We start from the raw sequence: 144,179 nt of genomic DNA on the forward strand, positions 1-144,179 counted from the left end.
CACTTCCCCTGGAACCTGAACTACATTATGCAACTTTGGGTTTGTCCAGTGATTTCAATAAAAGAAATGGGAGATTATGGAAAGAAAAGTAGCCAATGTATCTGGACTAACTAGGGTGGTCAGTGGAAACAGACCATCTAAGGGACCCAGGAAGGCTTCTCCCAAAGCAATTTCTCTGTAAAATATTAACTAACATGTCTCTGATGTTTTATATTTCATGAAGTGCTTGTAGGAACACAAATCAACCAAGGAAGGAAAAAATAAAAGGGGAAAAGCAGCAAATCCTTAACATGAAATGTGTTACTTCTAAAACCACTCTGAAATGAAGCACTCCCTTTTTAACCCATGAGGAACTCAGAGTGGCTAAGTATTTGCATGAGGTCCCAGAGTAATGCGCAGATCCAGGATTCAAATCTTGATATCTGAGTAAAAACCCTATTTTATAGATGACAAAGTGAGGTCTAGGAGGTTATGTCACTGCCCTCATTCATGCAGCTCCTAGTATTTGAACTCACATCCTTAGATGTGAAGGGACCTAAAGCAAGCGACTCATTCCATTCAGTGGTTGTTTCTCAACATCCTACTCAAAGCACCTAAAAGAGAACCATCCAGTAGCCCGTTCTTTGACAAAAATAGACCTTGAGTAGAGGTTCTCCAAGTGTGGTCCTTGGACCAACAGCATTTACTACACCTGGGAACTTGTTAGAAATGCAAGTTCTCAGGCCCTTCTCTAAACCTCCTGAATCAGAAACTCGGGGAGGGGGGTGGAGGGCAGCACTGTTTAAACAGTGCTCCAAGTGCTCTGAGGACCACTAACCTAGTGGCCTGCGTTCCCTTAACTCTCTCCATCAAAGCAACTCATTTGCACCCGAGTCTTTTCTGGAGTGAGCCATCCTAACACCTATAACACCATCTTAAAAATCATCGAAAGGAGTTCAGTGTTTATTTTGGGGGGAGGGTTGTATTTTATTTAATCATTATTGTATTTTTCCACACCTTTTACTCACCTTATACCCCTCCCCCCCAAATAACCACATTGTTGTCCATGTCCATGAGTCCTATATCCTTTTTGCTCAATCCCTCCACCCCCTACCCGCCCCTCCTTAGCTGTCATCCTGCTCAAGGACTTCAGTATTTAATCTAAGTCCATCATACTTCTCAAGGTTCCAAACCCAGCGCCCTTGATTGCCCTGCAATTTCATTTTAGCCTCGTTTCCCCAAACACAGTGAGAAATCAGAGGGCTCAAGAATCTGCTGAAAAAACTCAACCCTGAACACATTCTCAGAGATTGTTTCCTAACGAAGAGGAAAAAGATCCCCGACAAAATCATTTGCTTAGGAACATTTTGTGACTTTGAACAGAAATTTTTATGGGGATGCTTATATCAAAAATAGTTTCCTCCAGGAGAATCCATCAGGGCGAAAGTGTCAAGTCCAAGCTGAGCTAAGCAATGGGGTGCATGGGCCTCCCACGGGTTCCTTATTTGTAGGTGGATGGTTTGTTTCGTGCCACTAGATGTTTTTCTCATGCAGGTGTTGGCTGGGTGGAATAAAATGAATTAAAATGAATTAGTCTGATCTTTGGGAAAACCAACCCTCAAAGACAAATTCAGACTCCGTCCACAGTTACTGTTTGCCTGGATTACACTAGTGTGCTAACAAGGGATGAAAATGCATTACCTTTCATGGAGTATGCTATATTTTATCACGGAAAACACAATCCGTGGTACCAAATACGAGTATAACGTTCGCTGGTTAAACCAGCACCATCCTGCATCTGCCCACTTACTGCTTAGCAATTGAATTTACCTGGAGTCAGGCTATGGGTTGCGTTTTCACAAGGAATGATGCAACACTGCCACCATGTGGTTTCTGGATGAAAACGGCTGAGACAGAGATCATATCCACCCCATTAAAATAGATGCACTGCTTCCCGGGCCTCCCTGCATGCTTAACCTTTGCATTTTCAGCTTAGAAGTCAGCTGAAGAGGAGAGAGGACGCCTGTCTCCAGGTGGACGTGAGGCATTAGTCAGATAGCGCAGTAGCAACTGGGTAATTAGGTTACCCTTAGAAACTCCGTTTTCACCTCTCATTCAATATTGTGCTCTTTTCTCTCCCCATCCTGTTCCTTTCTTGTTCGTAGTCAGCATGTGACTGCCGCTTAATCAGTTTCCATGCCATTCCTGCATCTCGGCTGCTGGCCATTTAAGCGTACCTCCGAGCGCAAATCACAGGTCCCATTCCCATCCTGACCCTCCCAGTTTCAGAAAGCCCACCTCCAGCCATTAGAAACCAAGTTTTATCCTGGTCTGAAAGAAGGCAGAAAGAAAAATAAGGGGGGAAATGTGGTAAATTCAGAACACTCTTAACCGTGATCATTCCATCAGTTGGCCTGCCTATTCTCTGGCATGTCTTACTCCTTTATGAATCATGTAGGGGGTTTTAGTTAGTATAAATATCAAAGAATCTTACAAACCATCTGTAACTACAGGAAAAACAGAATTCATTTTCTAAGTGCATCAAAGGCATATCAGTGAGCTTATTCATCTGCAAAGAAGAGTCGCGGCACTTGCATGGGAGTACCTTCAGGGCCCCGACATCAGATGGTTGCTTGCGATCGGCCAGTAAAAAGCACGGGTGAGTACTGTGTGCCGCGCGCGGGTCACGTGTCATCAGGAAGCTGATAAACAAAGCAGGCATGGTCCCAGCTCCCTTGCTGCTCCCCATGCTGGAGGGAAAGCCGATATTTAATGAATTTATAAATGAGACCTGTTCTCCGAAGTGCGACTGTCGGATCCCCCTGGGAGATGTCCCCACCCAGAGGAGGCCGTGTGGTGTTGCAGGAAGAGCACGGGCCTGAAATCAGATCTGGGTCCGAATTCAAACCTTCTCACCCATCATGTGGGCACCCGGGCACAGTGCTTGGAGCCTCGGTTTCCCTGTCAATAGGATCAGTACTTAAATCTCCACTTCATGGGGGTGGTAAGAGGACTCAGTGTGTATCTGGGAAAGCTCATTATTTGAGCGTGAAAAGATGTGAAGTTCTCAGCACAGAATAATAAATGCTAGCCACCTCCCCCCAACCAGCCAGTACACTTCTGATGACAAGCGCCACTCGGTAGCTCTCCTCACACACCTTTGCCTTGTCGTGGGTGTTACTTAAAGACTGAAGGCTGGACTTCACTTCCTCCCAGGAAAAACCTGGTCACCCCATATGTTTACAGTCGCCCCCCTGTTATTAATGACCCCTCTGCATGCCGGGGCCCAGCTAGGTCCTTCATATCCGTGCTATTTCTAATTCTCAAAGCTTTGCATTTTCTTGAATGCTACTTGCAAAGCTAAACGCATACTATTAGTATCTGGAAAAGCTCATTATTTGCATGGGGGATGGAGGGTCTCTTTCACTCCCATATTATGGGAGCTTTGATGTTTTCCACCCTAAAAAGTTAAATTCAAAATGGCTTTCCCCCTCATCCCTGGAGAAGAGTTGGCATTGCATGCCCACCCATGAGATGGCCCTGTGAAGGCAGAGAAGGGGATTTTTCTAAGAGAGTAATTGCTCGAATCTGCTTGCTAGTGGCTTTCACCAAACTGCCATGCTGGTCTCCCGTGCTCCTCTCCGCTCACCTGAAGCAACCGGGAAGCTTGTCTCTTCTCCCGCGTTCCCTCCACCTTGGGAGGCACTGCCTCCCGCTGACGCTGACGCCTTTACAAGCACAGGTCTCCCTCTGGAGAGCACAGAGGATGCTGGGAAATGTTCGCTCCTAATGAATTTTAAGAAACATAAGACATACGCTATAGCCGGATCAATATTCACTTATGCTATACTCAGATGTACAGAAGAACAAACAGCCTTTTATTCCTCTGTAATTGATCTGGTTTCCTTCACAGGCCTTCACCCAGTCAATATCAGGAGGGGAAAAAATTGAAATGTTTGTCCAGCCTAGTAATTTAGTCTTTCTCCATATCACGTCTGGGCTTGGATCATTTGGATAAACACTGAGTGCTTCAGACGCTGATCTCTCTTGTTCTGCTCCTCCTAAGGATGACACTTTCCAGGAAGGATGTGGCTCACGTGACCTCACGAGGGCAGAGGGGAGATGGCTGGGGTCCCTGGGGGTCCATTGGCATCTGTTGTGGGGCGCCCAGGCTGCGCTGAGCCCTGGAGGACTACTGAGGCACAAGCTCATGCCAGGATATTCTGCTGGTGCCTCCGAAACCTGTGGCTGGTGTAGCTCAGTTCTTGCTGGTACATATGCACGTACCCCTGAGGCCTGGCCAGGGGTCCCTGCCCTGCTGTCCTCAGCAACACTGGCTCTCCTACCCACAGAAGCAACCCCTTTCTGCCAAGATCCTCAGTCACACTCTGCAAAATTCCATGGTCAGCCCTGGGGGCCCCAGCTACCTCTAGGACCCCTTAGGTCTCTTGAGCATGAAGGTGGATTCAGAAATGCCGGGCCTGTCATGGCCTAATCAGATGCAGCTGCCCACAGGTTGCTGCAAAGGTGTTCTGTGAACAAATCTACACTCAGAGCCCCAAACCTGCCACTGCTGGCGTCACACACACACACACACACACACACACACACACACACACACACACACACTTCCCATGTCCAGGGCTCAGGCCTGGAAGAAAGACCAGAACCTGAGTCTCACACCTTCCTCGCTTTCCTTCTCCCTCTCTTCTCCCAATCCCCCGCCCTCCCCCATACCAGAAAAGGTAGGTGGTAGATTTTGTGGATTTTCCATTCAACAAATTATTCTCCTCTGATGTCGAGTCTTGTGTCCTACCTGTCCTAGGCAGAGAGAGGAGCCTCTATAACTAGAAAATCTTTAAGCTGTAATTCACAGAGGCCCCCCACCTTGATATGTGGGGTGAGGTGGGGGACAATAAAAGGAATTTAGGATATTTTTTCCTCTCTTGACAAAGATCTCTCTCACTAGAGACTCAAAATGGGCTACTTTGAATATCAAACTTGGGATGTCAACTCTTTCCCTTCACACCCCTCTGTTAACCACCCTAAGAGGTATGTAGAGAAATGCAAAGGAAAAATAATTCAAAGCATCACGCACTGTACCACCACAGCTCTTTTGCTGAGTACCTGCTGCGTGCTCAGCGTCACGGAAGGTACTGCAGGAAGAGCAGGAGAGACGTAAGACTTGGGCACGACCTCAAGGAACCTTCTGTGTAACCGTCAGAAACAGGAACAACACGTAAGACCTGACTTGCACCCCTGTGTGGTGAGGCAGTAAATGCTCTGGCTGGCAGTTCAAAAGGCACCCTCCCAACCCCTGAGTTCCCCCCTCCTCTATTGTGAGGGTCTTCATTTTTTTAATCTCTCTGCTGCGTGTAACGAAAGCACTGAAGCAGAGAGAAAGCCAGCGACCTGCACACTTGACCCCCATATTATCAGGAACCAGCAGCTCCCTGGGGGGGTGAGCCCAGGGAGTGAGGACCCCCACCAGGTCTCACTTTTGCATATGCAACGTGTGCCCGTAATTATTTTGATTATTTCACGGGTCACCTAAGGCTTTGCCAAGCGAACAGCCACTAATTAAATACTGTGCAAAATGTCTTGTTCCTGCGCAGTCTTCTTCTCCGTGAAATATAGTCCACCAGACAGCAAATCTTACATCAAGTGCTTTTTACCTGTCTGCTGTAACTTCAGTAAGACCTCTTAAGAGAATGGTAGACGTTGATTTTTTTTTTTAGGTCAACTTTCATAGAGAGAAGACCTAAAAAGACAGAACTGAGTTTTGCCAGTAGTTACTGTGGACCATGTGTGTGTGAATGTGTCGTTCTTGCTTTGTGAGTGTGTTTTTAAGGTTAGCATCAACATTTAATTTAAAGCCAAACCGACCATGAAAAAGAAAAAAAGAAAAGAAAAACAAGGGAGGAAAGCACAGGAGACTGGCTGACAGACAGGGTCACACAGACAGAGGGACGGACAAGAGGAGGAAGAGGAAGTCCCCATCAGTGATGTCCACACCAATGTTTTCCACTTCTGGAACCAGTTCATCACGGATTCTTTTGGTTTTCTTTAGTCTTGGGCTCAATGACCTTCTCCAGCAAATGAGTCCTCTTATGCACTGAATGTCTGTGACCCCCCTCAACGTTTACAAGCTGAAACCCTACCCTGCAATGTAATAGCATTAGGAGGTGGGACCCGTGCATTATTTGCCCATCACCAGGCATTTCACCTGGAGCTGCTCATACTTGCTTTTCTATTCCAGGTTCTCTATCCCAGGTTCTTTGCAGAGCTTGCACTGCAGTGCCCAGGCCCCCCAGGCTATACTGCAGCACATCCTACCGGCAGAGGGAGCCCTGGCCTCAGGACACCAGGGACAACCCCGCCAAAGGAGCAGCAGGAGCTCCAAGAACTCCAGAGAGAGGATGATGGCATCGCGTGTCTCAGTGGCCACAAAAACCAACTTGTTAGGGCTGCCTTTCAGGGATGGGTCAAACTTGAGGTATAAAAGCTGTTTACTCAGGGCAGCCTCCTTAAATGTGAAAGTCCCAAACTGTTCCAGATAATCCACCTTAGTTCCCGCGCCTAGAACTGCAGCGCGATCTCGGAAGCTCTGCTCCCTGCAGGCCATCGCTGGCTGGGGTCCTGCTGAGAAGGGGGCCTGCCCAGGCTGCTCCCGTTTACTCACGCTCTGAAGGCACCCTGTTCCCACCTCATCCACGGTTCTCAAAGCCTCCCCTGCTATTTTGGCTCTAAATAAATCTTCAGATGATTCCAGTTTGCATGGAAAATGTAGATGCATGGATAAAGAATAGATTGGGTCCCAGTAAAAAGCCACGTGAACTTACGAAAGGGGGCATGTGAAAAAATTGTACAATTGTCTCGTTCCCCTTGCCTCTTTTATGGCCTTCCTGAATTTGGGTATTTTGTGATTTGCCAGAAAATCAGGCAACTCTTCATACACTAAACTAGAGAATGCACTCTAGAGACCAGTGAACATAAATGCGGGTGGGATTTTTTTTCTATACAGGGGTGGGAAGAAGTAGGTTTGCACTTGTTCGTATGGAAACAGACATGCAGGTTATGATGGTCACAATAGCTTTACTAACTCAAAAGAACATCACCATGGCCCGTGGGACTCACAGCTGTAAACCCAGTTTTGCCAGCCCCTGTGTATCTCATGCTTTCGTTTCTGTTCCCCTCTTTTATGCAAGTCATTCAGATTTGACAATTTTGACTAAAGTTTATCTAATATCTTTACATCAGATACCTTCATTTCTTGTCAATTAATTGAGGGTAACACACTGGCCGAGCAGGCAACTGCCTCTCTAACACAAACTGCAAATAACTGTTCAAGTGAACTCAAATCTTTCCCCTCCCCCAGCTCCCATAGGGCCCGGTGGTCAGCTGGTTAACAGTCCTCTGCAAAGATACTCCAGCCTTACCAGCCGTCAGCACTACCTGGGACACTGATCACGGGGCCCCATCCCAAGGGCTTCCAGTTCCATGGGTCTGGGTTGGGGTCTGGGAATTTAAATCTCTAAAGTTCCTAGGTGATGTTGCTGTTGATGTAAGGGTAAATACAAATTTATAAATGAGGGGAAAAAATATAATTCTCCCTACGGTGAAAGAAATAAAAAGAGACCTTCTACTACTCCCTTTTTCCTTTGGGCATTTACTTTCAAAAACTAGTCACTTATAAGCTCTTTGATATGTATGTAAATCTTTTTAAAAGCTTAGTGACAAGAAAAAGAAATTCTGAGATGTTCTAAAATAAAATTACAGCGGTGGGGGAGTAAGAGACAGACCTATGAATAGCTGCGGGCTGGCTCAGGCAGAAGACTGCTCATACTCCTTAGTGGATGTTGGGACTTCAGATTCACTTCCAGGGGACTATTTCCACAATTACTCTAAAGAGTGACTAGCCAGGCACTTTCGGGCACTTTCGAACCCCAGGAGTCTCTGCTTCTCATTCACACATGAACTTTCTGGACTTGCCCACAGCCGATCCAGCGAGCAAACACTTCTTCCTTAGACTCCACACCTCCCCCAGAACGAGCCTGGCTTCACCTCCCATCCCCTTTGTCTATAGCTAATGTAAATTCAGGGCTTCCATATTTATACCCCACCCCCCGACCCTGGCCACTGCCTGAAGTATAAAAACGCTCGCCAAACTCTGGGGTGATGGACAGACATGTCTCCTCTACCTACCCATGCTGCTACTGGTTTGGACTCCATTCCCCAAGACCAGTCTTCTTTATTTGCTAGCAAATAAAGCCTTTCTTTTAAAATGACTTTCAGCCATGGAAGGTAAAAAAAATGTATTTAATGTATAGCTCTTGCCAATTTTATAATCCAGAAATGTTTCCTCAAGGACCTGAGAGCCATCTCCCTGAAGTGCAGTCATCAAGAAAGACAGGGCTCCGATCTCTCAGTGTCCTGGGCGGATGGGGCCTAACTTCCTGGATTCTTCTCAAAATCCTACCTCCTGTCATAAACATGTGAGAAATTTACTTTTCCTTTGGATAAAGGCAATTAAGCACACACAGAATGCCATCCTCATTACCCAGCACATTTGGGAAAAGCTGTGTGGTAGATAGTTCTGGCAAGTCCACTTGCTTCAGGAGTAGGAAAGTTATCGGTTACCTTGGGAACGTCAGGCCATGGGTTGTACTGCTAGGCCACAGGAAAGCGAGAGTTCTTTCCGTCTCTGTGGTCTCAGTGGGTTGCCCATGATCCAGGTCTCACTCCGGTTGAATGCCCATGCAATAATAAAACTATTGTCTTCCTCGTCTACCTTGGGGAGACGGTCTCTGGCTTGGCAGGATGTCTTGTTTTGCTGGTGTGGTTTTTGTGTGCTCCAGGTTTTCTGTATTAAATAAGTATTATATTTGTGGTGTTTCACCATGGAGTTAATATAAGAATTAAATCTATCTGAATGCTATTAGTTGTCTTGAATTAAAAAAATATGAATTAAATATCAGGAAAGAGGGATAATTCGGGAATATCCTGGATAATCTTTAACACCGTTAATTAACTGCTATAGGCCTTGATTTCTCCACCTGAGGATTATGTAACTCATATATTAATCAATTACAGGTTTTGGAAGATGTTCAAACATCTTTTCAAAATACAGTAAACATCTCACTTAATTGCATACCTGTATCTCCACGCCCTCCTGCCACCTAGAACGCTTTTACTGAGACTTCTTTTGAATCTATGGCTCTCTGTTAAGACCACACACACGTTCAGGACTTTTCCTGTGATTTCCAAGTAGTGAGAATACAAAAAGGAAAGAAATGGGTCTTTGACATTGGTGTGAAGGCACCGCCCCACCTCATCCACATTATCTGTTTTATTTTGATCAGCAAAATATTCAGATTCACTCATTGGGCATGTTAAATTTATTTTATTATACACAATATACTTTAAATCATAGAAACAAGTATTTCCTATACTTTTACTTACATTTGAAGAATAGAAATAAATAAGGGCCCCAAAACAAAGATCAATAATACTTTTCATTGCATCAAATTTTTTATCAACCCAGAATCCAGACAGGGTCACCCTAAGGTAACTATGAGCAAAAGAAACAAGAGGCTATTTGGTGTCTGAATTCCAACATGAAAACTCACTTTTAAACTAGACATCATGAAGAGGTGCCCAACCTTCTGGAGTCTCTGGGCCACACTGGAAGAAGAAGAGCTGCCTTGGGCCACACATTAAATACATTGTGACATATAATCACAAAAACTCTCATAATGCTTTAAGTAAACTTATGATTTTGTGTTGGTCCACATTCACAGCCATCCTGGGCCGCATGCGGACTGCGGACTGCAGGTTGGACACCCCCGATAGACCTTAGAAGGTATATTTTGTTATTTACACCACCTAAATTGAGCTTAATTTTAGCAATTTAGTATCTACCACTAATCACAGAAAAAGCTCCCAATTCTTAAGAGCCTGAACAATTAACAGCTTAGATCTAGAATCAAACAGACCTGGCTTTAAATCCAGGCTTAACCATTAACCAACAATGCAAACTAAGTAAGGTTATTTAACGCCTCTGCACAGTTTCCTCAACTAAAAGTGAGTTCAAATTCAATAAGCTGATCCTCCCAATAAAGAGTAGCCATTAGATATTGTTATGTACTTTTTCTATCCAGCTCTGTCATTCCAAGGTATCTGGGTTCTAAGCTTTATAGCTGCCAGTGAGTCTCAGTTTACAACCTTGGTGATTTGTTTTGTTTTGTTTTATAAGAAAGAAAGTAGGAGAAGTTGGCAAAATGCTCTCAGAAATAATCAGTCAAAAGTCTGACTTCCAAATAAGGCACACATTCTTCAATTTGTCCCTTTAAAAGGCAGAGCTCTGAGTCCCTCACCCAACCAAAAATAAAGTCAGGGCCCAGTACAGTTCATTCCTATCAGAGAAACATATTGCTTTCAACACAATTTATCACTCTATGGTACAAATCAGCACCACTACAGCATGTTCCAAATTAATTAAGAGACATTCCTTTCCATCCAAGGTATAATCAAGGCAATTTGCTTCCAAACATAATCAAGAAATTATGTCAAGTTAGATTAACTATATGAGGAATTTTTTCACGTATGAAGTTAATTGATTTTCATATCTTTGTTATGTTCTAAATGAGGATTCTGAAAGATAGGGTTTTCCAATATATCTCAACTCAGAAGAGTTTTGAAATATTTCTTCAAAAGAGATCACACTTTCTACCAAAAATCAGCTCCCAGGCTGTGGGACACCTTGTGAGTTCACGGGCCTGCAGCTGCTGCTGCTGCATTCAGAAGGTCTGGAGCCCCAGCTGGGACTGCTTCTGAACACTTAGAAGAAAGTCAGAAGGAATGATAAAAACGTGATCGTTCTCTCTTTCAATAAAGCTTGGAGCTGTGTATTTCAGTCCAGGTGAGGACGAGATCGCTAGCAACTCTTGGAGTGAGAGAGCAGTGGGGAGGAAAAACTGCTGGCCGTGTTTGTTCCTCTCCAGTTTTCTGGGAAGCAGGGGGGAACTCTTCACCTGCAATATTCACTTCCACAAGGAGGATTAGTACCCTCTGCTGAGAGCCAAACAAGAGCCTTATTCAGACAGTAGGCACAGCTGCCTCCTTGGCAAGGCGGGTTCCAACAGGTTTCCTTGGTCCCAAATCCCTAGGCTAGAATTTCCCGGCCCTGAAACTGACTCTTGAGTCGCTCCAATCAACCGCCCTCTGATGTGGAAATACAACCGAAGGGCAACCTTATGGCACCGCGAGCACGGATCACCCACATTTACCCAGAATCTCCGCGACTAAGGGTCCTTTCTATCATATGCTCCTCCACACCTCCACGAGTCCATGTCCTGAAAGATCTTGCCAACCAAACTTAGGGCATTTGTTAACCACTCTCTCATCCCATGTTTGTTCATTAATGAGGGATGTGGAAAAGGACAAGCTCTGGTTGGCACAGGGCTACCAACATCATCGCCACAGTGAGCTGATACACTCCCAACCAATAGTCAGTGTGAGTGGTTCGGAGCCCAGACTCTGGAGCCAGAGCACCTGGGTTGGAAACTCACCTCTGCCAGTTGCCAGCTGTGTGACCCTGGGTGAGTTAAACAACCTCTCTGACTGAGCCTCCATTTTCTCCTCTGTAACATGCTAGTAATAATAGTCCCTACTAGTAGGGTTGGAGAGACATAAAAGAAATAAGTTAATTTTATTTAAAGAGCTTATAATAATGTCTAAAATACAGTAAATGCTACCTCATGATAGCTCTCATTTTTTAAACAGCTTGATTTCTAGAAATATCTTCAGGAAATATTCCTAGAAACTTGTATCCCTGGATGTTTGGACCTAAGTGAAGAACTTTACATTAAGGCCTTTTTAAAATTTCTTCTTGTTTTCATGTGGCCCACAATTCAGCTCTCACCACTAGAATTAATCCTAGCTTCGATACCATCCTTCAGCGTGGTATTTTTATGCTCACCTCACTTCCGCAAAGTGAGGTGAGCATAAAAACTATCTGTAATAGACTGTGTCAATAACACTAATGTAAATCACTTAAACCCCTAGATCTTTTAAAATTACTGTTTCTTCATTCGTAAAGTGTCGTTAGAAAGTACACATTGTTTCCGTTTCCCCCATTTCATTTGAAAACTCAAGATGTGAGCTTTTATCGGACAGCAGCCAGGCCCTCTGAGGAGTGGTGGGGAACAGAGGGCCAGGAGAAGCCCCTGGGTTCGTTCAGATTTCTGAGAGAAATGGCCCACATGCCCTCGATGGAAAGCTGTGCCCACGTGAAATGAAGAACACAGGAAATTTTGGCATAAAGGAAATGGCAGTGGGCAAATCTTTCCAGTTCTTAAATGAATAACTATCCAGAGGATGAGAGAGTTTGGCTATACGTACAATCCCCCTACCAGCTGTCCTCGGGGCCACCAGCACTTGGGATGCTGTTCCCCCATCAGTTTTCAATAACTGACTCTAATTTTGAGAAGTTACTCTGCAGCTTGATTTCCTCACTTGTAAAATAGAGAGAACACCTGTTCCTACCTTGCCGGGTTTTATAAGGATTAAATGAGTCAATGTATACAAAGCTCCTGGAACAGTGCCTGGCATAGGTTAAGTGTTACATAAAACTAAATTACTGCCTTTATTTAAAATAAGGTAAAATGAAATGAAATAAACAGCTTTCTAAGCTTCTCCCCAATCCCAGTGAGTCTGAATTTGCAAATCTCCCCTAAGTGATTTTTATGCACAGCCAGTTTGGGAACCACAGCGGGCACTTTGAGTTTATCACTTGGTTATCTTATTTAAAATATCTCCAAATGGCCGAGGAACAGAAATATGAGACAGTTTGATGGATCAAGACCAGCATTCCTAACTGGCAGCAATTTTGCGCCCCCCCCCCTCCCCGGGTCACTTGTCAACTTCTGCTAAAATTTTTGCTTGTCACAATGGGAAGGGGAGTGCTACTGCCATCTTGTGAGTAGAAGCCAAAGATGCTGCTAAGCCTCCTATGACGCACAGGGCAGCTCCCCTGTGAAGGATTACCAGGCCCAAAATGTGCAGTAAAGACTTGAGTAACCCTGATCCGGACCAGTGCTTCTCAAACTTTTAGGTGCATACAAATCACCTGTGATTCTTACTAAAGTGTATATTTTCACTTAGTACACCCAGGGTGAGACCTGAGAGTCTGCTTTTTTAAGGGACATCACCAAGGAGCTTCTTAGAGTAATCTGACTCCACCCCAGGACCATTAGATCAAAATCTGCATTTTAACAAGTTCCCTAGAGGATTGCATTCACATTAAAGTTTGAGAAACTTTGCTCTAGAAAATCCAATCAGATTCACACTATTTCACAAAAGAGAAAGTTACCTTTCAGAAGTATTGCCAAAAGTATAAGACTAGACGTTATTCTCTAGGCATTTTTTTTTTCATTTAAATATGATGGCCCTGGCTGGTTTGGCTCAGTGGATTGAGCACCGGCCTGAGAACCAAAGGGTCACCAGTTCGATTTCCCCATCAAGGCACATGCCTGGGTTGTAGGCCAGGTCCCCAGTTGGGGGCATGAGAGGAGCAACCACACATTGATGTTTCTCCCTCCCTTCCCCTCTCTCTAAAAATAAATAAATAAAATCTTTTTTAACAAGTAAATAATTAAATACGATGAACTGTAGGGATTTCATTAGATGAGTCCACATTGGATTTTTCAGATGTCCAAAGCAGGCCTTACTATTCTTTAGCCAAAGCAGGAGAAATCTTAGGGGTGTTCTGGGAAATGGGAAGGGAGTGGAGGGAAGTGGAGGGAAAGAAATGAGACAGACAGGAAAGGAAGGGAAGAAGGAAAGAAGGAAGAAGGGGGGGAAGTGAAGGAAAGGAGAGGAAGGAAGGCAGAAGAGAGGAAGGAAAAGAAAGGGAGGTGGCAGGGGAAGAAAAGAAAATGAGACAGTGAGGATTAGGAAATGCTCCATACAAGGTTAAGCAAAAAGATTTTTCTTCACTACAGGATTTCTCAGAGCCTTCAACATTCTAAAGTAGAATTTGAAATTCCAAAAGGGGATATCTTCAACATGTGACCATAGAAGCTTGTTCTTACAGAGCATCTCCCTTCATCAGATACAGTATCTGCCTGCAGCCACCACCACTGAGTGAGTAATTATGGGCTGGCCAAAAAGTTCATTTGTTTTTTCCAACGATGGCTCTAGTAGCGCTTAGTTGTCTTTAACTTCACTCGAAACAATTTTGTTAGACTGTGTTGTGACAACTCTCATATTGGAGTACATTTTTTAAAAACGTATCAAAATTGGTTAATTTTTGTGTAGCCATTTTAATATTGAAGATGGAAGAAAATACAGAACATTTTCAGCATATTACTCTTTATTATTTCAAGAATGGTAAAAATGCAACTGAAATGCAATAAACACAAAGATTCGTGCAGTGTATGGAGAAGGTGCTATGACGGATCGAACTGTCCAAGGTGGTTTGCGAAGCTTCAGCTGGAGATTTCTCACTGGACGATGCTCCACAGTCAAGGAGGCCAGCTGAAGTTGATAGTGATCAAATGGAGACATTAATTGAGAACAATCAACATTATACCACGTGGGAGATAGCCAACAGACTCAAAATATCCAAATGAACAAAGTTATTAGTGACCATGAAAGATCCTTTATTTTGTGGAAAAAAAACTAAATGGACTTTTTGGCCAGCCCAATATTTTGCACCAGGCACCATGCTGGGTGCTTACCCATGTCACCCCTTCTAACCCTCACAACACTGTGAAGTAATATGATCCCCTTTTTAAAAAGAATAAATTAAGCCCACGGAGGGTACACTATTTACACAGCCACCCAGCTAATGTGTGCTGAACTCAAACCCTGCTCTTCCCGGACCCCGACACTCATCTGACCACTAAACCCTGAAGACCCTCAATGAAACAATTAAATGTTTGTAAAATCTTATGGGAAGAGAGTCAAGAGGGTGCAGACGAGTCGTGTCTGTAGCTTGGTTTCCTCATGAAAGGCGCCTCCTGAAGTTTTCTTGGCACATAATTCCAATGACAGATGTGCCGACGGAGCTGCGAGAGCATGCCATTGTATTTCTCCAGCCCAAATTTGCTGAAAAACAGAACTTGGGTCTATGTCAAGACAAAGAGGCGAAAAATGGATTCACAAGCTCTGATGTCACAGAGACGTGGATTTATGAAGAAAGTTCATGGAAATCACAATGCTGAAAAATGAGCCCTGCGAAAAACCACCCACCGCGCCGGCTCAGTTGGTGGTGGGAAAGATGGGTAAGTGCCCCTCTCTCTGGCTTCTGGATCCCTTGGGACTTTTTCTTCTCAAAGGAGATCCTTGGGGCATCACTTCCCTCCTCTGTAAAAGGAGGAGGGAATGGAACTAAACAGTCTCAGAAGTGTCTTCCAACTCCAAACTGCACGGCTTTCTGAAGCAGCCAAACCAATTTCAAATCGCCCCTAGGGGGCAGCTTACAGCACACTCCTTGGAAGGAGACAGATAAGTTCCCTCCTCTCTACATTCAAGCTGTTTCATGCTTCCCGGTAACGTAAATTTTTAATTCCTCCAACAGCTTCTTGTTTACACTTTCCAGGCGCCCACAGAGGTTACACACATCAGGAGGGTCCTGGGCTCCTCCTGACCCACTCGTGATTGGAAGAGGCCAGGGAAGGAAAGAGCGAGGACCGCAGGCCCCGCTGCCCTGCAGCTGTCGCGCTTGTCACCGCTCAACTCTCCTCACTGGGAAAGGCTCAGCGAGCGTTGCTCGAACTGCCTGCGGTGAAAAACCAGTTTTGTGTTTTGTTTGTTTAACTTTACAATTACTTATTAAAATGTAATACAAGTAAATTACTGGAAAAAGGAAATGCTTGTTGGATGTCACAGCAATTTCGAATTGCTGTAAAAGCTACTAAATGTTTACTCTTCACTTGCGTACGTACCTCCGCACGAGCCCACATCAAAGGGCTCGGAACAAATAGTTCACAGCGCCATGGGCCACACGGCCCACGCGGCCCACGCCGAGTGGTGCTGCCCCGAACCCCTCTGCAGGTCAGTTCCAGACATTTACCAGGCACTGTCCAAGGCCCACGCTAGGTGCAGTGGGCGCCACTGTTATTTAGATGATTGGCTTAAAATCTCTTTCAGATGCTGAGATGGACGAGAATGAGGCTGGGCTGTTGCAAAGTGAGAGTATTATTAAATAATCTATGGTTTGTTTGTTTTTTACTTGAAAAGGGAAAATAGCATGTGGCTTGAGAAGTATCATATCCGAGTGAGAGACCATGATATTTAATTGAGAATCAAACCTCCTATAATATCATAAAGTGTTATGTTTGGAAACACTTGTTTGGAACATTTGTTCCAGACAAATCTCCACCACCTTTCAACACATTTTTTTTTCTTTACCCTGGCTTTAACCCATAGAGATTGGAAGAAAAGGCTGAAAAGTAAAAAACCTAGGATTCAGCCACCACTCCTTTCATCCTGAACCTTCCCCATATCTAAGCCATCACTCAGTCTCATCAGCTTTACCTCCATTCCACATAAGGTCCTGAATCTGTCCACCTGTCTCCACTTCCACCATGGATGCCCAGGCCAAGCCACCATCACCTACCACCAGCCTTAGCTGGTCCCCCTGCTTCTTCTCTTGACCCAACTCAACCCCATCCAGCAGAGATGATCTCTTAAAATATAAAGCACAACAAAGGCTTAAAAAATAAACAACCCAGTGACTTCCCGTAGCACTGCAATTAGAATCCAAGTCCCAGCCATGGCCGACAACATCATACAGTCTCTCGATGGCTCTACCTGACTGTCAACCTTTGCTTTCCCTCACTGCGCTCCAGCCACACAGGCTTTCCGTACGTCCCTCCGGTCACCAAGCGTGTGCCCACCTTGGGTCTCTACCCCTGCTCTTCGCTCACCCAGGAACTCTCTCTCTCCAGGTCATTGCAAGCCTGGCCCCACCTTGCCATCCTAGCCTCAACTTACCTGCAATGTCCTACATGAGTTTCCCCCTTACCACCTACGTGCTCTCCTTTACTTCATCCCCATGGACGTGCTGGAAGTCCAGAGTGATGGTGTCTTGCATATCACAAGCACTTGATAAATATTTATTGTCTATAGGAAATCTTTCAATGCTGTGCTGAAATTTGTGCTTCGCTGCTACTTAGCAATATGAAAAATAACTAATTCAGTCCAAACAAGGGACAATAAAAGAAGCTGAGGGATTTGTTTGCTGACTGACTTGGGATTTAATTACATGGAGGATTTTGATGAAAAGAAGGAAAAAATATTGTAGTACATTATGGTGTTAATGTGTGGGAGTTTCATTATTTACCCTTGTCTCCTTCCTAGGGTTTTATTAATGAGCCAACTATCTTGTAAGGGAAAATGTATTACAATGAGTTCCATTTGGTCATGGGTCAAAATAAAATAACACAGTGTAATTTAAATGAAATGATGTTTGCTTAGTGAATGGCAGACCCAATTAACACTTACTTTTCTTCCTATGCACTTTAGCTGTGCACAACCCAAGTTGAACAGACTCGGCCTCGGTCCATCTAGCTGATAGGAGGCAGAAGATGAGCCAGCTGCTCAGCAATCTAATTTGACCTCTGGGGAAACACTCAAGGTGACCCCCTCAAGCAGCCACCCTCTACAAAGACTCACCATGTTGCCTGGCAGCTTTTGAATGTTAGGGGCCATCTTTTGACAGCCACTTCTGATTTCCTGGGCAGGTATTCACCACCTGGCTACTTCTCAGAAGCAGCTTCATGAACCAAAGCAGGGCACCGATCCCAGAGAGGCAGCATTCCTCTTTAAGAGATAACCTTCAAAAGAAGGGCAGCACCTTACGCCCACCTGCGTTAACTGTCAGCTGCCCACAACAGACAGTGCAGTGGTGGGAATGCCCCTGTTATCTCTGGCTTTCATCGCCGTGATAGAGAGAAGCTGCTTTTGTGGGCTGAGAGGGGTAGAGTTCAAGGGTTTCTTCGCCTTTGATGCAACCCTTCACCACTGCAAGATGAACATGTGCCACCTGCGGTGCAGCGCAGGGTCTCGCAGGGGAGTGGGACAAGCAAGGACATGCAAACTTACACCGATATTTCTTATTGGTGTCACTTCATCGAGATAGCCCTCTCTCTCCAAAAGAACATTGAGCTCAACTGCTACAAAGTATAAAGAAAGTTTATTGATTTCTCTTCTTAGCTATTGAAGGTCGATACTCTCTTTGAAGCACCGCGTGTAGCTAGTGCATTACTAAGTCACCACTGGGCTCCCTGGGACCGTGCACCGACTTCTCTTCCCTGTGTCAAATCAGCCTTTCTGCGATGTTATCAAGTATTTTTCTCCTTCTCTCCCATCTCACCTAAGATGATGCTGAACATGTAACACTGAATCGATACTTAGTATGTTCTTCATACTTTCTATTTCAGTCAGTTATTGTTGAAGATGTCATGGCTGTCGGATTTTGGGAAAATGAACATGTAAGCACACTTTTCACAAAATGTACTTTCTCACTTTCACTTCTCGTTTGAACTACTGTGGTAGCACTGGGCTGGCTATTCATTGATACAAGCATACGAGAGCTTAATTTCAGCACAATGGAAGTCACTGCTTTGGGTACCAACTCTGTAAAACTCTCTGTGACCTTTGCAAACCGAGGACAATAATTAACTAAGACACTATGGACTCCTTCACGCTGACAAATACAGAAGATGGTATGTAAGTAAAAAAAAATTTTCCAGAAACACTATGACTAACATTTTACACAGCCTCCAACCTGTAAGGGACACACATGTCCTTACTGGTTTTTGAACACAGAAGCATCTCAAGTCCAGCACCCAAGCCCTCATCCGCAACCACATGCACATATTCTTCTCTCTGTCTTACCCTAAATCCCCTCTCCAGGTCCCTGTGCACCTGCGTATGAGCAGCCAGGTGTTCAGCTCTTTCAACACAAAACAACAACCAGCATGCATCTCTCGGGGGCTGGGGGAGACAGACACATTCGCTACAGGCGAAGCCCACAGGCCAGAACCAAAAAAGGGAAGAGAGTTGATCGGAGACAAATGCTGCACCTTTTTACCCCTGAGAAATGTTAGCAAACTCAATTTCAACAAAACAAAAAGGTAATACAGACTAATCTATGAAACTTACTCGATTTGAAAGTAAGTTGGAGTCACTGAAAAATAATATAAATATACTTGTATATACTTAAAAATACATATATATTCATCAAAAATTATTACAAAAATCATTGTATCAAATCATTGATACAAATCAATGTATCAGTAACAGAATGATACTATAATCAAAACATTTTTAAAAAGGTATAAACTATTCTTCAGGAGCCACAGTCTCTTCAGGAACCAGCCGACCTTTATTTTCCAAAGCTAAGTCCTTTATAAGTCTGGGACACTGACACAACTAAACCCAAAGGATGTAGAAAATCATTTTGCAAAAAATATCTGATGGCATGTTTTTTTAAGTCCCAATCTGTATATAATTCAAATACTTTCGAGGGGAAAAAAAGAGATGAGAATGAGAATAATGAGTCGTTTTTATCTGCTGGTTGTTAAACACCCTTCTTCCTTCAGACGCCATTACCGCCACTTGCACATGAGCTGTCCTTTGAAATTACCCTTCAGTCTAAACTCAGAGTGATGCTAAGTTCTCCTGAGAATACGGCCAGTATTCATACAATTTGGAGAGCTATTGCACTTACTTTTTTAATATACTGAATACACACAATGGAGACAACCTACCACCCTCTGAAGTGGAACCAACACCCCAAACCCCTCTCTAGAAAGTGTCTGTCTGGTGTTTTTCTCTAGAAAAACTGTACATTTTTTACAAACATGAAAAGTATTATAATTACATATCATGTGGCATAAGTTTTATTACTGACTTGCCCTTATTTTGGCACTAAAATGTATTTCTATATTCCTTCCTGCAAAATTTACTTCCATTAGAATTATACTGCTGGGTCTTTTTACCTCCCACTTTTGTGCTGGATAGAATTACTTTTTTCTGATCGTTAACTAAATAAATCATTCCAGTGCAACTTGTGAAGACATTTTTGCATTACTTTCTTTACCATAAATTCAATGGGCTAATGAATCATGACATTATTTGTTTCTATAATAAACTGTAACAACGAAGCCAGACACTAGATAAATAAATATTAGTTGAACACAAAAATGTGCATGTCGTCTATTTTCGTGGCACTCCACCTGGATTTTGTCCGTAAATGAAGTCAGTGATGAGAACCACACCCTGCAGGAGACAGCGCTCAGCTAAAGTTGTAAGGATGGACGAGACTCGGCGCGTGCCCTCGGGGCTGGATGGGAAAACACGTGACTCGAACAACTGTGATACACGGCAGAATGTGGTGAGTACCAACAGTGTTACACGATGATAACGAGGTTCCCTGGAAGATGAAATTACAGCTGGCTCGGAGAATCGGAAAGGCTTCACAAAGGAGGTGAGCCCAGTGCTGCATCTTAAAGGATGAGCAGACACTGATTGGACAGAAATGAAGGGTGACCATCCAGAAAGAAGGAGCACCAGGAAGAAAAGCATGGCGGTGGAAGGCAACATTCAGGAGCCACATGTAGCAGCTTTGTTTGTATCGTGGGGGTCCATGGGAATAGAGCCTTGAATGCTACATTGAGAAGTTTTCAAAAATTCAATAGACAGTGAGCAGCTAGTTGTAGTTTTGAAAGAAGATAACACCATGAAGGTTAATTTGAAATTAATTGGCAAAACAAGGTAGAATTGAGAGAAGAGAGGCATCTAGGGACTAACTGGGAAGTGAGAAGTCTCCCAGGAGGAAATAAGTAAAAATGAAGGTTCGGAGAATGGCAAGGGGGACACAGAGAAGATACTGGCATCAAAAGATGACACAGAGGTAAAGATAACAGACTCTGCCAACCAAAGGGGTGCCGTGAACAGCAACAGGAACATCAGGAAAAGATGGATGTGCCTTGGAGGCACCCGACCCGGCGACCCAGCACCCTGCTGCATCTCTTCCCTCTCGGTGTCAGGGTCCTAGAGCTCACCCAGCCATCACATGGTGACAGCCGAGGCTTTCTACAACATGACAGAATATCCACAAATGTCTGGACATCGCACTCCACTTCATTTGCTCATTCATTCAACAGAGTAAACACAAGTGCTTATTACCCTCAGGAGGCACTGTGCTTAGTGTTATCGAGGATAAAATGCTATCTTCACCTTTAGTCTGGTCCCCATAAAACTCTGGCAGAGAAGGTTACGTTTTTCTGGTGTTTGTCCTTTTTTTCCCCATGGAAATGGCTTTACTGTTTTGCGATTTTAAAAATAAACAAATTAAAAAAAGAAAATAATCCATTGCAATAAAAATGTGGAAGATAAAGTGGCACAAAAAAAACTCAGAAAAGAGAGCAAAAAGAGAAAAAAAGGGAGAGAAGAGAGTACAAAAACACTAGAGCAGCAATCTATGAAGTTCAATGTCCAGAAAGTGAGCATTCTGGAACGCAAGAGAAAATAAAAGGAAGAAAAATAATTTAAGGCAATTTCCTAGAACTGAAGGACATAAGTTTGCAGACTAAAGGGCTGCTAAGTGCCCAGTACAAAGGGCAAAAATAGACCTACGCCAACACATCTCATACATTTTCAGAACGCTGGGGACAATGAGATCGTGTAAACTGCCAGAGAGAAAGCAATAAGAAGGTCCTTCTCATTCCAGCCCCGCACACCCCTCCACCCAGTGTGACCACCCCAATACCATACAGCACTGCCCCCTTTCCACCACTCTCCCCTCAACTCTAAGTCGGGTCATGTCCCTCCTCTGTCTAAAACCATCTTGTAGCTAACAGTGCTCTCAGAATAAGTAAAAATATAAGGAACACAGGAGAATCAGACTTTAAAACCTTCTCTAAAGTTTGATGATGCTCATGAGCACTGACATTTTTGAATGAATGGATAAAAGATTCTGCCTTTCAGAGAGCTACCCAAACGGAATTTTTCCTCTTCCCACCTCACTCTTCAGGCCTTGTTTTCTTTTCCCTTAGGAGTTTTCCTGTAGTCATCAGTCCATACTTTTAATGCAGAATGTCAGCGCCGTCAGTACCAGCGTCGTGCCACGGGGCCTGCTCCTGGAGTAGCATTTTTAATGCAAGAAGTCATAGCGAGGTTTCAAAAGGGCAATTGAGAAGCGGATAAAGTTCCCATGTGAGTCAAGATTCCTTCAATTCTCCGTGGGGGTATTATGAGGGAAAGGACGAACACGTTGAACATGGGACAGTTCTATCCAATCAGCCTAGGCTTCCCAAATTTGCACTGGCCCTCAGATTATCACGAGTTTAGGGATTAAGAATTATATATACCCTGAATAATATAAAAAGCGCATAATATATATCCAACCAACTGAATTGATTAAATGGAACCCCAGGTTCTTCAGATTAGTAAGCTTGTACTTTTGGTTCACTTTGTTCAGTAAGTATTTATTGAACACTTACTTCATCCCAGGCACTTTATTCGGGTGCTGGACATGCAGCAATGAAGAGACAGCCTCGGTGCCTGCCTTCTTGCCACTTACGTTCTAATGAGAGTCAGGTAATGAACGAGACAAGGAGGGCAGTGGAATGCACAGTGACTAGGGAGCAGGTTTGTGAAACCGGGCTTAGGTAGGTGTCAGAGGGAGACTCTGGGGAGATGTTTTTCACCGGAGCCCTGAACAATGAGAAGGACCCAGCCATCAAAGACCGAGGAAGGCCAGGCACGAAGGAGAGTGTCAGGGCCCTGCGGTAGAAACAAGGTGGAGTATGTGAAAACAAAAACCAACACAAACTGGCCAGAACATCACACAAAATAAGGAAGAAGGTATGCTGAGAGTGGAGAGGGAAGCAGTGGCCATATCATGTAAGTGCTGGACAGGCCGTGGTCAGGGATGGATTTCTCTTCCTCATAATGAGAAGTATTTTTCTAGAAAACTCCCAATAAGACTGCCTCTTTCATATCATTTCCCATGCCACTGTATGCATTTACTGTTAACCTCCAAGAAACAAGCAAATGAAAATTTTTTCATCTTCTTCATATTTTAATTTGACCAGTCACCTACATAGAAGACATGTCTTTGTTTTCAAATGAGGATACCATTCTATCTCGTTCCTGGGGGAAAATTTCTTGATGAAGGAATCAGGCAGATTCAATACCAGGTCACTATTTTTTCTGTGCCTAAGATCGCTCAGCATGCCACCACCCTGAACAAGTTAGGACTGGTGTGACAGGACTGAAATCTTCACTCAAGCTGGTTTGTGCTGCCAATGCCACATTATTTCAAGATACTTTAAAATTTTTCGTGTTCGTCCCTCCCATGTTGGTGCATACACACAGGCGCATCCCCTTACCTTCCCCTCTGCATCAGTCTCACTGCTGAAGGCGCTGCCTGATCCACGGAAGCATTATCCATCAACGTAAGCACAGGCTTCTGCCAGAGGCATTGGTTAGGGTTTGCCAGCCAACGTAAAACAAGCCATTTACATCGATTCGAGGGATCCATAAAGCTGAAAGTCATGGAGGAGTAGCTGCTAGTTAGGGCAAGAGTAACGGTACAACTGAGAGAAAACTATTTCATTGAAAGGCTTTAAGGGACCCATTTTCCAGTGTCACTTTTGCTGTAATGCACAATTGCCCCAAATAATGCAGGAATCAACAATTGCCGAAAGGAATGAAACCAAAACCCAGTGCACCAGCTCTGCAGACAGGGGGCTCTATGTCGCAGCATCCCCTGCCACCTACCCCGCCTAGTTAACGAGATGCGACACTGCAGTATCGTTCCTCTTCAACACTTGGAAAGATGACTTTGTTCCTCCTGTTAGAAAACTATTTAAGTCCATACAATTTAGAGGTATTTATGGTGAAGTCTTTTCTTTATTTAAAATACCAAAATGCTGTGTACGTATTGAGTCCAGAGTCTCTGGTCCTGTGAACAATCACGTCACAACATGGTTGTCCCAAGTCAGTGTGTTACACAGATGGCATGCCAAGACCTTCTCGCCCGCCCAGCTGCCCTCTCACTCCCACACTGCATCAGTCAAGGATGCCTGCTAGTTCTACATCCAAATCTCTAATCAAACCCCTGCCCTCCCCTTACACTGCTTTGATCCGGGCTCCTATCATCTCCTCAGACAAGCTATTCCAATCATTTGCAATCAAAAACTCCTGATTTCTTCCTGACCAAGCTCAAGCACCACCTCCTCTGTGAAGCGCCCCCACCCCGATCTCCAAGGCATGACTGAATCATGCCCCAGGGCTCTCGGTACATGTGACCCTCACAACACAGAGCACCCCCTCCTGCAGAGCTGCGAGGAGAAGCACGCGAGCCCCATGTACAACTGTGAATGTTCTGGAGCCTTGTTTAAAAGGTAAAAAGAAATTGGTGAATTTTAATAATGCATTTTATTTAATCAGGTATACCCCAAATATTGTCATTTCAACATGTAATTAATATAAAAAATATAACAAGATATTCTACAGTTTTTCATAGTTATCCTTTGAAATGCAATGTGTATTTCGCATTCGCAGCATATTTTAAATTCAGACACTAAGTTGTCATCAAAAAAATCTATCTGTATTTAGATGTCATAAAATTTACAGCTGAAAAAGTCTAGATGCGCACACCCAAGTTCTCCAAACGTGCTTGAAAGTTTTACAACTGCATTAAATATCAACTTTGTACTTTAAATAAAATGAGCATTTAAAAATCGGTTCCTCTGTCACATGCTTCATTTCCATTGCTCAGCAGCCACAGGCAGCCGTGGCTGTTCTGTTGGACAGTGTGGGTCGGCTGTAGGTATTTGTACATATACATCTCTCTCCCCACAACATCAGGCCACATCCAATTCATTCTCGTCCTCCCCGTTGTCTTGGCACATAAAGGGTGTTTGATGAAAGTCTGTTGACTAGATAAAGAAAAATAGATGTAGAAACCACTTGACTCCATTGTAACGTTCAATCAGAAGCATTCTTTTGTAAGGAATATAGATGGCCATTTTTATAAATACATACACACAAGCACAGGGCTACAGGAAAACTCATTAAGACTAAGTATATTTGACACGTTACTGATGCCTTCTATAATAAAAATTACTGCATGCATACTATTCCCCCTTCGCCTGTGCCTTCCTCCACCTAGTCTCCTTTTCTTAATGCATTTATGCGACCTCTACACAGTTAGCACTGCATAATGGATTTTCACATTCTCTAGTTGCTTCTCCTACGTCTTGCCTTTTCAAAGTATACTTTAAGCTTCTGCAGATAGAGATCACTACTTGTGCTTCATAACCATCGTCACAATGGTAATAACAAAGCACAACAATTTCATACGTGACATATAATCAATTCTCAGAGGCCTCCTTTTTCAGTGAAACCTTTCCCAATCAATCCTAGAAGGCCAGCCTCTCAGCACTAGATTCGTACCAAAATGTGCAGATGGCTGGGGCCGGCCACCCCCCCCATAATCAACTCTTCTCTATGTGCTAGAACGTGTTCTATCTGTGAGACTGTGCTTCACCCCCAAAAAGGTGGGAGGTGTTTCCAATCTGTTTCAATACCGCGCAGTACCTAGATGCAGTGATCTCATCAAAACGGACCCTTCGGTAGGCGTTGCTTCCTGAACCCACTTGCCGGGGCCATTGGCCGCTGCTGGCCCCAGGCTGCAGTGTCAGCATGGCAGAGGGAGCTCCGTGAGGGCACAGGCCTCTGTGGCCTCGTCAGGAGCATCTCCCTACAGAGAAATAACTGACAAATCCACGTGCACATAAGTTTCCACAAAGGGGGTTACAGCAGGCCTATCTTTTATTCTATTGTTGCTTGAATAAGAACAAAATAAAAAACAGGAAGATGTCTTGGTGAGTCAGTCACGGGGTTCCTCCAAGCCTGAGTCGGTGTTCTCCTGCCTCTGCATGGATAGTTCTTTGATGGCATCTATCTCTGCAGGCGTGAACTTGGGGGTGAGCATCACAGCATCATAATCAAATTCATCATCAAGACGGAAGGGCTGAACTTCATCCCCGAGTACCTACAGGAGGTAACAAAGGGAAATCATTCACCATCATTGTACATGAAGATGAAGTTGAAAACATAAATTCCCTAGTCATATTTCATTAAACTTTTTTTAGACTTTAGCTCTCTCAGTTGATTAAGCTCTTTTTAAGCAAAGGAATAAAATCAATTACTTGATTTGACCTAACTGAAGCCCTTTAATGTGCCCCATTTGCACCATCTGACTCTAAATGAATGTCATTAACTGACTGCCCACGGCAAGAATGGGAGACTCTCTCGCACACATCCGTAACATTGTTACCACTTGCAGTGTTAGGGCTGGAGGCACGTGGAAAAACTAACAGTCACATGAAAGTGTGAAAAATGTATCTTAAGATTTTGATCAACCTTGAATATACTTCTACCATTTACTATAAAAGACATATCGATAAAACAATTTTCAAAGTTAAAAATACTCTACACTCAATACATTTGCTCCTTTAGATAATACCTATAATTCCTGGGCCAATAACAGTCAGAATTAAAACATATAATATCACCTTAAAAAGTCTAGGATCCCTTTGTCCTACCCAGAATATTTCAAATATTACAGAATTTATCTGTAAGTCAGAATAGCTGCAAAGAGATGTAGTAATCTTGTATCTATTTATTCATAATCTGTGTTTTAGAGACTTCCTAAAAGAACAGAGATTTTAAAGGGCATATTTTTCCAATAAACAAAAAGAGAATGCTCTAAGTCTCATTGTATCACTCCTTAAAAAGCCTCTCCAAAAGCACACGGTGTGTGACATAATGAAATCGTCCAGGACCTCCGCATAGCTCTACAACATGAATGGCGATGCTGAAATAATTGAAAACTATGGTTTATGCAAGAATGAAAAAAATGCCCTGAAGCTGTAATCAGCTTTAAATATTCTTGCCTGGAAAATGATCCCACTGAGTGGCTTTTGCAATGTTCTTGAAAATGAAGCATACAGCTCAGAAACTGTGCTGTTACTACAGGTGGGGGACAAAACACAACCACAGAAAGTAGACATCTCCTGTCTGCCCAGCAAGGTGAATCGCATAGTCAGGCGTGCGGTGTTAATGGCAGACACCCAGCCGCCTGCCATCCTCTCTTAGTAAAAACAGCAACAGAGCAGATTTCAGAGACTCGTTAGTGTCCTGTTCGCTGCAATAGAAAGTGCGCGCTTTCCTGACAGAGGTAATGACGGGAGCTGCCAGAGACCGGGCTCCCACCAAGCGCCAGCCCCAGTACTGGGAAGTGCGTGGGCATTAGCCGCAACCCTCAAACAACCCCTCGCACAACGCGCGGCAAGGTTAAGTACCTTGCCCAAGACTACACAATGAGTAAGGGAGGGAAGCACGATCTGAATCCAAACTAATGTGCTTCAGACAAAGGTTCATCTTCTCACAAAAACACCAGCGAAAATCAGCCTCGGAGTGTTCCCTAAGCCAAGCCGTAGCTGTTCGGGAGAAAAGACCTTTCCTAACTAAGCTAAGTAAATCCCAGAGCACACAATTTAAAACGCACTCGAGGCTCCACACACCACCATGACTGTCTATACGAAAGAGCACCTGTACACCGGAAGCAAATCACCACGAAGTCACAACGGGGTGACGTGGCTGAGAGCAGCTCACATGAAGAAACACGCAGCCAAGGGCTCAGCGTGCTCGTTTCGTGAACGTAAGCGCCCCAGCAGTCTCCAGCCCCGCTCAGCCACAGCACTGAGGCGGGCAGGCCTGGCCCCACCCTGAGCCCATTCCAGGGGACCCCACAGGGGACAGAAGTCCATCTTTACCAGTGCAGTCGGTCTAATGGGGTTCCCGCTGCCCTTTTACATTGGCTAGAGGACTGGCATCCGCGTGTCTACCAAGTTTCAGGCTTCCCATAGTCACATGTGCCCACTACAAGGACTTCGAAGTCCACCCTGACACATCTAAAACCTGCTTAGACTTCTACTAGCCACTCTCCCTAGCTGAAGTCTCACTGTTTCCTGGAAGGGGTGATATCTAAGAGAACCTTAAATGGTAACAGTAGTTAACAAGGTTGAGGGAAGAAGAGATTTGCGGACAAGGGGAGTTCTCATGAGCAGGCCAAAAGGAGTAAGACCCTGCATTTCACACGTGTGGCTCTGAGCCGTGCCGTGTTGCCCGGGCATCGAGTGCCAGGTGCAGAGTGGCAGAGAGGAATGAAGGTGGCGCCGGAACGTGACAGGTCTCATATGCTGCTTGTCCTAACGATGACAAAAGTCACTGAAAGACACTTTGAAAGAGGGGTAGATACTTGGTCACCTATGCATTTCAGATAAATTTCTTTGTTCAAATTTTAACTGCACCTCCGATGAGACAGGTGCTAGAGAGACAGACCTGTAGAAGACAGAGAGATACCCTGCCCTCTTGGAGATCGCATCGAGCCAGGACACTCTGCAGATTAAACAGAGGATAGCTCTGGAGACAGGATACTAGTCAGGAGCATGCTGAAACAATGCAGGCAAGAGGCAATGAGAACGGGGCTCTGGTAGAAGAGATTCGGAAACATTAGAGAAAAAACTTGGTAGCACTTGATGACTGATTTGGGTATGGAAAGGGACGATCTGTAGGTTCCTAACAGAATCCAGACAGAAATGTACACAGGCAGTCAGACACATAAACCGGAAGCTCTAAGGAAAGCCTGAGACAGACTGGGAGACGAGAGCATTAAAGGTCGTCCTGTGGACGACAGTGGACCTCAGCATGTGGGTGGGAAGAGCAGGAGGCTCAGCAGGCATCCCTGAGGAGCAGCTCCCCCGGGGGAGTGGAGGGCTCCCTGTGGGTGGGGAGGCTTTTTGTTTACTTATTTGTTCCCCCAACGTTCACTGCATGTCCACTATACCCACAGCGCTGAACTCGGCACCAGTGCTGACGTTCTGCACTTCAATTAAGTTAGCTTATGACGACACGCATGAATGAGTACAGAGACTCACTAAAGGGGCGCATATGCAATTCAAATGAAACTAGGTACACACTGCAGCTCAGAAGATACCACTGTGACCTTAGAAAGACAGGTGTTAAAATACAGTAATGTAGCGAACCCACTTCCGTATTCCAGCTGCTGGCTACGGGGGCACAGCTGGGGAACTAACTCCCTTCTTTGAACCTAGGTTCACTTTCGGGTCCTGAGCTAAAAGACTCCAGGGTGCTGAGATTACAAACTCAAATTCTGACTGATTTCAAAGGGAAGAATGTGTGCCCAAACCCCCTGCTATTAAACAGAAAACAACTGCGAATTAAGTTATTAACTTGTTTTTTTTGCCTAAGGAGCTGAGAGAAATACGTGGATTTCAGGTGTCTAATTTCAAATCTAATTGAAATCTTTTTGTAGCCTCTCAGAGAGTAGAATGTGTACAATACTAGAAAACTGCTAGTTTCCTTAAAATTGCTCATGTGACTTTTCTAAGAGAGACTGCTACAAGTGGAGTCATTTTCATTCACAGTACCACACAGGCCAATTAAAGAAAACAGAACTAATGCTCTAATCAATAACAGCAGCATTTAGCCACAGGCTCTCTTACAAAGCAATATGGTAAATAAACTGTCTACACAGGTGAAAAATTGTAAAGTCCCAAAATGAATTGGAAAAACAGGAGAACCCCATTGACATACTAGAATTTCTTCTGATGTCTTCTATGGGTTGAGGGTGGGAGGAGGAACTCACAATTTTTCATCTTCCTAATGTGAATTCTTTTCATCAAAACAGATTAACCACCCTGGTCAGGGTGGCTCAGTGTTTGGAGCATCATCGGACTGTGAACCGAAAGGTTGCCAGTTCGGTCCCTGGTCGGGGCACTTATGGGAGACAATCAATCAATGTTTCTCTCACATCAACGTTCATCCCTCTCACTTTTGCTCTCTCCTTTCCTTCCCTCCTCCCTCTCTCTCCCTTCCTCTCTCTCTTAAAATCAGTGAGTATATCCTCAGGTGAGGATGAAAATAAAATTTTGTTTTAAATAGATTTACTAAATTAATCTATTTAATTAATAACTATATAACTAATAACTATTAGTTATTCACAAATAGAAAGTGGGTGGTTTGTGGAAAATGCACATGTATATAACCAATGATAAAATTACAAAGTAATTTTTTAATTCGCCCAGTGCATATCGGGAAGTCACAGATTCATTCTTTTTTCATCTTCCCCTAAGGGCATGCTCATTGATTTCAGAGAGAATGGAAGGGAGGTAGAGAGAGAGGGAGAGAAACATCAGTCAGCTGCCTCTCATAGATGCCTTGGTCAGGGACTGAACCCGAAACCTAGGCATGTGCCCTGACTAGGAAGCAAACCCGTGACCCCTTCAGTTTATAGGACGATGCCCCAACCAACTGAGCCACACTGGCCAGAGCAAGGCACGGGTCCTTATTAGGCAAAACAGGAAGTCAGGAGATCCAAGATACATTTTCATCTTTGGAGACTGAAGTCACAGAGAACAACTATCTGTAACTCTAACCTTTGGTCAGCCCTTCCAAGACATATTTTCTAAAAATTGATGTTGATATCCTTTCTCTGGCATTGGGTTCTTTAAAATAAGATTGATACTATTAAACCACGGCAGAGTGGGAACAGTGATGTGATTCTAGACAGTTCTGAAAAGTCTGTTCAACAAATAATGGTTAGAAATAAAACCCCAAACCAAGATAATCACTCTAAATGTTCAAAAAACAGCAAAAGTTGACCTGGCTGGTGTGGCTCAGTGGATTGAGTGCTGGCCTGCAAATCAAAGGGTCACCGGTTCAATTCCCAGTGGGGGCACATGCCTGGATTGCAGGCCAGGTCCCCAGTAGGGGGCACGTGGGAGGCAACCACACATTGATGTTTCTCTCTCTTTCTTTCTCCCTCCCTTCCCCTCTCTAAAAATAAACAAAATCTAAAAAAAAAAAGTGAAAATTATTCACCTGTGTCTCACGAATTTGCTAACACAAAAAAATGTTTCTATCATTTTGATAAAAAAATGTTCACATTTTCTAGAAAGAAATTTATATTCCTTCTGAAGTTACGATCATACACAGGGTTTTAAATTGCACTTTACTGGCTATTTGACAGATTCCAGAAATCATTCAGGTATTTTTTAACCCATCAAGTAAAACCACTTCATAAAAATTTTCCGTAATAGCACTAGGTGCCATGACCACTAATTGGCCAAATAATTTGTATGATTACAATGGAAGTCAAGGATATAAGTTTTTGAAAGAAATTGATTCCTGCTAGAAATAACCTTGCAATTTTGATTTCTTACTACTCAAGAAAGCATTCCATAATTCAAAAAGCGCACTGAGGAGTGGCTATCCCTACCAGTTTATCTGGTTACCAATTGCAGGGTTTACCATAAACCTACAAGCATGCTGGACATATATTTGTGGTATCAGTGAGCAAAGTTTTACGATAAAGGGGTAACTTAAAATTGAAATGTGTGGATTGCTTTTGACTGAAGAACTGCTTCTGTAATGAGTGACGAGGACAGACTAGTGCCCGAACAATGAAATAATCGAGAAGCACCCTAAGGGCTTCATTGGGAAGCAATAATAAAGAGCCCCAAACACCCTCTGTGCGTGCAGGACCCCTCAGGGTACGCAGGGTACAAAGGTCACATCCAGCACCACCAGCAGCCTCAGCAGGCGCAGTTTGTCAAGTGCATGTAGAAGAGTTGGAAATGATGGCAAAAGACGGCTTCCAAGTTGTGCGTTTGGGAGAGGAAACGTGTGGCAGAGATTCCAGTCTACCTGCTGGGGAAGCCAATGGCTGCATGACATTCCCCAGCCTCCCTTGTGCATGCAACTGAGTGGCTGCCAATGGAAAGTGAGCAGAACTAGAGCCCTGAGTCCTAAGCCCTGGGGAAACAGGCTGCCCCACGCTCTCATCCCCTGCCCCTTCAGGTAGGACAGTGACCAGACCTGCAACATGCACCTGAGGATGATGCCCTAGGCAGAGTGGAGTCCCAGAGAAGGAACCTTGACGAGCCCCAGGCACAGGGCCACTTGCTGACGTTAAAGACCCTTCATAGGCTGTTGCATGAAATAAATAAACTTCTATCTCCTCCAGCCACTGAATTACTGTAGCAGCCTGGCCTTCCTTTAACTACTGCAAGATGTTTATAGGACCTTAGAAACAGTAATACAGAGGGAAAAGGCTGGTTCAGACTAAAAGAGATAAGAAACCCGCTGTCCCTTCTGGCATGCTGTTCCAGGTAGCGCGTGGCACACGTCATGAAACAAAGACAGTTTCCACGTGAAAACATAACTGCTCTCTGTGTTTTAAAAGAAATATATGCATTGGAGATAGATGGCAGTGAGAGGGATCCCATTAAGCAACTTGAATTCTAAATGTTTCCAAATCTGAGAAAAATACAGAAGCACACAGGTCTAGTAGCGTTTCTATGAAAGCACAAGTTACAAAGTCAGGCAGTTTCGAGACGGACTGAATTCCCTGAGGAGTACCTCGTCCCTGTGCTCGTCCGCTCCTTTCGCCAGGGGCCCTGGCTTTACTCCGGGGGTCAGGGGCTGGGCCACGATGGAGGGAACGTACGAAGGGACACGGGTGCTTACATCCTGCTCCACTTCTCCAGGCAGTAGCAGCAGCAAATCTGTTGGATACAAAATATGTCACTTGATCCTTTCACTGAGTTCACATGTGAACTAAATCATCTTAAAGCCTATCGTAGTCAAAAGAATAAAGGAAACATGTTCAAATAGAGTAAGTCCATCTCACAATGCCTGTCCTCCGCTGGGAACTTGACTCAAGGGATTCCCCTTCCTAGAAAGCAGAACTCCTTCGTGCATCTATTTTTATCTTACTGTTGCAAAGGTACTTTCTATCCGAAAGGCCCGGGAGAAATATTGTTTGGGAGTAACTTATTCGTGCCTCTCACCTCTCAACCCAATTTCTACCTCTACAAGGAAAATAAAGCAAGACAATGCTATTTTTGCCTCATTTTCCTGAGGGGTAAAGAGAAAGGAAATGGATTGTTGATTTCATCCCATAATGATATGGCAATATTTCAAAAAAAAAAAACATATTAAAAAACAATGATGCCTGAAGGAAAGAACTTTAACTTTCAGCAGAAAAATGAGCTACTCTGTCATATTCAGAATGCATGGTCTAATTTTCAACACCTGCAAACAACAAAGCATGCTTCCAGCTTGTTTGGCACAATTGCGAGAGTTCAATAACCAGGCTTGGTTCTCTGATCAACCAAGCCATTATAAGGGGATGTATTCCCTTATTTTTGCACGTTTGACAGTCCGTGCAGGCACCACAGACAACTGATGCTCTTCCACAGCTTTCTCTAAGGAGGACGGAAAACAGATAGAAGCACAACAGGTTTCCTCCTTAGTCTAAATTTTCACAGGACCAGAAGAGCTGCTGGAGCGAGCCAGGAACTTGCAGCTGGCTCGGGACAATGCTGCCTGCTACTCGGGGATGATCCTAATGAAGATGTGTTCTCCGAGGAATTGATGAATTACCGAGAGGTATGCCTTGGCTGTTGCCAGTGGCATCATATACAGGGAGATGACAGAGCACGATTCAATATTCAAAAACTGAAACTTATTTAAATACATCTCTCACCACTGTGGCATATCACCTTCACAAAAAAACATAATTAAAAATTTGTAAAACTCCAGCAACAGAGAACACAGAGAGCCTAGAAGCTGAGCGTATGGGCGGGGGGATGGTGAAGAAGGTAGTTTTACTATGATTAATTATTGAAACCATAAAGTAGGACCTAATTAACTAGCAGAAATAAAAACAATAATAGCCAACTCTTATGAGCTGACACATTATCTGCATTATTAACTCAGCTAATCCAACAGCTCTCTTATTTCCCGTCTTACAGGCAATGAGCTCTAGCACTGACAGTAACCTCACTCAAGGTGCCACAGCTAGAAAGTACCAGAGCCGGGCAGTCTGTCTGCAAAGCCCATAATGTCGCATTACAAACTTCTTTTAAATAAGCATTTTCACTAAAAATATTATTTAAACCTATCAGATTATACATCCAAACTCAGGGCCAAGAAATGTCACTACAATAGCACATTAGCATGTTAGGCGGTGTTAAGTGCACTTAAACATATCATTCCCAGGGAAAATATTTTTAAACTCAGTAAGATTGGTGGAAAGATTGGCTTTCTAATATATCTATTCATGAGTTCAAAGCCGAACTTGGTGTAACGGCCCAGGACTGGTACAAGCCTGGCTAGGGGCCTGCCAACAACAAAGGCAAAAGGGGAAAGGTTCGGGCATCTCAATGTAAAAGCCAATACCTACCAGACCCGCTGATGGCCAGTGCAAGCATCAGTTCGTGTGTCAGATAAAAATCAATTCTGCCTTCAGAGCTATTTAAAATCTGATTGACAGTATTATGCACCAAGGAGGACAACTCTGCAATTCCTTTGCTAAACCTCTTCACCTCTGTGATATTCTGCAAAGAATGTTTTCTCTCATAAAAATCCTATTGCCATGGGAACACTTCCTTCAGACTCAGAATCCTCCACACTTTTCCTGTCATTTATTTCTTCAGTGCAAAAGCAAAATGCACAAATGCATACTATTGGTGCCTAACACAGCATCTTATACATAGTATATGCTCAACAAATACTTGGAGACAGGAAATGAATTTCCTGCATCTCAACTTTTAAACTGAACAGCAAGTACCAAGAGTCTACCTTAAAAACCCACAAAAACTAAACTTTGTTACAGAGATAAGATTTTCACACAAAAATATTAATCAGAGAATAACTGGAACAAAATTGAATAGCCTTAACTCTAAAAAGGACAGATTCATAAAAAGAGTAAAACCAGTATGTAGGAGAATCGTCCAGTAAGACAGTTAGGAAGAAAACTACCATATCTTTTAGCCATTTTATAATCATGGGTGGGTTGTTTACATATGCCTATTCTCTCAGGAGGGGAAACGATGGTATTCATTAATGGCAGGGAATGGAATTTCGGAAGTCTCTGAAAGACTTTCTAAAACTGAAGTGCTTTAAGAAACTTAATTGCTGGGTCAAAAGGCAGTTTCATTTTCAGTTTTCTGAGGAAATTCTATACTGTCTTCCACATTGGCTGCATTCCCACCAACAGTGCACTAGGGTTCCCTTTTCTCCACATCCTCTCCAACACGTGTTTGTTGATTTGTTTATGATGGCCATTCTGACCTGTGTGAAGTGGTATCTCACTGTGGTTTTAATTTGCAACTCTCTGATGGCTAGTGATGCTGAGCTAAGGGCCCATCAGTAAATGAGTGGATCAAAAACTATGGTATATTTACACAATGGAATTCTACGCAGCAGAGAGAAAGAAGGAGCTCATACCCTTTGTGACAGCATGGATGGAACTGGAGAGCATTATGCTAAGTGAAATAAGCCAGGTGGTGAGGGACAAATACCATATGGTCTCACCTTTAACTGGAGCATAATCAACAAAAGAAAAAAGCAAACAAAATATAACCACACTGAAATTAAGAACAATGTAACAATAGCCAGAGGAGAGCGGGGAGGGGACAGTGGGAGAAGGGTTTTCAGGAACTACTATAAAGGACACACGGACAAAACCAAGCGGGAGCAAGGGAGGGAGGTGGGATTGGCTGTTGGGGGGTGGGGGGCAGTGGGGGTTAATGCACACAACTGTAATTGAACAACAATAAAGTAATTTTTTTTAAAAAAGAAACTTAATGTTATCTTAACTGTTGTTTCTGAAACTACCAAGGGCCTGTTTTCCCCTTAACTAAATGCCACTATTCTGGTTGATGTGCATTGTGGAGTCAAGGCAACTCTCCAAAAATAAGTCCTAATGTTAAACAGCAAGACTGACTGAAAGCATTTCAATCTCTTCTTTCTCAACTACATGATAACATTTTTCGATATTTATAAACTATGTGTCCATGCCATTCGTCTTCCTGTATTCAGTCAGTAAACAAGTCAAGAGCTATAATCACAATCTACTACAGCATTAAAAAGGGAGCAATACAAATAAAAGAATACCAAGGCATAGTGAAATTACTAAAACTACAAGAACAAAAAATCGTAAAAGCAGCCGGATGAGAGAGCAAAAAACCACCTTGTCTGCAAAGGAACAACAATCAGATTGACATCTGGTTTTTCAACAGTTTTCAATAATGAAGACAAGAAAAGAGTAGAATAACATCTTTAAAATATTGAAGGAAAGAAATTACACACCTATATTTCTCTACCCAGCAAAAACATGGGGATATGAAATAATAACACAAAAGAGGCAAGAGAAAAAGAACATATAACTGTCAGGACAGGCAGAAAACAAAATAGTAAGAGAATAGTTTTAAAGCCAAATATATCAGCAACTACATTAAATGTAAATGGACTAAACACTCCAATTAAAAGACAAAGTTTTAGAAAATATATGTGTGTGTACGCATACAGATGCATATGTATAAATGATAGGCGGTTTTCAGGAGATACATTAACGTAAACCTACTTGGGAAAAAACAAAACAGGAATAAATAAACGTGGAAGTACAGAAGAAGGAAAGGAACTGCTATCTGAGGAGAAGGTGGGGCAGATGAGGCAAGACTTACTTCATGGATGAGGCTGGCATTTGACAGTGATAATAAATCATATGCCCATCCCTCCATATACAAAAATAGAAAATAAATAAATCAGGAGTCAGGAAGATGTGGAGAAAAATACGAAATACATAACAGATGGAGCTGAACTTAAATATGGAGCTTTTCCTGCAGTCATAATTGGGCTTCTTATGTGCCAAGCTTTCCTCCCAAGTCTAGACCTTGAGCTGCCCCACCTTAGAGAAATTCTGCATAACTAACACACACGCAACCATGTACACGGAGAACTACTTCACGTCCGCACAGCTCTCAGAGCAGGGGCTCAAGAGTAACACCCCCAGACTTCTGTCCAGAGATGGTTCTCAGCCTCGATTGTACATTAAAATCATCCAAGGAGCTTTAAAAATGGACGATGCACAAGGCACAAAGCAAAACCACTGAAAAAGAATCTCCAGGAATTCGTATTTTTTTTAAAGCTCCTAAGTGATTCTAATTGGCCTTGAAGGTTAAAACCAGTGCATAAGACAGGCCTGGGCCCCACCTAAAGTGTGCCTGTTGTAAGAAAGGCAGCACAGACCCAGAAGAGAGAGCATCCGCCTTCCAAACAGCAGGAACCCAAAGGAGGAGGTGAAAGGGCGGATGCACATACACATACTTTCCTGGTCCAGCCTCTCCGATTAGACAAAGCCTTCCTTTTAAAACCCTTGGGGAAAAATAGGCATAGGAATTGCAAAAGGGCATAATTATTTTCCCAATTCTGTTCTCTTCTCAGGAATAAAGTGAAAGCTTCCTCGTGGAATCACGGGGCTGGGCAGCAGGTTTGCCCTTGTAGGTGACAAGGTTTTCGAGCTAGACCTTAATGGATACATTTGCACATTTAAAAAATGGAGGAACAGGGATAGGGGAACATTTTGGAAGCAAGGCTTTTTCCATCCTAGTGTTTTCAGTGATCTTCAAGGCAATGAAAGAATAACTTTAATAGTACTAAGTGTAAAAGAAATGAAATGCCTAAACTACTAAGTTGGCTGAACTATGCCATCTCCTAGCTCAGGCCCTTCATACATGCTGTCCCTTGTGCTCTCCTATACTCTCCTACACACCCGCAGCCTCACTCTATCCCTCTTCCAGTTACAGCTACTCGCCCTTTAGAATTTATTCTTTATTATATTCCAGGAACCAATCACAGTTGCTAAATATTTCTTGAGTAAGAGTCCCAGGTCAGTAATAAGCTGTATAAAGCTGCTTTGAGTTACAGACAAGGAAAGAATTTTTTAAAAATCAGAGAGATCACTGATGCCTTCATTAGAACTGGGCATACCAGAGAGCTAGAAAATGAAAATCAAATAAGATTGCTGATCTTTGAACAGGAATTAGTTGCCTATTCTCGTCCAACACCATCAACCACAGAATAACTACACCAACTGGCTAAGAGAGCAGTGTAAGACAGTATACGAGGGGGGACCTAAAAAACCAGAATTATCTTCTGGTGGGTGGGCCCCTTGCAGTACAGGCTTCCCTGCTAGGTGAGAACTCTAGGAACCCATCTGGATCAGTGCACCAGCTGGTGGTGTTGTGAGAGGCTGCGTTCAGTTTCACTGAATTTTTTTGGAAGACTCTTTCAACATGTTTGACTATTTTATGATGGCGATTTACGAGTGTACCTGCCCACGCCATGCTGAGTGTTCAGTAGTGTTTAACCAAAAATAGCATGACTGCTGTACCCCACTATCCCTCTTCACCCGATCTTACCCCAAGCAACTTTTGTTGCTGTTTTCTTGGATGAAAAAAGTCCTCAAAGGGAAATGTTTTGCTAATGTGGAAGAGGTAAAACAGAAAAACAGCAGAAGCACTAAAAGGCATCACAATCAACAAGTTCAAAAACTGTTTTGAACAGTGGAAAAAACACCTCGATAGGTGTACTGCAACAAGTGGAGAGTACTTTGAAGGTGACTGAAGTTTAAACATGTAAGAATAAATACACAATTCTTTATAAATAAATTCTGGGTTTTTCTGGGTCCCCGCTTATAATGCTGAGAACTAGACTTCAAAAAGTCTCTTCAGCCAATGGCACTCAGCCAGGGAACAGGGTGGGCCAACTGAGGGGGAAATAAATAAATAAAGATGGCCAGAAGAGTCTTCCTACCCTAATGGCCTCAGCATAACCAATACCCACTCCAAATAATAATAATGCTGAGTAATAGCCAGGGCATGGTACTAGTCACCCTGATGGTTATTTACCTTCAAATTCAAAGGAAGAAAAAGCGGTTAATTTGGTGTGAAATAAACGGTGGGCCCCAAACGTTGCAGCAACTACGACTGCTCAACTGCACTGCAGTGAGCTGGGTTCTCTGAGAAACTGCGTCCACCTGCGCTGCCAAATGAGAAGCCAAATACAGGGAAAGAACCATGTGCCTGGGTGTTGACGAATATTTATGAATGCAAATAAGGTGAGCAAATGAGGTCAGTGGTAGAAAAACAATGTGCACCTCATTTCCTTAGGCAAATCTGTTGCTTAAACAATAACAACAGAATCTAATCAGTAAACCTCTCGGCTGCCAAAATTACACAACAAGGTGCCTATTTAAAATGTCACATTTCCCATCTGACATAAATATCTGCCTTCTGCTCACATTCCTGAAGTATGACACAAATCGGGCCCAAACTAAAATTCACCTTGGCACAAACTACTTTTTTCCCTCTTAAGTGGCCCAGACTGTGCATTATGAAAACTGTGAAGCCCTGGTTGTCTTTCTGGTGACTGGAACAGATCAATGAGGCCAGGATGCTTTTCAGCCTGGGCTTTTCACATTATGTCCCTTGCGGGAAGGCCGTGACTAGCTCATTCCCAGTCAAGTCCCAGTCCCGCTGAGACTTGGTTCGGGCCTCCACAACCTGTTGTGCACAAGTGCAAGACTGCCCATTATCTGACTTCTGGGGGAAGAAAATACTAGTGAGATGTTTTCATGCAAATTTTAAACTAAAGGAATAGATCTGATTTAAAAAAAGAAAACTTCAAAATGTGTTTAAGGAAAAACAATGGAAAAGGTAAAGGGGCTAATGTAAGAGATGGCTCTAGTGAAAATCACATTCGTTGGCTAAGCAGGTTTATGTCAGGATGTAGACCTCATCACTGGCAGGGAGAGGGAAATTACAACCACTGGGAAAAATGCCCGACCCGTGTATTTCTGTGCCCTCCTATAAAATTAATTTTATGTTGCAAATGTACTACATGCACACCAGAACTATTTGTCTCAGGGGTCATCCACGGATGAACTCTGCCTGGGGTAGTGACTCAAAACACAGATCGCTAGATGCCGCTAGAGATCTTCTGAATTAGACTCTCCCTTGGGCACAGGACCCAGGAATGTTCATTTTTAACCAGCTCCCCCTCTCCGAGTCAGCCAAAGCCTGAAAGCCACGTGCTAGCTCTACACACTTAGCTCTGGTTAAGTCCTTAGCTATCCCTTCTAATCCAATCAGAGCCCGTAAGCTGCTCACACACAGAAATTTAGAGCAACCTAGGGTATTAAAGTTAAGAGAACCTCTCCTGGGGCTATGTGATTCCTTTGGATCTCTGATCTCACTTGAACCAAGTAAGTAAGGGAAAAAATCTCCAAAGTCTGGTGGTTAATAGAGTGCTCGAGAAACAAACTCTTCAATAGAACAGTGTGACATTTGGAAGCAGAATACAAATGTTAGGTGCTTCCAGTCACCAGAGGGCCTCAGTTCAGGCAACCAGAGAAGCCAGGGCAGGGGTTTGAGCAACCAATTTACCGAGAGCCACACCCTCCCCAAACAAACAGCCCCTCTGACTCCTGTCTGATTATGAACAAGCCCCCACACAATAACAATGCCCACCTGAACAGTGTAAGCGACACTTAAATGCCAACCACCAAACCCCCATGGAAACTGCCCCTTCCCTAAACAGTCAACGTGGACTTTGAAATATTCTTGCTTATTAAATTAGGAATGAGAGTTTTCAAAGCAAATAACTCTTAATTTTGAACATATTGCAAAAGGTTCTTTGAGCAAAGATGGATACCTATGCTTACACAGAAATGTTCACCAGCAAAGGAAAAAGGCCTCATTTACATAAACATCGACAATCTAGTATTAAGCCTCTCCCAGCCCAGGCCGCATGGGAAAATGCCCCAGAAGAAATATTTACAATATACCCTTAGTCTTGAGTGTTTGGTTTACATATTTAATAAATAATTATAAAAGCAAAGATTTGGATTTTATTTTGTTTAGGATCAATTCTGATATTGCTATAATTTTTATGATTGATGTTTTATGTATCATTCCAAAATAATCTCAATTTACATCATCGTGCTTCTAAGAAATTGGGTTTAACTTACATGACTTTGCTTGAAACAATTATGCAAATACCAAGCATATGATAAATCAGTGCAGGGGAGGGAGGGACATCTTTATTTCATTTAAGACTTAAGACTTTACAACCTCCAACAGGCTTTGACCTTCCAGCTGAAATCTGTGTTATTGAAAAGGAAATTGCAGAACTCCAGTTTTCCCTGTTTCAGGGAAGATGGAGGTAGGATTGCCAGACAAAAATATGCGTGAAGCTGCCTCAAGCCTTATTTGTAGCTTCTAGAAAGAGGTCAAGCAGAGTAGAAAGGAAACAGAAGGCAGAGAAGGCATACCCTTGCTCATTTGGGGCTCGATCTCTTCGTCCACATCCAAATCTTCTACTGCGAGGAAATTATCTACCTAGGAAAGGATTAATATTACTTTTATGCATATCAGACCTAAAAAATGCAATTAAGAATCAATGAATCCACTTCTACAACACTCAAGTGAGCAACTGAATCAAACTTTCTCATTAACTGTTGAGTCCCAGCTGAAGGTCTTTGTGTTCACAGCACTTTCCTGGAGACTCTGAAAGAAGCAGTAAATTTGGAAGTTGGCCTGGATTTTGTAGGCACCATAGTAAGATCTGTACACTGAAAAGGAAAAAAAACCATCTGGGGAGTTTTTGTACGGGGACTTTGTTCCAGATTCCATCCCAGAATAGATAAAACCACCAAGACAGTCCCCAAAACAGTGTCTCTGCTTCTGGTTGTTGCTGTTGTTGTTGTTATTACTTTTGCTTCTCAAGCAGAGAATGGTGGTGGTCTGGCTACCACGGTAACAGCATGCTTTCTCTCTAAAGAGACAGAGAGAAAAAACCTGAAGAAAGCAGGAGAGCCCTGACCAGTGTGGCTCAGTGGGTTGGGCGTAGTCCTGCAAAGCAAGGGGTCACTGGCTCGATTCCATTCCCAGTCAGAGCACATGCCTGGGTTACAGGTTCGGTCCCCGGTGGGAGCACATAGGAGAAGCAACCAATTGATGTTTTCCTCTCTTTCTCCCTCCTTTCCCCTCTCTCTAAAAATAAATAAATAAAATACTTTTAAAAAAATTTAAAAAGCAGGAGAGAAAGGTTCATTCAAAGCAAAATCATCCTGACCGAGGTAAATCACTAGAGAGGTGAGCAGGGGGAAAAAAATCAAGTGTTCTCTCTTTCAAACAAATAAAACTGAAAATTCCTTCAAAGGTAAAAAGCACAGCAAATGACCTTTACAGACACAAGAGCAACATTTCAATGAAAAACTATTCCACATGGAATACTGCTTTCCACTACAAGATGACAATGAGACATTTTACATTAACAAAATGGTAACATTTCAGACAGGAATTAATTCATCTCAGGTGAATATCAAAGAGTGTAAATAAGAAAATGATTTCACCACTGGCTCCAAGGAGACCTAGTGGAGTGAAGGCATAATGTCAAAATGCCTTTTATGCTTATGACCTAAAATATCTGCATAACAAAATACCTTAAAATTGCAAATTTAGATCTCATAATTGGAATTCAAAAGAGAGCCTGGGTCTTTCTTCTTTCAGCTCTATGTGCCAGGCCATAGCTCTTACACAGAAATTAGAAAGGGTGGCCTCCAGTGCTCACAGGTACATAACTGTAGGTGTTTCCCGGCATCTGAGTGACAGCAAAAACGTACCTTCCATATGGCAGTTCCGGCACTGAAATGTGAGGCTCTGTTATACTGCCTTTTCTCTTAGCGGGATGTGCTGGGGGGCTAGGTTCAGGTTTCTCGCGTTTCTCTGTAGGGGTGCCCCTTCATTTATTAAGCTTTGAGGAAAAAAGATCCGGAACCCAGCCAACTGTGGCTAGTTTAGTATACTCAAACACCAATTAAAAAAACAAACAAACAGTATAACAGTATAAAGCTGAATTCTCCAACTTCTATGAGACAGCAAATGAGTTCTGTGGGAATTTTTTGTTTTTATGGTTTTTGCCATGGAAAAAACAACATTAAATCAGCCCTTACCTTCACCTTTCCGGCCCGATTCAGATCACCTTGAAAGGAGCTGCCACCGCCCTGGCCTTCATCCAGCACCATCTGAAACACGGAGGAGGGCACACTGATGGGGACACGCAACAACTGGGGAAAAGGGCGCTGATCTGGTAGCCCTTCAGACAACAAAACTCCCCTTCCAGTTCTCCTTGACTAGCCACGCATGATAAGCCTGATTCACGAAATCATAGCAGGGAACAGGGGACAGGTGTCCAGGGATCTGACTCGTACTTCTGCCCTCTAGACTTCCCCAGAGTGCAACCGAAGTAGATTATTTAACCTCACCTTTCTCACGAGTGAAATAGAAATGCCCCACCTCCTTATCCCACCTCCCAGCCCATCCCAAGGAACCCTTGGAGGACAAATCTGAGACTGCTAATACAACTTTTTCAAACTTTTAGATGACAATGCCACTGAACAATTCTTGGCCTCTGACACGCCTGTCACAGACTCAGTAGGTAATATAATTCCAATTGCTGACGGTTGCTGGTAGACAGTGTATTCACTAGGGGGGTGTCACATAATCACCTCCACGTACAGCCTGTACTACATATAAATACATTCCTAGTGCAGAGATAAAACCACAACCCCAAATACAATTCTGCCCACAATATCATGAGAAAAACATAATGAAGTAGAAACCAGAAACCCAAATGGCTTAAAAAATAGAACATTTTCTATGACTATATCTACTGCCTCATCTTGACTTACACGCAAAACCTGGAAAACCTACAAAAAAATGTGCTTTGTGGTTTACCTAGGAAAAATACAGAAAATACTGCTGCTATATTTAATGAAGAAAATCAATTTTGTGTAGTTTCTTTCAACCTAAGTAAAATGTGAATTTTGTTTTAAAAATAATAATAAGTAGAGTAACTTTCACTTAGATTCCTTGATAGTTAAAAACCATAGCTAAGGAGACTATGACTACAGTCTATTAAGTCTTGAGGACCAGGGAGAGAGCATATAATATTTATTAACCAAATCCTGGAAAAAGCAAGATAACTAGTTTCTACTTCAAGCTTGAAAGACATGCATCCAGAACAGGTAAAAATACCTCCCATTTTACACAGAAAACTTAAAAAGGAGTTATTTTATTCTAAATAGAGGGCAACCTAAAATGTATAAACAATCTCAAGGAGAATCTGTGGACAGCAGATTTTTAAGAGGTTTTTAACAAAAACTGGGGATAACCAAGTTACCACCACAAACACCGGCTGTTGAAATCATGAAGTGTAATAATGATTTTCAATAAAGTATCCCAACAGAACTCCATCTAGAACTTGGAGTCTCAGTTATTGATTCAATAGCCGTCCAATGTCCCTTCGGGTACCTTTGTTCTTTTTTAATTCAGAAAGAATGTTCTTTCCGCAGACTGTTTCTGAAAGCACGCTACGGTGTTACCTGCTCCTCTTCTGAACACTGCCATGAAGTGTGAGGAGAGATGGCTTTACTTCTAAGGCAGTGACTATTTGCTTCATTTCTGTGAGAATACCGTGTTGAAGTAGGTATGGTTTTTGAAGAATGAGTTCCGAATGCGCCTCTCTTGGTCACATTATCCTCTGCAAAAGTAAGTGACATCATGTTAGGAAACCTCCACCGCATCCGTCACCACATCCGTCACCGCCTCCGTTTGCTCTGGAGCTGTTAGCTGCGTGGTGTCCAAGCCGGTGAGATCCGTGTTGTTCCAAAGATCCTAGCCTGGGGCCATTCCAGGCAGAACGCCTTGTTTGCTTCTGAATGTCCCTCTCTGGTAGAATTAAAACTTGTAGGGATGTCTAAAGGACATTCACACCGAAATGCTGTTGGAGAGCAGAGGTAGGATAACCCAGTCTATAATTACGAACCCAATAAGCCAGAGAGGAAAAACACAAATACTGAATTTATCACTTTCTCTCTAAACGGGTTGTATTAGCAAATAACACAAGCTCAGGCCAGCTCTCCGCAGTGCCTCCTGCACCAGCACCCATGACTCCTAACCAGCTACTACTGGGACGGGCGGCCCCTTCCTTTGGCCTGAACAAATCCTTAGAAACTCGAGGTGAAGAACAAGCCTTGGCTGCAGGGAGTGCTGGGAGCGCTGAGCAAGGAAGGTAACGGAGGGTTGCTAGGAATACAGTAACAGACGGGTCTGTTTAGGAAGACGGCTAGGGAGTTGGGGAGAAACCCGGAGAGCCAATACCTACCCCCACTCAGGGGGGAGGGGGTTGGAGGCCTTGCCCTGGGCGCCCAGGATTGAAACTGGAGCTGGGGTTTGATAGGCTTCCATGCCTCGGGACAACTGTAAACAAAACCTAGAGGCCTGCGAGAACTGAGCATGCTTCCCAGCCGCTGAGCAGCCCGTGACTGTCTGCACAGAGCCAGTGCTGGTGGGGGCCTGCACACCCCGAGACGCCCCACCTTGGGCCGAGAGGCACGTGCCCCTGTGCGAGGCTGGGAAACTTCTGCCCCGGTGGCAAAATGGTGGCCAGAAGAGGGCCAACAACAACTTGGGGGGCTGCAAACACGGTGGACATTAGTGCACATTGGTCGAAAAACTGGGCACTCTGCCATGCCTGGGTTTCTAGGCCAGGCCTTTAAAAACAAAGCGCACCGGGAAACATGCACTCTCTTCCTCCCCTCGCTAGGGCCCCACCCAGGAGGCCGGAGTCCAAGGGTGGTGGGGGGGAAACATTCCAGGCCCCTCCCACACACGCACAGGGGGTAGTGAGAGACCTCTGGAGCTGAGCGGTGACCTGGAACCTGCCTAGCAGCCTGGATGAGCATGCTGCAGCCATCTGCATTTCCCAAAGGACAGTATTTTTAAGTGGGAAAAGGGATTCTAAGTGTTTCCTGAAACAGGTCTGGCCAGGCAGAGGGTGGCAGGGTTATTTGTCTTTGGGTGTTTTGAAGAGAGTGGGGCTCTGAGGCAGAAATCTGCCACTATTCCAAAGCCGTATATCCTTTACATAAACAACTCCTTTCCTTTTCCACCAAACTTCTGATTGCAGAGTTTTGCCTACAGGCAGCGAGCAGTAGACCCCCACGGGGCTGTTCCGTAATGAGAACGCCGCCCACTGCCACAGTAACCAGCATAGGAAAGATCAGAGAAGTGAGGCAGAAATAGGCTTAGGACTTATCCTCCCTGACTTCTTCCTCTTTTACTGCCACAAAGATGTCCTAAATCTCTCCTAGGGCGAAAAGAAGCAGTGGTAGCAGGAAGGAGCAGGATAGGCCTGAAAATGCTGGAAAACAGGAGAAGTACCTGAGAAACAAAAGGGTTCCTCAAACCTCATCAAAGTTAGAAGCCAGACTTCCTGTGGCCACCTGCCATTCTTCAGTGCTCTTTTCTAATAAGAGGTGTGATTGTTTCCGTTCTTCCTGCTTATCCTTTAAGTCCTGAACAACCTAAATTTAGTATTTACTGAGAAAACACTATGTACCCAGCACAACACTACTCTAATAGTCTATTGACTTAAATACTTGAAAAGCATCTAGTCAAACAGATTTTCCATAAGAACAAGTTCTATTTGTTCTCCCAGCACACAGTGTACTCCTCTACCATTTCCAGGGAAATAACCAGGTTATTTGACAGATAACCATAAGAAACTCCTTCGAAAGAAAGAGCAAAATATAATGAAGTCCCTGCTTCTGATGCTGCTATTGAACTACTGGAAGGGACTCAGATCTAATAAAAAGTTCTTGTTCACACTTTTAAAATTTCTTCCTTTCGGGAACATAAACCTTTCATTTTAAAAAGAGGGTGCCATAGTAAAGTGTAAATTCCTAACTGGACAGGTCACGGTGGGTAAGTCATGCCCAGACCTCTAACTTCTTCAGTGAAAGGTGTTTAAACCAGCCCCGTCCACTGTTCTTGTGCATCTAGGTTAACACACCTTTGAAATGCCAGAAGTAATGTCCCTCGAAGCCATAACCACCCTTGAGAGAGCAGGTAATCTTAACTACCCTGCGATCCGTTCCCTGCCTGGCTTTCTCCTGCCTTCCTGTCATCTTCTTTAAGCTCCCTCGATTCCATGCATAGAAGAAATTGCAGACTGTTACATTACTCTTCTCCTGAGCATTTGAGATCCTGCTTCGTGGCAGTCATCATCAGTTTGGCTCAAACAAATTCTTGTAAGAATTCTTTACAGGTTTAGACGTTCTTAGACCAACAACCAGAAGGTTCTGGGGGAAAAAATAAACTTGTTCTCTCTCTGTTTAAACCTAAAGTTTGAGTCTCCTTCCTAAACCTCACATGAATATAAACCATATCACTCCAAAGACCCAGAAGTGCTTCTTATAAGGCTTTTATCATTTTCATTAAAAAAACAACAAATAATAATTCTGTTGGCAGAATGAGATAGGAAAGAAGATCTTTTTCAACATGATAATGTCAAAATGAATCTGAAGGGGCCTAAAGCCTCATCAGAGAGCCAGGTGCTGCTTCCAAGAGCTAGCCTCGTGTCCGGGGGACAGTCCAAATGTGCCACCCAAGTGGTCATCTCGTGTCCTGTCTCTGCTTTTCATCAGTCCTCTTCCAGTCTTTCATCTTGTCCCTAACGTTTCCTGCTTTGAAATAAACGTCAAACATAATGCATTTGAAAAGTCTAACGGCAATATTTCAGAGAACAAATAGGTTATTGAGACCTGAAAGAGCATTTCTTTGGGTATTTCTCAGTCAACGCTTCAATACAGATAAAACAAAGGCTTTTTACCTAGAGGGTTTTTTTTTAAAGGTTTCATTATTCTGAAGTAATGGAATTTCAAATTTTTTTTTAGATCCAGCAGACAAGCTTCCCACAGATCTCCCTTACAAGGCTACCAGCTATACCTACAACGTCTAATTTCAGGTCAAAGAAAAAGGTGACTCTCCTTGAAAAGGTAGAAACTACTGATGTTTGACAAATTAGCTATCAATCATATATTGATTACATAGCCTCCAGATGAAAGTGATCACTATTGGGAAAGTCTGTTTTGAAAGAAACTTTTTAAAAATTTAAATTCACCCCCACATAAGCCAAACTAGCGCCCCTGTGCTGAGAAGCATCGCCACTCTCGCAGGAGAGTTTTCACAGATCATCAGCGCTGTCACCAGAATTCACGGCCAAATCCTGTCAGCCACCTCCGAGGGTCTGTTCTTCTGCATCACGGTCGATAGCAATATAAATCAAGAGTATGTGCTCAGTCGCAAAGAGATACTGTGTTGCCAGAAGGAACAAAAAATTCATGGGGGGAAATTCCGTGCAACACTGGGCAGTTGCAAAAAGCCTTCTGCAAAGAGAACGGGGGGGGGGGGGGGGGGGCAAGCGATCATGCTTCTAACAAGGCTGGGCACTTTGAAAGTCACGGGGTGGTTTTCGCTGCACTCCTGGCCTAGAGCGCTACTTCTCTGGACAATCGTACCTGCTCCTGATCTGTCCATCCCAACTACTTCGCTCAGCTGCTTCTTAATCACATGCTAGTTGGTATCTGGCCTCCCCTGGAGCGATAGTCGTTAGGATTAAATAAGCAATTTAAAAACCAATCAATCATAAATCGGAATAAATCCAAAGAAGCTAAAATCAGCACACAAATGTTTTGTCTAAAATCCCTTCGTAGTGCTCTGAATTCCAACTGTTTTATGTTCTTCACCGAGAGGGCACAGGGAGGAGAGGATTACCTCAGCCTGGCCGGTCAGGAATAATTGTGCTTTCCCCGAGGCTGGGTGATAATTGACTCATTATTCACAGGCACAGCTCTCAGGCTGCCAAGACATAAACGCACAGCCGAGACCCGGAAAAATGTGTGTCAAAGGCCTGAGATGAAGGACGTGATGGCAGTACGTTGAAATTTTTAAATGTCCAGGGTTAGGCACTTACAGAGAGAAAAAATGTGTAGTGTGCAATTGCTGAAAGTTTATATTCCAGAGGAAAATCTGAGTGGCAGTTGAGTTAGGCAACTCATTCAATCCGAAAGGTACATCCTGGGCAACAACTATGTGCAGGGTGAAAAAATGGGTAAGAACCAGTCCTGCCCTTCCAGAAATTACAAATCAGAAGTGAAGCCAGGTATGCTTCACAAACCACCAGAACAGAACGCAGCTATGGCAGATGATATAAGACAGGGGTGTCATACACATTTTCACCGGGGGCCACATCAGTCTCCCGGTTGCCTTCAAAGGGCCAAAAGTAATTTTAGGACTGTATAAATGTAACTACTCCTTAGCAGTTAAGCGAGAGATCGGCGCTACCGCTGGGTAGAAACAAGGTGCCGGGGAAGGATAAAACGAGATGGAAGGCCGCATTTGGCCCTCAGGCCTTGTGTTTGTCACCTGTGATATAAGAAAGGTACAAAGTCAGAGAATGGCGTTGTAAAATTACAATCAGTTTGGGAAATCACAAAAGGCTTCCCACAAAAGGTGTCTGAGCTGGGCTTTGAAACACAGCTCCAGTCTCAACAGGTGAAGATGGTGAGGACGTCTCCCAGCAAGGGAGACTTGCAGGAGCAAACCCCGACCCCCCGGGCAGGGAAAGCACCAAGTTTGCCAGGAAGACAGGAGTTACATTTAGTGACACGTGGTGGGACTCACGCTGAAGGAGCTGAGGAAAGCTCTGGCTTTTACCCAGGCCCTTGGGAGCTGCAGAGCTGTGCTCTAGGATGAAGTGGATACAACGGGGCAGAGTGGTTCAGATACTGGAGAGAGAGAAGTGAAGGGAGCCTCAGCAGTGGATTTAATATAAAAAGAGCTCACAAAGGGAGTTTTTATTACATTTCTGAAACAGAAATGAAGACATTATTGCCAAGTGATTATGTTCCCTCCCTCTAGATACCTCTGAATATTAACCTTTTCTTTCCACTGCAGTCTGTGCTATTCTATTAGCTTAATTCAGCACGTCTTAAGTAACTTTGTTTCCTTCACAATCTCTGTGGAGGTGGAAGTAGGTTATACGGTATGTTTGCAACCTGTCACATGGGTTACAGTTTGGTGCAAAAAGGCCACACATATCACCCCATAACATAAGCTCCTTCTCTACTGATTCAGTCAAGACCACAGAGGGGAGGTGGCCCAGAGTGGGAGCAGGTGCAGCAAGTTCCAGCACAGCTCCCCTTGGCCCCCAGAAACCTTACAAGAGAGGCAGGGGCTGGTGACACTGTCTATGCAGAAGGTGAGACCTTGCTGCATCCAAAACGTTCCTGTCTTTTTGTACCGTAGTCCTCATCTACTTAACACTTGCAAGTCTGCCCACAAATGGCTGCTTTTCTTGATAGGAAATATTTACAACAAGCAGGACCTTCCTCGACCTTGAGCCAAATCCAGAGTCACGAGGCGACAGGCTCACCCAGTGAAGAACTCAAGGGAAGGACCTAAGAATCCATGGACAGTGCCTCCGCCACACCACAGCTTCACTGAGGTGTATAATAAGTGTACGAGTCTATGATTTTTACTATACATGGAGTTGTGCCACCATCGCCACAATTAAGTTTTTAGGTCATTTCCATTACCCCGGAAAGGTCCCTGGGGCTCATTTGCAGTCACTCCCCATTCCTACCTCTACTCGCAGGCAAAACTGCTAACCTCCTTTTTACAGCTCGAGATTTGCCTGTTCTAGACATCCATACAGATGGAGTCATGACGTGCGGTCTTTCGTACGTGACCTCTTTACTTAGCATGACGTCTTCAATGTCATCCCTGTTGTAGCATGTTAGTGCTCCCCTCTTTCCCAGTGTCAACAATTACTCCATTACATGAACAGGCCACACTGCGGTTGTCCATTCACTCGTTAATGGACATCTGGATTGTTTCCACACCTCGTACCCCCTAGATTTTAATACTGAGTTTGATCCAAGGACCACGATCACCAATCCAATTCCACACGGTGCCACACATGATAAAATCAAAACAAAGGATAACCAGGGTTCCGACTTCCTTCCACACCCAGATGACGGAGGAAATGTATATTTTAACTAAAGCTACAACTCTCTGATCACCTTATCTTCTCAGGGTGGTCACAGCTTTAGAATCTGACCACTTTCTTTTACATGGTCCTGTTTTCTTCAAATTTATTTGAAATTGCCCTTCTTAATTTTTTATTATCTCTTCACACTAAAATGTAAGCTTAGGAGAACAGAACTCACCCACAGTCCCCGAGAGGGAAAATGTTCATTCTCTACTCCAAAGCACATGTAACAACTAGGACTGGGATGTAGATTGATACTTGACACTTCCAGTGAGCTCACTGTGCACCCGGCACCATGCCAGGCTAGAAGACCAGCAGAGTTAAGGAAGTAATAATACTAGACCTCTGCCTATAAGAAACATAATCCACTCCCTTAAATTTTTTACAACCACAAAAGCATCGTGTTTTGCATACCTTTCAGCCAGCATTTCTATGTCTATGTATTTTTTCTTTCTCAGAACAATTACTATTGTCTAACAAAGATATTTTTTAATTTACCATATTTATTGTGTTGTCTGTCTCCCCCATCTAGGATGCAAATTCCCTGAAGGTAATGATATTTTTGTCTCTTCTGTTCACTTATGTAAATAGTATTTGGCACATAGTAGGTATTCAATAAACATTTATTGAATAAATGAGGATATGTAATGTAGCATCATTAATAATAGCTAAAAATTGGAAATAACTTAAGTGTCCAACAAATAAAGGGTGGTTAAATAAATTATGGCATGTCTACACAAATATAATGCAGTTATTAAAAATATTTTAAATAGCCATATATATTGACATGGGAAGATGTCCATAATATAATGTCATATGTAAAAGCAAGTTATAAAAAGAGTACGTATAATATATTTCCACTTTTATGAAATAATTATAATAAATTTGCTGAATATATATTAAAACTTTAGTTAAATCCTTAATGTAATTCAGATACTGTTAATATAAAAAATGTATGTATGTATATGTATATATATGTGTGTATATATAATTATTTAATCCTAATAACAAGTCCATGAGGTAGAAGTTATTATAGCCATCTTACAGATGATAAATCTGAAGCTCAGAGATTTTTTTAATTTTTTAAATAGTTTATTTTATTTTATTTTATTATTTTAGAAAGAGGGGAAGGAAGGGAGAACAAGAGGGAGAGAAACATTGATGTGAGATAGAAACATTGATTCACTTGCCTCTAGCACATGCCCAAACCAAGGACCAAACCCACAACCCAGGCAGGTGCCCTGACCAGGAATTGAACGGTGACCTTTTGCTTTGTGGGATGACACCAAACCCACTGAGCCACACCGGCCAGGGCATGAAGCTCAGAGATTTTAATGACTTTCCTAACCTAGATGGGAAGTAGCAGAGCTCAGATTCAAATCCTGATTGTCATCAAGTCTCATGTTCTTCACTGATAATTGCATGTGCATACAAAATAATCAACAGAAAAGTTCATGAAGAATGAATTCATCAATAGTTTACCTCTGAAACCCAAAATTATGGTATTATTAATTAATTAATTTGGCCCTGGCTGGTGTGGCTCAGTGGATTGAGCACCCACCTGCAAACCAAGGGGTCACCAGTTCAATTCCCAGTCAGGGCACATGCCTGGGTTGTGGGCCAGGTACCCAGTACGGGGCGCGCTAGAGGCAACTACATGTTGACGTTTCTCTCCCTCTCTTTCTCCTTCCCTTCCCCTCTGTCAAAAAAATAAATAAATAAAATCTTTAAAAAATTAATTTGGTATATGTTTGCCTACATGAAACAGACACCCAAAGTAATAATAGCTTAAATAAGATGGAAGTTTCTTTCTCCCTCATGCAATAACACAGATATAGACAATTCAGGGCTAATGTGGTTGCTCTGCTCCAGTCGTCCTAGAACCCAGGCTCCTTCGATCTGTCTGTCCCTAGGGCACCACCCTTCTCCCCACGATGTACCACCACTCCCTCATTCCAAGCAGGAGGATGAAGAAACAGAAGAAGAAAGTGTGCACATCTCTTCCCCTCTGCTGTTAGCAAAGGCATGGTTTAAGCTGCTCTATCAAGTAGGCACCAAAATAACGCAGCTGAGACAAGAATTGTTTTCTCTGTCATGAACAGTTCAGCACAGTGGGGCAGGCTCTGTTCCATGCAATGATCAGCGGTCAAGGCTGGCGGGCTGCTCTCCTATCCTCTGCACATGGCTTCCATTTCTGGGTCTAAGAAGTTGCTCGAATGATTGCCCATGTCCAGCCAGGGGAAAAAGAACTTTTTTAGGAAAATTCCAAGGCATGTTTCTTAAAGAATATGGTCCAGAAGTTACACATATCAGTCCCCTCATTTCTTATTGGCAGAAACTTAGTCAAAGGGCTACACCTAACTGCAAGGGAAGCTGGGAAATGGCATCGTTATTCAAGTGGCCATATAGTAGCTAAGAGTTCTATTGCTCTAGAAAGAGCCTGTTTCTTGTTTTGCTGTTTGTTTATATGTGCGTGTTGGTAGCTCCCTGTATTTTCTGATTTTCCTACCATGACCAAAAAATATTTATTTGTAGAAGTGAAAAAGCATTTCCTTCTAATCCTCAATCTAGGGAGAATACCTATATGTATCTCTTCTTTCCTAAAAAGTCTTTTCTGGAAATGCTGAAGAAAAAAAAAATATATATATATATATATACATATGTAGTATTTTACACTCACATTTTTATATTTTAGAGTCAAGATTCCTTTAATATTTAACTTTGATGTCCCTCTTTTAAATCACCGTTACCCTAATCATAAAATTTTACACTTGAATAAAAGTAACTTCATGTGTGAAATACACAGCAGAAAAAGTACTAAAAGCAATAAAATTGTTGGAGGGGCATTTCCTAGAACTACACCAATAAGATGCCTCCATAGGCCAGGTGGCCTCCCAAGACTCTTGCCCGTGTGCTTGCAAATGGCAAAATGCTCACAAAAAAAAAAAAAAGAGAAAATTTCTTCCAGCAGCAAGAGAAGCAAGCAGGCGTTTTCCCTGTGCTGGAGTAACTGGGCTGCAGACACAGGCACAGTAACCCTTCAGGCTTGGGACAGATTGAGTGCTGGACCAAAGCCCCCCAAATTCTGTAAACTATCATATTCTAGCCTCTGTATCAGAGGCTAGCAAAATCATAGTAAAATTATTCCTGTAACCCATCACACTTTTTCACTGTCAAAGTGCCTTTTAAATAATATAAAATGATGACATGAAATGAAAAATTATAGTAAAGTAATTGTTGTTACCATTTGACTGGAGAGTGTAAAGAATTTCATAAAAGCTATGGTCCTTCTACTTAGAAAACTGCAATATGTGCAATAGCACAGGATTTTGAGGAATTCCTACATCTCCCCATACCCTTCCTTGATCTCATTTAGGGTGTATTTCTCAAAACTGGCCTGAAAGTCAAGGCCCTGGGCTGCACACCAGAGCTACAAAACCAGCATCTGTGGCTTGATCCCCAGGAATCTGCATTGTACTAACCGTTTCCCAGGGGATCTTTACAGACACTTAAGGCAAGAGTCCCACGTAAAGAATTCATGGATGGAACAGAATCTAAAAACTGAGAATAAAAAAGAAGTATCCGATCCCTTATCTTTGTCAAAGAATATACCATATTTTTCAGACTATAAGACGCACCTAGGTTTTAGAGGAGGAAAATAGGGGAAAAAATTTTGAAGCAAAAAATGTGGTCCTGCTCCTGCCTCCTGTCACCCCATTCTATCCCCACCCCCCAGCAAGCCAGGTAAGCTACATTCAGACACAAGATGCACCCCCATTTTCCTCCCAAATTTGGGGGTGCGTCTTAAAGTCCGAAAAAATACGGTAAAACACCCTTGCCTGAAGGTCATGTGCAGACATACTATGTAGCCCATCCACTAGAGGCCAGTGTGGGATCAGTCCCTGAACTGCATAGTCTTCCAATGGACAATACACACTACACATAGACACGCCCCAGCACGGAGCTGGTTTTAACTACTTCAAGAAATATGGTGTGGACAACTGACATTGTAGATAGTGTTTTGCATTTTTTATATTGTAGATTCAAGATTTCTTTAATATTTAACCTTGATGTCCTGCTCTTAAATCATAAATAGTCCCCATAATCATAAAACTTTACACTTGAGTAAATCTTTAAAACTCAGCAAGTACCCTCATATATATTTCATCTGATCCTCACCTCGACCATATGAGACATCCCAAGCAGGCAAAATTATCCCCGATTTGCAGATTCAGAGACAGTAAGCAGCAGGCCTGGAGTCTCACAAAATTAATAAAAAGTCGTCTGAATCCTCAGCTAGAACGGTACCTTTTCCATTACACTGGCCACGCCCACAACAAATAAGAAATATTGGGGCAATATAATAAACTCTTCATGAAAATATATCCCATCAATGGAAAAATGGCCCTTCACCCCAAAACCGTGCCCATCTGCCTGCCTGCACAAAGGTGCATCTACTCAGGGCAATCTCTTGTACCCACAAAGGTCAAAGAAAGTTAGAGCAAGTACATTTTTTTCTTGCCCCTTTACAAACAAGTGCTTCTTAGGAGTTTTCAGACTTTATGAGGTGGAAAACCATTTCCGCACAAAAGTGTACTAATCCAGGACTCACACCCTGGCACACAGCAATAGGGCAATACAAGAGTAGGCTTAAATGCCACTTGTCTTTCACTTTCCCTCCTTGTTTTCAGGGCACTCCAGAACATCCCTTGGGGAAGGAAAAAAAAGAGGAAACAGTCTAAAAATTCACTATTCTTATCATTCTTGTGGCTCTTTTATTAACTCATAAATCATGTTTAGTCAATCAAAAACTCAGACAACCAAAAAACCAAAGGTAACGTTCTAGAGACTGCTCTATCAGCACTCTGCAGAGTAGTCTCGGTATTGCCTTGCAGATCCGCCTCTAACCACACAGTCTACGAGCACTGGACTGCCCTCGTGCCTTCACACGTGTAGAGCATTTGGAACACAGAGCACACACACATAAACGAGAACGGCATAAATCAGAGCGGGGACCCTGTCTCCTCCATCTTGTATTCCCGGATTCTAGCTCAACCCCTGAAATACAGCAGGAACACAGTCAATACTGAGACGACCTCAACTAAGCCAGAAAAACTGGACTGACGCTGTAATTACAGACTAAACTCAATACTCAGGAATTAGGTGACTAGCTACCAGTCACGCAAAACGTAAGTTATGGAGAAGGAGGAAAAAAAGAAAATATGGCACTTGGTTCACAAGCCCTTTTTTCTAATCAGCAATTCATAGACTATAAAATCCAGAAAACACATGAAAACGGTATGATTCCTCCCTATGCAACATGCATCTACCTCTTCTGGAACGAGTCCGAGTAGGGAAAAAAAGACACTAAAAATCTCATACCAGACGGATTGCTTTCCATACAGGGGAGATATGAGTTTTGGTCAAGATACAGTTTCCTGTTTGCATCCTTGGGGGTTAGCTGACCATTTCAAAGAAAATATTATTGTTTTATGGCTGAAAGAACACTTTGCCAAAACCATCCAGATGTGAATACATGCCCATCCAACTGAATCAGGGGATGAAGACTTATGATCACCTCGGTTTCGAGTCGAGTAATTTACTCTTTCCATCAAGTATAACAATATCTTTAACAACATGAGTAAAAAACAATGTTACAGTTACAGAGAAATGCATAAAAACCAAATGGGCATGTACTTAGCATTGTTTACACTGGCTACTTAAACGTTGATAGCAACCATCTTTAAAGTTTATTTGGCTACTATAAAGTTCTCTGCTTGTGTCTTATAAAAGCCCAAAATTCCATTTGTCTAAGAAACTTCACTTCCGTAATTTATATGTACGCACAAAATATACTGTATAATATATGTTTAATAGATATAGAGAATTAAAGAAAATGATCCTCTTGTACATAAGTCAAATTCAAAACCTCATAATCTCTTACTTCACTGAAAATACTAGCAGAAAGCTATTTATTATAACAAAATACTATGCATTAAACACAGTGCGCAAAATAAATGTAATGATTACAACTCAAAATGTTGTAAATACTTAAATACACTTTATTTCCTTATCCAATTACACCTAACTACAGCCGACACCGAAAACACATGAGCATCTATGGGCCGAATATTCCCGGGCAGAACGGAAATGAACTGTAACAACCGCCGCTGAAGATTTATGCTAATGTATCTGAAACAAAATGGTTCCATCAGCTCAAAATCCATCATAATTTGAGGGAGGAAATTTCCTTCTGCAACTGAACCAGCATTTTTCTGTGTTTCATAATTTGTCAATTTGTTCCCTAAGTGTAGTGATTTAGTGATGACAAAAGAAATAGAGAAACAAATGAAAATTGCTTAATTACAGGTGGCAGATGTTCTCCCAGAGAGAAAGAACAGGTTAATGCTGCCGAGGCTGTTTCTTCCATACAGCTGTGCTATAAATTAGTTCACTTCGCTCAATGCTGTTTTTCTCCATCGGTGTTCTATGTGATATTCGATGTTACGTTGTGATTCAGGAGTCACATACAGATAGCTACGGAATTTATGATCAACATAAAACCATAAGCTTTTTTTCTTTTCCTTTTATCCTTTGCAGCAATACCAAAGACGAAAGAAACCATCAATAAAAAGCTTTAAAATAACACTTCCTTATTCTCTCCCTTGGGATGCCAGATTAATTAGGTGAGTTTTTTAGTTGCCTCATTGCTTTTATTGGCAAGTTCTCACATGATGCCTTCTGCAAATTTCTCTTGAGGTGAACATCTCAATAGCCTAAGCCTTAAGTTAAAATATGTTTATTGCTATTTGCTGTGTTATTTTCAATTGTGCACTTCACTGTTCAACCCACATTTGCAAGAGTGCTTCCAGAGCGGCCTTTTTTTTTCTTAATGTGGGTAACGAAAAAAAGGAAACAGAAAGACATTGCAAATGGCCTGTGAACTAAAAACACCACTCAATATTCAGTAGGGAATTAAATGACTGATAACAGCGCAGAAAATGTGGCTTCAGTGCCACCTGGAAGCGTAAAGCTGGTCAGTTCGTTTCCAACTTCCTCTGGCAGACAACCAGCCAGTTGCAAGGGTATCAAAACAACGCTGAGCCCGCTGGTCTCTGCCTGATGCTCTACAGAAAACCACTGCAAAGGCGACCCAGCAAGGAGTACATTCTGTTGTCGTGTTTTCTTTTGTAAGAGAGAGCCGTTATTTATGCTCCACTGAAATTCTCTTCCTGCTCTGAAATTGGTGAGAGGGCCAGCTGCTTTCTATAATTTTCTCTGTGGTGTTTTTCTACAGCAGACTTTAAATTCATCCTTCAGATTTGGAAAAGACTCTTTGTATGTATCCCTACGGAAGCTTAAAGATGCATTTCTAACGCTCAAATTCAAAACAGCTTTGGGGACCAAAATGATAGGTCAGCTTTGGAAACGTGTCGTTTCATGTGCTGTCACCAGTTTCATTTTTAATTATGTTTTTTAGAAATTGTCAAGTACAAGTAGTGATATTCCTTTGGCTGAACTGACAACTCAAAATTTATCAGTCCAGAAGCGTAAACCAAATCCCAGCCCAAGATTCTAAGCTCTTGACAGAATATATGTGTAATAAGGAAAAAAAAATAAAAGACTTCTATAATGAGAACTCTGTGACTTTGAATAAGTCCCTGGGCCTCTGTGGGCCCCAATTTCTCCCACAAAACACTTGTGACTGGTCTTTGCCTCCCTCTTCTCCCTAATGCTCCGCCAGCCACCTGTTAGCAAGTGCAGCATCTCAACGGCCCTGGTTGCTTTCCATTTCCTCCTCCACTACCCCAGTCCATACCTCCACACATGGATTTCTGCTCAGCCTCCCACCTTTTCAGATCGTGTGTGTGTGTTTAAACTCTACCAGGGCTCCCAGTTGGCTACTATATCAAACCCAAACTTGGGGCACCCTGACGCAGTCCACTCACAGTCTCTTCTATCGCTGCCTGCCCATTAAATGTGCATGTTCTTTAGGGCTCAGTCTGAGGCCCCCTGTCTGTCTTTCTGTCATTCTGAATTCTCTTATGTTCCATTTATTTCATTTATTCAACAAATATTTATTAGGCATCTACTTATTCTATATTAAAAGCACTGCTTTAGGCACCAGAGTGATAATGGTGAACAAAACCCACAAGCAACCAGGTCTTATGATGCCTACACTCGAGGAAAATAGAGTAACTCCTGTGAGGTCTCCCATCCATGCCTATGACTCATATTGCCTGCATGCCAGTGACTCCCAGGCACTGAGAGCTGCCCAGTGCTTTCAGTAAGGCAGAAAGGTGGGTCAGAGCATGGGCTTTGGAGCCACACTGACTAGGCCCATAACCCAGTGCCACCACTAATCAGTTACATAACCTTGGGCAAGTCCGAGGGCTGCCGTCACGCATACCACAGACTGGTGACTTAAACAACAGAAATGTATTTCCTCACAATTCTGGAGGCTAAAAGTCTGACTCAAGATATTGGCAGGTTCGGTTTCTCCTGAGCCCCACCCCCACCCTGGCCCCCACCCTTTGGCTGCCTCCTTGCTCTGTCCCCCCACGGCCTATTCTCTCTGTGTGGACCTCCCAGGTGCTTCTCTCTCTTCTTATAAGGACACCAACCATATTGGATTAGGACTCCACCCTAATGACCTCGTTTAATCTTAATGACCTCTTTAAAGATCCTAACTTCAAAAACAGCCACATTGGAGGTTAAGGTTTCGTGAATAAATTTTCAGGGGCATATTCAGTCCATACAGCAAGCTACTTAACATCAAGTCTTGGTTTCCTCATCTGCAGATTGGGAATAATAAAAAATAATAAAAACTAAAAGGTAAAAATTAAAACTTACTAGGTTATTATTAGGATTAATTGAGGTGATCTGGGGAAAGTCCTAAGCATACTACCAAATACTTGATAAATGTTAGCTGCTTCTCTGCCATAAAATTAGACAACATTTCTTACAATCTCACAATCCCAGATGCTTCTGTGGGAGGGGTACGGTAGTACAGAGGAGGGTCAGAAGCCTGAAGTTTGAATGCTTGACCAAACCTCGGGCAAACTGCTAATCTATACAATGACTTTCATTTCTCTGAGCTATAAAAAGGAACAGTATTGAATAATATTTGTTTGATTCATTGTGGCAGTTAAATAAGTTACTGAAGACAAACGTTTAGTGAATATACCAATGAATGAACCTAAAATAAGGAGCACTGAACTGTCTCTTCCAAGCTGGTGTCTTAAAGGAGTATGGGCCCTCCTGCTGTTAAGGGACTGCATCACCAGAATTGGTGGTCGAAACCAGTGTGCTCAGAACTAGTGGTGCATCAAAATTCCCTGGAGAGACTCATGAATATAAAAATTCCTAGATCCCTAGCAATAGCTTTTCTCACTTAATAAGCTCAGGAGAGTGCCTGGATACCTGTACTTTTATAAAAGTTTGCTTTTATGCTTTTAGAAAAGTGTTTCTGAATGGCAGCCAAGGTTGAAAACCACTGACCTACAGCGGCCCTGCCCAGTGGGAGCACAATGTAAGCAAGCCACATGAGCAGTTTGAAACGTTAAACCAACCATATTTTAAAATATTTTCTAAAAATGAAGTTAATTTTAATATAATTTAAGCCAATTTTCCAAAATAATATTTCAATTTCAAATGTAGTCAAAAAGTATTAGTGACAAGTTTTACACCCTGTTTTTATACTGTCTTCAAAATCCTGTGCACATGTTGTACTTATCACACATCTCAATTCAAATGTAAATTTTTCATCAGAAATACCTGATCTGTATTTACATTTCATAAAATTCATATTTTAAAAAACTGATTTATTATTAGTTGTCCCAAACACATTTAAAAGTTTTCTGATAACTGAATGAAGTATTAGCTTTGTAATTTAAATTTACACTAATTAAAATTAAATGAAATTTAAAACTCAGTTCTGGGGTAGCGCAAGCCACAGTCAAATGCCCAGTAGTCACACGTGGCTCGTGGCTCCTGCTCTGGACAGCGCAGACTCTGCGATGACAGCTTATGGGATAACCAGACGTTCCTGAAATCTGTAAGGGTGGCAGGACACTGGCACAGCTCCTTAAAAAACTAAGTGTGGGTGGATTTCCTAAGGTTATTAAAATCTAAGAAAAACTTAAACCTATTTAGAAGTTTTGAAACTAAGAATTTCAAAGATTTTAAGTGAAACAAAGATCTGACCACCACCAGTGAATAAAGCCACAGGCACAGCCATTGGTCCCGAATATTCAGACGCACAGTGTTCTCCTTACGGGGGAGTTTAGTTCAAATATTAACAAGTGTGAAGGGAGAAAGAGAGGTTGAGTGGACAGCAATTTTCTCAAATATATGTGGAAAGAATAATAAAATGCTAAAAGCACAAAGTATTGCAGCTGAAATGAGACCAGCATAAAGAACACTGGAAACCAAACCACACCTCAAAATCAGAAAACATCTTCGATGCGGACATAAGAAACCAGGCTACAGTGGGTAAATGTGGCCATGAGCCCAGGCTGTTGGACTTGGTGACATAGAAACTGGGAGAATCACTTGGGAAACTGGATGTTAAGAATTTAAAAAATGAAATGGGAGAAGGAAAAACCAAGACTATTTAAGAGTTATTTGTAAAATCACAGTGGATTCATTGCAATTTCCAAAGTATTTTAAGCTGAATAATTGGTCAAATGGGCAACTTTAATGGAAGTTATTCATTTAGCCTGAAGCACAAAATCAGAACAATATAAAAGGGTGTGTGTGGGTGTGTGTGGGTGTGTGTGTGTGAGAGAGAGAAAGAGAGAGATTCAGAATTGGATGTAACAACTAAATCCCCCCAGGGTTAGTATACGTGACAAATGGAGTAGAAAAGATTAAATGCCAACTTCTAAGTCAATGGCTTCTCACATACATAATTTCAGTAACTTCTGACGATGTCCACGTGAGCAGTGACTACCACTCAACTGTTCCCACACCAGGCTGTGTGGGGATCTCGGTGTGCAAGGAACTTTCAGAGACCTGCCTTTTCTGTCAGCAGTCTAGAAATAACTAAACCTTACTAAAGCAAAGCTACATCTCCATCGTGAAAATTTACCATTTAAACCTATTACTAAAATAACATATGTATATAATTATATCAGTACTAAAACAAATGGCACCATCACCCAAAAGGACCACCGCCAATCGAAGCATTTTAACATCTTTCAAATTCTTCTCGTATCTATCAAACATCCCTGCACTCTGTTTAATGTTCCAGGACCCAAGGTAAGTTTTGGTTCAGCGGCCATCCCACACTCTCCTGGCATCCTCTCCAGTGGGCAGACTCTACTAATTTTCCATCAGGTGAGGTCTGAATGGCCCTCTTATGAGCTTTCACAGAATTCCATGCTTCTCTCCATTGTTTGCTTAATTCTCTATCACTGGACTATGAGTCCTTGAGAACACTTACCTGATTTATTTTTGGATCCTCAGCCCCTAAAATAATACCTAGGCCATAAGGAGACACTCAGAGGATGAATGAATGAATGAATGAATGAATGATATGTGCAGTCTTTAACAGGAAATCGAATATAAGTTGTCTTATCTGAGTTTTTATAACCTAAGAAAATGATAGCAATATGACAGACAAGTGGGAAGAAGCATTTCTTTCCCTTCAGATGGATATTCTAGAAAGACACATAAATTAATTACATTCACAACAACACTTAGATACCTAAAACTTAGCATCTTATCTTTAGTCACAATAATGTCAACAATATAGTAATATCTTTACCAATAATGAATAAAACCAAAATTTGCATTCTGATTTTCTAAATCTTACAACTTGGTCTTACTTTCTTGAACCAAAGACACTATTTAGAATTCAATTATAACTGTCTCTTTTTAAATTAATAATCAATATAATTAATATGTCTCTTTAAATATTTTGACAGAAGATTGCATTTATTATCAAATATGTACCATGGTGTTAAAAACCAGAACTGCTCTAAAATAACTGCAAAATATGATCAACATAAATGTACTGTAGTGAGAATTATGCTATAATATTAAAAGTTTCCAGCTGTTTTCCAAGAGTCTAAAGCAGTAATGTGAGTATATTTCAAAAAAAGCTATAGTTTAATTTTTTCCAGGGAACTATTTTTAATAGGATTACTGACCCTTTTAACACTTTAGAAAGAAAATGAACCCCACAAGCACTCTGGTGTATAACTACTATAAAATTGAATAGAACAGTCAATCAGTGGAAATGGGAATGGACTTGAGGAACTAAATTTACTGAAGAAATGTACATAAGTATGCATGGTGATAACCACTTTAACTTAACAGAGATTCCACTACACAGCAAAACGACCAAACACTCTAAGACAAATGAAAGGCTGAAAAGAAGGAGAAAACTTTCAAGAAAGAGCTTTCATGTTTTCCTTAAAACAGAACGAACCACATTCACTTTGATCAATTCTGCTTCACTCAACTCCCTATGCCTGTCCCTAAGTCCTGTTTGGTTTTTCAAAAGGTATTTAAATGTTTCAGGGGAAAAAAAGACACTTCCTGATTTAAGACACATTTTTGCACTCACAACTCTTTGTTCTTTAAGAGGAATTTTTTTTCAGTTCATTAGGTTATCATGCGAACTGGCACCTAAAGATATTTTGAAAGGGGGGAAAAAAAAAAAAACTAGTGTGTTTAGAGATGCAGTTTATGTGATTTGTGTCATCATTTATTTCAGCTCAATTTGGGGCCTAACACTAAACTCAGAATGAAGTTACCGTATGTATAATAGTTTCTGTTTCAGCACGCAATGATCACACAAAATCTCAAAAGGAAACTGACCCCCTCATCCCAAAAACTATTATAATTGCCTTAATATATCCAAGTCCTTGCAAGTTCTTACTCTCCCATAGCACAAAAAGAAACTCAGCTTTACAAATAATTTACAAAATAATTTGAATTATCAAAATGCCATTGGCATACCAAAATGAATAAATTCCGCTGGTTTTACCCTTGTTCCACGCACACCCCCAACACCAGCCACCCTACAGCGGCACATTTGGGGCCAGTAAATATGGAACTAGACAATTAAACAATTAAACAATCCGTCTCAAACGTCTTCCTGAACCCAAATCCACAGACTAAGGTGATGTGGCCATTATCATGATTACTTTGATCCACATATCCTGTCAAAATACATCATTCATAGTCCTACAGTTCACTAGAGACTTACTAAATTCTCCATTTCCCTTAATTATAAACAAAACCAGAGTCCACAGTTTTTAAGCAAAAACAAAACAGACATGGACATTACATTTTCTAAGGACACATGAATCATCACTTTAAATCATGGAGTGTAGTATCTTGAGAGTGCCATGACCTCAAAGATTATGAAACTCCCAGTCCTCAACCTTGGGTACCCATTAGAATCACCAGAGGAACTTCTGCAGACTACTGGTTTCTAGCCCCGGCTAGATTCAGCATGCCTCCGGGTATCGATGAGCTCTAAAAGTTCCTCCGCGAGTCCAACATGCAGCTAAGTGGAGAACCCACGGTCTCACAAATGTGGATCGATGACCCAGAGAGGACCAAGGCTGAGATCGAGATCAAGCTGATGGCGGCCCGAAGCAGAATTTACAATACAGATCACAAACTCAAGTGCCTACAGGAAGCACTCAAGTGAACAAAGCAGGCAATGTATACACACTTTTAGGCTGCGTAAGTGCCAGAGAGTGTGACAAACTAGAGTGCCCACAGGCCAAGAGCTCCTGAGCTCTAGCTGATACTGCCTTCAGGGAAATGGCAGGTAACAGACCTGCTCACTTCATCAGAAAAAACACAGATCAAGATTTTTATGTAACGTGTCCCAACTTTTAAATATTGGCTCAATTAAAAACAGACAAAAAGCCAAAACAACACTGTAGGTGGCAAACAAAACACATAATGAAATGCACGCACAGGACAGGTTTGGCCTTTAGGCGTCAGTTAATCACTTCTGGTCTGAAGGGCTGTTTCCACTGTATAGAAATCAGAGCATCATCATCACAGCGACAGCACCTAGCTCTCACGAAGTACTTATACATTAGCAGCTGAGCTAAAGTTTTACACAGATTATCTCAATTCACCTTCACTGACCTCTGAGGTTCTATTATTACTCCCCCTCCCCTCAGTAAACGCCCCCTTGGTAAGCAGCCCCTCCCCTTGGTAGCCACCCCGCCCCCAGGTGGCAGGGCAGAAAAGGGCATGCCAGGGTATAAATGTGTGTGCTGTAACTCCGCAGCCTGTCATGTGCTATAGTTCTTAAAAGTCCCAATTATGTTTTTGAAAACCTCCACTGCTTGCACTTGCATTTCTTCGAAGATAAAATGAAGGAATTGCACCGACTGATTTCTCAGGTCCTTTTTAGTTCTCAAATTCAACAGTTCTGACTCCGTAACACAACTTTTGGTTGCTCTGAAATGTCGCTATTTACATGTATCAGGGGTGAATGCCCTGGTAAGAACAGCATGATCAAAGGAATAGAATGAACGAATGCTCATTAGTCGTTCTGAAAAGGCAGCGAGAACATAAAATTATAATAAAATTCTTTATCTCTACTGATACAGAAACCACTTTTCCATTTTACCTTTTGAAAGATGAGTAAAAGTGCTCAGAAATTCTTCATATGTTTGCTCATGACAATTGACAAACTTATCCAGGACTTCTTCAGTTATTTGATCTTCCTCCATGATCTCCAATCCTGGTGTTTGGGCAGGCATTCCTATTCACAAGGCCACTTTATCTAGGAAACAAAGAAAAGCATGAGCTAAAGGGTCAGGTAGTACCAGCCTCTCTGAAAATGCTCTCATGGGTAGGTGAAAGAATTCCAAGGCCCCCCAAGGACAGATCAACATAGTTACTCCAGTAATAAGTTCTAGTTCAAGAGACCAGAGTTTATTGATATCTTGGCTTCTGAACTGCTATCACAATTTTATTTTTGCTTCAGTCTCCTCATTTCCATCTTCTTAATTCATGTCTTTTCATCTTTGTCCCCCAAATGTTTAACAGCTCAGGAAAGGGCATAGAGCTGCCAGTCAATCAATATCAAGCTGAAGTTCCAAACAGTCCCTGACTTACGATGATTTGACTTAAGATTTTTCAACTTTACAGATACTGTGAAAGCAATATGCCTTCAGTAGAAACCATACTTCAAATTTTGAATTTTAGTCTCTCCCTGGGCTAACAACGATATACAGTATCTCTCGTGCTGCTGGCCAGTGACAAGTGGCTACAGCTCCCGGGCAGCCGCTCCATCATGAAAGTAAACAACTGATGGAGGGGTGTCCAACCTTTTGGCATCTCTGGGCCACACTGGAAGAAGAGTTGTCTTGGGCCACATATTAAATATATTGTGACATCTAATCACAAAAAAAATCTTGTTTTTTTTTAAAGATTTTATTTATTTATTTTGAAAGAGGAAGGGAAGGAGAAATAAAGGGAGAGAAACATCAATGCGTGGTTGCCTCTCACATACCCCACACTGTGGACTGGGCCTGCAACCCAGGCATGTGGCGATCTTTGAGTTCTCAGGCTGGCACTCAATCCACTGAGCCACACCAGCCAGGGCAAAAAAAAAAAAAAAAAAATCTCATAATGTTTTAAGTAACTTTACAATTTTGTGTTGGGCTGCATTAATGGTTGGTCATTCTGGGCTGCATGGGGACCACTGGCCCCGGGTTGGACACCCCCGATAGTATTGAATGCATTTCCAACTTACAATATTTTCAACTTACAATGGGTTTATCTGGATGCAACCCTATCATAAGTCAAGGAGCACTTGTACTCACTCGAGTAGGTACTATAGTCCAATGTTGCTAGAAACTGGCATAACACTCATATTAACTTGCCCAACTACTTTGCCTCTGCCCTACAGGACATGGTTTCAAATCCTTCCACCCTCCTGACCAATCCACCTGGACAAGGTTTCACACTGCCTCCACTCCTTTAAAACAGCCCATCCGGAAACGAAAACGAGACTCCAGATGTGGTCTGAATACAGTGAGATATGACTAACGCTCACATTCTAAAACGCTGCGCTCCAGCTGCAGAGCTGAAGATCACGTTCACATGGCTGGTGGCCCCTTCGCCGTGTCAGGTCACTTATCACACAGCTAACTAAATGCCTGTCGGCTAAGGCTCGAAGCCTCAGTCCTTGCACAGTCTGAACTTGGTTTTTACTCATGATACTTCACCTCGTTAAATTCCATTCATTCTGCACGAAATGTCAGTCTTGCACAGCTCTGAGGAAACTGCCTATCTACAGAAGGGGGCAGGAGAGCAATCACTGCCGAAGTAGCGAGTGCAATTCATGGGGCATAATGAAAACGAGGGGTTCTCCACTTCTGCGTAGCAGACACAGAAAGCTCCAAGATTCTTATGTTTTTCTAAAACAAGAATAAAAATGTGTTACCTGTTATTAACTGTATTTATCTGGTACTTACTAAAACGTTTAGAAACAAAAATAAAAATGTTTTCATAAGATGATACCCAACCTCACTTGGTGGCAAGACCTAATCTGAATTAACATAGTATTTATGGCTTTTCTTTATTTCACTCAGTCTTACTAGTCACACATTTCCCTGCAGAAATACTAACTGGCCTGCTTCTGAGATGCTTTCCCAGATTTCGTGTAATATGTGCCATTTGCCCTGACTGCCATTCTCCACTCCAAGAAACTCTAAATTCTGAAACACATCTGACCCCACGGCTTTTAACAAGGAACTGTGAAGCCATATGTGCCCGACAGGACTGCTATGAGGATTCAATGAGTACACATGGCACCTCGAGAAATGTCAGCCGTCATGGTTTTGGTGACGACGGCCGTGGCTCAGCCTCAGCACTCCACCCCCCGACTACACAAAGACCTGTTTCGACTGTCACTCCTCTGACTTTGAAGGTGCTGCTGTTACCTTCAGATAAATCAAGATAGTCCCTCGTGCATGTCCACCCTAGATGAAACACAGTGCTGTCAAAGACAGGGTAGAAATAAAATGTGTGGCTCTGCACCAACTCCAAACGAAAGAGACCGTTTCACACTATTTGTACCTGTTAATTAGAGATAGGAAAAAGCATTTGTCAAGGTTTATGCAGATTTGCCTGTAACACTGCCAAGCTTTAGCAATCCAAAGTTGCATCAATTATGCTTGAAGTTGCTAGATAAAGAATGATAAATTCAAAGGGGGCTATTATTTCACTATCAGTAAGACATCTACTGAATTCCAAGAATATCAATGTCAATCTGATTTTCAGAATTGGACCCCAACAAAATTCTAACCCTGTATTATATTAATGTCTTCCTCAGCCCATCTCAGGTAATAATCTACTTCAGTGAGCAAATGCCACACAGAAGCAGCCACTTGTGTTTTGTCTTGCTATAAATGTCTCCTTTAAGAGTGATAATAGAAATCCCTTTACACTTCCTTTCCAATTCTCAAACTGGAGTATTTTGAGTATTTAGCCTTAACATATGTCAGATTTACCAAAGGCAAATGATTAACAGACTATGCACAGCACAATTTCTAAATCCTTCAAGTCCTATAATTTTATTCCTGCGATTATCACAGTACAGACGAAGTTATGTTTTTTCATTGACTTTTCTAAGACTTTTGGGAAATCCAGTTTCACAGACTGCCACTACTCGAAGCAATTCACACTCCCCTTCAAATTGAGAACTCTCCCTAACTATAGAAGTACAAACAACCCAATGTCAAAAGTCCCCAGGGCCTGACAGAGCAGGTCATCATTTACCAGACAGTCCAGTGGTTTATGCAAATCCTGGTGGTTTTCTAAAAGGAAGCAATGCTTTTTCAGTTACTATTCATATGTGTTTGTGTTTTTATCATAAAGTGTTTTTCCTAAAAGAAAGGAAAAGAGAGAGAGAGATGTGCCTGGATAACGAGATTCTTTGTTTTGGTTTGGTTTTTGTTTTTAGACTTAGAGCTCCACATGAAAGACCCAGAACATACCCTGACGATAAGTACATGTGTAAAAGTACCTACTGGTAAATCATAAGAAACACTTTCACCATCAGAGCCTCTAGTAGGAAACACGGGCAAGATGCATCACTCTGCTTGGACAACTGAACGTCGCACGAGAACCACAGGCTTGGTTAGGAGCAGGGTTCCTTATTACGGAGTCACTGAGAGATACCAAAGGAATCACCTCACCTTCCTGGAGTCCTATTTTCTGCAACCACCCAAGCCACTTAGTGTTGGGTGCTCTCTGAAAGGGCAGTATTGTGAATTATCACCATTGTTTTAGCACATCTTTGATGTTATCTTCAGATCCCTGCTTAACATAACTTACCTAACAAAATGCAACTTCTACGGACAGGAGTGTGAAGCCTTAAGAAACAAGATGCCCTGAGCTAGTCTCCTCTCAACCGGTGAAACCTGCTCTTTGACAGCACAGAGAGTTGTATGTCCACAGAAAGGTTTAAAAAAAAAAAAAAAAAAAACTGGGAGGCTTACCACTGGTACTTAAAAATAACAAATAACACATTTTTAAGGAGTTGTGCAAGGCTATCAAAACCCACTTTCTCAAATTTTCATAGTTCTGCTCAACAAAAATCACCTGCTGTGCTAAAACATGAGATGGGATATTATCAAAATAATTCTCCTTGCCTAAGGAAAGGAAACCATCAACCGTGGTACTTCACAGAATGGGTCTCCTTTTATACTTTGGAAAATGGACAAACCTCAAAAAGAACAAGTTGCATTGTAAGTGTGCTCATTTATTCATATGATAGAAGAGACACACTGTGAACTGATTTTTTCCTCCTTCACTTAACTACTCCTATTTGCACCCTCCGATTTTTTCATGGCTTTTAGAATGAATACCTTAAGAGGACAGAGAGAAGTCCAACGACAGAAGTTGCCACAGATTCTCAGGGTTCAGAGAAACCTAAAGATCATTTAGTCCAACCACAGTGAATAAATGAATGGATCTGGGAAACGTGAGGTGGGGTTTTTGTCATCTAATGTCTTACTGATGAGGAACACTGGGTGGCCTTCATATCACACATAGTAATGACATGCCCGTGATTACGGATTTCAGGGCATCCATGAAAGCAGCGATCCCCCCCTGGGTGGGTACATCCATGCCTCCCACTGCATTCTGTGCCCCAACTATGTAGAGACTTACCAACACAAACCAGAAAACAAAGGAAAAGATACAAAGAATAAAGAGAAAGGCATAAATACGAAGCTTACAAAAGACAAAAGCACCTCAACCCCTTTATTTCTTTTATAAGGATGAGATTTTAAAAAACACACTTACAATTCTAACATCAAAGAATACACTGTACTTCAAGTCCTAAGCTTCTCCCCACAAACTACTCTAACACTTAAAAGGCATGGAGTTTTTCATTATCACCAAAAGCGTTGATGGCATAAGCATCTATACCGCCACATAAACTCCCCGAGGTCCACTGCAGCGGACATCAACGGGAGCACTTGGAGAGAGGCAGGGAAGGCGTGGGGTTACTGTTGACTACGAAGCTTTAGAGAAGAGGAGGTGTGTCGTCATCCATGCGGAGGTCTCATTGATAAGCATGTCTTAGCTGTATGTTTTTCCTTGACAAAATCTCATCTTAAGGAAAAGAAAAGAAGACACCCATTCTGAAAACTCCATGTGACAAAAAATATGGACACACTACGTGCTTAGCATGAACACAAATGTTGTCATGAAGTCTGCCTTAACCAAAACAGATCTCGTGTGCTCTCCTAAAGATTATAATCTGCACATCCCATACGGGACTTCATTTTTGTAATAGAAGTGACTATGATGACCTGTTTCATGATGAAATTATCAAGGCAAAACAGTGGGCTCTATAAAGGCAGCAGGGAAAATACACAGGCAATCTTTAGGACACGGGACTAGGCCAAAAGTTCTCAGACTTGACACCAAAAGTGTAATCCATAAGAGGAAAAATTGATAAATTAAGCCTCAGCAAAATTAAAAACTTTGCCCTGTGAAAGATCCTGCTAAGATGAAAAGAAAAATTATAGACTAGAAGCAAATATTTATAAATCACATATTCAATAAAGCAGTGGCATATGGAATATATAAAGAACTCTCAAAACTCAACATTAAGGAAAAATCCAATTTAAAAAAGACAAAAGACACACAGAGACATTTCACCAAAGAGGATATATAAATGGCAGATAACGTCATGAAAAGATACTCAATATCATTAGCCATTAGAAAAATGCGAAATGAAACCACAATTACAGACTTACTAGAAATGGCTAAAATGAAAAAGTGTGATAACATCAAATGCTGGCAAGGATGCAGAAACACTGGAAAACTCAGACACTGCTGGTGGTAATGCAAACTGATGCAGCCACTCTGGAAAGCAGTTTTCCGGTTCCTTGCAAAACTAGAAATTGACTTACCATACAAACTAACAAGTGCACTCTTTTCATTCACCCCACAGAAATGAAGAATTACTCCCATGCAAGAACTTGTACACAAGTGTTCATAGTAGCTATATTCATAACAGTCAGAGAGAGGAAACTATCCAAATGTCCTTTAATGAGGGAATAAGTTAACAAACTATGGTACATCCTAGGCAATAAATAGGAACGAACAGTTGATTTACTCAATACCTTGAATAAACTCAAAGAAATGATGTCGAGTGAAAAGAACACCAGTCTCAAAAGGCTATATACACACTGCATGATTCCATTCACGTAACATCCATGAAATGACAACTATAGAGATGGAGACCAGACGAGTGGTCGTGGGGAGGGAGGGGATGGGTGTGAATACAAATGGGGAACATGCAGTGGAGTCTTGTAGTGGTGTTACAGCTGAGCGTCTTGCTTGTGGTGGTGGTTGCACAAGGCTACACATGCGATATAGTTGAACTACTGACACATACAAATGAGCGTATACATAACTGGTGAAATCTTAATATGCTCTGTGGATTCTACCAATAACAATTTCCCAAGTTTTAAAACAACAATTATGCAAGATGTTTACATCGCAAAAGGCCGAACCCAGGGTACATGGAATCTGTCCAGTGAATCTATAATTATTTCAAAATTAAAAATTTAGCCGGGCACAGTGGCGCGCACCTGTAGTCCCAGCTACTCGGGAGGCTGAGGCAGGAGGATGGCTTGAGCCCAGGAGTTCTGGGCTGTAGTGCGCCCTGCCGATCGGGTGTCCGCACTAAGTTCGGCATCAATATGGTGACTTCCCGGGGGCGGGGGGTAGGGGGGGCCACCAGGTTGCCTAAGGAGGGGTGAACCGGCCCAGGTCGGAAAATTTAAAAAAAGAGGGAGGAGGAGCAGAAGAAGTGCAAGCCAATTAAGGCAAAAGAGAGGTAGGAAAAGAAAAAATTATCACTAAAAGTTTTACCCAGAATGTTAGAACTCAGGCATGTTGATTGCTTTCCCCCTGCAGAAAGCTCCAGGGAGTGGGAATAATACTAATCTATAAAATTACATGTTTAAGCAGAAACTTTCCTCTTGAAAAATTTGCTTCCCTTTCCTGCTCACTCATCCAAGCTACTGTAATGAGGTTTCTTGAGGCTATCACTCATTAAGCCTTGCTGTTCATCAGCAGATTGTATAAAATCAATTTTATTTCCCCAAAATAATACTCTTCCCCCAAGCTGTTTAAGTCAATCCAGAATATCTGCACTGACTCACTGAGGCGGGTCAACTGAGTGTTAGACTGTTTTCAATTACACAGCTATTCATTCCATTAAACAAAGAAAAACCGCACAATGTTAAACACGCAAACAAACTTCCTCTCCCTGCTCACTCCCTGCCGTTTTGTAAAAAACAGATTACCTGTGGACATGGAATCTGAAGGATATACCCATAAAATAAACTTCAGAAAATCCATTCTTTTTGAAACCAGGAAGAATACCTTTTCACCACCATTTCTGTTTCTCTTATTTGCTTTTTTGAAAAATTTATAGACTTGTGGGTAACACAAGCAAATACCCTATCTTCAACCCCTAACAAAACTCCTTCATCATTTGACATTACAATACACAAATATCAACCATATTCCAACCGATCTCCAACTTCAGAAGTGCAATCAACCACATCAGGGAGTTACGTACAGTAACAGTGAACATTTCAGTGACCACTCTTTCGAAGCCTCTGACAAAGCTGAGAGTCCATAAGACAGAAGTTTCTGAGTCAACTTTATAGCTCTATAATCATGCAATAATATTTCAATCACAGAAGATTTATTAATTCATTATAATCACGCCTTCCCGGGGGATGCAATGTCCCATTAATGCTTATTTTATCGGCACTACACAACAACTGTAACACAAAGGCACCCACTCTTAATTAAAGCTATCCCCTTCTCTCCAGCTTGCTGAGCCTGTCAGCCACCTGCACCGTACATAGCACTTCTACAACGCCAGAGAGCCTGTCTTAACGAAAAACCTGCATCGTTAGTTAGAAGCAGGTGTAGACCAACCCAACTCAATCAACTCGGCTTGCAGGAATTCATTTCTAAGTGTTTCAAAATGCCGTATCTTGCAAATAAAATAGACCTTTTCATTTGACATTCTCTTCAAAGAAATGAGATTTTAAAGACGTATTTCCCAACTACTTGTAATTCTAAATTCTTAAGAATGTGAAATTATAAATGGGTTTTAAGAGGCAATACCGTGGTTTCCCAGTTCCCAATTACTCTCAGAATTTTTACTTGCAATTTGCCTGAATGTACACAACATACACACACACAACTTTTTTTACCAACCTGGTTTCTATACTCAAAGGTAGAAATCAAAAATACAAATTCCCTCTACTAAAAGTAAAAATTTTAAGTGAATTTTTTATTATTACAACATTGTAAAACACTTCCGAAATTTTCCCCCATTTAACTTCAGGGCAAAGATTGTACCTTAAATCAGACAGCACAGAACACAGAAAAATACTAGTGATTCTGGGTAAGTGGCCATATTTAATTAATTGCTTTAAATAAAAAATGACAAGTCACTTGTCATGTTCTTCTCTTGACAATCCATCATACTAACCGTAGATTGTTCCTGTCTATACATTTCCTTTTCCTTCCTCTTTCTCTTCTCCGTCAGTTTCAGTTGTGGCTCCTATATGGTGGGGTTCACTCAACCAGCCAAACATCTCCCTTTCCTATGCTATTCATATTATTTCCTTAAAAATCAGCCTACCCAAATGCTACAAAAACTTGCCTCTGATCTTATTTCAAGCACTAATGAACTCATTGAGCGACAATGTAATTTAAGTTCTTTCTCCATTTATAAAATGGGCACTGGACTTCCCCACAAACACTGCCGTGAGTTCACAGAAGGGTGTCCTCCGCTTCCCCTCAACCCACCAAGTAGCGCACACATTTCCAAATGTGTTGCTAATTTCCAACTTCTTCAGGAGACAACTAACATGTTCAGCCACAAACTGCCTGTTTTTGATGTTGGTAAAATGCAAAGGCTGAAACACTTGCCTACACTACCTACCCATGTTGCGTTTCTTACTTTATATTTACTGTGGTGATATCCAATATGTCAACTCTGTAAGAGCTGTCACCGATGCTGGAATTTCAACTACCCTAATCATTATATGACACCATAAAAAGGTTAGGGAAATAATCCAATATTCTTTTGCAGACAAAAATACAATCATTCTGTAAGTAATTAGAAAAGATGATGATGCTTTTTTAAAGGATGGATGAACATTTCAAATGAGAATTGGCCAAACAAATGAGCTACTCATCAACTTTTTTTTAATCAACCCTGAAAATATATCCTAAAATTTTTCAAAAAAAAAAAAAGAAAAGTCACTTATACAAATACATTTATAGCACCATCATATTTAGACAGGATTATCTGAATACACTGTTTATAACAGAAACTTAATATGCATTAATTCTCACAATAAGGCAGGTACTGTCCCTGTTTTAGAGATAAGGAAACAACTTCAAATAGGTCGTCCAGCAGCAGAACCTAGACTCCAGTCCAGATCCGTCTGCCTCCGAGCACTGCATTGCATCACCTAAGCCACGTGGGAACTGATTAAGTGGCCAACCATAGTGGGTGGTCAGATAAATTATGTTACATTTACTTAATGAAATTTTATTAAAATTATAAAAGTAAAAATAAAGTATATACTTCACAGTCTATATAAAATAATGTTCTATTAAAACTAAAACAAAATTTAAATGCATTCTCATTATAACTAAGCAAAAATGTGTATAGATTTGGATAAACATCAGAATATGGCACAAAGAAATGAAAAGTTTCATGGTTAGGTGATAGGCTTAATGGATGGTATGTATTGTTCTTTATGTAACTGTTTTTAATAAATTGTTTTTAAATTATGTCAGCAACAGTAATCAAGACTGTGGTATTGGCGAAAGAATAGTCAATTGAATCAATCAATGGAACAGAATAGAGAGCTCTGAAATAGACTGACACAAATATAGTTCATTGATCTTTGACAAAGGTGCACAGGCAATATACAATGTAGCATAGATAATCTTTTGAACAAATGATTCTGGAACAACTGGACAGCCACATGCAAAAAAAATTAATCTAACCACAGACCTTACACCCTTCACAAGAATTAAATCAAAATGGACCATGGAGCCAAACGTAAAACACAAACCACAAAGTTCCTAGGAGACAACATGGAAGAAAACCTAGATGTCCTTGGGAATGGTGACAACTTTTTAGATACTGCACTAAAGACACAATCCATGAAAGAAATAATTGATAAGATGGACTTCATTAAAATTAAAAACTCTTCACCCTGGCTGGTGTGGCTCAGTGGATCGAGTGCCAGTCAGGGCACGTGCCTGGGGTGCGGGCCAGGTCCCCAGTAAGGGACACACGGGGGCAACCACACATTGATGTTTTTCTCCCTCTCTTTCTCCCTCCCTCCCCCTCTCTAAAAATAAATAATAAAATCTTTAAAAAAAAAAAAAGACTTCTGCTCTGTGAAAGGCACTGTGAAGAGAATGAGAAGCCACAGACAAAGAAAAAATACTTGCAAGAGACACATCTCATAAAGGACTACTATCCAAAATATACAAAGAATACTTAAAATTCAGAATAAGAAAACAACACAATTTAAAAAATGGGCTAAAGGCTGTAACAGACACCTCAACGAGGGAGATAAAAAGATGACAAATAAGCACATGAAAAGATGCTCCACCTCATATGTCATCAGGGAAAGGTGAATGAAAATAATGAGATACCAGCCCTGACCAGTGTGGCTCAGTGGGTTGGGCACCATGACGCAAAGTAGAAGGTCAACAATTTGATTCCCCGTCAGGGCACAGGCCTGGGTTGTGGGTTCAGGTCCCAGTAGGAGAATGCACAAGAGACCACTTATCAATGGTTCTCTCTCACATCAATATTTCTCTCCCTCCCCTCCCCTTTCTCTAAAATTACATAAATAAAATCTTAAAAAACAACAGCAATGAGATACCACTATACAACTGTTTGAATGGGCAAAACCCGAACACTGACAACACGGCACATTGCCAGGGACGGGTAGTAACAGTAACTCCCATGCACGGCTGGTGGGAATGCAAAATCCCAAAGCCATTCTGGAAGACAGTTTGGCATTTTCGTACACAGTGAAACATATACTCACCATGATCCATCAGTCGCACTCCTTGGTATTTACCCAAAGGAGCTAAAAACGTATGCCCACACAACAACCTGCACAAGGATGCTTACGGCAGCTTTGTTCCTAAGTGCCCAGACCGGGAAGCAACCATGACGCCCTTCAGCAGGAAAGCGGATAAACAGTGGGCCACCCAGATAATGGAATATTATGTAGCACTGAAAAGAAAGGAGCTATCAAGCCAGGAAAAGACAGTAAGTAAGCTTAAACGCATATTGCTGAGTGAAAGAAGCCATTCTGGAAAGGCTACACACTGAGTGATTCCAACTGCAGACATACCTCATTTTACTGCACTTCACTTTATTGTGCTTTGCAAACGTTTCATTTTTTTTACAAACTGAAGGCAAGAGCCTCCACCAGCAAAATGATCACAGCTCGCTTTATTGTGAAACTCACTGTGTTACAGTGGTCTGGAAGTGAAACCACAGTATCTCTAAGACATGCCGGCATGTAACATTCGGGGCAAGGTGAAGCTATGGAAAGGGTAAAAAGAGGTAGAGGGAAGGGAGAGAGGGATGCACAGGCAGAGCACAGAATATCTTTAGGGAGGTGAACCTATTCTATGCAACACTATAGTTGTAGATGAGGGTCATTTCCCATTTGTCCAAACACAGAGACTATTCAGCACCACGAGTGAACCCTGACAGACGCTATGGACTCTGGGTGACAACGACGTGTCAGTGGAGGTTCGTCAACTGTAACAAATGTACCCGTGGTGGGGGGTGCTGATGGTAGGGGAGGCCGTGCATGAGTCATGCAGGAGGGATATGAGAAATCTCTGTAACTGCCACTCAATTTTGCTGTGAACCTAAAACTGCTCTAAAAAATAAAGTCCATTCAAAATTTAAGTCAACTCTTACCACCTTTGGTTTTCCCTTCCTTTGATGACGAAACTTTGGGCGGGGAGTAGGAGAGGCTACCAACACAGTTTTTGTTATCGACGCCACTGGGGAATATCCCCCTTGGCTGAGCACTCTAGAGAGTGTCGCATTTAATCATTTGCAACAATTGTTTGAAGTATACACTATGTGTCCTACTTCAGAGATGGGAAATGAAGCTTAGGGATTACGTCGAATCCACCTGGAAAACGGCCGAGCTGGCAGAGAAAACCAGGTCAGCTTGACTCCAAAGCCCACTGTCTGGTCGTCCCACTGTGCAACATTACGCAGCAGCTGCCTGGCATAAAGGTCATGATAGACGCCAAGCGTCAGCACTCCTTCTGAGCCTTACATTAAAGAAAATGAGACCATCAAGGTACGGTTCAAGGTCAAATGACTGACAGCAATATTAGTGGTCTCTGCTTCAGGAAAAATAATTTCCCATTTGATTCATAATAGTATTTCCTTAAATCATAGCAATTATATTCATTTCCTTTTGCTTTTCTAAAATAAAACTATATTAATAAAACTATAAATAAGGTTTCAAACAGATTTCTCTTCTGTCTTTACAGATGAAGAGTGGACTGTATTTCCATTCTTTGCCAGTAAGGAAATAGTTAAATCTTGAGGGTACACCCTAGTGATATCTCCCTCAGCCATCTAAGGAAAAAAAAAAAGGTCACAGTCAGTTACTCCCGTGTTCACTTGAACATCTGCAGGCACACTTACCCACTCTCTTTACCGTCAGCCTTCTGCTGGCCCCGGTCAGCGTGGGCAGTCAGTGACTCTTCCCCAAGTGCTGCTGACATTTAATACCTGGTTTAGCGGCAAAGATTCAGAGGGGGTGAGCAGCCCTTCTGGCATTCAGGTAGGTCCAACACCTTCATTTCTACCAAAGCTAAAAGACGGGGGCCTGTGTTTGCCAACATTGAGGGAAAGACCGGTTCAGCAGGGTGTTAATTAACAGGTGGACTAGATGTCCACACGGGGAAGGGATGATGTAGAATTTGGAAACACTGAGGCTTTCTGGTCTCAAGCTGCTTCAAGGGTGCTCCTGTGGCATTACATGTCAGAGGAAAACCCTAAGTCTTGTTTTACTGCCAGAAAAAAAAAAAATCAAATAATGTATTCCTTAAACCTGATTAACCGTGCAAGATGTGGTTAATCCACGCACTAAATGACTGCAGTTACCTGAGGTTACCTGCTATTGTGGAGCAATCAGGAAAACACTGGCAACACTGATCAGTAGTTTTCATGCTTCAGAGTACAGTACGTTCCTTGGGAAGGAAAAAAGAGTTCAGACACAGGAAACTACAAACCCAGACCTCACACTATTAATCCTCTTTTGATTCTCAACTATGCCCTAGCTTCACAGCGCATAAATGAAAATCTCCCACTGAGAAATGTTAGCATGGGGTTGCAGAAATTGTATAAATTTACTGAGCCTGGATTTCTGTCTTTTGAAAAGAATCTTTAATGCATTGACTTTGAAACTTCCTTCAGTTGAAGAACTGTCCTCTTTTTCAAAATCTGCCTGTTTTTATCTAGCCTATTTAAAGAAAGTATATTATTTTAATTCTAGAATAACCTTTTAAAAACTCTTTTAAAAACTTTAAAAAAAAGATGTGACATATAATCATATGAAAACATGGAAAACATACAATTTAGTTTCTACTTTAGTGAAAACATATTTAAGTTAATAAAGCAAAATTTCACAAACTAAATAAATACTGCAAAATAATGTAAAAACACTTTCAGTATTCCTGTTTATTCTTTAAATACACAAGTCATTAGGTCAACTGGTTTAATATGGGTTACCTAAAAATTAAGTACCCAACTATTTGACCTGTTTTACAAGAGGAGATAATTCATCTTAACAGCAATAAACTTCTGTGCTGTTTTAGGTCCCTGAAATTACTAGACGTGCCATCAGCAGGGCATCACCGGGAGAAGGGGTCAGAAATCTTCAGGGATCCTAGCTAAGCTACAGACACGGGTAGTGCTCCTCGTGCCCTGCCCATGAAAATGTTTCTGTTCAATCTGCCACGATCATGTTTTCACTTATGAGAAGCCAAAATCCTGGTGACAAACAACATGAAGCTAACAGGCTGCAATAAGAACATTTTTTTTAAAGCTTGCTGTTTAAAAGCAACTGTTCCTTGGGATTGTGCACCTGAAACCTGTATAATTTTGTTAACCAGGGTCACTCCAGTAAATTCGATAAAAAGGAAAACAATAAGTGTTCTTGGCGTACGTTCACCCTGGATGGGTTCCTATATATCCCAATAACAGTCTTTGTAAGGGTTTAAAATAAACAGGCTTTGGCAGTCCCTCCACCCCAAAGTGGGTGATTCTCTGACAATCGTCACACAGCATGCTGAGTGTAATCCCTTATGGTTTGCATTTACTGAATTGAGAGTCAACAGTATTTCCTCTTAGTTCCTATGGAAAGCATTTTCTTAGGTGCACAGATGCCTTTTCTTATGTATACAGGGATAAGCCACAGATAACAAAAACACAAACACTTGCCCACGTTATTTCAAAAGCAGACCTAGCCGCCAAACCTACAAACCATTATGGTCTGAGGAAGAGAGAGGCTTGCTTTCGTAACTCTACTAATAGTCCCTCTCATTCACCATTCATTTCTCACTTGGTTTAATAACCCACAAGACGATTATTAAAATATTATATCTTGAAGACTCTCCCAACTAAAATTAGGAAGTAGAAAAGATACTTAGCAATTAATTACATCTGTCTGCAGAAGTGCTTCAAGGCAAAAAGCCCCACCAACATCTCATTAACTGACCATAGATCCTACAGGGTCCAAGGAACCTTTGCACGGGGGATGAAAATATAGTATTAACATTTATTGAATACTCATTATGTGCCAGGCACTGCACTATAAGTTTTACATACACAGAGATTCACATTATCCCATATATTCTTCAAAACAACCTAAGGAGTGGTTATTAACATTATCCCCATTTTACGGATAAGAAAAAACAGGAGGAAATAACTTGTTCAGGATGGAAATAGAGCAACTAAGTTTTAAAGCCCAGACTTGGGCACAGTCCAGCTTCAGAGTTCCCATATTCAATGAGAGATTACAAAAAAGGTAACAGGAAGAATGAAATCTTTCCTGGTATCTAAATTGAACTCACCACCAGCGCCTCCATTGTATATGCTTATCCAATTCTTATTTGTCTAAAAAAATTACCAGTCTATACCTACTGACCAGATTCCCAGACCCTAAAGCCCTCTAATCACCTCCAGCACTACAAACGTCATCTGCAGTGCCCAGCGGGTAACTGTGTGCTGACAACCCTACTTTTGATAAGTTCAGCATAATCATAATAACTGTCACTTACCTTGTGCAACGCCCTGTTCTAAGTCCTTCACGTGCACTAATTTAGTAATCGTAACTTACATCAACCTGTGAAGTAGGTAAAATTATCATCTCATTTTACAGATAAGGAAACTGGGGCAGAGGGAGGTTAAGTGACTTGCCCAACTTCATGTCCATAGCGACAGAGCCAGGATTTTAACACAGCCAGTCAGCTTTCCGAGCCCACACTCTCGTAGCCACTGTTTAATGAAGTACAGTAACAATTTACTCCTAAAAGGCAATGACTCTGTTCTATCTTGTTTTCTTTATCCTTTGGTGCCTAGGACTTCCTCTGCAAACAAGGAGGCTGTTTCCCACTAAAGCTCATCACGTCTCTCGAAGGTAGGTGATAATAATAACAATAAAAATGTATTAAGCTTACTCCATCTAGCAAATACCTTTTTAAAAATATTATAACATCAATATTAAGTCCTGGAAAATTCTGGCACCTCTTTGTGTTTAGTGCCTGCTTACTACAGAGTTACTAAAGAATGACCTCAAATTTCTTGAGCTGGAAAGAGAGGTCTGAAATAACAAGCCACTAACTCTATTTTCCCAAAGGGAGAGGGAGTGGGAAGAAGTGAGAGGGATAGTTGTCTAGGAATCATCTCTGCTTCGCTAAACGCCTAAAAACCAAAGAGAGAGCACTTGAGAGAAACCAAGGGCCTTTGACGCGGCACTCGAAAGTCTACTGTGTTTTCATTACTAAATGCAGGACTGGTCAAAATCACTATCAGGTAATTTCTCCCCGCGGTCCAGGTATTCCGAGACTCGTCTTTCAGTTCTGCCAAACAGTCACGGCTTTTCTAACCTCGGTGTCCACGTCCCCGCCCCGAGTTCCCCGCACCAGCAACTTTGCTCAGGGCTGCAGTTCTGAGCGGAGCTCCACAGCATCCCGCCAGGAGTCTGCAAGGACACCCCAGCCTGGCGTCCGTCAGGCTCCGGTTTCCAGGCAACCCCACGCAGGCCAGAAGCTGTGCGTCCTGCGAAGTCGCCAGTTTAAGAGACCCGGGGAACACCTGGGCAGAGGGCTGCCCGAAGCGCCCCACTGGTGCTGCAGGCTTCCCGTAACCCGGATGTCGGGTCTGCGTTAGCCAGTCTCACCTCCCGTTCCCTAGTTTTTCGCCTTGGCTCCCATCTAGTCACCTCGCACTTTTGACGTCCTTATTCAGAGAAACATCCTAGGAGTCTCCTCTCCCGGAGCAACGAAAACTAACAAAGCCACGCACCCATAGAGAACTGATTCCTGGGAAACGTAGTTCTTTCTGACGTTAAGTGGTGAGTCTTTAAGGAGAAGAGGACTACAATTCCCAGAAATCCAAAGGACTGTCCCTGTCTAAAACCTGTCCCAGCTGCTTGGATTGCATTAGATAGAAAGGTTCTGTGGCTCCCTGCTTACTTAACTGCCTGGATTTTGCAAATTCAGTCCCACTACAATCTTGTGGGAGAACTTTTTTTAAACATGGTTTCTACATGGGAGGGGATCTAAACACAGTGATTTATCTAAAAATATAGTAAGTTATTTTTTTTTGGTAATTCTTTCAGATAAAAGATCTGTCCACGATCAAAAAATATGTCACTACAGATGATTACAGTCAGTAATAACATAGGCTTAATCCAACCTGGCTTCTCACTGATGAATTTTGATGGGCAAATTTTCTTCTTTGGTCAAAAAGGCTGGCCCAAGAGGTCCTGCCCCACTGGAGTTTTCCATTTTGATGTAAAGCAAAACCATCTCAAACTGAAGCCTGCAGTTTTCTCTAAGGATTCCTGCTACCTGCCGCCTCTTCGCTACCCAGCGACTTGCACATTCAAAGGCAGTTCGGAGCCTGAAAAGCAACAATACATTATCCATGGGGGGAAAACACCAAACAATGAGCTTTCCGATAAGATCTATGTCATGTCTGTTGTGTGCAAGAACAACAAGAAAGTTACTTTTTGCTGTACTGAGAAAGACTTGGTGGGAGACATCCCCGAAGCCAGATACGGCCATACCATTGATGTGGTGTACAGTCGAGGGAAGAGCATGGGTGTTGTCTTCGGAGGGCGATCATACATACCTTCTGCCCAAAGAACCACGGAAAAATGGAACAGTGTAGCTGACTGCCTGCCCCACATTTTCTTGGTGGATTTTGAATTTGGGTGCTCAACATCATACATTCTTCCAGAACTTCAGGATGGGCTATCTTTTCATGTGTCCATTGCCAGAAATGATACCGTCTATATTTTAGGAGGGCATTCACTTGCCAATAATATCCGCCCTGCCAACCTATACAGAATAAGGGTTGATCTCCCCCTGGGTAGCCCAGCTGTGAACTGCACGGTTTTGCCAGGAGGAATCTCTGTCTCCAGTGCAATCCTGACTCAAACAAACAGTGATGAGTTTGTTATTGTGGGTGGCTATCAGCTTGAAAATCAGAAAAGAATGGTCTGCAACATCATCTCTCTTGAGGGCAACAAGATAGAAATTCGTGAGATGGAGACCCCAGACTGGACCCCAGACATTAAACACAGCAAGATATGGTTTGGAAGCAACATGGGAAACGGAGCTGTTTTCCTTGGCATACCAGGAGACAATAAACAGGCTGCTTCAGAAACATTCTATTTCTACATGCTGAAATGTGCTGAAGACAATGTGAATGAAGAACAGAAAACACTCACAAATAGTCAGACATCAACAGAAGACCCAGGGGATTCCACTCCCTTTGAAGACTCAGAAGAATTTTGCTTCAGTGCAGAAGCAAATAGTTTTGATGGTGATGATGAATTTGACACCTATAATGAAGATGATGAGGAAGATGAGTCTGTCACCGGCTACTGGATTACTTGCTGCTCTACTTGCGATGTGGATATCAACACGTGGGTACCATTTTATTCAACTGAGCTAAACAAGCCTGCCATGATCTACTGCTCTCATGGAGACGGGCACTGGGTCCATGCCCAGTGCATGGATCTGGCAGAACGCACACTCATCCAGCTGTCAGAAGGAAGCAGCAAGTATTACTGCAATGAGCACGTGAAGATAGCAAAAGCATTGCAGACCCCTAAACGAGCTCTACCCTTAGAAAAGCGTCCACTGAAACCCCTCCACAAAAAGGGTGCTGGGAAAGTTTTCACTCCTGCCAAGAAATCCTTTCTCAGAAGGTTGTTTGATTAGTGTCACGCAAGCCTTCCAGATTCGAGTACGTCAAATTTTTAAACCTATCTTAAAGAATCATAATAATGATAAAATTATATCCCTATTTTCATTTATTGAAAATGCCTGTGTTTTCTTTTAGTTAGATGAATTTAGTACCAGTAAAAAGTGTTTATAATACAGTGGTAAATACTTGAAAATACTTTACTCAATATGTCTTAAATGAACATTTCTGATCTGAACTTTTCACTTAATGATTCATAAACACAGATGCAGTGATAATAAGATAGATAGATGATAGATACATACATAGATACATAGGTAGATGGCCTCCATGGACATGAATAAATAGAAAAGGAAGCTGTGTCAAGTTCATTACATTTTTATCAAGTTACCTGTATGTACTTTCTTCGAAGGTTTCCCCATCATATGGTGTATAAACGATGAACCAAAACCAGTCACTTGGCCTGATTCTTGAAGAGGTTTAATGAAAACTGACACTTACCACTCTAATAAAAGATGAGTGAGAACATGTGCTTTAAAAAAAAAAAGGACTAGTAAATCTCATGGAGAAGAATAGTATTGTTTATTTTCCCAAATAATAAAAGTTTAAAAAATTTCCTAGAGTTCACAGGTAAAGATTTCAAATGGAGAAAAATAAATTTCTGTATATGTCTAGTTAATACGTATGGTTTGCTACCAATGAAAATTATAAATTGGTGAGCTTGCTAAGGTTCAATTAAATACTTTCTAGAATGAAAGTTAAAAGGACTATTATTTTTTGAGGCTTTAAGACATCAACTGATAATTAGGTGAGCTTAGAAACAAATATCGCTCCTCTCGAAGTATCTTTTTGGAAAAGCATTCTTCCTTATCCTAAGAGCCTAAGCCTCTTACTCATCAGTCTTCAACGAGAACCCACAATGTGTGAGGTACTACAGCAAAATCTAGAAAAACATGAGCAATACCAAAGATAAAATCCTGGAATGAAAGTTCTTCTGCTAACAGTTCCATGTCTTAGATACTAAAATTAACTTGAATAAATTAAATCATGTTCACTTTGTTTCAGTGATGTTATTTGATGAATATTCCTTTTGAACAATTTGCTGTACCACTGTTTTTATTTTTTTGTTGCTTCTGTCACCTATATGAACCTAATAAAATATTAAAATGCCTTCTGTCCAGATTAATTTACTTCAGTTATTAACATTTACAGTTACCCAATTAAGCACAATAGTATACTACTTAATTTTCTCAGGGTCACTCTAATTTCTTTTTTAGCTGTTAGTAGAAACTGGCATAAGTTAGAGCTGAAATATCCTTCGCAGAATTCCAAAGAATTACTCCCTCTAGAGGTAGAGACGTGCTCCTATCTTGATTTGTCTACAGTGACTGAGTGGCTGAAGAATTACTGTTACCATACTTGTTTGTAGTCAGTGAGATCAAGACATGGGGTCCATAATTAAACTGAGACCTTACCAGCATAGCTACTATTGGCATGCATGTGAGTGTTGGGGGTGGGGGGTATGAGTTTGAAGAGTAAGTACTTTGGTTTTACTTACCATGTATTTGAGTAAAAATAGTTCTTTTCATGTCACCTCACCATTGAGTTCATCAGGTACAACTTTAAGGCTTCTCTAATAAGCATACACAAACATTTAAATGAACCACATTAGAAGAGTACTCATTTCTTCCCAATGATAAACTGTTTTTGCCTAACACATTTCTAGGCTTATGTTTCAATCACCTTCAGAGCCTATTGTTCATTCCTTTGACAATATTTAACAGTTGTTGCTGTTCCTTCACTGGAGATGGAGTTGGATTCTGGAAATAGACAACGTCACACCAAAGATAATGCAGGTGTAATTCTCAGTATTACATTACTGCTTCAGGTCAAAAGGAAGTCGGAGCACAAGCTAACAAAATGGGTTTTCTGATTTGGCTCATAAATAGCTTCTAAGGTAAGTCCCAAACTGTTTACATAATATCAATAAAAAGTATATGACTTTCCAAGGTGACTATTTTAAGGGACTGCACTCATCTACAAGTATGAGTTTACCGTGTTAGGAGAAGAGAAAGCGTAATTAAAAAGAAATAGTTGGGTCAAAAAGCTCTGGGGTGAGATGAAGAGTGTCATGTTTGAGGATCAAAAGCGTGTCATCAGATCAGTCTGATCAGAACATAGCAAACAAGGGGAGTGAGGAGCGGCACAAGCCTGGAGAGACAAGCAGGGGCCCGGGCTTTGGGTCTTCCAACAGGAAAACAAAATCCCATATAACTTCATTCACATCATTTGACCTGTCTCCTCCTCTTTACCTCTGTTTCAGTGTTCCCTACATACTTTCAGCTCACTCTCCAGAAATACTGAACTGATAGCATTTCCAGTGAGCCCTCCTCGTTGCTTCATTACCAGGATTCCCTCTGCAGGACAATGGATTCCCTCTCGCACTTCATAACTCCTGTGAATGCCCTAGTCCATCTGGCCCATTCCTGTCCAGTCCTTACATCCCCATCTGCACAGCTGCTCCCCCAGGAAGCCTTCTCTGAACCCCATCACCTCCATCTCCTCCTTGATAGCTGTAGTGCTTACAAATCTCTGCTTCTATACTCAGAAGTACAAGAAACAAAACTTTTTTTTTCTGTCACTCAACTCACATTATATTTTGTGACAAAATCTTAATTTCAATAAATTTAGGTTCTCCCTCTTCACCTAACTTTTTAGCCAAGTTCCAGGGAGAAATACACTGCTAAGTTGTCAGAAGTGGGGGTGAGTGGGGGGTGAAGCACTGGCCTTTGGGGTCATCAACCCTCCTCACTAGCTTCTGCTATAGCATCCAAATTCCACCTGGCCTGAGGTGACCAGCATTGAAGATAACTGAGTTGTCCCACAGCCTTAACCACAAGGCATCCTCAGATCTCTCTCTCTCTCTCTCTCTCTCTCTCTCTCTCTCTCTCTCTCTCTCTCTCTCTCTTTCTCTCTCCCTCGCTTGCTCTCAGGTCCTGAGTGGGCTCACATAATAATGCAACAATAAAGCAGAGATTATTCTGCCCCTACCTCTCCCAGAGGGGCCACAGCTCTCTCTGCTAGACCATCTCAGACTTGTGTGTTTCTGTACCACCCTTGGGCACTTCCAGCTGCTTCTGCACCTTACTGGGTCAGAGACCCTCTTTCTCACTGTCTCTGGCTAAAGGTGGTCCCTGGCTACTTTCTTGCTTCTAGATGTCACTGGCCTTCCTGGCTCTATCAGGAAAGTAAGATCCACATTCTTTCTGCTCCTGGCTCCTAACATTCACATTATTTTTTCCAGATTTACTAAGGTAGAATTGACATACAACACTGCATAAATTTATGGTGTACAATGTAATAATTTGATATACCTATATATTGAGAAATGATTGATACAATAGTACCTTTAATACCAAACACTCTTTCTGGTACATTATAGTCATTGCTTCATAAATGTTCATTGATTTGAATTAAGTTCACTGTATATGGACTGAAATGTACTCACTTCTGTAGTTGTTGTCTTACTATCCTTCTGATTCTTTAATACATGAAGGGGGAGGTATGGAAATACATCCCTCGTGTTCTAAATATCTTTACCAATCAAAATATCTCATCTCACAGAACTTGGAAACACAAATTACAGAGTACTGCACAGAAGATGAGGTGAGGTCTTGGGTTAAATTGATTCTCTTTTCTAGCAAAAAGAGTTCAGAACAGATATCATGGTAAATTTAGATAGAAAAGGCAGCCATTCTAATTCACAGTGACAAGAATTTCAAATTATTTATATGCCACCAAATTGCTCTGTGGCACAGAATATTGCTTTTTGACTTGGAATTTAGCATAGATGACACCACCTTTTCCCAGACCTGAATCTGTCAGGAAGCACTCATATCTAAGAGGACTAATACCTCATTCTGGCCCCAGGTATAAATCTGGTAAATGTGTATATATTTAAATCATAATTTTGTAAGAATAGAGGGAGGAGTTATCAATAACACCCCTTTCAAAAGGCTGATTACTATTTATAGCTGAAGGGTAAAGATCCCTTGAGTGGTCTCTTTGGGGTATCCATCAGTAAGTATTTACTGAAAATCCAAGATCCACCAAAATATTACGGGGCCTGAAAAAACACATGGAAGATGAGCCCCATCCTTAGGGACCTTACAGTGTCACTGCGGTATGAGGCAAGGGGCCCGTACAGAAAAGTTACAGAAAATAAAGCAATAGGCACTTTAAGCAACTGGTGACAAATTTAAAATTAGGTATCCGTGCATAATTGTTTACTTTTTTAACCTAGGTATAATGGTACAATTAAGAAATTGGGCTAAAATATCTCTAAATTACCTTTGTTAGATTGACCTTTGCTGAAGTGATATGGCCAAGGTCATTGTAAAATGCAGAAAATGCTCCTTGAAGTATCATACAAAACACAGAAGAAGAGGGGTTTGGGTGTATAGGTAAAAAAACAATGGCTAAATGATCCATTTTAAACCATGAAAAAGTGTGAGTGTGGCATGACACAAAGATATTTGGTCTTGGTCCCTGGCTCCTGGCATAAACTTCCTAAAATGCTTGGTATCTCCTGAGTGATAAGGGTGAAATGAGTATCTTTTATTCTAATGAGGTGACTCTTGACAGGCCCCTAGAGAGCTTCAGGATGGGGGCAGGTGACTGGAAGATCAAGCCTAGATTAGAAGCTTGCAACTTTCAGCCCCATCCCCAAACCCCAACCTCTGGGTAAGAAAAGGGCTACAGACCGAGTTCAATCACCAATAGCCAATGATTTAATGCCATGCTTATTTAACAAACCCTCCATTAAACTAACCCTAAGCAGTTATTTTAGGGTGGCATGCTTCAGGGGGCCAGAAGCTTCTGCACTGAGGACCCTTCCAGACCTCACCCTATTGACCCCTGCATCTGGCTGTTCATTTTTATCATTTATGAGCCAGTTAATGTCAGTAAAGGGGTTTCCTGAGTTCTGTGAGCCAGTCCTGTGAATTCTGAAATCTAGGGGGGTAGTTATGGAAACCCCCCAAATTTGTATTTTACCATGCACAAGTATAGGTAGTCAGCGCACCTCATCTACAGCTGGCGTGTGAAGTAGGGGCAGTCGTGGAACTGAGCCCCTCACCTGCGGAGCCTGGGCCAACTTCAGATAGTTTACGTCAGAAAGAAATTTAACTGTAGAACATCCAGTTGGTATTGGAGAACTGGTTGCTGTGGGGTAAGAAAGAACTCTCAATGACCTTGAAGCCAAAAATGGAAAGATGGCTATGGGAGCATGAGGTATTTACTTGGCCCTTGTTCAGACCTCAGTATAAAAATGCACAGATCTTGGCCTCCGACTAAGTCAGTATGTATTTTGAGAAGGCAGAAATACATGGTCACCATCAGGAGCAAGGGAAAAGATTATGTAAAAGCCAGGGGGAAAAGGAAGTTTCCATGAGACAGAAGGGAAAAAATCAGGGGAAGAAATGCTGCCTTCACCAAACTGAGGCTCCTGCAGAACCTCCCTTCACCTCCTCCTGGTTGGACTCAGTCCTCAGAGGGAGTGAGATGCGTGCAGAAGGATGTGTATAACTGATGTCAAACATGTTTGAAATTGCCACTCTGTCATTTAAATGCATATGCCTAAACTTTCTCACTCTGGGACAAATCCCCACACACTTACTACTTTCCAAAAGCATTCTATTTGTGCTCCATTCCTGGCTGGGCGTGGCCTGCATCAGTTGCCTGCCTCAAACTCTTCAATGGTTTTCATTTGCACGTGGGTAGGATTGCAAGTTTCTTGACCCAATCCACCTAGTCCTAGGTGATGAGGCCTCTGTCTGATTCTCCACACTATTGCAGCCCCTCCCTCGCCTTTGCTTAATGGGCTCCAGCCAGAGGAAATTTTCTTCCATTCCTAAAAGTCCTGCCTCAGCATCTGCCCACAGGCTAAGTCTTCTCCAGTCTATCACCTCTCACCTGCCCTCAATCCACTCATTCTACTAGTCTCCACCTACCAGTTCCTCCTTCCTAGACGCTTTCTTTGATTCCCCAGTTTAAATTCCAAAAAAAATGAGGATAGTATAAGCAGCCTCTGAGACAACTTCAAGAGATACAACATTTACATCATATGGGTGCCAGAAGGAGAAGAGAAAGAGCAAGAAATTGAAATCTATTTGAAAATATAATGAAAGAAAATTTCCTTAATTTGGTGAAGGAAAAAGACACACAAGCCCAGGAAGCATGGGAAGTCCCAAACAAGATAGATGCAAAGAGGCCCTCTTCAAGATACATCATAATTAAAATGCCAAAGGTTAAAGATAAAGAGAGAATCTTAAAAGCAACAAGAAAAGAAGTTAGTTACCTACAGGGGAGTTCCCATAAGACTGTCAGCTGATTTCTCAAAAGAAATTTTGCAGGCTAGAAGGGATTGGCAAGAAATATTCAAAGTCACAAAAAGCAGAAACCCACAGCCAAGATTGCTCTATCCCCCAAAGCTATCATTTAGAATCGAAGGGCAGATAAAGGGCTTCGCAGACAAGAAAATACTAAAGGAGTTTATCATCACCAAACCATTGTTATATGAAATGTTAAATGAGCTTATTTGAGAAAAAGAAAAAAATTAAAACTATGAACAATGAAATGGCAAAAATACATATCTATCAACAATTGAATCTAAAAAACAAACTAAGCAAACAAGAACAGAGACAGAATCATGGATACAGAGAGCGTTTTGATGGTTGCCAGATGGGATGTGGATGTGGGGGAATGGGTGAAGAGGTGAGGGGATTAAGAAGTACAAATAGTACAAATACATAGTTACAGAATCGCCATGGGAATGTAAAGTACAGTGTAGAAAATGGAGTAGCCAAAGAACTTATACGCATGACCATGGAAATGAACAATGGTGGGGGAATTGCCTGAGGGACTAGGGGTGGTGCTGGGTGGAGGGGGGGCAAAGGGGGAAAAATCAGGACAACTATACTAGAATAATCAATAAAATATAATTTTTAAAAATATGCAGAAATAAAGAAAACATTCCTGTATTTCAGTTGCACCCAGACTTTTCCTTCCTGATGCCTGCTCGAGTGTATGGTCATGCATTTATAGGCTGATTGTTGATTGACGTCACCTCCCCCTCACTCTTTGTGAGCTGTGCTCATCTGCGTTGCTTACTCCTGTATCTCCCGTGCCAAGCACCCATTGTTTGCTCATAGAAGATGTTCTATAAATATTCGTTTAAAATATAGGCTGAAGTAGTTAGAAAAAGTATCAGAAACAATATAGAACTTAGCTGGGCCTTCAAGGGTAAGGAGATAACTTCATTCTTAAGTGCAAAGTTAATACTCAAGTACTTGGTCAAAGAGTACAAACTTTCAGTCACGGGTTTTCGTTCTGAGGAACTAGCATAGAGCATGGGGACTATAGGTACTAATATTGAATTGTACACTTGAAATTTGTTAAGACAGTAGATCTTCAGTGTTCTACACACACACAGTAACTACGTGAGGTGCAGGATGTGTTAATTAACTTGATTGTGCTAAATATTTCACAATGCATATGTATAGCACACCATCATGTTGTACCCTTTAAATACATATAATTTTGTTTGTCAATTATACCTCAAAGAAAGTAGGAAAAAGTGAAACAAGGCAATGGTAATACTAGCACAAAAATTGCTATATATTTCTGACTATAAGATGCTCTGGACCATAAGACGCACCTAGGTTTTAGAGGAGGAAAATAGGGGAAAAAAACCCACTCCACTGCCACCTCCCTCCCACCCCCAGCGAGCCAGGTAAGTTACATTCAGATTATAAGATGCACCCCCATTTTCCTCCCAAATTTCGGGGGGTAAAGTGCATCTTATAGTCCGAAAAATACGGCAGTCAAAGAAGATGCCATCCTGATGCTGGATCCCTAAGGCCCCTGCTATGCTGAGAGTTAACGGGTCACTTGCTGGATTGTGGGTTTCTGGAGAACGGCTCAGGGCTGCCAGAATAGGGAAGGGGACTTGGGGCCTCGGAGCACAGGCTATTTACCTACAAACACAAACATATTTCAATGTTTTAAACCTGTATGGTTGCACAGAGGTGGCCGGGCCGAATCTCAGTTCTGAGTAGAAGGGAGCTAGAGGGTCTCCAGCAAAGGTGGCACTAGGATGCTTGAAAATCTGTGGATGATGGAGAGATGAGTGGAAGTGCTCAGGGAAGGTGGACAGAACTGGAGGGGAAATTGTGAAGATGTGACTTTGCCGTCTTCTGGCTGAAATAAGCTTCAGTGACCGTGTGTAACAGGAAGACAATAGTAGTACCAACTCCAAAGTGATCCAATGAGAAACCCACATGCAGAGCGCATGCCATGCTGGTTGCTGAGTGGTGGCCTGCTATTGCTGTTGTTACTATTGTTACTATTATTATATCATTATCCTTGGGGAGAGCACTGAACACCTCAGCTCTGCCAGTATCTGCAGAGTCCTGGGCAAGTCAACTCCTCTGGCCAAACTTTTGAGTAAATGAATATGTGAGTTTTCTGGGGAAGATCCAAATTTTTATCAGATTCTCAAAGGAGTTCAAACTCACTGATTTGCAAATCCTACATTTTCAAAGATATACTATTTACCTCAAGTATCCAGAACCAAATTATCTCATTGTACATTAAGATAAATTATACTCATTATCACTATCCTGTTGCCCTTTATTCTAAAGATCAACAAATTTATTTTGTGTTTCCCTCAAGAAAAAAGGTGTTACTTCAATTTTTAAATGTCAAACTCAACATTATTATTTTAATATAAATCACAATACTCACAGTGTCCAAATTTTAAACTTTTATTTCAAATACTTAAACATAAAGGTGTTACTAGTAAACATAATATTAATGAGTAGAAATATTAAAATATAAAAATAAGTATGAAAACACATGCTTTATTGACTTTGAAAACCTTTGACATGGAAGTATACCAGGTTCCCCACATCAGATAAATCCATTTCCTCCTGGTACCTGAACTTTCCCTAAAACAAGAAAAAAGAAGACTCTCGATAGCCATTAAACAAACTTTATGGTTATTTGTAAGAAAATAAAGTGAAGGACAATGCCACAAAAAAAAAAAACTCACCAAAAATTATCTCTAAGGTATATGACTGAAGTTAAAGGGGAAAAAATAGGGCCAAAACATACGCTCATTTAAAATCGCTTAACATTGAAAGAATAGACCCTCTCTCATACAATAACTGAAGATATGTACAAATCTGCAATCAAAAGTCACTTGCACCCAAATGATCATTTGTTCCTCCCAACCACCACTGGTACTTATAAATCCTAACTCCTAGCTGTATGGAATTTGAATTCTGTTTGCAAATTCCCACATGCAAGACCCACATGTTCAACAACAACAAAAAAATAAAATAACATCTTTAACTTCATCTATTTTGTGTGAAAACAAATTGGGGCAAAACTAAATTCCAGTTCGCCTATAAGGAAAAGGCATCTGTTCCTCCCGTTCTTACTTCTCCATGCAGGTTTATTAATCCCCAAAGTGCTTTTTCACCTCACACGGACCATTCATCACTTTTCATCAGCCATTATCACTGGTCCCTGCAGTGCCCCTTGGTGGGTTGGAAGGAGAACTTGTAGAATCAGATTTCACGGGAGGAAAATGCATTGCACTTGTGAGGTTCCTGTCTCTGCTTCAAAAAAATGCTCCATTCATCACAGTGAATTTCTCTGGAGTAGGTGACTGCATTTGCAATGGGCATTGTCAAAAATCAAACTTGAATATAAAAGCAGGGTCAGGGATGTTGCAATCTCAACAATGAGGGCAAAAACAACCACAGGCAACATTTCTACATGTTGAAATTCCTGTGGCCAGATGTTTTTGGGGTTTATCAAAATGCGATCCAAATGAGGGATTATTGGGATGGCTGGGCTGTAAATCATGCTGTTAGTCACATGCATTCCAAATAGTTCCTACGATGCTGGAAAGGGGGAAATTAATACTGGAAAGTATTTACAGTACCACCAGTTAAGTAACAGACTGGAAATGGGAAGAAATCTACAAACTATTGCCAGCACGCTTTAAGGACTAGGATGAGTACATGAAGTCAGCTGCTTTATTAGTGCAGAGACATGCTGTAAGGATTAATTGGAATGAAGAAAAAGGGTGGTTCATTTACAAAATGCAAAACTTTCACTTTCAAGAAAAAACAAAATTGAAATATGCATATATTTTTGACGACTAAACTACATGTGTCTTTGTAATTTTTATATATTCTATATAGAAAAAGAAAAAAACTGCTGTATTTATTAAGTGGAAAATACAGGGCTCAATCCCCATAAAACCTCCAAGTGCCTATCGTTTAGGAAAATGCCACTGATGCATGTTTGACAACTGCGAAGCTCTTTGGAATACTGTGTATGAAGCGTGGCAATTACGGTCAACAGAATCAAAGGAAGAAAAAACTAATTAGCACTGACATATCATTTTGACTCACTAGCATATGAAATCCCATGCCTGCTCTAAGCTGCCAGCAATTGGCAATTCCCACATTTCTAAGGATGCAAACAATACTTTCCAAATAAGTGGAGCCACCAGAAGTTTGGGGGTTCTTGGGAGCTTCAGCATTACCTTCTTATGTCAAAAGTCCTAAAGCACACCAATAACCTAAATACCCGCCCTCCCTGCCCCCAAGAAACATAATCCCGGGATTATGAACTGTGGGGATTAATTGTGGATCCTAAACAAATATGATCCTGCCTTATTAAAAAAAAAAAAAAAAGGTTAGTTGTTGAACTAGAAAGAACATGGAATCTGGACACAAAATACTTATGTTCAAATTCCAGATCGGTATGTATTATCTCCGTGACTTTGAAAAAGTCATTTAATCCTCCATCAAATAGGGGTAATAGCAATGTCTACATCCACCCCACAGAAAAATGAGGCAAAAAGGAATGTGGAAATATTCCAAAGTTCCAAAAAATAAAAACACTTTACAAATGTTAACTCTTCCACTGTAATATGAGCAGTCTTACCTAAACTTAGCAAGTGGGAAAAGTACAAAGGTATCCTGCTACAAAGATATTAAAACACTGAATATAAACCAATCAAGAATAACCCATTGCAGAGGGTAATGCTCCAGGAAACCTGGATTTAGTATAAAGTGACCCAGGTATCAGATGGAGAAAATCTGGCAGAAATTTTCGACAAGACATTAAATCTGTTTTTATACAGTGAGCAAATCCAGATTGTAAAGGCCTCGGTGGCTTTGAGATTGTAGGACAAAACATTTGGAGACTGCATTAATTAAAGTTAAAAGGTACAAAGAATAATCACACCTGGCTCCTGATAGCTAAGTAAACATGAATTACTAAGAGACTTAGTAACTAACTGTAGCTAACAGGTGTATTCTTCTAGCTTCATTACTGAAAAATCCATGGCAGCGGATGACCTCCTAAACTTTTAAGGTTACAGTGGACACATTATTTCAACCTAGAAAAGGTCTAATTTTCCAAAAAAAATTTGGATGTAGGGTATTCAGGTATAGAGGTACAAAATGGGAAAACATGGTGAGGGTCACTGTGCCACACAAATGTAAGATATTATTATTATTATTAGAGAGATATGGAAAGCTCTTCAGATCTTATAAAGTAAGCCGAGATATGTGAAAATTGTAACACAAAGAATTCTACAATATTGGTATAGAAAACACTGTATCTCGATAAAAACTATAATAAATGGAGAGGAGGGAATGGAAACCACAAGACAAATTCCTTCCCTGGCCTCTCTGGTCATTCTTCTTGGACAACCTTGGCTTTGATTTTCACATCACTCATTCACACATGCACATATCTTTGTTCATCTCTGGTCCTCTGCAGTTACTCCTATTCTGAGCTACTGAGCTTTTCAAATAACTGCTTTCTCCTGTTGCTTCTCTGACCTCCCTAAAAGGTGCAAGCAATCAGCACATCCGTTATCCATTCCTGACTGGTTTCAGCATCTGCACCTCTCCCACCTACCACCACCTGGTTGGTCACCCCCTGCACACAAGAGCGAAGGGTGCTAGGAGAAGGTCTCGGTGCAACCCAAAGGAAAACTCATTTGCAAAACCACCTCATAAGCGGCTGCCCTACTTAAAATTCCATTGAATCCTGAGTTTCCAGAGAGTCCTCTAGGCCTAACGGGTCCTCCTCTAAACATCCCTGGGAGTTTATGGAAGACCCAGAGTTTTTTAATGCATTATGAGCATTCATAAACTTCTGAAGGTATTTGGAAGTATACAACCAGTGATGCTTCAAGACGTCTTCCATTTCGTAGCACTTGGACTGCCTGGCGTTCATTTTCCTAAAGCGCCTGAACAGTTTGTTGCCTGACTCATTTCCCTCACTTGCCCAGGCCCCGATGGAGCCGTCCCTCTCAATAATTTCAGGGACGTGTGCCAGGGTTTTGTGAAAATAATTGGTGATTTTGCCTTCATATCTATACTTGAACTTGGTAGAGAGGAGCTCAGCAAACCGCTGTGAATTGAAACTGTACTGGCAGAGAGACTCTGGGCACTCTTTAGCGGGGCATGAGGAGCGCCACACAGGTTTCATCTTCAGGTAAAGGTCCATCAGCTCCCTCAGGGCTTCGTGCCTCTCCTCGGAGGGAATTAATTCACACACGGCTTCGACAGTGTCTTTGGTCATGAGCTTCCTGGCAAAGTTGCCATTCATCCTCATGATTGGCTTCAGGTTCATCTTCTTCCGGAGGTGCTTGTCCAAGGTAGCCTGCCATCTTTTCCTTTCCTCTTTGGAGGCACTGGGATTCTTATACACCTCCCCTATCTCTAGCTGGAAAATCTTGTAGAACTCAGCTGCATTGCCAATGTCACAGTGGAGTGCATCTATGGAAGGGACAGTCTCAATGAAGGGCTTGGCCGAGACGCCTTTCACCCGATCCCGGAGTTCTTCCACAGACTCATGGAATGGGTTGGAACGCCAGACCTCATATCGCTCCAGGTTCTCCGCGTGGCTTCTGGTTATGGAGTGCAAGACAAGGTTTTGAGAGGCTTCCAGGCGGGTGGCATCACAAAGGGTGCAGATGTAGACCGAGCCAGAAGCCTCGAGGCCTTCCACTTCACGGACAAGTTTCTCATCATATCCAGTGCCCCTGAAGATGAACTTGAAAGTCCGGAGGATGCCTCCCATTTCAAGCATCAGCTCACTGTTCTTCATGGCCTCCCTCTCGGCAATCAGAGGGCTTAGGATGGCTGTGAGGGTCTCGTGGTCGGACTCATCTGCCAGCATAAGGCACAGGGGCTTGCAACACAGTTCAGAGTTAGGTTTGGCTTCCTCAAACACCTTCACACTCTGTGAGCCGTGTGCTACAGTGATTTTCATGACTGTGAATGAGAACCGAACCGCCTTTTCTGGAACTGCTGGCCCACTCCCATGCTTCTCACTCACATCTCCCATTCCGTCACAAGACTCCTTCACCACGACAGTGAAGGGGCCGTTCAGGTAGTCATCAAGGTCTTGGGCTCTCATGCCTCCCAGGATGTCTTCTTCCATGTCCATCAGGGCAGATACCAACGCTGCATCATAGCGAAACCGCTTGGCGATGGTGTCTACTGGGTAATCGTCCACAGAGGAGGACAGTCCAGACAGGCCATCAATAATGCCCACATCGGTGCTAGAAGACACGTTCTTCAGAGGTGGCTGCCACTCGAAGGGGTGGTAGCCCGGCAGAAGGACCTTCTCAGCATTCCGAAGGGCATGCAAAGGCTGGAAAATCTGCCTCCCCGTGATGGCTTTCACAGTCCTGTACATCTTGTGGTACTGACTGCAGCTGAGGAAGGTGTTGACGCGGATGGCCAGGCACACAGCTGGCTGCAGGCCAGAGCCACGTCCCTGCATGATGGCCTCCAGCTCATCGGCTTGCCTGTGCTCATTTCTTGCCCTCAGCGCCAGCAGGAACAAGGTCAGGCACACAGACTTGACATCTCCACCTTCCTCTTTGTCAGCAAAGGCCTTCACCTGCAGCTTGAGCTCCCTCAGACGGTGCTTCTGAGCCCTCCGGGTCAGCGACAGGAGGTGCTGGCGGGGCCGGCCTCCTTTATTAATATGCACAAAAGTCTCTTTTGAGTTCTTGTGGGTTGAGACATGGTGATTATATTTTTCTAAGCTGACCTCCTCATTGCACTCTTTGGCGGGACATTTCACCATCAGGGAATTCAAGATGCTCAGAAAGGACTTCACTGGACTCTCCAGGTCGGTAGGGAAGCAGGGATATCGGCAAGAGGGACAATAGCTGCCCATGACTTTGAGGCATCTGAGAATGCAGATCCTGCAAAATACATGCTTACAGGTGGTCTCCACAGGATCAGCCAGAATGTGCTCACAAATCTGGCAGGAGATAGACTTCACAAAGTGCGCCGGGAAGTCCACTGCGAGGAGCTTGGTACTAAGATGAATCTTACTGCAGGTGGCAATCTGCCTCATCATTTCCTTGCTACTGACCTTTGCCTGAGCTGTCTTCTTGCGCTGACGTGCTCGTCTTGCTCGGTCAAGCACCATTTTGAGTTTTTTGCTGAGCTGCGCATTTGGCTGATGACTCTTCCTCTTGAGTCCCCGACGGGCAGTGTGGCAGATGTCACAGGATGGTGTGTGGGGGTGCCACTCCATGGTTGCATTCCTTGGGAAGTAGACCTCACTTGGGGCACTGCTGAACTTCCTGTGCATGATGCTCCAGCAGTTATGGCAGAACTCAGTGGGGTGGATCGAGTCAACATCTGCCTTCACATCAATCCGGAAAACTTTGGCAATGAGATCTGGCCAGGAAGTGACTCTCTTTTCCTTCTTTCGTAAAAGGACTTGGGTTTTAGCATCCACGGGCCCGTGGACTGGATATCTCGTATTGTGCTCTACATTTTTAAAAGAATTCCCACAGATGCGGCAGAGATGCCGAAGGTTGGCTTGGTGGATTGCTTTTTCTCTTACCTTCCCTTCATCATCAAGGGATTTCTTCAAAAACTTAGGGTGAGGCTTTAATGCTGGTTGTGTCAAGGCTGGCTTCTCGGCCCCAGCCTTGTCTGGGATTGCAGGAGATTGCTCTAGAGAGAGTTTCCCCTCAGAGGAATCTTTCTTTTCCATTTGAGCTTCTTCGGGCGCCTTTTCCAAGGATCTCACCCGGAACAGCTTAAATTTCCATTCTGAAAATTTAATGTGTGGGTGCTGGATTTCATCTGGAGCAGAACCGAGTCCCAGAGTGGGTGGCAAAGAGACAGCCATGCTGGCTGAATTGCCTGGGAACAATGAAAACAAGTCAGATTAGGAAATGATTTCAATATCTCACTGATGCATCTTGGAAGGAATACAAATAATACATTCAAATATTCATTCATTAATTCATCCAGAAAGTTACTTATTAAACCTCCTCTTGTAGTAGATTCTGTTGCGTGCTGACCGCACAGCAGAGGACATGGTAGTTGCCTGTTCTGGCACTGCTTGTGGTCTCTGAACCATGTATCGAAGTCCGTGCACCACCAGGTACTTCGCTTTGTTTTATGTACATGGGTTTGATGTATGTACACATGTACAATCTCATTTCCTTTCCACCAAACCCTTAAGGTCTCTGAGAACAGAATCTTTGAGTAAGTCAACTTTGTCTCCCCCAGATTCCTAGTACACAGGTGCTCAAGAGTTATTCACTGAGTACCTGCAAGGAAAAACTAGCTACTAAGACCAAAGAAAAGTCATATTTTTCACATTGCATTAGCCTCATTGTACTAGCTAAACAATATATTTCCAGCTTTTTAAAGCAGTCGTCTGGGAAGTAGGTTGTTTATTTCTTCCAAACAGGTCATAAAGGGATGATAAAGCTACTAACCCAAGAAACTAATTGCTCACTACTTGAAGGATACAGTGAATGTTGAGGTTTATGAACGCGAGCTAATAATAAGAATCATGGGTAGTAATTTTGTTTGCAATTCTAATTAGTGAACACTGCTGTAAATTATAAGGCTGTGTCTACATTAGAAACAAAAAAACACATTACTCTCTAAACCTGCATTACACCATAATGAGCACGTACAAAGATTCCAAAGGACTTATAAGATGAAAAATTCAAGTCGTTTCAGATATAAGCCTAAGCAACTTTGAGGTGGTTGTTGGGCTGCCATCCTGAAATTCATTCCTGGGCAATGGTCAATGGCTCTAGAGTCTGTAATAAGGGTGGGAATAATATTTATCTTCTGATAAAAAAAAAAGTGTGCTTTATGTATGCCAGGAAAACCTAAAAATCTGGGGTGTGGTGCAGACATCAATAAATAGGATACAGTCTGAAAATGCCATTGGGGTCCTTTCTAGAATCAATTAGCCCACTACTCTCAAACTTCTTTAGCACACGTAAGTGGAAAAAACAGCAATTGTATTTTCAACCTACCACCTTTCTCTCCCAAATTAGCCTAAGTTAACACTCTTGAATCACCAATTATATCAAGCGACATTTTCCCCATCCATTAATTAACTAACCAAAGTGGTGAGTTTTTTTTTTAATGATCATGGCGTCAGGGAGACGAACCCTCAGGTGAACACACTCGGGCTGCAGATGGGATGTGGGCGGGTGTGAAAGGGCTAATCCTGACTGCAGCTAACAAAGCTCCTTTTGGGGGCATCCCTTTAAACTCCTGAAGCCCCTTCCATCTTGCACACATTATGCTTCAGAAATTGCTGTTTTCCATAAAAAGGACTAGCCAATTTCCAAGACTTAGTTAAATGGAAAATCCTGTTAAATTGTTCTATATGCAGAACCACGTGAGAATGAAACAAATTCCAAACTTTTTAAAAGGTCTTACTAACCTCAAGAGTCCTTCTGCTCAACCCAACAAACATCTCAACATCGCTTACGGTTCAGTTATGTTCCTAAACCCCATCCTGTGTCAGAGGCGAAGGCTTTCCATGTCTTCCCTGTTCTAGTGGCTTGAACTCATCCCCAAATGCCTTTTCATTCCTTTAGCCTTTCCCTTTCCAGTCTTTTGTGAATGCACTCGTGGTCTGGGATTCAGAGACAATAATAATCCTCTCTGGAGCTAATCACAATGAGTCAGTCAAGCACCAGGCACGTTGGAAAGATCCCTAGAACTATCTTCCCTCCCTTCCCGCTCCTCTGCTGACTCCCACTGGTCTGTAATGTTATATCAGAATCTACCGAAACGCATTTATGTAACTACTCCCAGGAAAGAGTGCCATCGTCAAGCAGCTATTAACGACTGACATAAAAAGCAAACGTATTTATTAGATTGTTTTCCAACTCAACTCCTAAAACTTATTCAAACTAGAAGCAAGAAGCAGGGGAGGGGGCACTGTTATTCTTGCTTTTGGAGGAATATTTGCCAAAATGCTAATAATAGTTTTCAGTGGAAGCTATCAATATTTCAAGTTTTTTATCTCTACCTATGATTTTTACTTTTTCTAAAATTACCATGTATTACTATTAGAAGATAAAATTTTTAAGAGCTATAGCTAATGAGCTTTTTAATCTATCTAATAGCATAGATGAAAAATATTGCTATTTCTCAACTTTAATGATGGTGTGAGGAAATGAAGATATCTTGGAAGGAGTGTACATTAGTGTAATATCTCTAGTGGACCACTTAGCAATGTCTTTAAAAAGCTGAAATATATTTTATATTTGGTGCAGTAAATCTGCTTTTAGGAAGTTTTCTATAGAAACAGTCCAGCCCTGGCTGGTGTGCCTCAGTGGATTGAGCGCCAGCCTGTGAACTGAAAGGTCGCCAGTTCGATTCCCAGTCAGGGTGCATGCCTGAGTTGCAGGCCAGGTCCCCAGCAAGGGGTGCATGACAGGCAACCACACACTGATGTTTCTCTCCATCTCTTTCCCCCTCCCTTCCCCTCTCTAAATTAAATAAATGAAATCTGTAAAAAAATAAAAGAAAGAGTCCAACAGGTTATTCTTGTAGGAATAACCATTCCACAGGATATCCCCACTTACATGGAGACAGAGAGAAAGATTGGTTTTAAAAACGGTTACCTTAAAACAGGAAACAGCATAAATAATCACCCATAGGGTATTATTAAACCATGGTCAGTATAGAATGGAATAGCATACAGAAACTTAAAATTTCTACATGCATTGATGTATATGTGCAATTTCTATATGCACCGATAATATGACAAGATGCCCACATGTCAAAACAGAGAACAGACAACAGCAATGTAGGGCGCCTTTTGTGCATGTTTGCTCGTATTTCCGTACACCTGAAGGCGCAGAGATTCTGGAATGGTATGCCCTAAAATCTTAGCCACGTTTACTCTCCAGAAAATAAAATTAGCACTGCTAAGAAGGTCTCTTTATTTTATATTTTATTCCTGTATCATTCAAGTTTTTCACAACAAACATTATTTTTAAAAATTTGTCATCAATTCGGTTTAGGGGAAAATGTTTTAAAGACCAGATTTACATGTATATTCATGGTCACTTTTTCATATTTCTTTCTATATTTGCCCCCAGAAAAGTTTAAGACCTGGCTAAACCTCAAATCTGACCATCATCTTTAGCTTATCTTTCTTTTCCAGTAAGCATGTAGAGGACGGACTAAAACATGAACCTGTAGACAACATGAAGTTAGAAAAGAGTTGTTTTATAGCCACTTTTTTCACACTAGGGAATCTTGCAAATGCTCGCTCTCCTTTCTCCTAAACAAAAGTTCCCCATGGTGGACCAACCTCAGAATCTAAAATGCAGAGTGGCTGTTGCTGGCTCAGGGCCGTTCCCATTGGACACTGCCATCTCAGCCTCACCCTCGCCTGCCATCACAGCTACAGCGGTCCCCTGTAGCAGGCACAGAGCCATCTGCACAAACCAGTCTGGGTGGCTTGGATGACGCAGAAGCTGTCATTGGTGGGGAGTGTTATCAGTTACTTCAGGAGGTTGGGCCACAGCAACAGCATCACCCCTCACCCTAGTCCAGCTCCTCACCCTGCACACATATCCATCCTAGTACTTGGCCCTCAGTCTCCCCTCTTAACATATTCAAGTTGGTCGACACACAATTTCTAAGTGACTCATGTATGCCCAGGTGTGACCCCCTCATTGTCACACCTGTTCCACTCATGTGTTCATTCACTGCACAAATACTAATTTCTACAATTTGCCCAGCAACATCATCCAAAAGTTGGCAGCATCAAAAGCTTTTCTCTAAGTCTCAGGCAGCCACAAAATATCCCCAAGGGCCTTGCCTTTCCCCAGGCAACTTACTGCTTGAACCACTTCAGAAAGAGAAGTTCATTGTCACAACCCCTGGCCAGGAATCCTGGCTCGAGCCCATAATGTCCAAGCAGGATTTCTACAGGATTTCTCAATATTATTATGTATCAGAATCATCAGGGAGCTTGTGCTTTAAAAAATAGTAACAATGCAAATTACCAGGTCCCAGAGATTCTGATTCAGCTTATCTGAGATGCAGCCCAGAAACTGCACTTTTTAACAAACATTCAAGGATGCTGCTATGAGCGGCCCACAGGCCACACAGTGGGAAATACTGGCCTCCTATTTAGTCCACGGAATTCCTGGCAATACCTGGTAACAGCTGGGAAAGTACACACTCCTTCTCATCCTGCAATCTCCTTGCTCCTCATAATTTTTTCTTGCCTGGACCAGCACAGTACTTTTTCCCCTGAGATCTCACACCTTTCCTTCTGCTGATTTGTTTACGCATCCACGCAAGGAGCACACACCTTCAACCCTTCCTCTGCCTACCGCATCCATTTGTAGGCACTCCAGTATTTTGTGCTTTCTCTACAAACATGCAGTGTCTTCCTAAACTTGGCTTCTTATTCCTTTCCCATTTTCATACATCAGAGAGCAAAATCAAATTAATGTCAGCTTCCTTCACTCCCTCCCTTCATCCCCTGCAAGGAAAAAAGCCCAAGTATTTCTGATTAGAAACATAAAAATGGACATAAATATAGAGCCGGAGGCAGGGAAAGTCCGAGTGTTACCTTGCTCAGCAGGCTGCCTGGGCAAAGTGTTGGGATGTCTGTAATTCGGTTGATGTTATTGGGTACCAACAAGAAAGCAAAGTGTGTTCTCTTCTCCCTCTTGCTCTCTTGTCCCTCAGAGCAGATGGCTGCATTATTTATCGGCTTCCATTGTCCTTCCCAGCCTCCCCCTCCCCCAGGGGGCTAACCACAGACGAAGGCAGCCAATCACGGCCTAGGAGCCCCCAGCTCCAGCTGGCACCTGGCCCTTCAGGAAGCTTTGCTGGGGAACCTGAGTGTAGAACTGCACACGGGTGTGTGCTGGAGCATTGCCAAAGCTGCCAGTTCAGTCCCCTGTTTGTTGGGAAATGCTCTTGTCAACATAAGCTCTGCTTCTGCCAAGATGCTATCACTCTTTGCCTCAGTTTCCCCCTCTGTGCAATGGAAATGCTAATAGTATATACTTCAAAGAGTCGATGAGGTTATACAGTGAGTGTTACAGGGAAGTGTTGGAACAGTGTCTGCCCTTAGTACAATAGATACCCATCAAATACTAACTATATAGTAATTTTTTGTTATTATTTAGAAGTGGTATCCAAAGCACCCCAGAATCCTCCCGCCTGGTCAGTTCTCAGGGGAGGCTGGGCTCCTTCTCACAACACTAACTCTAAACACTGTAGAGTTTTCCAGTCCACAGACTTCAATGCCTCAATTTCCTCCTCTACAAGCTAGGATTGATCAATATCAGCTCCTAATTATTGAGGGCAAAAAGCTGGGCTTCTGAGTGCTTTACATATCGTTTGTCACAACAACCTGGTCGTCTGATATTCTTTTCTCCAAAGAGAAGCAGCAGCAGCTTGGAGCAATGAAGAGCCTGCCAGTGTTCGCATAGCCTCTACCTAGTGAAGGCGGAGTGGGCTTCCAGAGCCCGTGTTCTTCCCTGCTGCAGTCTATTGTAAAAGGAGAGCACTGAAGGCCACTTGTAGCAACTGCGCGGATGACTCAGTAATGAGCATCAGTGTACCTGGCACAGTCTGTATTCCAAAACCCCTTACAGCTCTCAGACCAGCTTTATCCTCTAAGCACCGCTGTGTTCAGCTAGTATGTGAGGGATCACCTTGCTCTCACTTGGTCCTCAGCACCAGCAGTCAAAGAGGCTGATGCAAGGATTTCTCCATGCTCTGCTGCCTTTATGAGATACTCCTCTTATATCCCCACTGTTCTGGGCTCGGGCCTATCCAACCACACGACAGCCCTGGGGACACAGCTTCTGCTCAGCAAACTCAAGACAGGGCAGAAGCCACTGCAATGATATTGAGAGAGAGGGGAACTGGCCTGTGGCTCCTAGTAGCTTTGGTGTTTTTGTGCCCAAGGGGATGGAACTTTCACCTGAGGTTCACAGGATGTGGTGGGCAGATGGGAACAGACTCTTTCCTGAAGACAGTGCACACGTTCAAATCAGCAGGAAGCAGGGCCTTTGGGACGTGCCTTGACGTCCTCTTTATATTGTGCAGTGCGGTCAAGTAGAGAGGATCACAAGGTGGCTGACATGAGAGATGTCCTTTCCTTCTGTCCTCTCAGGCTCCAAAACACTGCATCTCCACTAACCTCTCAGGAAGAGAAAGAAAGGGCCGGGTTTTCTTGCTTCACCGTGAAGGAAACAGGGAAACAGTAGTATCTTAAAGAATTGGAAAAAAGTAGCAAGAACCGGCTTCCAAGGATCAGGCTTAGGTCATAGACTGACTTAGAAGGTAAGTGGGACCAGCGCAAGCAATAGGCCCAACTTGTCTGGGACTTTCCTGGATTTAGCCCCAAGGCCAAGGCAACAGGGGCAGTTAGTCATCCTTCTGTTCCAAACCAGGACTGGAAAATGTTCCGAGCTCAAACAATTCATAAATGGAATCTTTTTCCATTTTTCTTGGGGAAGTTAGATTGTTCAAAGAGACTCATCAAAGAACATTATTCAGTCCGTCGGGAGCAGGGACGTGAGCAGAGGACCAGATAATTGGAGATCTTTCTTTTTCTCACCATATTTACCATAGATTTTTGTATTTTAAATTTTTGTCAGCTGTGTATTACTTTATAAATATTAAAACCACAATGTTTACAAATAAATAAAGTGTTAAGAATGCAAAATGACAAAAAGTATTGGGTGCCTATGAAGATAAACTCTCCTCATTGTTTTGTTTCATGAAAGTCTGGATTTGTTTACGTCAGATTCTTCAAGGGCAGGATTCCCAATACTTTCTGATTCTTCCCCAGGACACCTGGGGGCTCTCTCTCCCATCTGCGTTGAAATCCCGCTGCCATCACCTGTCCTCTGCTGGGAGACGGGACCTCCACTGGCCACTAAAATTCCATGCACTCTTCTTATTTCCAATCTTTGCCACATAACAAATTCCACCTGGAGCCCACTCAGACTTCCATCAGAAAACAGCCGAGTCAGAGCTACCTGAGATTCCACGTGGTTCCAAGGCAAATCAAAAATAAAACACGGCTGACGGGCCTTGGCCAATCTAGCAAGCAGGAAAGAATGCAAAGGGCAAAGGAGAGCTTGGACGACTCCAGGCCAAGTTCCAGCCCCGAGCGCAGCCCTCCCGCTGAGTGCTTAGCTGTGGTTAATCCTGGAAGTGCCAGCAGGCCCTGCACAGGCCGGCTCCCATTGGGCACGTGCACCCCGCAGTCCCTCCCTGCACCCACCTCTCCATCCGAGACCCGGTCCCTCCTTAGCAGGTTGCCTACCCTAATTCCCCTTGGCTCCCTGCAGCCCCTTTTAAAGAGACCTTTTCAAATTCAATTTCTTCCCAGACAGCCCAGAGCTCTGGTTCCCGATATCAATCAAAATCTACTCCTGCTGCTGTGGTCTGAGTGTGGGAACACTGCATTTTGTGCTCTTATCATAATCCAGCAGATGCTGCTTACTGACATTGCGATTACAACTGTAAGCATGTATCTGTATCTCCAGCTAGCAAAACTCTCGTCTTCTAACTTCAAATTGAATGCTAGAGCTACAAGGGAACTTAGGGGTTATCTGCCCCAATGGATGCATTTTATAGGAAAGAAACAGTCTCCTGGAAGGACAAAGTCCCCTGTTCAATGTCACAGGAGGGAATTAGGAGCAGAAATAACATTACAAACCCAGCCTCCCTGGTCCCAGGACAGATCCTTTCCACTGTAGCACAAAGAGAGCGTCCTTCGTCCCCAAGCCATCTTGCTTCCGTTAGCCTGCAAAGAAACTCAAGTTGGCAACGAAGCAGAAGCTGAGCAGGTCACTGCTAGATTAGCGTCTTCAGCGATGTGCAAACTGGCCACCGCACTGGTGGTAGACAGCCAGGATCCCCACACACTCATTCCTACCCCACTTCCACAGTCTTGAAATTGCTTTCTAATTAACTCAACCTTGATTATCCCTGTTAGTAAATTTTCTAATGCATTATTAATTGCTCTAAACGTCAGCTGCAGCTCACTCCCCACAAACTCAGCAGTGCCTCAGCAGCGGGCTTTCTGGTGTTAGCAAGGCTGTTTCCTAAACAGCTAGTGCCATCGTGTGGGCAAAAAGTTCTGCATCAGCCATTGTCAACCTTTTCATCTCGTGGCACACGTAAACATTACTAAAATTCTGCAGCTCACAAAAAAAAAAAATTTTTTGCCAATCTGACCAAAAAAAAGGTACAATTTTGATTCACACCAGACAGCTATCGTTGTGTTAGCTGTAGTCACTCTTTTTTTTTTTTTTTGACAATTTAAAGGAAAAAAGGTCAGGGCTGCTGACTAAATAGTCAAGAATTGCATGTTTTAAAAATTCTTGTGGTGCACCATGAATCACGCTTGAAAATCACTGGTCTATATCATTGAGCTACCAGGAAAAAAAATCTCAAAATTTGACTGAATTTGTGAACTAGTTTGGAAGGAATCTTAAGTTTGGTTCTTGCCTCTCTTCCCCTTATCCCAACTTCTGGCCTCCCTCCCAACCCCTCCACTATTTCCTACCTCTTAGGAAAACCCCATAATTCCTATCGACTAAGAAACAGCACCAAAAGCTTAGGCAGTCGAATTAATTTGCTCAGGGCCCCACACCTAAATAGCTCGTCTTCCACTACCATCAGGGTCCAATACGGAACTCCTGTCTCACTGTTTTGCTACCGCTAACTGGTCCCAGAAAATATGTAATAAATGTCTTCTCCTCGTTCCTCAAACAAGTGAAGAGGTGAGGACCACGTCTGCACGCGGGAGTTGCGGGAACTGAAAAGTGATGTCCAGTGTTCAGGACTCTATCAGACTTCCTTCCGAATTTGGGGACATCTGTTCCATTTTCATTTCCTCCTGAATACAGAAAGGCATCCTTTCCTACTTCTTATTTAGCTGTACGCAATCTAAGAATGAGTTCAGCCACTAGTGGAGCATGAGTGTGATCTCAATTTCTCAGGGCTAGCATTCAAGTTTGAGGAATGAGCTTTCTCAAGCCAAGCCTAAACAAAATGGCCTGAAATGACTAGTTCTAGGGCAGCAATAAACACCTTCACAAAAGCCAACCTGGCAACTGCCCATGCTCCCAAATTTTGGGGGCTCCAAACATGTCACAATAATTTTTGGAGGGCTGAGAAAGGGATACGTTTAAACAAAGGGCTTTTATCTATAGTTACTACATGGCTTAATTTTCTACATAATGAGAACAATGGCTAAATGTCTAATACATTTTAATTAGAAACTATATTCCTTTCAATAATGAATAGTGATTCTGGGGAGATGGAAAGGTCGAATCAACTTCTAATTACTTTTGGGCAAAAATCTTCCAATGAATTGTCTGTAGCATGTTTCTCCCACAGAGTTTATAATTTACTACGTTATTTAAATGTTTATCTTGTTATAAATTTTCCCTGGGATTTCCCTCCAGTCAACCAAAGAGTACAATTTCCAAATGCGGATAAAATTTCACTTTACCGCTAACATTACAGACAAAAGTCTGTGTCTTTATTTCTACATCGGGACATGGCCACCGGTAGAAATCATTCTATTTACTTCATTACGTAAGCCAGCAGAGTGGAGCTTTCGCTGAGATTTGTCCTTCTTTGTGCTTCTATCAAAGAAGAATTCATCTTCATTCCGGTCTCTGTGTTGCCCCTGCATTCCTCATCTCCCCCCCAAAATCACCAACCGAAACAAAAAGTCGTGTTTACCTTTTATTGCATGCACTGCGTGTATTATACCAGAAACACATGAAAAGACAACATGAATAGTCGTGAGACACCCTAAGTCTACTTGTGGCTTCTCTGTTTCTCTTTGCCCATGGACTGTTACGTAGAAACTGTGTGGGACACCAGAAATTAACGCCTGGTTCAGGGGACTTTTGGCCGCCTGGACGCATAACTCCCTTCCCCCACAACGCCATTTCTCTTTGGTAATAATCAATAACAACGTAGTGTAGTGGTGAAATAACTTATGGCCTAGGCCTATTGATGTGAAGGTAGGTGTCAGGGACTGAACTGTGTCCCTCAAAAATCAAAAGTTGAAATCATAATTCCCAGCACCTCAAAATATGACTAGACCTTCAGACAGGGCCCTTAAAGAAGCGATTAAGTTAAACCGAGGTCGTTAGGGTGGGCTCTCTTCCAATCTGAAATCCTTACAAGAAGAAGGCTGGACACGTCGAGAGAGCTGTAGTAACGAAATACCAGAGACTCAGTGGCTTAGACAACAGAAATGTATTTTCTTCCAGTCCTGGAGCCTGGAAGTTCAAGATCCAGGGTTGCTTGCTGGGGAGCCCTTTCCTCCTTGGTCTGCAGACTCTGCCTTCTCCCTTCATCCTCACATGGTCTCTTCTCTACGTGTCTGAACTCCTCACGTCTCTTTCTCTCCTTACAAGGACCATAAAAAAGGAAACTATGCATTCCTTTGCATAGTTTCCATAATGTTTCGTGTACTACAGTGAGACTCGGTGTGATGTCTCATCACGCTGAGACATCAGACGGTGTGATGTCTAAGAAACTTTCCAGCTCTAAAATCCTGCCGCTGGGGCACATTACCAATCATTCGACACCTGTCACTGATCAGCTGACCGCAGAAAGTCAATTCAGGAACATGCCAGTGGGTGGCAGGATTGAGACGCTGCAGATGCACTTTCTTAATATAGCTCCTTTTGTTTACAGCTCTTCCTCCTCACCTGCTGTTTGTCTGCATCTGCCTCTGGGTCCCGGAGGAAAACAACAGACCAGCACATCACTTCATGTGGAAACCAGACTGGGGTTCCAAAATACTCCCATTTATTGGGAGAGGGCCCAGCGCCCCTGCCCCCACTCCTCAGGAATCTGAATCCACCTTCTACACCTAGGAGACAGAAAGGATGAAGATCCCTGTGCCGTGGACCCAATTTGGAGTTTTAAATCAATCAACCAACCGGCCAGCATTCTGAAGCATATGCATTGTGTTAGGCGGGGATTGCAGAACATAACCTGCTGCTTGTAAGCTACAGGTTAATTGGGCAGATGACGTTAACGCTGTGGCTTTTAACTAATGGAACGAGATAGAACATAACTGCTAAATCGCATGCTAGAAGCCATAAGGAATGTGAAGTTTCAGAGGAGATTAAGGGAAAGCCAGTGGACCTTTTTTCCCAATGCCTGTTAAAATGCCTATAAAACCTACAAAATGAGAGAAAATTTCAGCAGTATAAGACATTAGTGATAAAAATTAGACATACACCAAGATCCCTAGAAAGAGTCTCTATAAATTAGCAGAATGATGAGTAGACAGAGTCTACATTAGTCTGCTAGAGCTGTCATAACAAAACACCACAGACGGGGAATATCAATAATTAGAAATTTATTTTTGACAGTTCTGGATGGTGCAAGTTTAAGGTCAGGGTGTTGGCAGGTTTGGTCTCCCCTAGAGCTTCTCTCCTTGGTTTGCAATGGCCACCTTCTTGCTGTGTCCTCACTTGGTCTTCCCACTACAGTTACATACCCTTGCTGGCTCTTCCTCTTCTTATAAGGACTCTGGTCCTATTGGATTAGGGCCCACTTATACAGTCCCATTTCACCTAATTACCTCTTTAAAGGCCCTATCTCTGAATACAGTCCCATTGGGGGTTAGTGCTTCAACTTATTAATTTAGGGGGACACAGTTCAGACCATAAGAGGGTCCCAATCTACACTTCAGTTTTTGTAGAGAAAATATCCTGGTGGGGCCGGGGGCAGACAGAGGGGAAAGGAGGAGAAGAGAGACAGAAGGGAAGGGAAGGAGACAAGGAAAAGGATGGAACTGAGGCCTCCTTCTTGACCCACAGGTCGGCTCCAGAGATGCCATCCAACCTAGAGGTGGGGAGTGGGGCTGCTATATTGAACAGGGTCGCCGGGAGCAGAAAGGCTTCGGAGTGTGGAGCAGAATGGAGAACTTGTCTCAGGCAAGCAGCTGTTGCAGTACCTGGGAAGCCAACAGCAAAGACAAGAATAAAAACAGAATTCAGGCCGTGGCCGAGAAGTTGGTTAGAGTGTCGTCTCAATACACTAAGGTTGTAGGTTCCATCTCTGATCTGGGTACATACAGGGAGCAACCAATAAATATGTAGATAGGTGGAACAACAAATCGATCAATCTCTCCCTTCTTCCCTCCCTCAATCTTTTTTTTTTTAATTTAAATTTGTTTCAGGCAAGAAGCACTCCACTAACTAGGAAATCAGCAAAGGAAAAGGTCAAAGAGCCCTTCAGAAAGCCTCTCCCTCAAACTCCTTTTGCCTCTTTGCAAGTGCAGCTTCAGATGCACTGACCATGTATTTGTTTTACCATATGAAAAAACGATGTCACAAAACTGAAATGAGCCTGCAAAATACACAACAAGCCACGAGTCTATCCCTACCTGTCTTCTTATTCTGTCAAATAAGAACCCACTGAATAAAGTAAGAACAATTTCAATGTAAGTCTCTGTGCATTTGCATTGAAGAGTTACAATTGGAAAAAAGATAACATTGTATTTCCTATACATAGTAAGTCTAGTTTAAAACTCAAGCGGAAACTGCAGGTAGCCCCTGGAAGGGAAGGTGTAAAGGTTCTGATTGAAATAGACGTAAGTATTCCTTTATATCAGCTCCACATAGAATTCTCCTCTTTCTAGGATGAATAATAGCACAAAACCAGTATGATATCTATGAAGAAATTCTACAGCACCAAGAAAAACCTTTCTTAATTACCAAATATTTCAGTGCAAAAAGCTTTTTCTGAAACAGAAAAAAAGTAACATACTCATTTCCTTTTGTTGCTATAAAGAATTGGATCTATTGAACAAGAGGGGGCCTTGATAAGAAGATACGCCAAGAAAAGAAGGAAGTTTGATAAAACTAACACCCAGGGAGAAGACACAAAATAAATACATTGGATGCTATAAAAAGACAAATTTGCAACTTGGTGATACAGAAGACAAATTGGAGAACCACTCTCGGATCACATAGGCAATGAACAAAGCTATCAAAATAATGAGAGGAAAAAGACAGGAATAGATACTATAGGATAAATGAGACGGTGAAATGAAACCCAAAGAATGGTGGTGCCTCCCCAAACATAATTGAATCCAGTCAAGTCAAATGGGATAAAATTATTGCAGACATAATTGAAGTCAGTTGTCCAATGCTATACAAAGCTTAGGCTTTGGGAGAGCTGATCACCACATTTGGATAAAGACAATGAACAGAGAGCTCTTCCAAGGCATAGGCTATCAAAATTTTAAAGTTTAAAGAATGATAAAAATCTTGAAATTATCATTCCTGGAAAAATTTCCTTTGAAAAACAAAACTTAAGACATGATAAAAATAAAGTAACCTGTTATGCTACTTGATGCTTTTTCTTTGTTTTAACTTTTTAACTAATGCTTTAACTATTGTTAGGATAGCTATTGCTAGCCTGCACTAATTTGTCTTTGTTTTTAATTTGCTATAGATAGACGATAGCCAGATAATAGATAGATCATCTCCTTCTTTTACCTATCTATGCTACTTTTCTTTTTATTTTTAATTAAATATTTTATTATTGTTCTCTTACAGTTGTCCCAGTGTTTCCCCCTTTGCCCTCCTCTGCCCAGCCCACCCCCTTCTCCCACAGTCAGTCCCCACCCCATTGTCAGGTCCATGGGTCATTCATGCATGTTCTTTGACTAGTCCCTTCTCCTTCTTTCCACCCTTATCCCTTTCCCCACTCCCCTCTGGTTGCTATCAGCCTGTTCCTTGTTTCCATGCCTCTGGTTCTATTTTGCATGTTTGTTTATTTTGTTCATTAGGTTCCTCTTATAGGTGAGATCATATGGTATTTGTCTTCCACGGCCTGGCTTATTTCACTTAGCATAATGCTCTCCAGTTCCATCCATGTTGTCACTAAAGGTAGGAGTTCCTTCTTTCTTTCTTCTGTGCAGTGTTTCATTGTGTAAATGTACCATAGTTTTTTGATCCATTTATTTATTGATGGGTACTCAGGTTGCTTCCAGTTCTTGGCTATTGTAAACTATGCTGCTATGAACACTGGGGTGCACAGATTCTCTTGAATTGGTGTTTTGGGGTTCTTAGGATATAATCCCAGCAGTGGGACTGCTGGGTCAAAAAGCAGTTCCATTTTTAGTGTTTTGAGGAAATTCCATACTCTTTTCCATAGTGGCTGCACTAGTTTGCATTCCCACCAACAGTGCACTAGGGTTCCCTTTTCTCCACATCCTCTCCAGCACTTGTTATTTGTTGATTTATTAATGATGGCCATTCTGACTGGTGTGAGGTGGTATCTCATTATGGTTATTTTTTCTTTTCAATTTATTTATTTTTAAAAATGTACTATGAAGTATATTACACATAAAGAGAAATACATAAAAATATTTATGTACAAATCTCTTTCCCTTGAATGCAGATAAAACCTCTGACTTACTCTAGGCAAGGGTATATGGCAAAGGTAACACTCATGCCTTTGGCTACTCTACATCATAGAAGACACTGTCTTAGTAGCCAGGAGAGAGACTTTTCTCCTTTGCTAGTTTGAAGCAGTAACCTTCCACATTGCGTGAGAGCCTATGGAAAGCCCCACCCAACGGGGAAAGTTGGGCAGCCCCTCATCAATGAGAGCAGGGACCCAGCTAACAGACAGCAAAAAAGCAAACATGCCAGTCATACTACCGGGAGGATATGAATTCTGCAGACAACCTGAAGGAGCTTGAAGCAGGCTTTTTCCTAATAATGTCTGATAAAATTGCAGCCCAGTGAAACTCTGAGCAGAGGACCAGCTAAGCCTTGCCTGGATTCCTGACCCACAGAAACAGAAAGATAACACAATAGTCAAAGGCTAGAAGCAATCCAAAGATCCATCAACAAATGAATAGGTAAAAACAAAATGTGAGACAGTCATCCCTCCATATCCACAGGTTTTGACTCAATGGAGTTTTTGCAAGGGAGTCAAAACAATTCAGTGGAGGAAATATAGCCTTTTAAACAAGTGGTGCTAAATTACTTGGACATTCAAGGCAACAAAAAAAAAAAGAAGGAAATAAAGAAGAAGAAGGAAGAGGAAGAGGGGAAAGAGGACAAGAAGGAAAGGATGGAAGGAAGGAAGGGAGGAAAGGAGAGAGAAGGGGAGGGAAGAAAAAAGGAAGAAAGCTGACCTAGTCTCAAAACAGGTCACAGTAAAAAGACTAACAATCCAATTACAAAATAGGCAAAAGGCATGAAGAAACATTTTTGCCAAAGAGAATGTGCAGATTGCAAACGAGCACATAAAAAGATGTTGCACATCATTAACCATTAGGGAAACACAAATTAAAACCACAGTGAGATATCACTACACATTCATCAGAATGGCTAATATAACCCTGATCACACAGATACTGCTCGTGAGAATGTATAATGGTACAGCCACTCCGGCAGTTTCTTAAAAAGCTAAAATGCAAACACCATAGGACTCAGCGATGACACTCCTGGACATGTGACCCAGAGAAATGAAAGCCAATGTTTACATGAAAACCTCTACAGGAATGTCTATAGCTCATTCCAATCCCAAAGGTAATGGGCTATATGAGCCCATTCATGTAACATTCTTAAAATGATAAAACTGTAGAGATAGAGAACAGATTAATGATTCCCAGAGTTTAAGGAAGGTACAGGCAGGGAAGTGGGTGTGGCTACAAAAGGGCAACATGAGGGATCCTTGTGGTGATGGAAATGGTCAATATCTTTGGTGGATCAATATCAAGATATCATGATATTGTGCTACAGTTTTGCAAGATATTGCCTTGGTGGACACAGGATAAATGAGGTTTCTCTGTATTATACCTTATAATTGCATGTGAATGTATAATTATCTCAAAATTAATGTTTAATTGTATAAATTATTAATGACAAGAAAATGCAATTGCAAATCTGAACTGAATCCTGGATGGAAAACCAAACCAAATTAGCAGCTCTAAAGGATTATTTGGGGTAAAATGGAGGAATTTAAGTATGGATGTACTTTGGTTAGTATTTATTACATAACCCCTATGTTCAGGGCAGCGTTATTCACGGTAGTGAGGACGTGGAAACAAGCCAAGTGTCTTTCAGCGGATGATCGGACTGTACACATATACAATGGAAAACCACGCAGCCATAAGAAAAGATGAAATGCTGCCGTTTGCAGCAACATGGCTGGATCCCGAGAATATCATGCTAAGCCAAATAAATCATATGGGAAAGGACCCATGTGTAGGATACAAAACAGAAAGCAACAAATTACTTTTTAAAAACCAAACAAACAATCATTGACACAGACAACAGTATGGAGGTTACCAGAAGAGAAGGGGGGAGGCATAATAAAGGGTGGAGGGGGTTAAATATAAGGTGACGGAAGGAGACGAACCTTTGGGTGATGAGCAACAATGCAATACACAGATGATGTATTGTACTATTGTACACTTGATATTTGTACAATCTTATTAACCAATACATTAGTCACCCCAGTACATTTAATAAAAAGTTTATCGTATGTTAAATTTTGGGTACGATAATAGTGTTGTAGTTATTTCGGAGACTATATAACTGCATTTATTCTTAGTATATTGAAGTTAAGGGAAATGTTTAACAACATCTACACCTAACTCTCCAGTAATTTAGAAATTAAAAAAAAAACCCTCTCAGATAATTTAGAGAGAGGGAAGAAGGATGGGAGAAGATGAAACATTTCTGTAAGATAGACAAATAGGCAAGAGCCTCAAAAAGTGATGATGAGGCAAACAGCACCCGTAATCAGTAGTTACAAACTTGGTACTACCATCAAACGGTTAGCGCCTTACTCATCTGGATAAGCACAAGGGCTCCTTTTTCACTCTCATAGATAAATGCTACCTGCTTCTTATAAATTTTAAATGTGTCATGGACTAGATACTGTAACCCTCTTCAAAGGTGTTACCAGTACCTTTAAACAGCCTTTTCAAGTTTGCTCCAAAGTCCACCTGCCCTCTTGACTGAGTGTCCTGGGCTCTCTCTCCTCCACAGGCACGCCAGCCAAAGGCCAGACAATGCTGACCGGTGGTGTTAGATTGTACCCATGTCACCCTGCTGTGACGCCGATGAAAGCATGCACTGTGCTGCCGTGGCCCCTGAGCCCTAGCAGGTAAGCGCTTCCTTCCTTCTCCAATGCAGTTATATAAATAGCAAGGTCTTGGTTTTCAATTTTAAGTTGGCCACATTTTTTTCCATCTTAGTGGTTACTTCAAAAAAGTAGAACTGAGTGAGTTTCAGAAATATAAGGGGAGAATTTTTACCTTTTACTTTCCACCCTTCTGTAACATGACTGTATTATGTTATGGGTGAACTTGAATTTCTTTTTAAAATTATTGGTGTGTGTTTATTTTTTTTGAAATAATACTCAATCATATAATTCTAGAGAGAATGAGTTAGATACACATCACGAACCATATGGAACACAGAATGACAGTCTTTCTGGGAAGTCACTTGTAACACAAGTCATGAGTATCTATAGCTTTTGCCCTACCAATGTCTGATGAAGGAATCCATCTTAAAGTAGTAATTTAAAACATGGAAAAAGTTTCGTGCACAAAAATTCATTGATACATTATAAAAGCAAATATAGTAGAAATAACCTTGGAGGAATATTTAATTTATCATAGGCATGCCCGTGTAAGTAGAAAACTGTATATTCTTTAATTCTTTAATATTATTTTGATTATTGTTATTGTATTAAATATTATTATTAATATTATTTCCTATTCTTTGATATTGTTTTGATTAATATCATATTATTTTGAATATTATTATTTCCTATGTAATAGCACTTCAATTACATAGGAAATGCTTGATATAAGAAATGAAATACAAACTATTTTAAGAGCAATGCAACTATAGCTGATGAATCATGCCAGTTTCCATTTGTGTTCCAATTTCAAATACTTTATTTCCTCTTGGGAATATGATGGTTGGCTCTTCCCAGTTTAGTTGGGAAGGATTTCCTATCAGAAAGCATGTCCCTGTGGTCATGGCTAAAATCATCTCTTGTACATAGATTTCTAGCACTGACCCTTTATATCCCAAATTTACTGGTACAGAAAACAAAAGAATGTAAATGACCTTTAATAAATTCCTTAAGAGGACAATACTACCATCATCATCCTCAAAAACCCATCTTGGAAATCTTCCAATGGGCACATATCAAGTCTTCGAAGATCATTACTACTTTAACACTCCTATATGTCGTAGCCTCTGCAGAATCTCCTTTAGGAAAGAAGTAGCATATAAACTACCATTCGGAACATGAGAATTACTTTGTTATAAGGAAGTGGTCGTCTCACGTTATTCATGGAAGCAATGGTCTACTTAGAAAATCGTTCTGTTCTGGTAGAAATCGGGATGGAAGTATGTTATATTTTTGGTGGATGAGATACTGAAATTGAAAATTATTTTTGTTCTTAACAATCACAAGGTATCAACAACAGCACCCTATGAAAAATGCAGATGTGGGCAAAGGCTTCAGAGGAACTTGGAATGTGACCTACTCTATATGATTTAAAAAAAAACTAAAAGGCATAATAGCATTAACACAAACACACACATCCTTCCCATTCCCTTTTATAGTTAAGCAGCTTTTAATGTCCTTAATTTGTCATTGTAATAAACCCTATTGTCTCATCGTAGGCTGTTCCCAATCTACAAAAGAATTGTATATTCTCCCCCAAAGCATTTTTATTTAGCCATTTCTAACAAAATACGTATTTCCTACAAAAACAGTGTTATAAATTGGGAACAGTTTCCCAGCCTCCCCCACAAAAGACTATTTGACTCATATTGCAATGAAAGATACAATTACTGAAAATAATACTGTTGCATCAAGACATTATTTCAACTACATTGTGGGCAATTCGAGGAAACCAATATTATTTATTTAATTGCCTTTTGGGGAAATTGTATTGTAAATTCTAATCAGGAACGCTGCAAATGTACAACAGCTCCTGTTCTCCCCGCCAAGCATGCTCCAGCCACAGTTCAGGGCACTCTTCCTCTTGCTCCGCCTCAGAGGCTCCTCTGTCTGTCGCTGCCGGGAGAGACTCTGCACTCACAGGCAGCCAGCAGGAACATGCGCAAATCAGGCTTCTGAATTCAGAACCTTCCTAAACTATTAGCCTCTAGTTGTTCCAGAATACGGGTAAGCCAAAAGATTTAAAATATTACAGTTTTGGCTTTGTGCTACAGTGCCCAAAATGAGGAAAGTATTTTTTAGTAAGGATCCCGATGTACTTCTTCGAGAAGTCCCGTTGTCCCATTCAAGAGGTCAAACATCAAACATGCAAAAAATCTGACTGAGTGATACAGTCGATATGCAAAATTGGAAAGAATCAGAGTCAAGCAGGAGTGTTGTAATATCAAAATAATTTTCCAAAAATTCAATGCATGACTGCTATGCAAACACAGAATGAATCCATGTCTGAGATTTTATTTGATCCATTAATTAGTGAACCAGCAAGAGGATCAAGCTGGTTCCAAGGAGACTTGGAAAAAACGAGATTTTATATAGTTAGTAAAGGAGTGCTGAAATTAATTTATCTGCTTAAAAGATATGAAACCAGGGAACTCTGGAATTCCAGTCAAGATGGAGGCGTAGGTAGACATGCTTCACCTCCTCCCGCAACCACAAAAAGAATCACAACTAAATCTCAAAACAAGGAACACCCAGAACTGTCAGAAAATTGATGAAAGTCCAGCAACCAAGGACTTAAAGAAGTCACATCTATCCAGACGGATAGGAGGGGCGGAGACCTGGAGATGGGGTAGAGAGGCGAGGAGATGTGATGTGGCATGGAAAGACGATGGCAGTGGCAGAATGGGCACAGGCGGTCCCACATTCACACGTGGTGGATAAAAATCAGGAGGAATACCTTGGGAGCGAGCAATCCCAGCCCCAGGCCAGACCAGACAGCCCAGGGTTCCAGCAGTGCAGAGACAAATTCCCATAACTTCTGTCAATAAAAACCAGTGGGGGTTGGGGCGGCAGAAGAAACTGCCGGATTTTCAGGAAACTCTGCTTTAAGGGGCCTCCTGGTCTTAAAAGGTATGCAAACCCACCCATTCTGGGATTCAACACCAGGGCAACAGCTGGAAGGGTGCCAGTCATATACGGGTAATGAGTAAAATGACTGGAAATGGGGTGAGTGCTGGGCAAATCCCCAGAAGCCAGGCAGCAGCACAGTCCCCTCTCCAAAGCAGTGAATTGGGTTGCCCCACCCTGGTGATTACTTAAGGCTCCGCCCCACACAATCTACAGGTGCCTTTTACAGAGAGTCAAAGCAGCTGTACCTAATACACAGAAAAAACACAGGGAGGCTGCCAAATTCAGGAGACAAAGAAATATTGCCCAAATGAAAGAACAGAGTAAAACCCCAGAAAAAGAAAACTAAACAAAACAGAGATCTCCAACCTATCAGATGCAGAGCTCAAAACACTGGTGGTCAGGATGCTCAAAGAAATCATTGAGTATGGCAACAACATAAAGGAATAAATGAAGGTTACACTAAGTGAAATAAAGAAAAATCTACAGGGAACCATCAGTGAAAGGAAGGAAGCTAGGATTCAAATCAATGATTTGGAACGTAAGGAAGAAATAAACAATCAACCAGAACAGAAAGTAGAAACAAGAATTTTTAAAAATGGGGATAGTATAAGAAGACTCTGGGACATCTCCAAACCTGCCAACATCCAAATCATAGGGATGCCAGAAAAAAGAAGAGGAAGAGCAAGAAATTGAAAACTAATTTGAAAAAGTAATGAAAGAAAACTTCCCTAATTTGGCAAAGGAAATAGATACACAAATCCAGGAAGCACAGAAAATCCCAAACAAGTTGAACCCAAAGAAGACCACACCAAGACAAATATAATTAAAATTCCAAAGGTTAAAGATTAAGAGAGAATTTTAAAAGGAGTACGAGAAAAGAAGAAAGTTACCCACAAAGGAGTACCCATAAGATTACCAGTTGATTTCACACACCCACAAAAAAAAACTTTGCAGGCAAGAAGGGACTGGCAAGAAGTATTCAAAGAGATGAAAGGCAAGGACCTACATCCAAGATTACTCTACCCAGCAAAGCTATCATTTAGAATGGAAGGGCAGATAAGTGCTTCCCAGACACGGTAAAGCTAAAGGAGTTCATCGTCACCAAGCCATTACTACATGAAATGTTAGAGACTTATTTAAGAAAGAGGAGAATATCAAAATTATGAACATTAAAAAGGCAACAAATTCACAACCATCAACTGAATCTAAAAATAAACAAATAAATAAATAAACTAAGCAAACAATCAAAACAGGAACAGAATCACCAGTATGGAAATCATTTGGAGGGTTTTCAGTGGGGAGGAGGCAGGCAGAGAATGGGGGAAAAGCTGCAGGGATTAAGACGCATGATTGGTAGGTACAAAATAGACAGGGGGATGTTAAGAACAGTATAGGAAATGGAGAGATCAAACAACTGATATGCATGACCCATGGACATGAACTAAGTGAGGGGATTGCTGGATGGAAGGGGGCTACTGAGCAGAAAGGGGCAAAGGGGGAAAAATTGGGACAACTGTAGTAACACTAAAATAAAATATACTTTACAACAATAAAATATACTTTAAAATATATGAAACTGGTTAATATCTTCTAGTGCATTCACCTCTGAAGTTTAATTTTTTTTACTGGGCAGAAATTTCTAAGTTAATGTGTCTGATCTCTAATCAAATAGTAAATAGCGAAGTCAAACATAGGTGAATTCTCAGACACAGATAATTAAGTAATTATTCAGTGAACATGTTAAGCAATAACACTGAAGGATATGTAGTCTTCCTCCTGCTATATTTCAAGTATTGGATGATTTTTCTTAATAGTAATTGTTTTAAAAGTGTCCAGAAGAGAATGTACCAGGAGAAGTCATAAGGTATTGTTTAAAAACTGGTATTATCCACCCAGTATGCCTGTACACTAACTGCCTTTGAGAATGGATGGAAAAACATGTACAAATCAGACAAAGGCAATTCATTTATACTGAAAATATAACTCACAAATAGATCAGATACTTCCATCCATAGCTGGAACAATCTTTCCTTCAAGGACAGCAGTAAATTGGGTCACCTCATCATCTGAACTTTGCTGGATGAGCAGCGGTACAACTATGAAAACACTGGCTCCGGTGCAGTGGAAATGTGCCCAGACTCCCCATTTTTCCAAATGAAGAAGAAAAAAATCCTCTCCTTTCTCCAAGGGCAGCAAAAATGAATCTACCACAAAAAGTTGGGGTTCTTGATTAGGATTTGGAAAGAAGGTGAAGGAGGAAGGGCGAGTGTTCTTACTGCTTGTTAGTAGACAGGCTTTACCAAAGAAAACTCATTACCACGGACAACACCGGGAACTTCCCTAGATTCCAGGGCAGGTTCCAAAGCTCAGCGTCTGACCCCTAGTGGCTCAGCCTGCTCTCAGCCTGGGCAGCGGACTGAGCCAAAGGCACACCTTCAAAGCCTGGTATTACTGCCTAAAACCTCCCCAACACCCTTACTGTGCACACTCCCATGGCTACACACCTCAGTCACCTTCCCTGTTTGCCCCTGGCACTTCAGTGGTCATTGACTACTCCCTCCTCTGCTCTCTAAGATGGTCCCTTATTTTGGTGGGAAGAAAGAGGGAGAGATGGTGAGGGAGGCCCTAAAACTTATTGTACTTGAAATCTATGCCAAGGCCAGAACACTCTATTGAGTAACATCCTTTCGTGTGTGTGTGTGTGTGTGTGTGTGTGTGTGTGTGGCTTTGTTAGCCACTGTTAGCAAGCAGGAACTCATTGAATAGGAACTTGCTTTTACAACTCAAAGATTAGTGACATCAGGCCATCTCCAAAACTCCTGGCTTTGGAAATGGGCAACTACGAGGAGATTTTGATGCGGGGCACTTCCTCCCCCAGACAGAATGCATGTGGGAAATGCCACCCTGGATCTCTCTGACCTTTTTCTAGGCTCCGTTGCCTCTAATTCCTCTTCTGATTAACTGAGTCTCTCTTGTCTATAATTTTATCAGAGATTGTTATATTTACTTTCTTGCTCTCCCAGTTTCTGGTGCGAGAAAGATTCTGACTTTAAGGTACTTTTGTAAAATGATATATTCCATTGCATATTTTTAGGTTGGCATCTAAATTTTTATAAGTTCAAATACTTGCAAAGAATCTAATTCTACTATATCATATATTTTGCACAGGCTTTACATATTTTTTGACAAAACTCTGGAGCTGCACATATAGATATACCACATAACCTAATTAGCAAAGCCAGTCCTCATTGACAGACCGATTCAATCAGCCAGATTCACTTTCCATCAGTTTCCAGTCAAAATCAATCCAATGACATGCATCATGAAAACCATGCTGTGAATTTCAACTCTAAAATAGACGTAAAGATTATATACAAGTACATGGACAAATGGATGTATATTAAGATGAAAGAGAAAGAAAGAGAGAGAGAGAGAGGAAAGAAGGAAGGAAGGAAGGAAGGAAGGAAGGAAGGAAGGAAGGAAGGGAGGGAGGGAGGGAGGGAGGGAGGGAGGGAGGGAGGGAGGGAGGGAGGGAGGGAGGAAGGTAGGAAGGAAGGAAGGAAGGAAGGAAGAGAGGGAGAGGGAGGGGGAGAGAGAGAGAGAGAGAGAAGAAATCAAGAAATCAAGAAAGAAAGAAAGGAAGGAAGAAAGAAAGGAAGAAAGAAAGAAAAGGGAAGGGGAGGGAGACAGAAGTGGATGGAAGGAATGACAGAAAACTGTGGTTTCTCTTGAGTTTATTTTCTGAATAAAATAAGATACAGTCACCTAGAATATGTCCTACAGGATCTCTCCTTGTTGTCCAAGAAATTCTCCTTTAGCAGCTGTGAATTCTCGACTTGGTTCCTTTGGAACCCTGGAGTCAACTCAGCCTAGGAAGTCACATTCTGTTATTTTCACACCTTCCTGCCTACCCCTCATTCATTGCGCAAGGGGATCTCGCAGGGTATAAATACGTCCTCAAGGCTGACTGCCACACACACATAGGGTTGTTCAATAAATGTTTTAAACTAATGAATTGTGTTTTAGTTTTATAATTTCACTTTTATTTATAATTTAGCTATCTTGTTAAGTGTTTGGGAAAAGAACCTCTCACCTGCCCATCCTCATCTGCAACAGTCTACAAGGTCTACCTTATTTCATTTTTCAAACAGAATGTGTAAAACAGCAATCCAGGAATGATAGGGTGATAATATTTTTGTACACTTTGACTTACTTATATAAGGACAGCTGAGCGAAATATTTGGAATTAGCGGCGTTTCAGAAAATGCTGCTAATACCTATCTGGTAACTCCACCAATCTAAACATTCAGTCCCCTTCACCTGTATAGGACTTCCTAGTTTGAAAATCATTTTCACATATATGATCTCACTTGAACTTATCACAGCTCTGAAAACAAGACAGGGTAGATTTTATTCCAACTTTATAGATAAAAACACCTGACCAGGTTCTGATTTAGGGAAGAAGCAGAGCCAGGAGTTCAACTTTGGTTTTCTGATTCCTTGTCCAATAAGGAAACAAACTGTTAGAAGCGACCTCAAGGAGGAACTGTGCATAGGACAGGCCAGGTCATACTGCAGAAAAGCATCCCCAACATCTCAATGTCTTAAAACAACAGACATTTGTGTCCTGCTCATGTAAGTCCAATGCAAGTGGACTGACTTTCCAAGGCAACTGCCCTCCACACAGCAATTTAGTGATGCGCCCTTTTACAGCTTCCCCATGGTCTCTTTGGTTGCCACATGGGGAAGGTCTTGCAATGAAAATCAAATGCTTTGGCCTTGAAACGACTTGCATCCTTAGCCTGTGGGTCAGAACTAGTCATGTGACACTGTCCGACTGCAAGGAGACAGGGAAGTGAAAGTTTCCTGTGTGCCTAGGGCATGGATGAGCAGTAAAACTCTCCCCCATATATAAAATAGTGAAGAATAAATAGGATTTGTGGGAGCAGAAGGAGGCCCCTTGAGGACACAGAACACCTAATGTTTCTGAAAGCCCAGTGCCAGGTTCTCTCAAGTACATTTTTATGAGTTGATCCTGACAATAGCCTGGCAGGTAAATATGATCCCCGTGTTTATGGTTTTGGAAGCTGAAGCTCATGAGGGTTGCATAAGTTGCTCCAGAGTTTATACTAATAAGAGGAGGGACGTCTAACCTCCTTGTTCCTCCTTTTCTCCATCTTTCAATTTCATATAATGATCACTCTGTCATCTCCTAAGTGATTTATTTTTATAAGGCCGGTGGAGAGCTGGGGAGGAATAGGAGTACACAGGGGCTGGCAATTCTAGTGGCAATGTTTTATTTCTGGAGCTAGATAGTGAGTACACAGATGTGTGTGTCTAATTCATTTTATGTCTGAAATATTTCAAAGTATGTTTTTATTTTTATTCTTTTCTTATCCTCACCTAAGGACATTTTCATTTGCTCTGTGTTTGAGAGAGAGAGAGAGAGGGAGAGAGAGAGAGAGAGAGAGAGAGAGAGAGGGAGAGAGAGAGAGAGAGAGAGAATCAGAGAGAGGAAGGAAGAAAGAGAAATATTCGTACGAGCGAAGCATCAATCGGTTGCCCCAGCCCAGGGATCCATGGCGGACCAGAGTGTGCACCAGAACCAGGGGGCGCACGTGCCCGCACCGGGACCCGAGAGGAACCTGCAACCTGGGCATGTGTCCTGACTGGGAATCGCCTGCAACCTTTCAGTTATGGGACGACACTCCAACCACTGAGCCACATTGGCCAGGGCGCAAAATATGTTTTTAGAAAAGAAGGGGAGGGCAGAGGGAGTCTGAGAACCAGTGACAGGTTCTCACCTTGAGAACATAAGCATTTTTTTATGAATATTGGCAGCCAGAAAGCAGGAAATACAGTATTGTTATCCTTATTGAGAAAACACTGTATCCCAGATCAGTGATTTTCAACCATTTTCATCTCATGGCACACTTACACTGATTACTAAAATTCTGTGGCACACCAAAAATATGTTATTTTTTTCCAATCTGAGAAAAATAGGTATAATTTTGATTTATTCACACTGGATGGCTATTGTTGTGTTGGCTGTTGTCATTTTTTTAATTTGACAATCTAAAGGAAAAGAAGTCAGTGCCCCTGATTAAATAGTGAGGTATTGAGGGTTTTTAAAAATTCTTGCAGCACACTGGTTGAAAATTGCTGTACTTAATAGTTCTAAATAATGTATTTACATTACCAGTTAATCTCACCTTTCCAACAACCCAATGATTTAAGTTCTCTTATTATCACTATTGTAAGATGTGATGGAAGAAAATTGAAAAAAGACAGATTAAGTACTGTTATCTGAAGTCACAATTTATAAAGGGGGAAAAACTAGATTTCAATGAAGCACTCTGGTTTCAGGGTATGTACTCATAAAAAACACTTCCCTATAATACCTCCCCAAGAGGTGAAAGATGAGTCAAATTTGCAGAGGTGGGTAGAAATCTTTCATGCATCTCCTGTAAAGTGCCTGTAACATTCCTTAGAGGTTTGTACCCAGTTAAACAAGGAAAATTCAAAATAGCTTTCTCGTGTCATTGATAGAAAAAAAATGGATGATGTAGCTGATAGCAGTTCAGGGGGAAAAAATGTTTAACATATGGGCTAGACTCCCGTGGGCTGTTAGAAGGGGAAGGACCAGGTGAAATAGTGGGTTCTACCTACTATGGAAATTTTCTTGGCAAGGAAGGTGCAGTCCAGGAGTGATATAAGAATTCCCGAAGGTCAAATGATCTAGCCCAGGTGGGGGTTTCTCCTGATTGGATAAAGGAAGCTATAAAAACACAGTTTCGATTACTGTTGTTGTTGTGGCTGCTCACTAGGTCGCTCACACTTACTTTGGGACGGTTTCAACGTCATAGTTCTGCTTTGGGAGAGAAACCCAGCCTGAGCGCTCCCGTTTGACAGCTGGACTTGCGCTGCGCCTGCGCTGCAGACCGCGCACCTGTGGAGGACCGCCGCCAGGGGGCGCAGAGGCCCAGCTCGGCCTTTCTGTCACCATCCCGGCCCTTTCCCCGCCCCTGACTCCCCCCGGCTGGCAGAGAAGGCGGAAGTAGGGCGTCCGGGGCTGGGGTTCTGACTCCCAGCGGCCAGGGGACGCTTTAGCTGCGGCCTTCGGGCCGGGAGTTTGGCATCCGGGCCACCTCGGCTCGGAGCGCCGTGACCGTCCTCTGCTGGTGCCTTTGCTGAGCGGAGTCCTGCTGTTGCGTGGAATCAGTGGCCCAGCGGACAAGAGCGGTGAGTCTCCTTCGGACGTCTCCTCCCCCCCACTCCCCACGGCCGAGGCCTCTCTTCCCACAGGTTGCGGACGCCGCCCCCTCTGCTCTCGTTTCCTCCGGGTTGAGGACCTCTCCCCGGTGTCTCTTCGCCTCCTAAAGGTTGGGGACACAGTCCCCTCCCCTCTCGTTTCCCTCGGGTTGGGGACGTCTCCCCTTGTCTCTCGGCTTCCCGGAGGTTAGGGACTCCCTCTTCCTCTGTTTCCCTCTGGTTAGGGACGTCGCCCCTCGTCCTTTTCGTCCGAAGTTTGTGGACGCCTCCTCCTCTCCCCTCCCCTCTGTGCCCCAAGCCCGCGAGGACCTCCTTCCCCTCTCACGCCATTCCCTGGTGGGAATCCCGCGCCCACTTCGTCAGCCCGCATATTTCCCTTCCCAGAAAAGGAAACTGCCTCCTGGATTTTCCCCGTCCCTCTGAGCTGATACCAGCTTTAAAAAAAGAAAAAAAAAAATCCCTTTAAGTTCTCACCGGCTCCCTCTGTCACTGTCATGGGAAAGCTATTTTTGGGTTCCTCGTTGAATCGTTAAGAGGTCCTAGGCAGCAGGTTTAAAAAAAAAAAAGTTTCAGATGACATGAATCTTTCCTCCCCGCCCCTGCACTCGTCGTTCTAGCGATTGTTCCAGACGCTGGGTTGATAAAGCTGTTCCTAGTATTTGGTTTTAGCGGAACTCGAACTGAGAGGTAGGACTGTCATGAATGTGAGCAGAAAGCACCTAAAGTATTATATTAGCAGCTTGCATGTAAAGTGTTTGCATGCTGCTTTTGTTTTTCGGGAGAACAAATTTCTAAATATCTAGCTACACAGGGACAGAAAAACTTGTTAAGAAATTCTAAGTGCTGGCGTTTTGTCCATTCCCTGGTGATTACTAAGAAAGGTAAAAGGGGCTTTTCTGACTCTGAAGCTGGGATGAGGACAGCGGGGCCTCTGTAAGTCCAGGAAGGAATGTATTTCAGGCACTTCTTGCCCACGTGATACTGAGTTTCAACCTGCAAGCGCTGTATACTTACTTCACTGTATTGCAGGATTGTACCTTGAGGTCAGGTCTTTTCTGGGATAAATTTGGACCTGTGATGCTGATAAATTTTTGTCCACTTGGGTTTTGAAAGACGTTATTCAAATCTTTGCCTCCTGGGGGAAACAAATAGTACCTACGAAGGGGACTGCCCCTTGAATCTATTCAAAATTAAGGCATAACAATTGACTATTTTTGCAGTATTGCATTTGCAGGTCTATGCGTTTTTAAAAATAGATTTTAAGGAGTTAGTAAATAGTTCCCATTTCTAAAGCTAGCAGCAAGTTAAAGGTAATTTCTTGTTCTTTTTAAAAATTTTTAATTAAATTTATTGGAGTGGCATTGGTTAATAAGATTATATAGGTTTCAAGTATACATTCGTATGATACATCATCTGTTTGTGTTACTTCAACGAGCTATATGTTTAGCTGTGAATGACTTTCCGTTGGCTTATAATTGACCAATCCAAGATATAACTGGTTGATTCTTTAGCTTAGACATCTCTCTCGTTAGCATCTGTGGATCTTAGGGAAACAAGTTTTTGGGCATCACCCTACTCCCCCTCCCCCTAGACATGTAACAGAACACCCTTTGGATTACAGTACAGGGCCCAGCACAAATAACGCCCCTTTTATTACAAAATCTTATTACAAAATCATAAGCATGTAATTCTGTAACAATATCACACTCAAGCATACCATATGACATTTCAGGTGAAATGTTTGAATTAAAACTATAAATTATCACACCCGTATTACTACCCTACCAACCACACTCAAGCAGGTATTCTGCCAGACCCTGTATATTTCCAGATACAAATAGGTGGATTTAAGCTATGATTTATGACAAGGCTGTTTTCAATATTTATTCTTTTTGCAATTGAATTAAGTTGGCAATAGTTACATCCCAAAATATTTAATTAAGGCAGTGCTTACTATACCAGATTCACAGCTGCAAAAAAGGGAATTGCCGTCATGAAGCTCTTAACCTGCAAGGTAAGGAATGATGGAAACTTTGTTCCATCCCGTCTGTTAATTCCTGTAGAAACCACATAAATTCTGAATGTTAAGAGTAGAAAAGAGGCTATAAGAAGTCTTTATGGGTACGTGCTCTGGCTCTCGGTCCTGTGGACCCCGAGGCTCATTGTCGCTGCAAACGAAAAATAATTTTTTTGGTCTGATCTCAGTGCAAATAGTTAGTTCTCTGTCTTCTGAAATTGTCTCTTGGAGCTTGCGGTGCAGAGATGGTGGTGCTTTGGAGCCAGGTCATCAGTTCTCTCAGAGTACTTTGGTGACAAGATCTGTGAATTTTAGAATTGGAAGGTCGTAAACGTGTCCTGTTTTCAGCATTTCTACTTTTGTGCCCCTATGGTGTTATTTTTTTCTTGACAGTCAGCTGGAATGTCTAATTTGAGCTACACCTTTCAGGCTTCTTTATATTCCTTTTCTCATGTGCGGCGGGCTACAGTTGTAGAGTTTGTCTTGGGTATTGCAGCAATTTATTAATCAGTATCTTTTGTACCTGAAAAAAAAAAAAGAAGTCTTTATGAGAAGAATATATATTCATTCTTATTTATTTTAGCTTCGTTAACCTAAAAAATAAAAAGCCAAAATGAGAGACAATAAGCATTTATTTGGGATTCTATAGAATTGCAATTTGGAGAGCAGAAGCCCAAAAGGGCCCCCACCACAGGAGAGAAGCATGGGGATTTTGAGGGCAAAAAGGAGGAAAGTGCAGTAAGTTGTGTTACAGAAGAGAACACTGGTGCTGGACGAGGTAGGGTTAGATTTGTACTACCTGGACTGGCTTGACGCTCGGTTCAGCTAGTACGAGTCGGCTAGATTCGTACTCCATTGATTGGTTATTGATTCAGTCATCCTCAAAGTGCATTTTCATCAGTCCTTACAAACAGGCTATGCTTCTTCTTACTGACTTCTTGGAATGCTGGTGGTTTGGTCCAGTTTGGAAGATAAAGAAACAGGGCATGCAGGACAGCTCCTCTGGAATAGCCAGTCTCTCACTCTGGCTATTGTACTATGGCTCCACCTGGGTCATCCATTTGCACAGCTTCTGTAACGTGAAAACCTGCTTCTGTAGCCTCTCGTGAAGTGGATACCTGTGGCACCATCTGAAGTTAAAAAGAGTCCTTAACAGCCCTGACCAGTGTGGCTTGGTTGGTTGTGTGTCATCCCACAAAGTGAAAGGTCACCGGTTTGATTCCCAGTCAGACCACTTGCCTGGGTTGCGGGTTCAGTCCCTGGTAGGGGCACATATGGCAGGCAATTGATCTTCGTTTCTCTCTCACATCGACGTTTCTCTCCCTTTCTTCCTCCCTTCCCCTGTCTCTAAAAAGGGAGGGAGGGAGGGAGGGAGGAAGGAAGGAAAGAAGGAAGGAAGGAAGGAAAAGTAAAGTGAAAAATTGAAGGCCTCTAGATTTTGAAGAGCACTCGCTTTCATGTTCTACACTGCATTCCTACAGTGGAATTCTTCTTAAGGAATTGTGACTGATTACACAAGTTGTTTTCTTAGTAACGCACTTGCTATAAAAGGTCTCTTTAAATCTAACAACCTTCAGCTCTTTGGAACCGGGCTGTACTATCCAGTACTCTGAACTGTAGCTGGACAGTTGGGCAGAATAAGTAGCCTTAGCTCAGCAACTCACTTTGGTCTTCTGACTAGTACTTTGATATATTCTGTACAACTAAATAACAAATACCAAGTTCTCAAAGTGATTATTTTTTTAAAAAAGAAATGGTTAAAGACTGAAAAGATAAAATATACTTAGAATTGTCAAGCATATATAAAAAGGTCTCTCTCAAGCTTTTGGGAGTGGGAGTTAAAAAGCCTTCGATATGTATTGAATAATGAGCATTATCTGTTAAAAACCTGGGAAAGTGACATCCCCTTTCACCTAGTAATTCTGCTTCTAGGAGATTTACCTAGGGAAGTATTGGATACAGAAATGTATAAGGGAAGAAGAAGAACAAAAGACATGAACCCTAGCACAGCATAACAATGTCATATGTCCTTAGATTTGGAGGGTATAACGGAGGTCTTCCCCTCATCCTGGAGCACAGGTAGAATGACTAGTTCTGTTTGCCACTATCTTGGATCCCTGACTTCCTCCCAGTCTGTGCCGAGTCTTCCTGAGGAATTCCCATTAGCTGTAACAAGGCTTTGGGGGCTGTTTTTAACTTTTCAAAAGTAGTATATCAAAAATAAAGCAAAATGTCAGTTTTTCTCTACTGACTCTCTGAAATCCTATCAACTAGACAATAATGCTTGGGCAGGTCACGTTTAACAAGAAGCTGTGGTCAGGACATTAGTCTAGTGCAGTGATTTTCAACCAGTGCGCCAGAGGGATTTCTAAAACATGCTCCCTGGCCAGGGGGCTCAGTTGGTTGCAGGGTCAATTCCCGGTCAGGGTGCATACTTAGGTTGCGGGTTCAATCCCTGGACAGGGTGCACACTGAAGGCAACCGATCAATGTTTCTCACATCAATGTCTGTCTCTCTCTCCCTCTCTCCCTCTCTTTCTCTGTCTCCCCCTTCATCTCTCTAAAATCAGTAAACATATTCTTAGGTGAAGATTTAAAAAACCAACGTGCAATACCTGACCATTTAGTCAGGGGCACTGAGCTCTTTTCCCTTAGATTGTCAAATTAAAAAAAAAAAAAGTGACAACAGCCACCCAGTGTGAATAAATCAAAATTATACCTACTTTTTTGTTAAATTGACAAAAATTATAACATTTTCTGCTGTGCCACAGAATTTTTGTAATTAGTGTACCTGTGCCATGAGATGAAGAAGGTTGAAAATCCCTAGTCCAGCGTAACATAAATAAAGGGAAAGAAATTTTAAAAGCAGCTTTGTAGACAAGTTCATCCAAACCCAAAGAGACAAGCGCAGTATAGTGCCAAGTGCACAGGCTCTGGGGCCAAGCAGACCTGGGTTCTGATTCCAGCTGTTATTTCCTACTTGGGTAATCCTTGGCAAGTCACCTCACCTTTCCTAAGTTCTATAGTTTCCCTTTTGACGAGGGGGAGGCAGCAATGAAATTGTAACATACAATTCCTGTGTGGAGCTGCACATAACAGTAATGCATTCTTCCAGACAGTTCTACCTGCTTTCACATAGCAACACGTTAGCTCCTTTCGGTAGTTCACCAACTCGCCATACTGCCTCTGCAGCCAGAACAGGCCTCATCATTTTCTGTGCTCATCACATGCTACTCAAAATCTTCTTGAGAAGGAGAAAAAGGGTATCTGTAGAGATGTGAAAAAAGATAGAGGATTACTCTCGTAACCCAGTAGCAGGGTAATGGTCAGGTTGACTGGAAGCTTGCATTCTGTTTCCAGAACTATTTGAATCTGGCACATAAGGATTTCCCATAGCTCTAATTACCTACTACAGAGACCTGATGACACAGTGTATCAAAAACGTCATATGATTCAGAATTCGAAGGCATCCCACCTACCCATGAAAGCAGTAGCTTTCCATAGGGAAACAAAACCTCACTTCTTTTTCCTGTCAGATAATGAAACATGGTCATTTGACATGACTGAAAGCAGAAGGACGTACAAATGTATTTCTTCAATTTTATTCATTCTACATAACAGAAATTTCTGAACATTTGGACGTACTCACAGCTTTTAGGTCTCGAAAAAGAAACCAAGCCCCGAAAGGTTAGGTTGCCCCAAATCACACCCCTACTAGTTGAACATGATCATCTGCTCCCTTGTGTGGTGCTGCTCTTCCTGCACTGCCTGCTAGTCCTCCTGTTCTCTCAAGCTCAAAATACTCGAAAGACCTTCAGCAGCATAATTAAGGTCTTCCGCAGACACTTAATGAGCATCTATTATGTGAAAGATCTTGTGGGGAGTACTGAGGATATGAAAAGCAAATTCTTGACTTCAGTCACAGGAAACAGACATTTAAACAGATAATTGTGATGTAGCTAAGTATTACAATTGAGCTGATTTCTTCTTTTAACTTTTGATTCTATCTACCTATTAGAAGTCCTTTACTTTTTATAAAATAGTAGTCATTGAAGTAAAGCTCAAAAAACTTTGAAAGTTTTCCATAAATAATGTTAACGCAGCTTATGTACACGAACTAAAAATGACCTACATGGATAAGCTGTGACATATGTATATGTGTGCATGTATGTATGTGTGAAGGCATTTTCTTCTTGCTGTCTCTACAGAGCAATTGACCATCTCGTTACTATGAGTCTGTTAAACTGCGAAGACAGCTGTGTGTCCGGCCAGTCTGAGAGTGACTGCTGCGCGGCCATGGCCAGCGCCTGCAGTGCCGCAGCCAAGGATGACAGTGTGAGTGGGACTGCCAGCACGGGGACTCTGTCCAGCTCTTTCATGGAGGAGATCCAGGGCTACGACGTGGAGTTCGACCCCCCCCTGGAAAGCAAGTACGAGTGCCCCATCTGCCTGATGGCGTTGCGGGAAGCAGTGCAAACACCATGCGGCCACAGGTTCTGCAAAGCCTGCATCATCAAATCAATAAGGTACGTGACAGAAGAGAGAGCTGTGTCCCACAACAGAACCAAATGCAGAGACCAGTGGACACAGAACACGGCACAACCCAGGGAGTAGTCTTGTGTTATACAAAGCTGCTCGGGGCAAAGAACACCGGACAGAAACCTGAGACATCACGATTCTCACCCTAGTTTCCACTGTGGCATGAAAGGTCATTTCTATCTCCTGCCCTTCTCTAACCCTAAGATATATAAATAATGAGTAGGTAAGGTCTCTATGCTTTAAGAAAATAATATAAATCTACCTTAAATGATAGTGAAATATGATCATCTCAACCATACAAAGAATGCTGACTTAATTGATCAGTTAGTATGATTTCAGGCACATTAAAGTCTGTCATCTGATATCTATGGGCAACTGTAAAATAACCAGTGTTTGCTTTAAAGTATTAATCAATGCCTCTACCTTTATATTTATCAAAACTTCAGTCCCTTCTCACTGCCTCCACTGCTTCTACCCTGTTCTGAGTCACCATCAGCTCCGTCGCAGGCCTCCCTGATTCTACCCTTGCCTCCTTCCAGAATGTTCTCAATGTAGCAGCCCGAGTGAACCTGGTTAAATAAGTGAGCTGAGGTAGTCTCAGCTCAGAACACTGCAGCAGGTCCTCTAGAAGAAAAAGCCAAAGAGCCCGTTAGGTCCGATGTGGTAGAGCCATAACCCATTTTCTGACCTCCCCTCTGCTGTGCTCTTCTTCCTTCCGCCAGTTCCCTCTTTGCCGTTCCTTCGACTTGCCAAGCATACGCCTGCCTTGGGGGTTGGCGTTAATTGTTCTCTCTGTTTGGAACATCCTAACTTCAGTTAAGTGCCCAGCTATCACCTTCTGCTCCCTCCATTGTGGCTCAGATCTCGCCTCTCATAGGAGCTCTGGCTACCCTATACCAGAGCATGCCTCCCACTGTCTCCTACACTCCCAACCTGTCTTACCTAAGTGGGAAATAAGCTCCTTGAGCGCAGGGTTGGAGATCTGTTTTATGCCTGGGGATTTCCTGTGTGCCGGCACATAGTAAGTGCTCAGTGAATTGTGGTTGCACTAACTGAATGAAGGTATGTGGGATTTCCACAAGTGATTCAAGTTCATCTCCCAAGCAATAAAGACATTTTTACTGTAATTCAAAAGTATTAGGTGGGACTGTTTTAGGTGACTAAGGAGTTTTGTACAGAACAAAAAACATTGGAAGAAGTGGGAGGATTTTATGTTCTTCAATAAATAAGCATCTAGGTGATACTGCTCAAGTCTTTTGTAAGTAGGTTAAGCTGGCTACTCACTGTCAGCTTTCAGATTGACTTCTTTCTCGTGTCCTTGTCTGATCTTGGTGTCAGGGTAATGCAAGTCATAAAATGAGTTTAGAAGTGTTCCTTCCTCTTCCACTTTTTGGAAGAGTTTAGGAAGGATGAGCATTGATTCTTCTTTAAATGTTTGGTGGAGTTCACCAGTAAAGCCATCTGCTCGTGCACTTTTCCGTGTTGGAAGGTTTTTGATTACTGATTTACTCTCCTTACTAGTAAGCAGTGCGTTCAGATTTTCTGATTCTTTATGATTCAGTCGTAGTAAGTTGTATGCACCATATTGTGGGTAGTTGATTTTTTTTGTGGAGAGATGTACAGTATTTTACCGGGTGTCATCATGCCCAGGAATGTAGCTCGTCTTTAGCAGTTTTTTAATAGCAAGGTGTTCATGAAAGTAACGGACAGTGGTCTGAAAAGGAAGTAAAACCCACAAAAGGAAGTCTGAGGCTTTTTTTTCTCTCTCCCTCTCAGCTGGAAGTAACCACTGCTGTGACTCTAATGTTCTTGAAGGAATGGCTTAGAAATTTCTCACCCAAATAGTCCTGGGTGAAATCAGAGCACATGTTAATCTACTTCCATTTGCTCTGGGTAATGGTTTCCAGTCTACTTTATAAGCTTCTTTTCTCTAAATGACATCTGTCACTTAAGTTTTGGGTATATATTTCAATAAATTTGTTTATAGTTTTCCATTCTTCTTATAAAATATTTGACAGAGTACTGACCACATCAGCCTTGGAGAAGCCCCATTCGAGACTGGCCGTGCCTCTCGCCTCTGTTGGGTCTAAGGCATTTGCCAGCAGACCCCATTTCCAGCGCCTTTTTGCCCACGGCAGCACTACCACTGCTGGCTCCCACGCAGGGGTGCTCAGCCGATGCTCGAGTGGCTGATCAGTGCGTCTGTAGCCAACCTGACCTGCCACGTTTTGAGAGTGAAGATTGAGACATCCCAAAAAGTTAAAGGGAAGTGATCAGACATCCAAACTTCCCGAGGATGGTTTTTCTCATCGTAAGATGAAATAACCACCAAACCACTGGGAAAGCAGGAAACAGAGGTCCTTTAACCCCCTACAAAATTGTACCCTAGACATAAAAATGAAGGAAAGCTTACTGTTGATGAGCCAGAGTGTTACAATGACTCTTCAGAGTAAAGCTTAAAATGTGGGCTGGTAGGGGTGCTGCCCACTGGTTCCTTTTTTCTCGTGCCTGAGGAACACACTGTGGACGTGTTAACTGGTGTTACGAGCAGCGTGCATAGCTCCTCACACTAGCACGTTGTACGGCCGCTGCACGCTCCTGTCCTGACCTTTTACTCCATTTTACGACAACCAAAATTTGACTTTATGCAGTTAATTCTTCTCATTTTTTGGTTGAAATCTATTCCACAATCTAAAATCCCATCGTTTCTGCTAGGCAACCAATGTGGTACCAGTTGTATTCATTGTATAAAAGAATAGTTCGTGAACTGCCCACAAAAGGACAGGGGTCCCCCCACCCCAGAATATTATTCAATACAATGTGTTAAATTATTTCCCGTCAGAAATAATAGAGAACTTATACACAGTGAATTAAAGTTGTTTGAACTTTTTAATGTTAATATTTGTTTAAATCTACTAAATGTATGTGCCTTACTTGTTTCTCTTAGGGATGCAGGTCACAAATGTCCAGTTGACAATGAAATACTCCTGGAAACTCAACTGTTCCCTGACAACTTTGCCAAACGAGAGATTCTTTCTCTGATGGTGAAGTGTCCGAATGGAGGTTGTTTGCACAAGATGGAACTGAGACACCTTGAGGTATTAAAGTCACGTCTAGCCATTAGCATACGGATGAGGCAGTCCCTGGGGAATACAGACTTCGCTGTGTCCATCTGTGTGCTGCCAGTGCCTGGCATATAATAATTGCTCACTCAGATGCCAGCCCTTTCATCATTGGATATATATATATCAGTAGAAACCATAAATTTCTTATTTCAGCCACTCCGGCTTTGCCAAATGATGATAAATCAGTATTCTTCAAATTTGGGCGGGGGGGGGGGGGACGTTATTTGCTATAAAACTGAAGAGTATTTTAAATGTAGGTGTCACATGTTAATCCCGTAAATCCCGTAAAAAAGAAGTGAATTCCAACTTCACTTCTCTTGTTTGGAAATAAAACAACGAGAGTCGTGTAGCCACCATCTCCCCACCTTCATCGTGCATTTTTCTCTTTTTCTAAACGGTGCGTTTCATTATGAAGTCCTTCTAAAACCTGAGATTAACTGACGCAGTCAGGTAAAAGGATTTCCTTTTAAATTAAATAAATTTGTTTTTAGCTTGGTGGTTTTATGAGAAATTAAATATTGTTTATGATCTATTCAAAATGTTCAAAACATATTTGCAAATCGCCCTGTTTACTTAGCTCCTTGTGAAGGGGTGGCTGTATTGAGAGAGAACAGTGTCTACTCAGAAGAGATTACGCTTAGGATATGCCTTAGGGTTGGCAGATACTAATCTATTATTTTTTCCTTATTATAGGATCATCAAGTACATTGTGAGTTTGCTCTTACGAATTGTCCCCAATGCCAGCGTCCCTTCCAAAAGTGCCACCTTAATATTCACATTCTCAAGGAGTGTCCAAGGAGACAGGTTTCTTGTATAAACTGTGCTGTGTCGATGGCATTTGAAGATAAAGAGGCATGTACTAACTTGGATTTGTTAATTCCACTACTTCTTAAATTTTGTTTTTATTGATTCTAGAGAGAGAAGAAGTGGGGGACAGAGAGACATCAATTTGTTGTTCCACTTGTTTATGCTTTCATTGGTTGACTTAGGTGCCCTGACTGGGGATCGAACCCACAACCTTGGTGTATCAGGACAACGCTCTAACCATTTTAGCTACCTGGCCAAGGCCTTCAATTATCTTTTAATGTACATTTGAGGGGTTTTGCCATAGATGAGGATGTTATTCCAATTCTGAGTCTATATTATCAGTTGTGGGAAGATTGATTTTTAAGAAACAAAGTTCATTAAACTATTTTAGTAAATAAGTGTAAGGTTTATATTTGTCTATCTTTCTTAGAAAACATTGTTTATACTACTTACCACTGTAGTAGATCTGCAAATAACAAAACCTCCCAGGAAAGATACGTGCTGATCTGCTTTCCTATGTGATACTTTAATGGCTCGTCTTGGATTAGAGACAAAAAGTAGGATGACTACTGTATCAGACTTACGTTTTACTCTTTGAAAAAGAGACTGGATCGTTAAAACTTTCATAGAGAATAAATTAAATCCCACGGTGTGTGATTTTTTTGGTGGTAATTCACTGAGCTTTATACATATAATAAATTCACTTTTCTGTAAACATGTTACACGTCAATTAAAACATGTACCTTTAAAAGGAAACTTCAAAGTACTAGACAGCATCATGCTGATAGAGCAGCTTTTTCATTCAGAAACTGAGATGGAAACAAGTTAAGTAACTTTATATATTATATAAATATAAGTAATTTTTTAAGAAATTAAGCATATTATACTCATGAAGCTGATGAAATAGTCAAAAAAAGTCAGCTAACTTGCTATAAATGGGGAGAAGTCTGAGGCATAATTAGAACAAATTGATGTCTTCCTAAACTTAAGTAAATGGACTTTCCCTGAAGGGTTAATTATTTCTTAAATCCGTTGTATTTTAGAAAGCAAGGTCTACCCTTCCGGGCCTATGAGAACCTGGGCGCCAGAGCCTCGTGTCCTAATGCTGCTTCTGTTCTTTAACCTTCCTGCTAAGAGTTTCACTTAAGTCATCATGCTGTGGCTGGGAGTTTTTGGAGGAATGCCTTTGGAGAATGGTAGTGTTGGTGAATGATCTCCTAAACCAGTCACGAGGGCTCTGCCTCAGGTTAAAAGAAGTGATTTAGAAGATTCTTTTAAGTATTGCTGTATTCTTTTAAAGAGCTGAAACGCGAGATGTATCTGATTACTATATCGGCAAAGGGAGAGAAAATATCTTTTATATGTTATTCTCACTTTTCTTTTACACACACTGATGTCCTCAGTTTGTTTATAGTGAAAAACTTACTTTTATAAAAACATATTGTTTTTACTTTTTCAGATTTGCTCATGCTTTCCTTTTATTTCTCTAATAAAATTCAGATCCATGACCAGAACTGTCCTTTGGCAAATGTCGTCTGTGAATACTGCAACACCATGCTCATCAGGGAACAGGTATGATAACCCTCTTCCATAAACTGGTATTTCCATTAACAGATTAAAGAAGTGAGTGAGGTTTCTAATTAAATCGATAAGGCAGAATGAATACAGGCTGAAGGAGTGGTGGAACTATGTGAAAATGTATCATATAAATTAATATAGTATACACTTTCAGAAAGAACAAAATACTTAGTCCTCTCTAAGTACTTAAAGTCATTAACTTAAACCCCATGTTTATGTATATTTATAAAATTTCTAGACAAAACCAGGTAATTTTAAGATACAAATAATCAAAATCCCCAGTTAAAGGAACAAACACCTTAAGAAACACATGTTTACACGCTGTGAATGAGGACCTTAGGCAGCTGGAGACTCGCTGGAAGGACAGCGAAGGACAGTCTGCTCAGCCGCAGAGCCGTGTTTGTCCCCACAGCCTCAAGACACAGTGAGCGGAGCAGAGCCTTCTGGGACCCGTAGCCCTGTGCCCAGCGGTCCTGTGGGCCGCCGACAGGCAGCGGCAGCAGCAGCAAGAATAGCAGAACACTGTGCACCCCTGTTATTATTAGAGATAGGAAAACGGGTTGATTGCTCCCTTCTGACATTTGGGGGATTTACCCACAAGATTTGAATATTAGTCACTATTTATACACCCATGAAATCTGCAAACCCAGAGATCATCATCGATTACCTTACTAACTAAAGGTATGCAAAACCTGTCACTCGACTAAACTTTTCCATTGGTTTTAACAGAGTCCTATAGTTTTGGGGTTTTTTTCCAAAAAAGCCTTAATTAGAAGGTGTTAAACTTTTTTTGCTTATGAAGTCTCACCTCCTTGGTGTTTCTTTCTGCTCTGTTGTACTATTTAAAGGAAACTGTGCAGCACATCTAAAACCCAGTAAAAATAAAACTCGGTGTAGGAAAAAAATCCCAGGTTAAGAGTCAGAAAACCTAGGTTTTGACTCTGGTTGTGCCAATGGCTTGCCCGCTTGATCTCTGGCAAGAAAGTGGACGTTCTGGATGAGGGGTCAGCAAACCAGCCTGCCAGCCAGACCTGGCTCCCGGTCTGTTGCATAACTAAGCTGTGTTGGAACAGAGCTGCGCCTGGGTGTCTGCATGTCACACCTGGCTGGTCTTCTTCCACAGTGGGAGAGGTGAGCACTTGGGACAGGGACCGAAGGTCGGGTTAAATGGTCTCTAATATTTCTGCTTAAAACATCTGTGACTACAGCTAACCTAAGTTTCTAAAGGGAATTTGATATTTGTTTCAAAGAATATGTTTCTCTATAGTGGATCTTACCTTAAAGACTGTTTAGGAGTCCCCATATTAAAAGCTGAGACATTTCTGTAGAACTTTTATTAATGTGATTAAAATGCCTTCTAACATCTGAGCCTCTCCCCTTGATAGCCAAAACACACCCAGGTTAACAAAAGCTAAGGAGGTTTGTGAAAGGTGCTCACGAGGGAGCTGCTGGGTGTGGTCTGTGGCTTTAATGTATACAGTTGACGGGCGCCCGCGAACTGGCCTGGGCAGCCCACACAGAGAGAGTCCTGGTGAGGTTTGCAGTTGAGGTTGACATCAATCAGAAGGTGCTTTTTCTCTAAAGTGCCACTAGAGGGTTCCAGTTTCCAGCCATAGGAACAAATTCATATTCTTGAAATAAATTTTGAGTGATTTCAGGGATGATATGAGATATTGACATTTCCTTTCTTTCTGACTTTTGGAAGTATTTTTTTTTAATCTTTTTGGGCTACCTGGTATCTGTTGCAACTATTGGACTTTGCTGTTGTGATGCTGCCGTCGATAATACATGATTTTTGTTCCAGTGAAATGTAAACCTTTATTTCAAGTGTGAGCTCATTGAACTAGAACATGATATGCTGAGAAAAGCATTTTTCAACCTTTGTTTTGGTTTTCAGATGCCTAATCATTTTGATCTAGACTGTCCCACAGCCCCAATTCCATGCACATTCAGTACTTTCGGTTGCCATGAAAAGGTAAGGTGTTTATTTTTCTTTTCATTCTTGAGTATAGATAAAGGAAATTCAGTTAGATAGTGCAGTGGAGAATAGCAGTGGGAATGGAGGGGCTGACATGCACTGTACGTAGTGTTAAGCTCCAAAGAGAAGTCGCAGCTCAGAATTCTGATTTGGGGAAGTAGTTAATGGTGGATGGCAGGTGTAGGACTGAGATCATGTAGAGTGCGTGTGTACAAGGAAGAGCAGTCCGCCAGGAGACAAGCCGTGGTGCACAGTCCTCGACTTTGATGAACCAGGCAAGGAGAAGGTATTGTTGTAGTCTCCAGACTTAGTTTCAAGACTAGCGATCACTTGTGTCAAATGTCTCAGATAGATCATTATTTATGAAAAGTCGTTCTTTCTGGAGAGTACAATTATACTTTCTCTTTTCCATTATGCTTTTTATCTCACTTTTATACAATAAGCATGCATTTAATAATTTCATAAAGTAGAAGGAGCAAGGGAATATGTCAAAATGTTAACAATAATTAAGTGAGATAGTAGGTAACTTATTTTCTTTTTGATCATCTATATTCTCTATTTTTTATAATGTACATGAATTATTCTTATAATAAAAATTGTTGTATCAAGGATATTTTTTTCAGCCCTGGCTGGTGTGACTCAGTGGACTGAGCTCCAGCCTGCGAACTGAAAGGTCACCGGTTCAATTCCCAGTCGGGGCACCTACCCGGGTTGTGGGCCAGGTCTTGAATTGGGGGTATGCGAAAGTCAACCAACCAGTATTTCTCTGAACAATTGTATTTCTCCCTCCCTCCCCTTCTCTCTAAAAATGAAAATAAAAATAAATTTTTTAAGAGTATTTTTTCATATAATAATTACAGTGTTCTTGATGACCTGCAAAGAGCATGAAGACAGGAAAGATAATTACGTGCTGAGGGAAAGTGTTAGGGGAGAGAATGTTTGAAGATACAGAAGAAAGAGGGTAACTGAGCAGCACCTCTGAGGTGGTGAAAGGGGTGGGTGCCATTTAAGAGCCCAGTGAAGCATCAATCTTGAACGAGAAGGATGGGTGTGGATCCTGACACGTCTGTAAGTGGGAGGGAGGTTTATCTGAACGAAAGGGGAGCCTACTCAACAGATAGCCTCAGTTTTTCAGCAAATTAAGAGACAAGGCCATCTCTTTGGATGGAGAATCTGGTGGAGACAAAGAAGGTTGTAGGGGATTGAGGAAAATGGTGATGCTACTTAAAAACCTTTCACTTGGCTTGGCTAGGCCCCTTTCCTCGTCCTCACAGTATCTGTTCCCAGCCTAAAGCGTGTGCTTGGTTTTTAGATGCAGAGGATTCACTTGGCACGCCACCTACAAGAGAATACTCAGTCACACATGAGAATGTTGGCCCAGGCTGTTCAGAGTTTAAACCTTGCCGTGGCTCCCCGGCCTCAGCGTGACATGCTGCCGTACGAGTCTTCCTCCCTGCCCCGGATCTCCTCTGGGTGTCACCCAGAGGTCCAGAATTTCCAAGAAACCATTCAACAATTAGAAAGTCGCCTTGTAAGACAAGATCATCAAATCCGGGAGCTGACTGCGAAAATGGAAACTCAGAGCATATATGTAACTGAGCTCAAACGAACTATTCGATCCCTTGAGGACAAAGTTGCGGAAATAGAAGCGCAGCAGTGCAACGGGATTTACATCTGGAAGATTGGCAACTTTGGGATGCACTTGAGATCTCAGGAAGAGGAGAAGCCTGTCGTCATTCATAGCCCTGGATTCTACACAGGCAAACCTGGGTACAAACTCTGCATGCGCCTGCACCTTCAGTTACCGACGGCTCAGCGCTGTGCAAACTATATATCGCTCTTTGTCCACACAATGCAAGGAGAGTATGACAGCCACCTCCCTTGGCCCTTCCAGGGCACAATACGCCTCACAATTCTTGATCAGTCTGAAGCCCCTATAAGGCAAAACCATGAGGAGATAATGGATGCCAAACCAGAGCTGCTTGCCTTCCAGAGGCCCACAATCCCACGGAACCCAAAAGGTTTTGGCTACGTGACTTTTATGCATCTGGAAGCCCTAAGACAAAGAACCTTCATTAAGGATGATACGTTATTAGTACGCTGTGAGGTCACTACTCGTTTCGACATGGGTAGTCTTCGAAGGGAGGGTTTTCAGCCACGGAGTAGTGACGCAGGGGTATAGCATCCCCTCATTTGTTTTTTGTTTTTTAAAAGCCTTTCTGGAGAAAGCAGTGCCTTTCCTTGCCGTGTTCTCAATAACAAATGTATAAACAAACACACACAGTGGGAAAGACAGAATACCCACCAATGAATGTGGTGAAACAAGTCGCTTGCCACTTTTTCTGTCATAAATACCTACAGCAGTTTTTCCTCGCGATCTCCATGTTCCACGCCTTTTCAAACTTGTTAAAACCGAAGTGCCTGTGGCATATTGCAGCAGCTATTTGTCAATCGGTGTACCTCTTTGTTGTGCTGTCATGGGCTTTTGCTCCAGAATGTTCTGTCAGAAGCCCAGGGTTAGAGTAGCAGAGCTCAAACCTTTTATTATAATGTTCCTTAAAACTTCAGCTTATTTTTATAGTATATATGTAATATATTAAACTTGAGAATCACTACCACTTCGTGCTGTTGCCAGCAAGAAGAGTTACCACTATGAAGTTGAGTTCTCATTTTACTTGACCTCAAATTCAGAGGTTTTGAACCTTAATCCCTGGAAAGCTTAAGTTCTCATTCACCCCATTTCCCTCCCCACCTTCCCTGCCCTGGGGTACTCAGGATACTCAGGAACTCGTTTCAACCCTGAATACAACCTTCCTTATTCAATGTGAACATGCTGTCTGTTGAATAACTCTTGTTTCATTCTACCTTGCTTACGTATTTCTTTGAGGCTACAAAATAGCATCTTCAGAGTTTGTGGACAATCCTGTGGGTACCTACTGCTCAGTGTTATGCTATTGTATAAACCCCTTTTTGTCTGTTCAGTGCAGAGTGAACTCCACAGCCCTGCTTTGTTCTCTGATGTTTAATACTTGTAGGACAAGGAGATGTGTGCATATAATTACCAACATAAAAATTAAAGGGACTCGACTAGTCCGCTAATTTGATCCAAAAATTGTCAGCTCTTTTGAACGCCCTCTGGTTTCATTCAGTTAAGTAGAACAAAATTGATTTTCTAAAAGCAAAATTTCTTAAAACTTGGGAGGTCATGGGTGATACCTGAGGGTCACCAGGCTGGGGTTGGAAGTCATGCTTGAGCACTTCTCTAGTTCAGCAGTTCGTACCTGACGGGACCATGTGGAATGTATTGACGCGACTAAATGTTCCTAATGGGGAGATGGCTTCTGTGCCATTAGATATTTGTTAAAGGCCTATAGGTA

At 42.1% G+C, this 144,179-nt stretch overlaps 4 protein-coding genes across 32 annotated transcripts in view; 2 read left to right on the forward strand and 2 right to left on the reverse strand.

Moving 5' to 3' along the window:
* Positions 1-24,075: 24,075 nt before the first annotated feature.
* IFTAP (intraflagellar transport associated protein) lies at positions 24,076-82,042 on the reverse strand. Of its 28 annotated transcripts, XR_008426892.2 has the most exons (12): positions 81,930-82,036; positions 78,642-78,717; positions 78,170-78,256; positions 67,836-67,971; positions 67,119-67,310; positions 65,513-65,668; positions 44,390-44,547; positions 42,959-43,030; positions 41,276-41,342; positions 32,515-32,660; positions 25,603-26,059; positions 24,081-24,941 (listed from the first exon to the last, which is right to left on the reverse strand). XR_008426892.2 is itself a non-coding variant. In XM_053924718.2 (11 exons), exons 6-11 carry the CDS (start codon positions 65,643-65,645, stop codon positions 25,895-25,897), a joined length of 741 nt encoding a protein of 246 aa, XP_053780693.1. In that variant the 5' UTR covers positions 65,646-65,668; positions 67,119-67,310; positions 67,836-67,971; positions 78,170-78,256; positions 78,642-78,717; positions 81,972-82,042; the 3' UTR covers positions 24,076-25,894. The 28 variants fall into 28 exon arrangements, 27 of the variants coding, with proteins under 27 accessions (XP_053780693.1, XP_053780689.1, XP_053780690.1 ...); XM_053924718.2 differs by having other exon boundaries at positions 24,076-26,059; positions 81,972-82,042; XM_053924714.2 differs by having other exon boundaries at positions 24,076-26,059.
* Positions 77,966-85,211, forward strand: RAG2 (recombination activating 2). Of its 2 annotated transcripts, XM_045194182.2 has the most exons (3): positions 77,966-78,308; positions 81,110-81,167; positions 82,371-85,211. In XM_045194182.2, exon 3 carries the CDS (start codon positions 82,399-82,401, stop codon positions 83,980-83,982), a length of 1,584 nt encoding a protein of 527 aa, XP_045050117.2. In that variant the 5' UTR covers positions 77,966-78,308; positions 81,110-81,167; positions 82,371-82,398; the 3' UTR covers positions 83,983-85,211. The 2 variants fall into 2 exon arrangements, with proteins under 2 accessions (XP_045050117.2, XP_024414743.2); XM_024558975.3 differs by lacking the exon at positions 77,966-78,308 and having other exon boundaries at positions 81,054-81,167.
* A 10,386-nt stretch (positions 85,212-95,597) lies between these two features.
* RAG1 (recombination activating 1) lies at positions 95,598-104,088 on the reverse strand. The gene is made up of 2 exons (XM_024558641.3): positions 103,958-104,088; positions 95,598-99,240 (listed from the first exon to the last, which is right to left on the reverse strand). Exon 2 carries the CDS (start codon positions 99,224-99,226, stop codon positions 96,089-96,091), a length of 3,138 nt encoding a protein of 1,045 aa, XP_024414409.2. The 5' UTR covers positions 99,227-99,240; positions 103,958-104,088; the 3' UTR covers positions 95,598-96,088.
* A 22,439-nt stretch (positions 104,089-126,527) lies between these two features.
* TRAF6 (TNF receptor associated factor 6) overlaps positions 126,528-144,179 on the forward strand; it is a 23,094-nt gene continuing 5,442 nt past the window's right edge. Inside the window, exons 1-7 of the mRNA XM_024558992.3 lie at positions 126,528-126,729; positions 132,984-133,301; positions 136,262-136,412; positions 137,133-137,291; positions 138,747-138,818; positions 140,722-140,799; positions 142,115-144,179. The exon at positions 142,115-144,179 is cut by the window's right edge and continues 5,442 nt beyond it. Of these exons, the coding sequence (XP_024414760.2) occupies positions 133,006-133,301; positions 136,262-136,412; positions 137,133-137,291; positions 138,747-138,818; positions 140,722-140,799; positions 142,115-142,984 (1,626 nt within the window). The 5' untranslated portion in view covers positions 126,528-126,729; positions 132,984-133,005 and the 3' untranslated portion in view covers positions 142,985-144,179. The remainder of the gene's footprint in view (positions 126,730-132,983; positions 133,302-136,261; positions 136,413-137,132; positions 137,292-138,746; positions 138,819-140,721; positions 140,800-142,114) is intronic.

This window comes from Desmodus rotundus, chromosome 5, assembly GCF_022682495.2.
Source record: "Desmodus rotundus isolate HL8 chromosome 5, HLdesRot8A.1, whole genome shotgun sequence".
Classification (NCBI taxonomy): domain Eukaryota; kingdom Metazoa; phylum Chordata; class Mammalia; order Chiroptera; family Phyllostomidae; genus Desmodus; species Desmodus rotundus.

Excerpts from the sequence above, each read along its gene's own strand:
- IFTAP (XM_045194193.3), bottom strand. The coding sequence starts at position 65,645 with ATGCCTGCCCAAACACCAGGATTGGAGATCATGGAGGAAGATCAAATA. Across the intron at positions 41,343-42,958 it reads ATCGGGCCGGAAAGGTGAAG|GTAGATAATTTCCTCGCAGT; the intron begins GTAAGGGCTGAT and ends ATCCTTTCCTAG. Across the intron at positions 26,060-32,514 it reads CGGACGAGCACAGGGACGAG|GTACTCGGGGATGAAGTTCA; the intron begins GTACTCCTCAGG and ends TACCTCCTGTAG.
- RAG2 (XM_045194182.2), top strand. The coding sequence starts at position 82,399 with ATGTCACTACAGATGATTACAGTCAGTAATAACATAGGCTTAATCCAA.
- RAG1 (XM_024558641.3), bottom strand. The coding sequence starts at position 99,226 with ATGGCTGTCTCTTTGCCACCCACTCTGGGACTCGGTTCTGCTCCAGAT.